Source organism: Zonotrichia leucophrys, chromosome 8 (assembly GCF_028769735.1).
Source record: "Zonotrichia leucophrys gambelii isolate GWCS_2022_RI chromosome 8, RI_Zleu_2.0, whole genome shotgun sequence".
NCBI lineage: Eukaryota > Metazoa > Chordata > Aves > Passeriformes > Passerellidae > Zonotrichia > Zonotrichia leucophrys.
The window spans coordinates 3,577-147,188 of record NC_088178.1 but is presented as its reverse complement, the minus strand read 5'-3'; the positions used below and the strand labels follow the sequence as shown (position 1 = coordinate 147,188).

The 143,612-nt window shown below is 44.9% G+C and overlaps 3 protein-coding genes and 2 long non-coding RNA genes across 5 annotated transcripts; 2 read left to right on the top strand and 3 right to left on the bottom strand.

Moving 5' to 3' along the window:
- Positions 1-3,279: 3,279 nt before the first annotated feature.
- Positions 3,280-6,224, top strand: RGS2 (regulator of G protein signaling 2). The gene is made up of 5 exons (XM_064719569.1): positions 3,280-3,437; positions 3,593-3,694; positions 3,796-3,857; positions 4,714-4,880; positions 5,260-6,224. Exons 1-5 carry the CDS (start codon positions 3,328-3,330, stop codon positions 5,452-5,454), a joined length of 636 nt encoding a protein of 211 aa, XP_064575639.1. The 5' UTR covers positions 3,280-3,327; the 3' UTR covers positions 5,455-6,224.
- Positions 6,225-78,823: 72,599 nt separating this feature from the next.
- LOC135451309 (IgGFc-binding protein-like) lies at positions 78,824-99,723 on the bottom strand. The gene is made up of 21 exons (XM_064720389.1): positions 99,705-99,723; positions 99,341-99,435; positions 98,648-98,692; positions 94,318-95,526; positions 93,897-94,231; positions 93,124-93,694; positions 92,155-92,759; positions 91,295-91,865; positions 90,068-90,648; positions 89,134-89,701; positions 88,795-88,988; positions 87,933-88,074; positions 87,090-87,421; positions 85,825-86,404; positions 84,750-85,348; positions 83,703-84,267; positions 82,674-83,266; positions 81,658-82,150; positions 80,971-81,170; positions 79,897-80,271; positions 78,824-79,404 (listed from the first exon to the last, which is right to left on the bottom strand). The coding sequence occupies exons 3-21, from the start codon at positions 98,688-98,690 to the stop codon at positions 79,114-79,116; spliced, it is 8,847 nt and encodes a 2,948-aa protein (XP_064576459.1). The 5' UTR covers positions 98,691-98,692; positions 99,341-99,435; positions 99,705-99,723; the 3' UTR covers positions 78,824-79,113.
- A 3,621-nt stretch (positions 99,724-103,344) lies between these two features.
- On the top strand, positions 103,345-104,084 carry LOC135451224 (uncharacterized). Its single transcript, XR_010441242.1, has 3 exons — positions 103,345-103,402; positions 103,811-103,880; positions 103,975-104,084. It is a non-coding gene; the product is annotated as an uncharacterized LOC135451224 (long non-coding RNA).
- Positions 104,085-116,989: 12,905 nt separating this feature from the next.
- Positions 116,990-120,127, bottom strand: CENPA (centromere protein A). The gene is made up of 4 exons (XM_064719957.1): positions 119,917-120,127; positions 119,340-119,431; positions 118,080-118,157; positions 116,990-117,476 (listed from the first exon to the last, which is right to left on the bottom strand). Exons 1-4 carry the CDS (start codon positions 119,990-119,992, stop codon positions 117,342-117,344), a joined length of 381 nt encoding a protein of 126 aa, XP_064576027.1. The 5' UTR covers positions 119,993-120,127; the 3' UTR covers positions 116,990-117,341.
- A 9,440-nt stretch (positions 120,128-129,567) lies between these two features.
- On the bottom strand, positions 129,568-130,330 carry LOC135450770 (uncharacterized). The gene is made up of 3 exons (XR_010441156.1): positions 130,234-130,330; positions 129,772-129,841; positions 129,568-129,677 (listed from the first exon to the last, which is right to left on the bottom strand). It is a non-coding gene; the product is annotated as an uncharacterized LOC135450770 (long non-coding RNA).
- Between the last annotated feature and the right edge of the window lie 13,282 nt (positions 130,331-143,612).

Below are 143,612 nucleotides of genomic sequence, written 5' to 3'. Positions count from 1 at the left end.
TTTTGCTGCAGGCAATGGCAAATTGGTCACCGACTTCAATAGCAAAGTTTAGGCTGTGGGCTCTCTCCTCCCACCGCTTTCCCTCGGCCTTGCCCTTTGACAATGAGATCAGTGGGACAGAAATATATGGGAGCTTTAAGGAGGACATAAAGGAAACGCTTGAGCACTATGCGTTTGTCCTCAGCCACCAAGAGTTTCCCTTATTCCAAAGGACAGAGGTCAGCACACCCAGAGGCAGGTCTGCAGTGCTGCCCTGGGCACTGCTTGGAGCCACTCACCCCTGTGCCTACGAAAGGAATCACATCGTGGAGACACAGATCTTCCAGCAGCACTCCACATTGCGCTGTGCTACCCTGTATTGCACTTACAAACCAGGGCTTTTCTTTACGACCTCAACCCCTAATTGTCCTGGAATATTTCAATATCCTGTTGCAAGACAGTGCAGGACAGGGCTGAGATGCCAAATCTCCCTTGCAGTCAATGCATGGCGCCGCTGGTGTGAAACAGACCCCCCCTTCAAAAAGGGAAGCTAACAATCCAAACAATTTTGCCATCTTGCTTTGGAAAACCAGAAATTGATAAAATGAAGTAATGCCTGGGTTTGGTACCTTTAAAAGTGCTCAGTGAGCCCAAACACTCTTGCAGGCAGTGCAGCCATGCAGGGTCACCTCGTGCCCACAGCACCTGGAGAAGTTCTCAAGGAGAGAGCTTAGCTGGCCACCTCCCAGCAGCCTCTTCGCTTCCATCCCAGCCCTGACTGGGTCCTTGCACCACACACTGGTGACATTGTGGGAGGTCAGACGCCTTTTCTTGGTCTTTGAACATAAATGGAAAACACATTTTATCATGCAGATGTGCAATTTATGTCCTTGCAAAGGTAACCGTCCCAGCCTGAAAACTCACCAAGGTGAAGTGAAAAAGTATTTTGTAAAGTGTTTCTTTCACTGGAAAAAACAGTAATATCCATTCTTTAAAAGTATAATAAATATATAAACCAAAATGTACCTAACACAGCTGACAATTTCAATCTAGTTTTTAAACCAAATGTTACAATAATTTTCTGTAAGGTCATCTAAGCCCACAATTCCATATTCAGCTTAATTTTTTAGCAGTTTTTCTACACTTGAAAGATATTACACATGTTATAAATGCCTTCCTTAACTGGTACTTCCTTTTTACGTGTTTCTAAAAGAAGCAATTAAACGTTTGAAATAAAAAGTATCAGATAAATACATGATTCATGCTGCAGTTTTCCATATGCTGACTACTGCCAACTTTACAACTTGGCAGATGCGGGGAATATCCCAGCTCTACCCTTGCAATCCTCCTCTAGGACCAGCAAGAAAATATTTTTTCAGGATTTAAACATCTTCTGGATCTCTGGTGTGCTACGGGTAAGCTCTCAAAATATAATTGCTAGACCAAACCTTACTGTAGCTTGCTAGACTCTGAAGTTTCCCACTTCCCAATAGCTGGCACATTTTCCCCCCTTCAGCTTTGAGAATCAGGTAAAAGAAACTCGAAACCAGCATCCAAACCGGGGAAATCTGCAGTCAGGTGGCAGGTGGGGACGTGCTGTTCTGCCTTGCAGATCATTTGATCCTTTTCAGGGGCTGCAGCGTGGGGAAGGCCAGGGCTGAGTTTCCCGGTGTTATTCCAAGCCTGCCTGAGCCAGGCCCACACGTGCAGACGGTGTTTTCCCGTGTCACACAGGCTGCCCCGGGCAGTGTTCCCCGTGTCACACAGGCTGCCCCGGGCAGTGTTCCCCTGTGTCACACAGGCTGTCCCCGGGCAGTGTTCCCCGTGTCACACAGGCTGCCCCGGGCAGTGTTCCCCGTGTCACACAGGCTGTCCCCGGGCAGTGTTCCCCCGTGTCACACAGGCTGCCCCGGGCAGTGTTCCCCTGTGTCACACAGGCTGTCCCGCAGCCCCAGGCAGTGTTCCCCTGTGTCACACAGGCTGTCCCGGGCAGTGTTCCCCCGTGTCACACAGGCTGTCCCGCAGCCCCGGAGCGCTCACAGCTCACTTGGCCCTGGATCTCCACGCCAGTGACAAATGAAGCACTGGAAGGCAGTCAGCACACACCCATCCATCGTCCTGGCACTGCCTGCCCACTCTTTGCCTTGGTAACTTCACTCCATAGAGCTTCTGGAATGCATGCTTTTACACCACTTAGAGCCCTCCTCTTTCCATAGTTTCTCCCATGGTAGCCACTTTCACAATAATTTTGCTTTATGTACATACAGAATTAAGAGCTACCTGTCGCAAAAATAATTTCAAGTGATTTGTTAAAATTTATGGGATTGAACTTTATTCTCCTATCAGATCATCAATATATACTGCAAGGTACAATCAGAAGCAGTGAAAACAAGGTACAATCAGAAGCAGTGAAAAGTTATTTAAATGCTGTCACAAATTAAATGGCATTCTTTTCCCCATTTAAAGCAAAATGCTTTAGTGCGGCTTGTGAGTGTTCAGCAAGCAGGGGTTGTAAGGACACGGTGATTATCTCAAAGGATCAGACATTTATGCCGCATGATTGGGTTGAAGTCACCTGGCATTTTGGGAGTCAGTCTCTCTAGATGGTGTCTTTTGTTGCAGGAAAGACAGGCTCTAGGGTATTGTGGAGAGGAAGATACATGCACAGAAAAGAGCAGAAAAGCAGAGAGAGGCTAAAGAGAAACTCACACGGTTCCTAAATCCAAATTGTTTGGACATTACACCCTTCAGCTGGATGCTGCTGAGAAGGACCACATGGCCTATTCAATAAGCCGAGTGCTCGCTCAAGTAAGGCACTGCAACTTCAGCTTCCAGCGCTGGGAGTGATTTACACAATTCACTGGTAGGTGGCAACACTGCCCAGAGCTAAATCCTGTGCAGACACGGGGGGGAAGGGATCCACAGCCTGGGTTAGCAGAGGGGCGACGCCAAAAGCACCGTAAACTCAAACTTAGATCTACTTAAATTTTTGAAGAAATATGGCTAAGTCCTTCCTTTTTCACATACCGGTCACACTCAAAAATCTGAACCTCAAAAGAAAAACCTCCAGGAGAGCAGGGTATGTTTCTGACTGACGGAAAGGACAGGCAGCCCTTTGGCGGCGTGACACGCCGAAAGATTTCCAAGAAAGGGGGGAGTAAGGAAAAACAAAACAAAGGGGGAAAAGCAGACGCGATGCAGAAGAGAGGCCCGCTCGCTCCGCTGGGAAGGACGGGCAGCCACGGCAGGCTCGGCACCGCCCTCGGCCCGGCCCCGCCCGCCCCCGGGGCCATAAGAGCGGGGCCGTAAGAGCGGGGCCATCGGAGCGGGCTGGAGCGGCGTTGGGCGATGCAGAGCGCGCTGCTGCTGGCGGTGCCGCACGGCGGGCGCATGGAGCGGGGCGGCCGCCGCCGCGGCGAGCCGGAGGAGGCTGACAAGGGCAGCATGAAGAGAACGATGTGAGTGCCCCCCGCCCGCGGGACGGGAAGCGTTTTCCTTGCCTTTAGGGGCTGTGGGTGACGGCTGCTGCAGGAGCCGCCTCAGGGAAAGCGCTGCTGCCTAAAGCTCTGCGAGCTGTCATTTTAAACGAGCATGTCCCTCTTCTTTTTCCCAGCATTAAAGATTGGAAAACAAGACTGAGCTACTTCCTGCAGAACTCTTCCAATGCTAACAAAAGGAAATCTAAGAAGGCAGGGAAACACCGCAACTACTTTAGGTAAGTTATGAGAAAGAGACTCTGTTTAAATAACTTGAGTGTTCTTCAAAAGCAGTAAATCTTGAGCAGTGAAGGCTAATGTTCTCACTCTCTTTGTGCAGACCTTCGCCTGAAGAAGCGCAGCTGTGGTCAGAAGCCTTTGATGAACTGCTTGCTAACAAATGTAAGTTTGTCTTTAAAAGGTAACATTTGGGAGCAAAGGGAAGGAGAAGTTTATATGTCTGTAAGAGTGTGCTTCCTTTCATGTCAGTATTGTACCTCTCACATAAAGAGCTTTGTTTCTGGTCTTGCAAGTTAAATGCTTTTAACTTCTTAAAGCCAAAATACGTAGAAGTGATTACTTTTCTTAATGTAAACTAATAATAAAACAAAGAATATCTCAGTAGATTTTGCTTCTTCCTTGAAACCCCCATAGCTAAAATCATACCTGTTAGCTTGGCTTTGCCAAATGGGAGAAGGATTTTTCTTCCCTGAGCTCACTGCATAAGCAAAGCAAATGCTTTCCAGTTATGTGGAAAGGATCATGCAACGTGGGTTCAGTGATCTTGGGGTTTTACTGTAGCTCTGCAAGAAGCAGCATTCACTAGCAAAGCAAAATGACTAAGAAATAATATTACTATTTGCTCTTTGAGCTTTAGTCATCCTTTCCATTGAAAGAATATTCCAGAGTACTGTAGCAGTCATTTACTGCAGGGTAAAGGTTAACAGAGGAGAGCTTATCTAGAGAGAAATGGTTTTTTTAAAGCATTCTCAGGCACTGCAGAAGGAAACACAACCATAGAAATGGTTTCATTTTTTGTGTTTGCCTAAGAAATGGCAAACTCAAAGGGTCATCTGTGAAGCTATTAAAGCATTAACTTGCTTACAAATGTAAATTATGGATTTTTTTTATTTCCATGGTATTGCTGAAAAAAATAGACCTACAACAAAGCATTCTGGTAGAAGCTGATATAACCAATAGGTAAAATCAAGGTTCCAGAAATAGTTAATTGATGATGAATATTTTTTTCTTTCCTTAGATGGTCTTGCTGCTTTCCGAGCTTTTTTAAAGTCTGAGTTTTGTGAAGAGAACATCGAGTTCTGGTTGGCCTGTGAGGACTTCAAGAAAACGAAATCGCCCCAAAAGCTGACATTGAAGGCAAAGAAAATCTACAATGACTTCATTGAAAAGGAGGCTCCCAAAGAGGTAAAGAAAAGCTGCTTATACATAAATGCTCTGCTGTATGAGTTCTCACAGCTGTTATTTTTTTGAACTCAAGATACAGATGTCAAACTGCATTGTGCATAACCTCCCCGTTAATGTCTGGGTCTGAATACAAGTGCCTTTTCACCAACCTGGAAAATGGCACAAGCAGCATTGCAGAGAATTTCCATTTTAACTGCGAAAAGATAAATCTGAATTAGCTCTGGTTTTGTGCAAAAGAAGAATTTTCTTAAAGAAAATTTGACCCAATAATTTGACCCTGCAGTAATGGGGTCTTACCTTTTTCACCTCTTCAGAAGTAGTACTGTGCATTAACACTTACTTGAATTCTGCTCTAAGGAGAAATCTTTCTGTATTTCAGATAAACATAGACTTCCAGACCAAGAACATGATCGCACAGAACATCCAGGAAGCCACCCACACCTGCTTCAGTGTGGCACAGAAGAGAGTTTACAGCTTAATGGAGAATAACTCCTACCCACGGTTTTTGGAATCTGAATTCTATCAGGAACTGTGCAAGAAGACACCTATCAGCAGAGCAGCCCAGGGCACATGAGAGATGAAGAGGAAGGAGAAGCAACCTCTGGGCTGGCGAGGAAGCCAAGCCACAGCTCGTGAGCAGCGTCCCGACCCAGAAGGCTGGAGCACCGAGCACTCAGTCTGTATGCCACAGTGCAAGGACAAATACTGACTTTGGTGCCGAGCTGATGGCCCAGAGTGACGCTGTTGGAGGGTGTTCGGGGGAGATGGCAGAGGCGTGCCAGCCAGCTGCTGGCACTGCCCTTCTGCCGGAGCCGCAGCAAGAGGTGGCTGTGCAGGAGCCCTTCTGCCATGGGAGCGATGTAGCAGGTCTGGACAGAGCTTCCTTCTTGTGAACAGAAGCTGCTCTCTGCACTCAGGCACTGCTGGGAGCTTGAGTAATTGGTTGCCTATTTATTTTTCCTAAACATCCCCCAGTGGGATGCTGTTGTCGGTGGCTCGGTGTGCTCACACCGGTTCTGTTACTGCCTTGAGCTGCCAAGAGCTGTGCTGGGTTTCTGTGTAACCTCTTCACAGTAACAGCACTGTGAGGGGAGGAAAGGATAGAGTAACTCTGTTCCCAGAGGAACAGGTTCTGCAGCTAAAGTATGCAGGGCTGGGTTGTGTCAGCAGGGCTGTTGAGGCCAGACTGAGGGCAGAACTTGGCTGAGGTGAACAGGAGTTGTATAGTACTATATTTATATGTGGATTATGATTGTGTTGAATGCTGCAATGTCATAATTCTGTCTTGAAGACAGCAAGCTTCAATGAAGTTTTATTGTTTTTAATAAACTATTTTGGTACAAAGCTTCTTTTGTTGCCCAATGTGTGTTGCACACACAGATAAACACTGTCTGGCACTGGACTCCAGAGTATGGGGACTGTGGGTCCTGGGTGAGATCTTAATAGGGCTAATTTTAAAGCAGTTAGTTCTTAATCTATGAATTGAGTTTTCTGTTTGTTTTTTATCAACAGAATAAAAACCTTCAGAGCTTGAAAGCTTAACAGGGAGACATGTTCAACCACATCCTCTGTCCCAACATGTCTGTGAAGCCAATCTCTAAGACATGCTAGGCACACATTCAGCTACCCATGATGCCAGATCAAACAGAGCTGCAATGCTGCTGTAGCTCACAGGATGACATTGGGAACACAGGCACCCATGGTACTGCACTTGCTCCTGCCCAACAGCTCTTCTTCAGAAAGGGTTTAGGAGGATTTTAATATCACAAAACCTGTGCAAAGTCAGGAGAGGCACTAGTACAGTAAAGGCATTTGACTCCCAGCTAAGTGACAGTTGCTTGGGGAAAAGTTACTGGTCATTGTTATTCCATGTACTATTTTTCCCAAAACCAGTCTCTAGTTAGCTTTGTGGCGTCTGCATTTCAGGTCTGTTTAGGTCCTGGCTCTAGCTATTTTTATTCCAAAGCTCAGTTTCTCTGCTTTAATTGCTGATTTCATGTATATCCACAGCCGTCACTTCTATAACACTACAGCTTTCCAAGCATCAAGAAAATTCTAACTGTGTTTTTTTCTACTTCAATTACACCTCCAAAAAGCTGTTCAGAAGCAGCTCCTTCAGGTCTGTATATATGCATTGCAGGAGAGGAGCCTACAAGAAAGATGGAGAGGGGCTTTTCACAAGAGCATGGAGTGACAAGAAAAAGGGGAATGGATTCCAACAGAGCAGGTCAGACTAGATTAGATATTAAGAAGTGCTTTGCTATGAGGGTGGAGAGGCATTGGACTAGGTAGCCCAGAGAAGCTGTGACTGCCCCATCTCTGGAAGTGTTTGAGGCCAGGTTGGACGGGGCTTTGAGCAGCCTGGTCTGGTGGGAGGTTCCCTGCCCATGGAAGGGGGGCTGGAACTAGATCATCTTTAGGGCTTATTCCAACCTCAACCAGTCTATAATCACATGAGGATTCTATGTATAGTGAATACATACATACCCACAGATGTACACGTCTATTACGCTGGCTCTGTGCACAGAAGTTTATTTGGTATGGCCCCCACCTTGCCATAGGTGGCTGGGGCTGTGAAAGCCAGCTCTCATGCAGCTACATTTGCTGATCAGTTAAGTCCACATAAAGAAAGCACAAAAAACCCCTTATCCCAATAATTTCCTGCAACAGAGGTTTTTTACTAACAAGGGAAAACAGATTTGGGCTGATAATTGCTTTTGTAATATAACAAAATAATAAAAATAGCACGCAGTATACCTATTAAAGACTCAGACCTGGGGTAGGAATAATTCCATGAAGATTCAACTGTGACAATTTGTGATGTGGTAATTACCCACATTTGCTGGTGTCTTGTTTAAAGGAAAGAAACATTTCTAGTTTCAGCAGGTGCCTGAACAACCCATAGCACAGTCTGTAGAGGAAATTAAGTGAGGCTGTTAGGCCTGGCATCCCTGCCTGAGGCTGCCCCTCAGGGTATTTTTAAAATCTGACTTATGAGTATTGAGCATTAGCAAGGCCATGCAGGCAGCTCTGCAGCTGCCACAGAGCGAGCCACTGGGCTCACAAAGCAACCGAGCCATGCTGAGTCCCTGGCACAGTCTGTCTGCAGCACAGAGAGGGCTGGCTCCACACCCAAGCTGTGCAGCAAAACAACCTGGTATCAAGGGTTGGTTAAAAAAAACAAAACCCTTGATAAAAGAGAAAAAAAAATTAAAACATCTTGTTTGTAAAATCCAACACACAACATTCCTTCCAATTGCTGCTTTTCCATTTTTAATCTGTTTTCCCAACTCCTAGGAGGAAGCTTCACTAGAAAACCAAGTAATACAGGCATATTGGGAGTGCTGCAACCCGAGATAATGATATGAGCATTTCCTGTGGAAATAAAACCCAAACAATTTCTTTAAGAGATGCTGGTTCTGTACTCCAGGCAGCCTTACAGCTGCAGTTAAAATTGGTACTCTGGTATCAGTATCCAATGGCAACAAATAATAAACCCCTCCTTCCCCCACAGCCTGTCCACATTCACACATCCCCAGTTCCACCAGGCTGCCCACAGCCAAACACACTGTGATGGCAGGGATAGGACTGACATGGGGACAGGATTGGCATGGAAGCAGCAAGAGGAGAGTGACAGAACTGGGGTGCTCTGGGCTAAGGTCTGGGTGCTGCTCAGCAGCTGGCCAGAGCACTGTCCATTTTTTAACAGGTTATAAAACTGCTCCTGCCCACATTCACTATTTGGGATACGGGCTGGAGCTGCCCAGGTAGAAAAATAAGAAGGATCTCAGTGAATAGCTGCGAAGGAGCACAGAACCTGGACAAATGTGTAAACAAGCCTAGCATTGATAGGTAACAGACATTCTGCAAAAAGCTGAGGAGTGAGAAGTGGGCATCTGCAGGAGGGAACCCCAGCACCTGGGTGCTGCCTCCAGCCACACAGCGAGCCCAGATTGATCCCAAGCAAGTCACTGCCAGCTCATGCCATCCTAACACACCTGATAACTGCACATAGGTCTGAGGACCTGGACTTGCTGAAATACCCCCGCTGCTGTAGTGCACTAGACAGAAGTCTCTCAGAGTCCTTCAGAGAGAGAAAGAAATGTAGGGTTTGAATTAGACCCTTTAAAGAAGCTGAAATATATAAAGCCACCTAGATATGAAGTAGAAGTGTAACTTTAAGTAAGTCGAGGCAGCACTTTAAGTAAGTGGAGGAAGCAGTTAGTTATAGTTTTAAGTAGAAACGTATTTTAAGTGCCTTAAGAGACTGTGTTAGCTAGTAAGGCCCTAAAACCTAGTTTAAAGTTCAGTAACTTAGCTCCAGACATAATGAAAACATAGCAGAACATTGCTTGCGTTTCTAGATAGAATAGATAGAATTATTCATGTAAACAGATAAAGCTATATGCGTAAATAGATAAAATTATATGCATAAAACATTTAGGTAATAACTGACACTACTTTCGTATTAGTTTTGTACTACTTTTGTACATTAGAATTATGCTAAGATGGTTTAGAAAGATATGTTTTAGAATTGTGGTTTTAGCCGATTGGTTGTTTCATGAATTAAATGACCCTGAAATGGGGTGCAAGGAGAATGAAGAAGAAGAAGAAGAAAAAGAAAAATGGCTGTTATTCCTCCTGCTGCTGCTGCTTGTTCTTCTTCTCCATGATCATCATCGTCATCAAGAAGAAAGAAGCCTGCTGCTGCTGCTCCTTCTCAGAACTTTGGACTCTATGCCAGGGACTCTATGCCAGGTAGCAGCTGCTGCTGCTGCTCCTGCAGCTTTTGTACAGGAATTTATGCTAGAAAGCTTTTAGCACAGACTTCAGTACCTTGAACTCTTTGCCTTTGAGACCCAGCAAATCTGGAATAACAGCAACTTCTAACTATCCACATACGACTGTTTTTAAATCACAGTGTCAAAATAGTTGGTATTTTTCCTAGCTGCTAGAGGCAAGCAGTTTCCTTGATCATGTATCACATAAAAATACACCTGTCACCTTTATGACAATGAAGAGAAATTCATAATTGCAACTGGAGTATCTCTAGCAATTCCTCAAACAAGAACTTGAAGCAAAGACTACACAATCATTTAAAAAAGCAGTAAATGTAATTTTTTAAGCCATCCACATCATTTTGAGAAACTAGGTCAGGAGTTTTAACTGACCGCATCCAGCAACAATTTGGGTTTTGAAGGGCTTGCCTAGACACCACAGCACAGGGCAAGCTGAAGGAGTCCTCTGTGCTGCCAAGAGGCAGCGTGTAAATTAACCTTCTAAAGAACAACACCAAGGCTGCTGACCCTCATCAAGTGCTCTGTGGCGCAAAGACTGGAGAGGGCCTCTGAAAGCAGGGTGAGCTCAGCAGTGAGGATGATTCACCACTCCAGGAGAATGGGAAAGCAATGCCATGCAGAAAACAAATGATAGTGCAGGGATCTTGCTCCACAGATTTGTATATTGTGGCTGAAAAATAAAACCAGACTATAAATACAATCAATCTGCTTCTCCACTTGAAATTGCATCTCTTCCTTTGGAAAAGGGGACACTAATGATGATTTAAAGGGTTGTATAGGCACACATGTATGTGTGTGAAAGGGTTTCTCAGATGGGACTTTCTGATTTGGCAACTTGAACAGAGAAGAACCGTGACCTTTAGAAATAGTTTTAGGGTCTTCTTTTTTTTGGTCTTCCTGTGATTCAAGAGGGAAAATCTGGTCAGAAGCTGGGAGAGCATTTCAAATTCAATTTCCTTCAGGTGGCACAGCTAACATGTGCCAGAGAGCCACAAGGCTTCTACATCAATGCAAGGTGCATTGCAGAGACAGGCCAGAAATGAGGCTGGTGGCAGACCTGTCTGCCTTATCTACAGCTTAGGACGTTTATCCATCTGGGAGCAAGAGCTGTATGGGAGGCTGCACCTACAGCAGCATTCACAGGGGGAAACAGAGGCATCTCAAGGCTGAGCTTAAATGGAGACCCCTCCAATGGGCAGCAGGTAGGGAGTACAGGAGGGACTGGGCAGGGCAGTTAAACCTTAGGGTCCTGACACAAATATGCAGATATCCTTTTCTGAAAGTTCCTGGGCCATCCATATGAACCCATCAGCTCAGACTGTTTCTGAGGGGGCTCCACACTCAGATTTGTGGCGAACACCCTCAGCAATTTGCCTCATTGAGTTCTGTAGCTGTGCTAATTGGCATTACCCTGAGTGCCCTGACTGGGAAACGAGGGCTGGTCAGCCCAGGGAAAACAGTCCCACTGTTAACTTATGAAGGAGTTTCAAATGTGAGTCCTTTGGCAATCTTTCATTGAAATAATCATTTGGATCAGAGTTTCCAACAGCTACAAAGTACCCATGAGCATCAATTAAAAAATGTTCCATTAAAAATATTAAATATTTCATTCTAGATAATCTAATTGACATAAATTAGTACTTAAGTTTCCCAGCCAGTTTTCCCACTTGGGATCTCATGGAATAAGTTGTGTTTCTGTGTTACAGATTTAGACTAGAGAGCAGCTTGTTGGCTTTTTGGATGGGAGCCTGCCTTTGGGCTTCAAGCGGACGTGGTACTATTATGATTTTTACAGGGCTCGGAAAGTCAGCTGTCCAATATGGAAAAGACATTCAGGAGCAGAGTGGGCAGTTTAATGAGCTGAACACCCTTTGCCTTTGTGGGCGTCCAAGGGAAATGGAAATACCAGGAGCACAGCAGAGGGGCTGTGCTGGCACCCTCTTGATTTGACTATTACTTTTAAAGGCCTTTGGGATTAGCGGGTTCGATGGGAGCGGCCAGAGCCAGTGGGGCTGAGCCTGGGAGGCGAAGGGGCACTGGGGGAGAGCCATCCCCAGTGTCCCGGGGCCATCCCAGCTGCGGCATGTGCAGAGCTTGGCAGCTTCCCCGCTCTCAGCAGTCTCCGTACCGCGTCAGGGAGATTCTGTGCCGGGTGTGGCTGCCCTGCCTGGCACCTGCCCAGCCCAAGCACGGCTGTTGGCAGAGCTTGGTTTCTGCTGTTTGCTGTCTCTGATACCTGCTGTGGGCTGGGTCTAGGCGTCAGCACACAGGGAGGAGTGCTTGCCAGGCAGGATAGCACACAGTGCCTTTGGCTGCCATCGGCACACCGAGATGTCATTTTTGTTCCTTGTCCCCCCTGCAGACTGCTGGCTTTCGGAGCCGAGTCCTTCTGTTTTCTAAACGAGAGACCGGCTTGCTCAGCAGCCAGAAGCAATTCAAGATGAAAATGCCAGATAAATGTGCAGCGTAAATGGGTCACAGTTGAGAGCTGAGGGAGAGATCAGCCGTGACTTCAGGAGCAGAGAGTCACAGAGCCCTGTGGAGGTCAGAGTGCAGTGACATAGTTACACAGTCCCGCTGGCTGCAGCTCTGTGATGCTGTGGAGATTACGCATGTTCCAACAGGCTAATGCCTGTGTGAAAGCATAGGTCACTACTGCAAATATACAGAATATCCCAATAAAGGCTTCTGGCTTCACTTCTTTTAGAGCGAAACACAAAGTGCTGCACAGAGCTGGCTGTCAGAAGGGGTTGGGTAGCTGTCTTGCAGCTGTTTGAGCCCACAATGTCTCTGAAGTGTGATGTTCTGAAACACAAACTTGTAAACAGTTTCTCCTTTTGTATGTTTCCTTATAAAAACAAACAAACAAAAAATCACAGTGGTATAAACCCCACTGTGCTCTGGAGCAAGCAGCTTTTGCACACTGAAAAGTCTCTTGGTCTGCCCCTGCCCTGCAACTTTTGGAGAAGGTCTCATATGCAAGAACTTTAGTAAATCTCTTTATAGTTTTTTTTTCAAGGATGCTAATTTTGGGAGAACCTCCTGAAAGGGGCTTACACCTGCCTTCCCTTTTCATGGCTGGAATAGGAAGAAATATGCTTCTTTATCAGCTCTATTGGACACCACAGTTATCAGTAATTTCATTCCTGTGAGAAAACCAAACATTTATCAGGGCAACAAACTAATGACAATGCCTAGTATTGAAGGAAGCAGCAAGAAGCAACTAAATGATTTGCAGCCCACATCCTGGCTGATGCACCTGTCCTGCAACATGCCTGCTGCATTTAACCAAGACTAATTATTACGTAAAGCCTACTTGAGCAAAGTCTATTTTTTGTGGTGTTCATCAAGGGTTTGAAAATTCACAGTGTTGGATCTGCTGCCAAATAACCCCAGAGCAGCATGGAACTCCTGCCCTGAGCAGAGTTAAGAGTTTGCAGAGAGAAAACCAGCTCAGCATTGCCCAGCTGACCGTCAGTGGGATATCCTGCATCCAGGGATAGCCAGAGCCCTTCTCCAGCCTCCTTTGAACCAGGGCCTTGACACCCCTGGTTCATCCCCATGGCCTCACTCTGTGATAGAGATGGGGAAACCAAATCATTGATTGTTAGTTAAGGGATGTACGTAAGACCTAGAATGATATGTTAGGAAATATTAAACACAGATCCTCAGTTATGTGTGGGGCAATTATATCAATCTAGAGCATCCAGAAAATCTCAGTTTATGGAGTATAACTGAAACAGCAAAGCAGGAATTATACCCATAATAGCTAGCTCCTAAAGATAGCACCTAGAAACCCCAGAGGATGGTGAGTCTCTCTGAAACACCCCTGCAGCAGCCACTGGTACACTTTTTAGAACAGGAGTATTACTCCAGCCCAGCAGCCTAGCTTAATTACAGGAGTACTGGGATTGAAGAGAAGCGCCCCTGGCACAGGAAGTGGATTCCCTAGGGAAGACAGAGCATTCCCACCAAGCCAACCACTTGGCTGGCAGCATGGTCAAAACAGGACTTTGCAGAAGATGGCTGGCCACTAGTGAGGGGAACAACCTGCCAAGCACTTGCTTCAGCCCCGTGAATCACCACTGAGTGAAGGTTTCAGGGTCAGGCTCAGGACGGCAGTCATCCCCTGTTTCCACATGAACAGGTAGAATTAGCATGGACTTGGAAAGGAGTCCCTGTGGAACATGTTTTCCACCAGGAAATAGTAAGTGACTAACGATGATGGCAGCCAACAAGTTCGGAAATAGTGACCAAAGACAGCAGCAGCTCCTCTGAGTAAGCACAGGATGGGGGAGTATTGCCCTGCAGCTGCCTGGGGGCAGGGCTGGGCTCAGGCAAGTGCTGCTCGTGACAGCCGGAGGGACAGGAATCAATGCCACCAGAAACAATCAAACATGAGGGGAACAAAGTACTATTTACAAGCAAAGAACATATCAGCTGCAGGTTTTGCATGGGGTCTCAGTGCCACAGACAACACAGGAGAGTGGAAGAACTGTCACTAAGGAAGCGTGGATGCAGCTGAGAGCAGACTGCCAGAAGAGAGGAAATGTTCCCCCCTTCAGATAAAGGGGAGCTTGCGCTCCCCAAGGGTAGAAATAATGCAGCTGCTTTGCTGCTTTGCAGACAACAAAGCATAGCTTGTGCCTGTGGGACTTAGTATGGCCTAAATTACTTTTTCCGGCAACAAGTCACTTGCAGAACTGACATAACCACAAATGAATACACAGGGTTACTTTAATAGCAGTTTACCCCAGCCACATTGGTGCAGCTTTTTTAAATCTCACCATGCTGTTAACATGTGTATCAAAGGACCTGGAGTGACATCACCAGCTGGGTGACAGCTGCTTGGTCATATCCTCCCCAGTCCCACCACACCAGGGGACTGACAGGGCACAGGATATGCCTGTGCTGGGACAGCATCAGCACTCTTCAGTGAGCTTTCCATAGGGTGTTGCTAGCTGCATGGATTCAGGGAACTCTGCTCAGACAAACGAAGGATGTGTCTCTCGTTACGCTGTGTCTGACGCACCCAGAGCAGCTGCTTTCCCGAGAAGCAGGATGGTCACACTGCCACACTCCCCCCCCTCCCTGCCTGTCCCTCACTGCCCTTGCATCTGATTTAGCAGCTGTGCAGCTGCTGTGGACCTGGATGAGCAAGCTGGTCAGGCAGGAAACTGTTCTTTTTTTGGTGGATTTGTTTTCCACAGAATCAGATCACTGATCCAACTTAGCCTGCAGCCACCCAGATGCTAAACAAGGGTGACAGGGAAGAGAGGGACACACTGGTGAGACATGGCCTGAGATACAGGAAGGTGTGGCTGACTGACGTTGAGGTTCAAGTCCCTCATCACCGCTTTGTCATACTTTTCCCTTTAGACTCCACCTCCACCTTGCTTTGGTGCATCTTCACAAGGAATGCTATCCATCTGGAAATGGCATTCTTGATTTTCTGCCCCCCTTTCCTTGATAACCCAATGAGACCGGTCACAGGGCAGAACCTCAGGAGATATTTACAGACTGTGGGGGCAGCTGAAATGGATATCACCAGCAAAACTGTGAATATGGTGGTGTTCAAACAGAGAAGGGACATCTCGGGTCATTCATTAAGAAAGAGAAGGGCTGGTTGGCTGGTTTAACATCCAACAAATATTTTAATTTTACAGATCACCTGAGCACCTACTGGTGTAAAATCAGAGGTACAAGGTTCAATTATGGCCTGGAAATAATTTTAGTACATTTGTAACGTGACCTGACCTGAGTCACTGGTGTAATTCAAATGGGCAAAAGTGTCAATGCACAAAGCTGTTCAGAGCATTACCATCCTTTTCCAAAAGCAGCCCACCTGGCTTCCAAACGGGGCTGGAAAAGCGCTGATGGAAATTCATATCTTCCAGCAGTACATCTTCATTTATTTAGTGGCTTTCTGACGACGAGCAGTTTCCAGAACAAGTAAAACTCATGCTGTTATGGAATAGGATACACTGCCTACAGTGTATTGATTTTTAGGAAAATATCAGACTACGAATCTGCTGCCAGGAGACTGTTTTAAGTGATTTAAGTAGCCAGCTTTTTTTTCCTGCTTTCGCCAAGCAGTGATACCTTCCCAAACTAGTTAGGATCATACTGATTTACTCAAGGACCCAGTATATTTGAGGTGAGGGTTAGTTCTAACTTACTCTGTTGCTGCATCTTTCTTCCTGCAGAGTTTATAACTATTCTGCCCCTCTCAGGCACTACTCATAACACAGAAAGTGGTTTACTGGCAGCAGGTACAGCTCAGCAACAGCAGCTGTAGCTGATGTTATTATTGACTGTAGTTACTGGTTACATTTTGACTGGGGCCAAACAATTTTAATTGAAGCAAGCACTTTAACTGCTCTTGCTTGAACAGCTTCAACTTGCACCTAAATGTGCTCAAGTTTCAAGGAAATTTTATTTACAGCACTTGTATGTTCCTAACTAACCAGTATTTCCTACTTTAGTCTCTCCCAAAGAGGCAGAGATGCATTACTTGAAAATGGGGTTGAAGTAAGGCAGTGCTATGATTGATCCCTGATGCAGTTTCAGGAATGCCGAAAGACTTGGATAAACTGACACAGCAGATTATTTCCCTTTCCCAGAGCCTGAAAACTGATGACAATTATTTCTATTCCTAAAGTCTTCCCCAGCTACCGTTTCTATTTACTGCCATAGCTGCAGTATTACAAAACTCAGGGAATCCTTTTCACCCACATTTTCCCCTTGGCAGGAGCAAATAATATCAGCAATACCAGGTATTTTTTCCCTCTGTCATCCTTTTATGAAGAAAGAACCCAATCTGTCCTTGATAGCTAAGAGCTGGATCTGATGTACAGAAAATAACTGTGAGACCTTGGAGCCACATTTCAAACCAGGTTTCTAGTTTGAAATGCCTTTGAAATGTAACTTTTCCATATCACCAAATGACGGCAGCTGCTAACGGGCACATCTTGAGCTGCAGCACAGCTTTCTTTCCATTAACCTTGGCAGCCGCCACCTTCCTCCCAGGAAGAGCATCTGGTGTTTTCCAAAATAGATTCCTCACACAAGCAGCATTTATATTAATCCCAATTAACCTTTCACAAGAAGTCAGGTTTTGTCTCAAACTGGTTTTGGAAGCTCAGCTAACGTCACTTCAGTCACATCACACCTGCAGCAATGCCCTCTTGCTTTCTTGCAGGGTAAGGATCAAGCACTCCAAGACCTACAGCTCTGCTGGAAAGTCTCAGCTTCAAAGCTTTCCTTCATTTGTCATAAAACCACAGAATGGTTTGGGTTGGGAACTTTAAGATCACCTCATTCCCCCCCCCCCGCCATGGGCAGATACATGTTTAAAATACAAGTGTTCTTTAATATTAAAATAAAACATATATGAGATTGCAACTCTTTTGAATAAATAGATATTCCCCTCAAGTTTAGCCCTTCAGAAAAGCCTGAAATGCAAATCAGGCAATCAGCCACAGAAGCGTTAACTCCACCTTTTCTCATTGCTCCATCTGACCATGTGTACAGAGATTTCATAAGCATGCAGCTAAATTGAAGAGGGAGTTATTTATTTTTTTATTTTTAAAATTAAAGCTGAAAAGACAAAAAATTGAAGCAATGCAACACTGGGTGTTAGGAAAGGCTCAACAAAGGGCACAAGAAACTAGATCAATTTAAATGCATACATTATACTTGTGCTTACAATCCTTTGATATTCAAGACTAACCAACACTGTTTCAGGAAAAAAAGTATTACTCTGGACATAAAAGGGAAGGTTTTGTTCTGCAACATTAAGCACAATTGTTGTACTAAGTTCTGGGCCATTAGTTTTGAGTTAATTTGGCATATGTGCAAACTCAAAGTTGTCACTTAAAACCTAGCCTCTTGAAGAAAAGCTTGCCACGTTTTCATAGCAGGTGTGGTGTGATGATGGACAGCCCTGGCAGCAGAAGCACCTTTCATCCTGTCTTGGAGCAGCTCCAGGTTATCAAAAAGCTTTTCTCTCTACTCTACCTGCAGTTAGCAGCCAACATCAGCTTTCCAGTTCTGCAGATTTGTGGGTTTTCCTCCAGAAAGATATTTGCTGAGAAGTTGTGCCTGATAAATGGTGACCATGTTTATTAATTAAAGTCTGGGGAAAAGGTGGGTGACACAAAGATCTTTCAGCTTCCCGTGTGCCCGGGCACCTGCAAGGGCATGTGAGAAATGGAGATGAGAAACCTCATTTTGGGGACAAATACAAAGAAATAAGAAAATACACCCTGGCTTTGACTTGACTCTGCCCTGCAACAAGGTTAGCACATTTTTGTTACAAAAAGAGAAGTTGTTGCTGTATCTTTCTTGCTTCTCAAACTAAAATGAGGTCTTTTAAACAGAGTATAGGATTTTGCTAAAAAGAGATGGTTGGTTAAAGACTGGCATTTTATAATCATCAGCGTAACAGAATTTTCTATCCAAAATATCCTCTCAGTCCCTTAGTCTGGGAAAATATGAAGCAATTCAATGAGGTTACAGTGATGACTTGATTTACTGGAAAAAAAGGGATTTAATTCTTTCCACAGTTCCACTAATATTTTTTTCATCAGAGAATTTGCTGGAATAAGAAATGTGAAATAAAATAAGCCAGGATATTCAGCCCATAATAGAAATATTCAGGTGCTGGTACCCAGCTGTCTTTTCCTTTCCTTTTAGTTTAGCCTATTCAGGGAAATACATTAAGCTAAAATGGACTTTCATATGGAATAAGGTTCCAGGAACACAAATATTCAGGAATCACTTTAAATCTAGGACAAACCCGAGCTAACTCTAAAGCAATTTCCTAACACTAGATCTCATTTTATTGCCATACATTACTGGGAGGAGGTGGAAAATAGAGAGACGTACAAAATGCCCAGGAGACATTAGAACAGCTCTCAAAAGCAATTTTAGCTTCCCTGTGCTCCTGCTGCCTTCAGCAGCCAGCACTTAAGAAAAATCCCGTTACCACAGCAGACAACTTTCCTTTTCCAGAGATTTGTTTCCCACAGAAAAGCCCATGGGAACGGGACGAAAAGCAGAAAGCCCTGGATTGTGAAATCAGACCGATGTTCATGTCCACGCTGCCCTGGGAGCTGGCAGAGGGTCTGTCCCCAAGAGTGATTTCACACCTTGTACCCCAACAGCCAGCTGGGGATACAAGGTGTGAAATCCCTCTTGAGTTTTTACAGGTTTTAATATTTTAAGCCAAGAAAAAAAGTGGCAGAGGGGCCTGTGTATAATTTTGCAAATAGTGCAGAGGAGTTAAAAAAAAAAAATCAACAAAACGAGCCCTCCCTGCTTCACACAATGCGGGAAGTGTCTGGCACCCAACTACATCTGCTGGGAGGCACATCTAAAGCAAACAAGAGAGAACATGTCCTTGCACACTCTGTAATTAAACTCTGGATCATCCAGAAGCTGAAAGTATCAACAGCTTTAAGATATGACAGGTTAGATGAAAAAGAAAAAGAAAAAGAAAAAGAAAAAGAAAAAGAAAAAGAAAAAGAAAAAGAAAAAGAAAAAGAAAAAGAAAAAGAAAAAGAAAAAGAAAAAGAAAAAGAAAAAGAAAAAGAAAAAGAAAAAAAAAGAAAAAGAAGAAAAAGAGAAAGAAATTAGGCTGAGTGATTACTAGAGCTGATGGCCTGCTTGCAACAAATCTCCAAGCAGTGGTTTGCTGCCACAGCGCAAAGAGAGAGGGATCGTCTTGTCTTTGCTCCCTTCAGCTATGCTAAGGAAGACAAGGAGCCAAGTTGTGTGCCGTTGTGCAGAGCCCCCCTAAGAGTTACAGGGATCAGTTGACATGTGGATCTAGGGATGGGTTAAAGCAAAGTTGAAAAACTTCTCAGACTTTTGCTGAGGTTGTAACCAGGACGTAGGAGGTTCGTATTTTCTCTGTCCTCCCTGTACACTCTCATAAGCACACACAGTTGGTGGTGCCAGCTGCTGAATTCTGCAAGCTAAGGAAGGGGCAGAAATGCAGCCATCCACAATGGGTAAAAAAATCAATGTGATTAAAAGTTCTCTTTCTGAATTATCACTGCAGGAGTCCAGGACAAGCATATTTAACTAATCACAGACAAGGACATGCAGTCAAACATGAAAGTTCTTGCCCAGCTTTATGTCAGGGATATGTTTCTATATTATGACAATGTTGCTTGCACAGCCAAGGCTTGAAGAGCACAGCACAAGGCACTTTAGAAAGAGGCAAACCCAGATCCATGCTGCAAAAAAGCAGTCTGAAAATCATGCACTATTGTCAGAGACTGGAATGCAGTCCCACAGCAGCGTAGCTGGGGACTTCCCATCTATATTTAGGGTGTTGCAATGCCACCCTTTCGCCCACACGTCCTCACCCCCGGCAGGATGCCAGCTCTGGCATTCCTTGCACAGAAAAGGAGCAGGCTCTTGCATCTCCTTCCATGGCGGTGTCGCATGTATCAGCATTTAGTTGGTGTGCGAACACATGGCAGAACCTGGTGGCTGTCCATCGCTTCCACCTACTTTTGTGGTTGAGAGAAAGGTTAAGGAGTGACTCGGAGCTGTCCCACACTTGCACGCACACGGTGTTAACCAGTCAGTGCTGCGCCCCAGGATACACATTTTGGCATTTGCTTTTCCCTTTTGATTCACTGGGAGATGTCATCGTGCACAGCTGTGGCGTCAGCGTGGTGGCAATGACAAATCCTCATGTCACAGCTTCCTGAGCAGAGCAGTAAAAGCAGGGCAGTGAGGAAATAACTCCTTGCTGTTACCAGAGCAGTGGCAGAAAACAGAGCCTTGCTAATTAACTGGCTATTCAGTGCTAGGATGAGATTATTTGACAAGGTTTGGGCAAAGAAAATGGAAAGTGAAAGTTTAAGTCTTAAAAGCAGATGTTGATCAAAAGCACATTGAACTCGGGCAGCATTTTTAACTTCTCTGGTGTCCTTTCTGCTTTATGGGAGCTATAAGCTATTGGAGCAGTTGCTTAAATATAAGACTAATTCAATTTTCTTTTTCAAACATATCTGTAGCATTTGTGGTTGCAGAGCAAAGGCTGAAATGTGACTTCCAAAAGCACAAAAGACTACAAGGCTAATAACTTACACTTTCCCCAAATTCCCTTTTTTTTTTTTATTATTTAAGAGATCTTAGCTTTTTCTTTTTAATTCTTGTGGAGTGTTTAGGACTAAAATAAAATGGTGCAATGCCATTGCCTTTGTCTGGAGCCCCTGTTGCTGCAGCACAGAGAATCTGCTGGAGGGTGATAGAGTCACCATTGTGGAACATTTAAAACTTATTATTTAAACCTAGTTCCAGAGGGCCAGAGCCAGACTTCTGGCAGCATCTTCTTAAAATAGCAACAGTTTTACTGGGTTTATAAATCTAAATACCATGTATGGCCATAACCCCTCAGCCAGAGGTGGGATCTCCCTTTGATGTATGAACCTAGTGCTTCAGACTGCAAGAATCAAATGAAACTGACAAAATACAGGCACATAATGAAAAAACCTATGGACAGACAGCAGAGGGGATGTACGAGCGTGGGGCTGTGCACAGACCCAGAAACAGGCACTGGATCTTTGCTCATTCAACGCCATTCAACGCACCAAGGGTGAAAGAGCCCCTGGTCTCTGTAGTGGCGACAGACAGGGGCAGGAGGACCAGCACACACAGCTGCAAGAGCAGGCAGGAATTGCCTCCACCATGGCAAGGAGTGATTGCTCAATTAGCTGAGAAACAAAACAGGCTGCCACGTTTGTCACCTCTCCAGGGAGTGTTGCAAGGCCTGTGCATCCCTTGCAGCAACAACTTGTGCTTCACCCAGTACAATCAGCATGAGGTCTCAACAATGATGAGGGGTTTGAGGGTTTTGTTGGTGAGGTTTTTGGGGTTTTTGTTGGTTCTTTTTTGTTGTTTCTGTTTTGGGTTTGTTTTGTTGTATTTTTTGGTTTTTGTTTGGTTGGTTTGGTTTGGTTTGTTTGGGTTTTTTTTGCATGTAATTCTAAATGGTTTTAGGGCCTGAAGATTTTCAGGGTTTTTGGAGTGTTGGTTTGCAATTTTTGTTACCACAAGCTGGATACAAATAGCGTTACGCACATTGAGCAGCACATTATTCTGGCTTCCAGAGACTACCTGTGGAGTTGGACAGGAACATATTACAAATGCTGAGTCAGTCCCAGGATAAAGACAGCTCTTTCTTGAAGTAGTTCTTTCCTACTCTCCAGCCCTCACACCTACATCTGTGTGGATATAGGATCTGAGCACAGAGATGGACACTAACCTGAATATGTTGGGCCTACATTACTTTTTGATCACACATCTTCCTTCCACATTGATGACAGGGCAATGAAAAATTTGAAGAAAGAAAAAATAAAGTCCAAGTAGCATTTACGTAAGAGTCCCTGAAACAGCACATTTTTAAACAAGCGCTGTAGTTTAACTCTAAACTTGATTGCATCTTTGTAAATGCAAGAGGCAGACAATAAGTAAGCATAAAAAGATTATTTATATTTTCTATCTAAACATTTCAAGAGACAGAAAGAGGATCGGGTAGGACTGGGTGCACAAGAAGTTAATGTACGACAACATTGTTTATAAATAAATTCTCTGAGGAATGACACAAACAACTTTTCTAACACAAGGCTTAAATTCTTGCCATATTTTCCTTAAACACTTTGAGGAGTTTTGATTATTCTTTCAGAAAAACTGCCAGTGTCACATACAAATCTCTGAGATAGTTTAGCAAAGTACTACGAGAAAGGTCTCCAATGCCAATTTGCTCTTTGCTGCTGGGAGTCACAGAGGAGTTGCTTCCTGGACGAATTTCAAAGTGATTGAAAAGCTTCATAGCAACTGAAAGAGCTTGTGCCTGTAGGACATGCAGACAGCAGTGCTGCAAGCCCCTGCACTGCAAGGTAAAAAGACATTTCCATCACCAGCCACGCCCTACTCGGTGGAAATGCAGGTTTTGTTTTGGGTGCTCTAGCTCTGACACTGTCCTGAAACCACAGAAGACCTCTGCCTGTGTAAAGGGAGTAATTGAGTCCCTTTGATCTATGCAATGTTTTGTCCTTTTGCCTTTAAACATTAGGCAGAACCTTTGCCTCTTCCTGCCAGCCAGCCCTGATCGCTAAGAGAGGCTGGGGCTCCTTTCCTGCATCACTGGAGATAGATTGCCTGTACATCAGAGATTACTGCGAAGTCCAGACCAGACCATTCTTGTTTGGGGAGAAAACGAGAAAGTACAAAAGGTGACTGTGGGTTATGTTTATAGACATTCTGTGCAACAGCAAAGCCATACAGAAACTAGAGAATGCACAAGGGCACCAAAAAATACCAGTTCCATGCGGATTTTGTATGTCACCTACCTGTGAATTATCTGCACAAGGATGGGGGTATGAGCTGGCCACAGCCCTGCCCAAACTAGGACAGCAGCATGCATTCAAAGTGTCTCTGGAAATCAAAGCAGTACTTCAATTCTAGATGGAAGACTAAGCAAAGTTTTACAAGCAACCATATTTCAAGCATTTCTTTTTCATGCCCAGTTTTACTTTACTTTTTGCCCTTTTTTGTCACAGATGTACCTGTGACCTGTACTTTTACACACCAATGCAATATCTGGAAAACACACAATGCTCTGTACATTCACCCGAAGTTCTCAGGGAGGAAATCCTGACAGCTTGGCACTGCCTTTGTGCAACCTGCCCTTCCTTCCTCCTCTGTACAGTGCAGAAAGTACAAGGGATGTCCTCTGCCATCAGCTGCACAGATCCCTTCTTACTCACTTCCCCAGGTCGTTCAGACTCATTTACACCGTTCACAAATAGATGCACTATGTTGTCAGATACAGTTTCATGGCATAAACTGGAAGTTACCTTATCTCTCTCCTGGCCCTATGGCCTCCTCTTTGTGCTTAGTACATAAAGAGTAAATATGTGCATTAAAGGTGGCATTTTGTGTCTGGTTTTGAAAGTCTGTTTCTTCTAGATAAGTAGCTCTGAATGTTTGTACTGGATCCCTTGGAAGAATTAATCTTGCAGTAGGATCAGTAGATTCTCACTATTGACTTCAAAGGACTTTAAATATAACCAGTAGAACCAACATTTTGAACCAAATAGTTCTTGTTTTTCCAACAGAAACTATAATTCTTGATATTCTTGCTAGTGCTTTATCCACCCGTCATGACTCTTGATAAAGTGTTTGACAGGGACTAAAAAGGCTTGGAAAGTGCAGGGGAGGGAATGGAAAAACCCTAGAGCTGCTGGCTTGAGATCTAGCTGAAATCCATTGATAGATGCTTATAGCACGTAGGGACACGGTTGCAACAAAACTGCCACCAAGATGTGTACAAATAAAAGAATACTGAAATTGGCTCTTCCACATCCAGCTCTTCTCAAAGAAGGCAAATTCTAACCTCATGTTGTACTGAGATTTCTCCACCGAGTTCTCAAGTAGTTTTTGAGAAGAAAAGACAATCTTTTCTGTAGACAGAAATGCCAGTAACTCCAAATCTACCTATGTTCAGTTTTTCAAGTGTTGCACATTTGCAAGGAGAGGTTTACCCCTCCAGTGAATGCCAGCAGTGAATAATTTGTAACCTGTAAGGTCCAACTCTGAGCTATAGCCCATATGCCACTGAGCATTTGCTGTCTGCCCATTTCTTCCACATTTGGAAACCCTTACTGGCCTTGCAGCTGCTCTGGGTAGCTGGAAGGGAACGGAACATCATCCACACAGAGTCCATAAAAATTTACACCTTCCCATGTCTCTGTTTTTCCAACCTGCATGCACATCTCCTGGGTACTGGTGCAAGATGTTTCTTACCAAACACAAGCATCTCTGCCCAAATAAAAAGTCTCTTCCTGACTGGAGGTCATACTGCTGTACAGCAGTGAGAGCCTCGCTAGTGCCAGGGCTGATTTATTACTGGCTGGCGATTCTGACCCGATAACATTATTTGTGTTGGTAGGTGCTCACATGTCAGGATTAGGGCAAGACACCGAAGAAGGAACACAGTGTTCTGCTCCTATTTATGTTTCTTGCTCTAGTTCCCTCAGAGACTAACATTATTAACTTCCCCTGTCAGACAAGGGACACTCAATTTCAGGTCATTTATACCTGTGTCTTACACTTCAGGAGTTGTTAAATGAGCTTAAAGTCTGATGGAAAACTGAAGTATAAATGTAGCAACGTGTAATACACATATTTACATCCAAGTAGATGTTTGTGGGTGGCTCCTGTCAGAATTTAGGACCTCAAGTCATCAGCAGAACATTAGGAAAAGCTACAGTGACTCAGTGGCATTACTACACTCTGCTAGACCGAAGTGCTCCTTTTCTGGCATTTTTGAGGGACACAGAACAGAAATCTGGCACTCTGGCAAAGGGACACTCACACTTCACAAGGCAGGGTAGCCTCTAGGTCTGTTCTGCAGAGCCCCAGCTTTCCAACAACACCCCTAAAAGGAACTCTGCTGGGACCAGTGGCATTGCAGACACCTGCAAGGGTGAAGCAGGAGGAGATCTGCAGAGAAAAGTCTGCAAAGGAAAGCTTCCACTTATGGCCAGGGCTGGGACAGTATCTGCTGCACGTGCTGTTGGCTGGGAAGCACCAAGCAACCAAAGCCCCAACACCAATATATCGACCGTGGTGCGCACACAACCTGCACACAGGACACAAACCAGGCAACAGGCTCAGGCTGCTGCCACACATAGAAAGCAGACCTACTCAGTCAGAGGCTGACATTTTTACAGAGCTGCTTTCCAGAGCCCAGGCACGCTCCAAGCATGGAATAGTTTCCACTGTTTCCCTTTCACACACGCTCAGTTTTCCAAACCATTCACCTTTGGCAAAAGATTCTAGCCCTGGCCCCTGCTAGAAGGCCAGCTTGTTTTGCAACATGAACTAAACTCCTTCATTTATTAAAGATCTGGGGCAGCAAATGAATCTGCTTTTACATCCCAGGGTTTTTTACTTCATCTTTGTCACTAAATTTGTACACACATTTCCTTTTAAAATGTATAGCTCATTTTTAAAAGAGACTTTGGCAGACTGATAAACAGAACTATCTCCTAATAATTCGAATATGTCCAAGGGAAATTACGTCTCTCATTGCTACATAGACCCTTTTTTTTTTTTTTAGCAAAACCTATTTTGGTCCTGTACTTTTTGTGCCATTGTCAGATTTTTTGCGTGCGCACAGTGACATTTGCATAATTTCCATGAGGGAGACTGAAACCTTTCAGGGAAACACAATGCAAAGTCCAGGAAGAGAAAACTTTTCATACAGGGAAAAAGGAGACAGAAGTGCCAAGGTTAACTGGGCAAGGACTTTCTGCTGTGCCTACAGGGTTTGCTCCCTGCTCTGGCTGATTCATCCTGATACAGACTCTCAGAACCCTACATTTTCACCAAACTGGTGTGTTTTGGACAAGTTCCTGTTAAGGACACTTCCCTGTCCAACCATCCAGGAGCTATTCTGGCTGTCACACCTGCACCCCCTGAGCTGGGATCGGGGTGCCTTCCCAGCTATGCCCCCCACACTCACAGAGCCACGTCATGTTTCCTCACTGGCTTGGCCCCAGGCTCCCACTGCAGCATCTCAGACATCCTGATACTTAAAGCAGTTTAATTTTGGTGCAATATTAAGTGAGAAATCAACAGCTTAAGCTGATGTCTCTGAGAAGGGACCCTGAGCAAAGGAGACTCTGAGCTTCTAGAGCCTCACAATCTACACGTCTGGGGCCATCGGCTCCTTGTGTCCCCAAGTGTCCCTCATCTGGCTGTGCCACAGGCCTCCAAGCCCTTTTTTATCCAAGGGGTCAGCAATTCAAGGCCTTCTGGGCCTCCTGCCTCCTCAATTATCTGCACTGAAGATATTCCTCAGTGTAACAAATGCAAACAGCCACAAGGATTTGGCTCTCTTGACAGAACTGATGAATCCCTCAGCACAACCATTATTTTCCAGCCCTCCCCCTGCTCTCTCGGCCAGCTTGCCCAGCTGGGCTTCAACATTCATCAGGCCCTTCTTTTTTAACTCATTGAAAGGACAGAAAACAATCCAGAAAAAAGATTTTACTATATTTTATATTTAGTTAGAAAGATAAATTAACTCAGTTACAGCTCAGAACTCGCTCAGGGATTGGGGCAGGACTGCCAAGAGTGAGCAATGGAAAGGGCATAGGAAGGAAGAGGTAGGGCAGGGGTGAAGAAGAGGCAGCAAAACAAGCTGTTGCAATGCCCAGACTGTAAACAAAGTTGAACACCTCAAAAATTTCATCCTGGTCATCAAGATATACCCTGTCAAGAACATGAAGAACAACAAGGAAGTATAAGAAACAGTCAGACTTAGTGGAATGACAACAATAATCTTAAAAACCTCAAGTGTACAATGATATGATTCTTTATCCTAAGTTAGCATGCTAGCAAATTGAAACAGAAAACCATCTGAGAGACAGTATCAGCTTTAGACCACACTGGAGCTATCTTTTATTTCCAACTTTCTTCTGTTTCCGTGATTACACTTTGTTAACTCCAGTAATTTATGGCATGGTCTCTATAAACGTTGTGCATGTTTGATCATTTTGTCATTCAGTTTCCATGTTCCACAGAGACCCCATTTGTTGTTCTTACCAAACCTCCTTCTCTTGAACTCATTATTATTTGACTGCAATGGCAATGATATTTCAGTGAGAAGCACCACCACCATTCAGTATTTCCAGTTGTCCCAAGGACACAAATGCAAAGCCAGGAGCAATAACGTGGTTGGACATTTTAAAAACAGTACCTTCATATATGCAACCTGTACCTCAGCTTCCACTCATCTAAAGTCAAAATCTTACATGACCAAGTTACACAACATATGTAATAGCTCAGAAATCTAGAGCTGGAGAAAGATCAGGAGCCAGAAGCATGCTAGGAAAGAAGTTTAGGATTTTTCTAAAGTTTAGGTATTTTTTCTAAAATTACCAGGAAAGTTGGTGAATTGTAGTTTGTTTTACAGTTAAAAGTCACACGGAAATGTAGAACACAACAGGAAACTTTCATCTTGGGACTATAAAAAGCATTCATGGAAATAAATAAAATTAATGAAAATATAAAGAAGAAAATAAATAATTCTGTCAATATAAATCAGAAAATTATCTTAATTACACCAGGGAAAAATACTAAAGAAATTTACCCTGATGACACAAAAAGGCAAGCTCAGAGTTTAGAGCTGAATCTTTAATCTCTAGTGCTCACTTGGCTACTGCCTGCTGTCCTTTCTCCACATTTCTCAGAAAACCAGAAATATTCAGTGTTACAATTTTGACCATTCCTTCCTTAAAGCCATTCACCACAACATAGGTGAGAAATGTGACCAAAGACTAAAATACTTCAATTCAAAAATAAACCTCAATATTTTGGACTCTATTTCTATACCTTTTTGCTTCCTCGTTAGTGAAACTTCTTTTTTCTTTTTTTTTTTTCCTCTTTTAGCCTCAAATAAATTTCAAATGCAGCAAAATATATGTTAGTTTAGGAAAATGCTCTTATGGTCTTCATAGGGACATAGTCACTTCACATTTCTTACACCACTGTACAGTCTTCATGTACTTTTCTTAGTTATTATAACTATGTTGCACAGCTACAGAGTAAATCTCATTTATTTTGTGTTTTAGAAGGAATTATGTTTTTTCCACTATCACATTTCAAATTAACTCCCCATATGTACCTCCATCTCTTCATCTTTTCATACAGGCCAAAGACTTTAATCTTCTTGGTAATCTAGATTTATTAAAAATAAAGAGCAATACTGAAAAAAAAGTGACAGAGAACAAGACAAAATACACAAACCCCACAGCTGGACTACCCCTTTGACTGTCACAGGAGAATGGCACTGGCACCACCAACCAAAATGAAAGGGTATTGCACATTTCAGCCATCCATCTCTGACAGCTAGCAAAACTTTGGAAGAAAAGTTTTACTTCTCCAGAAAATCTGTGCCTAAGCAAAATGCTGAAATGTTTGTCTTCTTGTTTACAACATTAATTATTTTAAAAGAACACCCCCTGCCCTACAAAGAAGAAACTCAAGCATTTATAATAATATTACATATATAGAACATGAATAATTTAAAATTGGGTTGAAAAAGTCTGGCTTGCAGTGCTTAATGGAAGATGGAAAATAACACAGTCAATAGAGAAACATTATACTGCACAAGAGAAATGTTCTAATCTATTCTTAACTCATTTTTATCAATAATCTCCATAGCTGGCTTCTGTCCATCCCACATGAATAATTTAGAGCCAGGAAAAAACAGAGATCTGAACAGACATTGTCCACATCTGTAATTATCTGTCTTGCTATATTAAGTTATTCACCTGTTAAAATCCAATTTCCTACGATATAGTTAAATATGCTTAAAGGTTACATAGCTAAAAATAGCACTGCCTGCAGTATTTTCTATACTGTAGAATACATAAATTATCCTTGTCAGTATGTTACTTTAAAAAAGCATTGGTTTGTATTTCTAGCAGAAGATATTTCAAAGATGTCGGGGGTTGCATTTTGGTCAAATAGCTTTGCAGCATATATAAAAGTGTGTAGGTAAAATCACTAAAGATATTTTATTATTGCCACTAAATTGGTAGAAAAAGATACTAGGGTTCTCATAGGGAATAGTAATACATGCCTAAAACTAGTGAAATTATGACATTTTGGTTTTGGGTTTTATTTTCCCCTTAAAAGATTTTTCTTTTGTAGGTGCTCTATGTCTGAACCAACTTCAACTTGCAAATTTCCTTTCTGCAAGGCCACTGCCCAAACATGCTCCTTCTTGGAGAAATCTGCACTCTGAGCCTCCTTGAGCAAGAGGGAATGTGGCTTTATTCCACTTTGAGCCCATGAATAAAACCATTTGCAAAGCTCTACATGTGAATCACAGCCTCTGCGTTGCTGTTGCTACAGCCCTGGTAGGGCTTTTTGGAATATTTATTGTTTGCCATTATACGCAAGGTGGAAAAAAATGCTCTTTGACTCTTGGGATCCTGAGATGACTTTCACTGGCCTAAAAGTGACAAAGGTTTCAATCTGAATTATGGATCTGGAAACCACTGATATGAGGAGACACCCTACAGCGTCCATCTCCAGTGGCCAGGACATCAGCCTTCAGTGCCATTCAGCAAGGCTTCACTAGAAATGAATGAAGATCTCTGCATACAGTCATTGTCTTGCAGCTTCCTCCTCCTAAAGAAAATGCAGCAGAAAAGCCAATTTGTGGCAGAATGCCAGTTCCATTAAATAGAAAGGATGCAGGTAGTAAATTTTTGCCCATAAACCAAGTTATCCAAGGGTCAAAAAAACAATGGAAAATTGTAGTTTTAGTGTCAACACTACCCCAAGTATTGTCAGAAATAGAGAAGGTTTCTGCTCCAACCAAGCAGATGGAAAATATTCTATTGTTCAGAGATAAAGCAGAGTTCCCACCCAGGCCCTTGCCACATAATTACATCTCTGTGTGAGCCCAGCCTTTCAATTACCCCCCATGCAAAGCAACTTTCAGGAAGAAAGTCTAATACTGCAGCTATTTTTACTTTTGTTCCTTATTTCTCTTGTCCAAAGATGCAAATGCAAGGATGACTGGTTCCACAAAAACCAAGAAACTTCCTTTGATAAACAGGATGTTGGGTTTTCTATGGAGTCACACACACACACACCTGTTCTCTTTATGGCTGGATAAATATCCTCAGCTCCCCACAGATCCTTTCACACACTGTGCACATCAAGCATCTTGCTCTGGCCCTGTTCCTGGCTGGGCTGCAGTGGGAGCAGCCAGGGTGTTGCTCAGGGTGCCCACGTAGTCAGCAGGGTACATTAGTCACTCCTTATCTTGTTTGCAGAGCTGAGACACACAAGCGTAAAGATGAACACGCCAATCCATTCACAAACATTGCAAAGAAATACTCAAGTTTTCCTTTCAGCAGAGCAAATATTGGGAAGTGAGCTGACAAAACACGAGGTCAGCTGGCATCCTGGTGTATAGAATGACTTATATTTACTTTCTCTTGCCTTATCTTCCTTGAATAACTTGCATTCGGGATGTAAGTATACATTCATGTTTATCCTTGCGAATATAGGATCATGGCTGGAGTAAGCCTCTGCTGGAGTGAAATTCCACTCAAGTCAATGGTATCCAGCCATGTTCCAACATGTGGGCTGGGTTAGTTTTTGTTTTCAATCTTTAGATTACATACTTAAGCAGGGCTTTAGCTGCACTGAAGTTCAGCACTGCCCACGCTGCCCTTCAGACACAGGGTGTAGGCATGCCAGCCTCTGCTTCCAGCAGGAGGCTTTGGAATGCCAAGCTCACAGGGAGCAGTGTCCACCTCTCCTCACTCCTGTGGTCCATGCCGTTCACCCAGTTTTCTTTCTCATAGCATCATTTCTCTCCACATCTCCAGATTCATACGGGCCTTCAGTTGCTCATACATCCCTTTTCCCCGCAAAGTCCCCAAGAACCAGACAATCCTGCAGGACAAGCCTTGGCTGCCTTTCTCCAAGGCCGTTTACCTGCAGCCTATCAGCAGAATCAGAGAAACATGAGGTGTCAAAGGAAGGGGACCAGGACACCAGTTGGTTCATCACAGGCCCTTCAGGTCCGGTCCGGTCCTGGTCCCTCAGGTCCTTCTGGTCCAGTTTATTGAAGAAAGTATCAAACACTTATACAGCAAATAATAAGCTTATGAATATTCTGTAAGCCAAGCAATCTATTGGTTAAACTATAGCATCAAATCTTCCTCATTCCTTAGGGGTTACATCTCTCTTTTCTCATGTCTCTTTCACTGTTTGTTATTATACTACAGCTAAGCCTCAAGGACATGCTATCAACACAGGTGCAGGACTTGGAATTAGCCACGGTTTTGTACTTTTCTATTCTCTAGCAGCTAAATTCCCAACAATGAGGTACTCAAAGACAATACACTGCAGAGAGGGCATTACCCTTGAGGCAGGAGGCTCCCCCAGCTGCAGAGGTGTGCGAGCTCTCACCAGCTCAAAAGTGATTCTAAGCAAGCGTGCAAAGTGCAAATTATTCCCTTTTAAATCAAAGTGTGTGACAGTTTACCAGCTTGAAGAAACCTAGGCTGGCTTAAGGTTCTCTGCAGACAAACAACACTGGTTTCATAAGCTTAACAGGTTTAAACCTCATGAACTCATGAGCCACAGTCAACTTTTATATTTGAATCATTTGACTCTGAAGCTTGAATAGTAAAGAAGTAGCATAATTATGGACCTGAAACTTTCAGGCTTTGCACATATCAGATTTATGAGCTAAAGTAAATTAAATAAGATGAATGCTTTTGTTACAGCAGCTTCTTTTTAGAAGCTGTTTCCCTGATAGACACTGAGTGGATGGATGGTGGTTTCAGAGAGGTAAATGCAAACCATCATCTTGCTGTTCATGGAAAAAAAGCAGTCCTTTGTTACCAGCACCTTGGAAATGAAGTAATAAAACAAAGAACACAGAAATGTTTGATGGCTGTTCTGGATTCATTAGGCTTGTGATTCAGCTTTTAAATTCAGGGTAGCAATTGTCTTGTAAGAGAGATACAATCCAGGTAATAAATGACAGACGATCTTAAAACATTTATAATCTTAATAATCAAAACACAGGGAGAGAGACAGGAAATCAATACATTACTTTTAGAAATAGCATCAAGAACAATGATCTGAGGGAGAATAATAAGAGGAAACCGAGAAGATAAAGGACACTAGTGTAATTTTAGACAGAAAGGCGACAATAACAATCTTCTAATGTAGCAAGGGAGCTACAGTGAACTGATCTGGGTAGCTACAAGTTATAAATAGTACGAAACAATAGAGACTAAGAAACATCAGAACTTTTCAAGCTGAGGGAGAGAAAAGAAAACTGAGCAGCTGTTGTATTTGTGTTGACCCCAGATGAAGGGAGGAAGGAATGATGAATCTGACTCCATGTTCTAGAAGGCTAATTTATTATTTTATGATACTATAATATATTAAAGAATACTAAACTATCCTATACTAAAGACTACAGAAAGGATACTTACAGAATGCTAAAAAGATAGTAATGAAAACTCATGACTATTTCCAGACTCCTGACACAGCTTGGCCCCGATTGGCCAATGAGTGAAAACAACTCACACCAGAAACCAAGAAAACAATCACCTGTGGTAAACAATATCCAAATACATTCCACATGTGACCACAAGACAGGAGAAGAAAATGAGATAAGAATTTGTTTCCCTTTTTATCTGGGGCTTTTCAGTTTCCCAGGAGAAAAATCCTGGGCAAAGGGATTTTTTCAGAAAATGTGAATGTGACAGGCAGTCCCATAAAGTTATTTGTGCAGTAACTAATACTCATGTGAGTGGGACCCTACTATTTTTCTCATCCGTGTTTACAAGTGTCCCTCTCACTACATGTCAGAGTTAGAAAGACCAGAGCTGAAGCAAAACTTTACCTAATAGCAGGGTTACTGTCATAAAGCCACAGGGCAAGATCAGAAAATTTGTAATTGAGTGTTCCTTTCCACAACTCCTGTTGCTATGATGTTGATGGTAATGATGGATGAGGTCCATGACTGGCTCATCTTTGAGAAGAACCATTTGGGTCTAATAAATTGTTCCTTTTTTTTTTAGAAACAGAGTCATTTCACAGGGATTACTTTTTTCTCTTCCTGGAAATATTTTACCAGATTATGATACCCTCTGGTATCATTTGCTTTAATCAAGCATAAAGGTACAACAGGTGCAGACATTTCTACTACTCTGCAATACACAAGGAGAATTTACAAACAAGAGGACATGAGAAAGAAGGGATGCAGGAGGGGCAATGGTAGCCAAAATAAGAACCATACTTCTTGTGATTTAAGAATTCTTCGGTATTCCAGTAGCTCAAACTCAGGCAATCCCATCTCGCAACACATTTAATGATGTGCCCAAATCAGCACCTGGACATTTCACAGAAACCCTTTATTTAGCTTATGGAAACCTATTTATAGCAATCACTGTAACCATGCAGTTTTCAGACCTTTCATGGATATTTCATTACGTTCTCTGTTTCCAAAATGAGTCATTCTTCCTTCAGAGTAATTTTTGAAGATGACATTACAATATGCAGAGATAATGCAATATTTTCCTCCATACAGACATTTTCTCATTTAATTTCTTATTCCATTTCAGAGGACATTATAAAAATGTATAATGGCATATCTATTGTTCATGGGTCATCAGCTGCTTTTAATCAGCAGAGTTTCAGTTCAGTTACAAGTTCTAATGAGATTTTTCCACTGAAACTGATGCCTTGAGAGGCTACCTAGAACAGAGGCTAGACAGTGTTAAAGGAATAAAGCAGGGATTTATTAAAGGCTTTCACAGGATACACCTTGGGCAGCTCAAGAGCCTGGCCGTGTCTACACCCAAGATGGACCCTGGGTCACAAGTTTTCGCACTTTTATAAGTTTTGGTCCATTTCCATATTGGGGTTAATTGTCCAATTCCAGCTCCAGGTTCTGCAGTCCCACCCTCCCAGTATGCTCTCCTCCATTCCCTGTTGTTTGCACTTTTTAGGCCTGAAGCTGCAGTGGTGCTCTTGGTTGTGGGGCTGGAAAAGGATTGTTCTGTGGGACTGAGCTGTGAGGAGAACCTGCCAACACTTTATATGGACTCCAGAGTTATAAACTATTGCAGCACAGAATCTGGAAAATATGAAAGCTAAAACTTAAGGCATCAAAACTAGTGGAATGATACAGATAGACATTTGAATAAGTTTTCCCAAATTACGCCGTCACCTGTAAACAAGAAATTATTTCTTTATTTTTAAACACTTGGAGAAACAACAATTCATTTCATTACATAAAAAAGATTAAGGGGAGTATAAATAGGAGGAGCACTGAAACATTATCACATATGTGAATACAGTAATCTAAAGGGGTAGGCAGAATTCTTTTGGATCAACTAGATCAAAATTTTAAAAATCCCCTGTGAATCACTGGCCAGTTTTCCCCCAAAAGCAGTGGAGCACAGCACCTTCTACACCATCTTGGTCTAAATCTCAGAGTTTGGTAAACATAAATTTTAAATATTTTAATAAAACAAGGTCACTATATTGTGATATTTCCCTGTATTTTAGACATGAGGGGAGAGAGGAGGTAAAGGACACAATCCAAGTTTCAGTTTTGCCACTACCACAACTGGCATTTATTTATGTGCCTAAAAGAACCGTGGCCTTCCTCCCAGCTATCCAGGAGGCATTCAGGAAAACTTGTAAATCTGTGACCACCCAAACAGCACAGACATGCAGGATGCTCCGCACAGGTCACTGCCAGATCATAATTTGCAAGTGTTGATTAAAGAGTAATCTTGGCTATTTTTAAATCTAGAAAACAGGCCTAACAAGGACAGACAAACTATTCAGTATTTGGAAACTTAGTTGCTGATAATGAGTTTGGCTTCCTTTGCCCTTGCTCTGTTCTGACCCTGGTGATTCCATATTTTATCCTCATGTTCAAACTGAAAGACCAGGACAAGATGCACTTGATGTCTATGACCGAGCTCTTTAAATATTCTAACAAATTCTTGTCTTCTCTCTTGCATCTCCTCCTCCCTCTGCTCTCCTACAGGCAAGAAACAAAAATATCTCAACCAACTGAAATCTCTATCCAACCTCATCATAAAAATTTCAGTCAGAAACAATGCTCTGACAAAAGATTCTGTAATAAAATCCCTTCTGCTCTGCTACAGGAATAACTTTCACACTGATTTTCATGTAAATAATATGAAATATGAAAACTATAGAGGTAGTTTTTTCTCGACTTTCTTTATCTTCAGCTGGTACATTTTGTGACCAAGAAAAATAAAAACCTGCATATTGTACAAACCCATGAAGTGAAAAGCAAACAGTCCCTGTTTTGTCCCCCAGAAATATATACAGGTTTTAGTATATCTCTAGAAGAACCCACAGCATTCACTTCTGAAATCAAAACTTCCAAAGTGCTAAAGCTCTTCTAAGTCAGCACAGCAGATGGTCTCAGCAGCCCTTAAAATAACCACTGACCAATAATAAATTAGTTAATTGATAAATGTCCTGCAATGTAGAAGACAACTTTGGCCAAGAGATCATCATTAGTCTTTCAGACTTATTTAGGAGATTATATTGACATTTAACATTTGCTAGATTGAAATTTGACAATTCAAGATTCCAACATGTCCCACCACTGTATGTATTTTATATTCAAATAATATTTACAATAATGTAATAGGTAATTTTTTTTTTTATCCCTATTTTCACTTTATGGATTGGGAGACTGGGTTGGTTCCTCAAGGCATGTTAGTATGTGTATTTGTCTTCTACTGAGGTTAATCTGAATTTTTACACATATGAGTGTGTCTCTTAGAGAAGGACAGATATAGAAAAATTACTTACTCATTACTTCATCTTGTCCTTAAGTAGCATCTCTGTGTCTGTATTCAGCTACTCCAACCGGCCTGAACCTGAAATGGCTTGGTTTGGATGAATGCCTGTGAAAAATGGACAAAACCAACCTTTGTTTACAGTTCCAGCACTGGTTTTAGTTGCAACCAGTATGTCCTACCCCACAGCAATGAAAAGCTTTAGATTTCTTGATGGTGGAAAATCCTGATCTCTTGCAAGAAAATGCTTTTAGCAGCCTATGACAGACTGAAGCCCCCCTCCCCAGTAATTAAGGCCAGTTGTGTGTTAGGTGAGATCCCACGGAAGCAGCCACTCACATTTGTAAACAAGCTGTACGATGAAGGGGTCTGTGCTTGAGTATCTTGCTCTTTCATGGACCTAACAGTGCAGTTAAACAAAAAAACCACTAGCCCTAAGAGCAGATTTCCCATGTAATCAAATATTTCCCTGTAGTTCATCTGACATTTGTCGAGTATGTTGAGTAAAATCATACTTAGAGATGGTAAAAAGAGTGCAGCATAAGGAGTTTTCATGAAGTCCCACAAAAGCTATTGCAAGATCTGCAAAAGCAGAGAGGGAAAAGAGTGAAAGAGCTGCTCCTCTTGCAGGCATGAAGTTTCTGAAATACCACAGTTCCTTTGCAGCAGTCCATTTTCATAGTGTTTATTGTGTTCCTGAAACATTGGTAGCACAATCCCTCATCTCAGTACTCTCACCTAGAAATCTAAATATTGCATTTCCTTAGAGTGTATCATATAGGACTAATTACTAGTTTTATAGTACTTTCACCTGTAAAAGTCTAATGAAAGACAAAGTCAAAATATATTCTTCAGTAACACAGCATCATTCTCTCTAATCTCCAAATTGAAAGAAGTGAGACTGTCACATTTTAGCAAAGCAGAAACTGGAAGCATAGTGGAGATAAGAAACCTCTGCTCCAAAGCTGAGGATAAATCAACAAACCAAGGTTTTTCATGAGAGCCTCATCCTCAAAAGGGTGAAAAAAAGTTAAACTTCAGAGTTTCATTTAATCTCCTAAATTTGGGCATAGATTTTGAGGCAATCTGAATGCAATCTCTGAGGATGCAAAGTTCACAGACGGGACTGCAGAAGTGTATTAAAAGGTCAGTTATATCTACTTTTGCACATAAATGGAAATTATTCCCATATGTGTATTTACTGGGCTCTTTGACAACATTATGGAATCGATCTGGTCATTCAGAAGATTATTCAGTATCTTTCAGTGTATCATATGCTTCCCTCAAAGCCATTGCAAAATGGAGAGAGATTTCTGGATTAAGTGTCCAAAGACACAGGAAATTTTTTCAAACAACCTTATTCAATAGTTTCCCGGTGATCCCATCCTTACTGTGGCTCTGATTGTTTCTCTCTCCTATCAGATGGGTACTGAAGATAAAGCTGTGCTTAGTCACAGAGGTGGGCTTATTATTTCAGCTCTTATTCTGACAAAATGAACAATACTGCCATGAACTTTCCAGCTAAGCGAGGCCTGGTAAAACATCAAGATGCATCCACCGAACTTCACACGTCTTGACATTTATACGGGACAGCAAAAAACTGCAGGTCTGCTGTCCCAGGCCACTCAAAGGTACTTATTTGCAAAAGATAATTTTGTAGGCAAGGAACTGCATGCCTCAAAATCACTGTATTTTCAGGTTTTGAGTTTGTCATTTTACAAAAGATACAATCCCAACGGAATTTCCACATACTGCCATTCCTATACAAGAGAAATATCAAAATTATCAAAATGGTTATTGAAGCAGCTTATCGGCCAATTTGGCTCAAAGTTGTAAATTATAATAAAGCAGGTCAAATAGTTGTAAATTGTAATAAGGAAGGTCAAATTTTTCTCTCTGTTACCATGCACTTCAACAGGACTAGGGTTGTAACAGAACAGGATTTGTGTCACTTGCAATAAATGATGACCAAGTCTCACTTCTCTTAAGTAAGTTTCAAGTAAATAAAAACTCCCAAATCAATCCTGGCAGTTTTGCATTACAGCATTCAGTGAACGCATTACCTCCACCTTATTGAATAATAAATAACACCAATCACACCCAAGAAATTTTCCTTCACCTTACCCATAAGGAGGAGGCTTTGCTTTCCACCGTTTGAATCTGAGAGCAACTTAGTACCAAGGTGTTTCTTAAAACAAGTTCAGTTACTCATGTAGAAATATTTTAAGAATCTGCCTTTAATTTATTGCTGGAAGAAGCAAGACTGTTGAACCTTAAAGCTTTTGCACAATGTGAAAGCTCATAAAGCCTTGAGAGCTTTGTCCACAGACCCCACAGTAAGTATGACTCATTGAATACTATTCTTTTCTCAGTATGCAATAAAGAGAAATATTATTTATAGCAGCATACAAACTATTAGGAAACTGTTTTTCTTTAAAGTTTAGACATAGCAAGTAGGACAATCGGCAGTACTTAAAATTTCTTTGAATTAGGGCCACACATCGTATCATGGCAAATATGTGGTTACTATGTAGTATTCCAATTTCTCAAAATAGCTCTGACATCCACAAGTTTGCTGAGGTAAAATATCTTATTGTTTTTGGCTCAGAAGTGACTTGAGCCCTAAAGCAATTTTAAGAGCACAAACAATGGAGCAGTTTCCTTGCCTTAAGGCTCTCACTTCCATGCCTCACATTTGATCTTTACATACATCCTCAAAAAGGTCCTACAGTTCTCAAAAAATGTTCCTGGCTGGATTTGTCAAAAGCCTTCAGCATAGACTCATTTGTTCCCACCAGAATTTGTGGCGAGAGCTTGGTAAAACCCACTAGAGCAAACAGTTGTAACAAGTTGTACATTACATGACTGCTGCTGCACTTATCAGCTGTGCTCTGAGAACTTAAATCATGCCAGAAATCGTTCACCAGTGTTCATGTTAGTCCAGACTGAAGAGAGAAAAGAATTCTTCCCCAAATGCCCCAAAGATGACATTTGAGGCGCAATCAGCTGTAACAAAATGTTCTAGAATGGCACTAGGTTTGTGGCAGGTATTTCCTACAGAGAAAAACTGCTCTTTTTCTGAAGTTACTAGGAAGACCAGGAAGTACATTCCTACAAAAAATAAAAGGGAATTGGTTCTTTCATATGTAGCAATCAGAGGAGAAATGTACGTAGAATCAGAAACAATGCAGTACCTTTTAACTTGAGCTGTAATATGCAGTCCAAAATGTGAGCATTTAAAGCCATGCCCAAATACATCAGTTTCAGGCCTACTCTATTTAGGTTAAGGTTTGTTTCGTATGCCTGCAGCTAAGTTGAATTTTCAAAGTTAGTAATAGTTACATAAGACAAAATAAGACAAAATACCCAGTGCAAAAACACTCCACCCTCTTGAAAAGAAGCATGATAAAGGTCTGTTGAAGAGCAGACAGAAGAAAATGGATGTGACTCCCTCTCTTTAGGACTTTCTTCATTCCCCAAGCTCCTGTAGTCAGCGAGGAAGAGAGGAGCCTTCATTGGCAGTCCTGCTAGGAAAATAATGAAAATATCACTAGTTTACTCCGGGAGCAAAATGTTTTTTCCAACAGCTGTTCACTGAAAAAAATTCTATTTGTGCTGCAGAGTTTAGATGAAAGATTGAAAAATGTGCATACTTTTGATTTTGTCTTCCCTACCTTCCTGGCACGGCGTGAATCCATACAACACCCACAGACTGTGACAACAGGAGACCTTTCCCCTTATAAACAGAATATTGCTATAAGATTTTGCACTTCCTGTGTTTTCATTCAGTACAACAATACAGGAATCAAATACAGTAAAAAGCCATTACTGAAGCATGTTGTGAAAACTACCTGGATTGAAAGAAAAACTGTCACATTTTGCACACAGTTCAGAAGGGTATTTGGGTTCCTGCTGTCACTAGTTGCATTTTAATCACTTCAGAACATGATACGCCTGAAACAACGATGCAAGAGCCGCATAATAGCCAATAATTTTCCTCAGGTCGTGTAGGGCAAAAAGTACCAGTTTCTTTTCTCCCCATCTGGTTTTATGCCATGTACTCAGAAAGTTGTTGTCTGGCCTTTTTGTCCCTGTGATATATTGCATCAGTCTGCTGGTTCCCACAAGTTCATATTTAAAGAGCTTCTGTTCACTTATGCCTGCCTTGTAAAAGGTCTCTCGTGTTGTTTTTCTCCCCACCCCCTTCAAGAGCAATAAACATTCTGCTAAGGAAAGGCTTTAGCATCAACCAGATTTCAGTGCTGATTAGAGGGGAGGTACTCTGGCTGCTGTTTGAAATGGGCCTCTTTTGACTGTTTTTGCTTCTAAAATTAGCTGGGCCATTTCCTGAGGGAAGCCTTGGGATGGATGCAGACGCCCCGGTACACACTCCCCCCGTCCCACCATGCTGGAGCTGTGTCGGAAAGCACAGGGAGAGAGCTGCAGAGCTGCTCAGAGTGGCTGAGAAGGCTGGGAAGCTGCTCTCCTCCAGGCTGGCAGTGGGGCCGTGGAGAGCCCTGGCTGCCAAACCCGGCCTGCAGGCCGCTGTTTCAAACACCGAGTGTCTGAGGCCCCAAGGGAAGGCCTGAAACTGCAGCCGAGGGCAAAACCCTGCTCAGCTCCAGCCTCTGCAGAGCCAGGCTGTTATTATTTATGCCAGGACTTGTTCTCCCTTTGGTTTGCTGCTCGGCAGTCACATTTTTGTGACAGCATTTCTGCCAAGAGCAAGGTCTGCATTTCCCAGGGATGCCCTGGGCGCAATACTGCAGAAAGGCAAAGGCAGCAGTTCCTCAAAATGTTTCCTGCCCCCATGCACAAAATGATGCTCTACCTGATTTTCTGGGGGCTGTTGAATTCAGCCCATTTACTCCGTTCTGTGAAATTCAATAGAGTAAGTTTTGGACCAGGGCACAAAAGTTCCAATACCCACACTGTAAGTAATGCATGTATCTACGTCAGAATCTGTGGAGGCCTTGTTTAGATAGGTTTATGTCCTGATAGCAGGACAAAGATAAAAATATGTTACAGTTACTTTTGCAAGACAGGTCTGTCTTTGCTGGGGTTTGCTTTCTCCCACGAGCCAGCCCCCCTTATGAAACAAGAGACAAACATTTGCTACAGGTCATAGAGATGTGAATCTCATGCAAGGGATTTAATAGAAAACATTCCCTTTTAAAATAAAGAACTGGAAAAACATGTCCTGTTATGGAGAGCTCTGGAACGGTGGGCTGAGCATGGATATTTAGACTAAATGCAGTTTCTGACAACAACTCAGAAGAAGACAAGTAAGACAGTGACTCCTTTTGAGGTTATCCTCTAGCAGTATTTATCAGAAGTACCCAAGTTGTAACAGAATAGGGGGTATATCTAAAATAAGCATATAGATTCTTTACCTAACATGTACTGTATCAATAGAGAAGATCTTCAGTAACCAAGTGAAGGCTTTTAAACAAAAGAGACTCAGCCTGAATTTCCAGGGAACAAATACTATAAATCCTGGGCATCCCTTTGAGGAGGGTAACTTGGCAATACTGTGAGAAGCACCTTCAGGTTTTTAGGCAAAGTTTGGGATGAAAGAAAGAGGTAGAAAATCACTTGCTCTTCTGTTTCTTTCTTCTTCCTGACACAATAATTAAAATATTTGAATTTTAACTTTGAGGATTATTTTTAAGATCAAAATTAAGATCAGAAAGAGAGGAGGGAGCATCCCTTTGCAGTTTTGTTATTGTCTTTATGCACCTGAGGTTTGATTTACACAAATTAATGTTTAAATGCAAGCACATGTAACAGTCAAAACCAGTTTAATTTTGTTAAAAATTTTTTTTAAATTACTCACACCTACATATACAATAGGAATATTCCCACTCCTGTATTTCAAATATATATTTCAATAGTAATATGCAATGCTAATATTCATACTGCTTCTGCTCTTGTTCTGAGTTTTTACAAAAGGTAAAATTTTGCTTTCAGGAGCTTCATTAGATTTTATTCCCACAATTACATTAACACATGGGAGCTAGTGCTGCTGCAGAATGGTTCCACATCACTGAGTGCAGAGGAGATAAACTCATTGATGCCATCTGAGATTTTTGCACACTGTTATTAACTTCTTTTGCTAAATTTATGCCACATCTTTTGTGCCATATCTATTAAGCCTTAACTGGAGCCTTTCAGAGGCCACTGCACTATCAACAAGAAAGGACTCCTTCTGAATGCACCTATTCAAAATAAACTTTAAAAAATAGAATTTTCCACTGGTTTCAGGAGAGTGGCTAACTGATATTTCTAACTTCATATTATAGATTCATAATTGAGGTAATTTTTTTTCCTGCTGATATGAAATAAAAATTGGAAGTTGTCATAACAGTTCTTTGGCGGATCCACTAAGGAGTGAGTGAGCTAAACCCTCCACTTCAGCAACAGCTACCACAGCTCAAGCACTCACAGCTAAGCTCTACTTCCAATTCCTCAAGAGCTCTACGGTAGACGTTAGTTTGAAGTCGGTGAATGGCATTTGAAACCCTTGTATTTTTCCATATCCAAAGCTAAATTTTGCAAAAGGAATGTTGTTTTGGACAGAGAACAAGTGAAACACCATGTGAGCTATGAGTACCAATGCAAATAGGATTATTGCACTTGAAATGTCACTAAAAGCCATTTTTCTGTTCAAAACAGCTGTGGAATAATGAAAGTTCTTGGTGTTTGTTGGATATACAGGTGTTCAAACCCAGAACGGATGTTGAGAAACAATGCAGTGACTGACAAACAATTATGCTTTTCTATGTCAGCAGATATCTTATCTTGCCACAAGACTTTTTTCATTTTGGTCTGGCTTTTTTTTTTTTTGGTGGGATGAGAACCTATCATAAGTGATAACATATCAAAACCATATCAATGTTTATGCAGTATCCTAATTGCAAATTAAAGGTTGATGAAAAAAAAAATTATCAAAATAGTGATATTGACAATTGTAGGCCAGATTTTTTTAATCTACATGAACACACTGACATAACTATTTAAGAACACAAAATGCAACACCTGTGGTGGTGTTCACAAGGATTCGTGGATGAGGGAAGAGACGAGAATGTTGACTCCATGTTCAGAAGGCTTGATTTATTATTTTATGATATATTTATATTACAATATAACTATACTAAAAAGAATAGAAGGAAAGGTTTCCTCAGAAAGTTAAGCTAAGAATAGAATAGAAAAGAATGATAACAAAGGCAGCTGGCTCGGACAGAGAGCAAGAGCCAGCTCTGCCATGAGTGGTCACCAAATCCAAACATCCACAGGAGACCAATCATGGATCCACCTGTTGCATACCACAGCAGCAGATAACCATTGTTTACATTTTGTTTCTGAGGCCTCTCAGCTTCTCAGAAGGGAAAAAATCCTAAAGAAAAGGATTTTCACAAAAGATGTCTGCGACACACCTGCTCACAAGAGTCATAAATAATCAACAAAATAAAGATTAAAAAGATAAAATTGCATTAAAAACCCCAAGGAAAACCAGAAAGCAACTAGTTGCACATCTTGAGGCAAAAATGGGATGCTGCTACCAGAGTGAATTTTTTTTCAATCCTGTTAAGGATTTAGACAGTGTTTTAACTATAGGCATGACTTCTCTCTTCAATAATTTGTAGGTGTCAAGGACTTGTAGGAAGAAGAAGATGCAAGCAAATGGACCATAAGACAGTTGATGCAAGTGAACATGAGCACAAACATACTTATTTAATGAATTTCCAAAAATAAAATATAAGGGTGATTTCAGTCTAATCGAGTTAATATTAACTTCTAAGAGTTTGTGAATAATTTAATGTACTCTCTAAATCTGCATATGACTTCTCTACACCAGAAGGTGTACTGCCAACAACTTCCATATTATGATTTGCTCCAATTGCATTTTAAGGACTCTTCTTTTTTTCTCTTCATGCTTAAAGCCAAACCATGTTATGCTCTGTAAATTAGAAAGTAATTATAAACAGCACTCAGCTTCTTGCAGCCTAGAACAGGCAAATCCCACATGCTACAGCAGTGCCTTGTGGAGAGAATATGAGAATATCTAGCAGGTACTGAGCAGCAGTTGAGTGCAGTCCTGGCTTCACCAGTGATGCTCTGTGCAGTGATTCTCCCCAGTGCTGTCAGTGAAGAGACATAGGTCCAAAAGCCACACGTCATGTAAAATGTGTGTCACCAAGGAAGACATCCAAAATGGCTTGAGGGTGGTGATTTTCAGTGAAACTCATGGCATCCAACTCCATTAATGAATCCGAGAGTTTACGTCTGTATCTTTTAGTCTTTTAGTCTATCTTTTAGTCTAAACTCCAGGGAAATGTTTACTCCTACAACACTGAGGGGGAATTTAGTGTCCAAAACAGATCAAGAAGATGGAAACACCTACAAATGGTCTATCCAACCCCCAGTGTAGTATCACAAAGGGTGACACTGTGTGCAGAGTCCAGAGAACACCTGATAAGCACGATCCCACAATTTCCGCTCCAAACAAGAACAGGATTAACAATTTTTCTTCTAAAGATGCGCAGAGGAAGAGAGGAGTGGTGGTGCTTACCTCCTCCATAACCTCCTCATGGTTAAAGGATTCTCCAAGGAAGAAAGCAAAAATCGTCTCATTTTTCCACAGGAATTGGGAGTAGCATAACAGGAGGGGCAGATGTACCTTCATCTAGATAAAGGAAGAAAATAAGAGCTCAATAAAAACCCAGAAATACTGTCCACCCTAGCAAAGTAGCTTCTACAAGCAAAGTTCCTTCTACATCAATTTCTGCTGGCTCCAGTTTCTGCATTTTCACTCCAATAACCACAATAAATTACAGTTACAGTGTAGCCAGCTTAGAATATGCAGGTACAGCCTGAAAATACGAACAGCAAACATCTAGAGAGGAACCACTGCTATCAGCTCTGTTTTCTCTTAGTTTAGGACAAAATATTCACTGGTCAGGGTGTTCTGAAGGCACTTACAAACCAGAAGTGGCTCCACCTCAGGAGAATATCCAGACCTGGTGCTCCCCCACGTGGATGAGGGGAAAGGAAAACTCCTCGGCAGCAAGCTCATCGTCCCAGGCTCCTGACATGTTCAGTTCTCCATGGCACCCAATAAATGGGGTTCTCAAGTTTAAAAACCTGTTACTGCATGTTTTACCCTCTAAGAAATAAAAATGCAAAAGCATACGTTAGGACTGGACTAGCTAATTAGTCCTTCATGCAAAGCAGGTTAGTCTAATATTTAGTAATTTTGAAGTAGTCTTTGCACCTATAAATATTACTCAACTGTTTTTCTTCAACCTCTTTCTATTTGGAACTCATGCAATTGATGTATTTTGCTAGGCCATACTCCAAAAGGAAAAAAGGTCAGGAAAGCAGTGACAAGAGAAACAAAAAATAAGTTTAGATAAATATGAGGAATGGGAACAGTATATAGAAGATTTTTTATTCATTCAATAGATGGTTTAGCAGAAAAATGGTGACCTCAAACACTGAGAACTTACAGTAAAATATAAAACCTCTTATAAATAATGGACTAAGAACAAAATGAACTGAAGCCCAGACTAAATTAAACATCTCGCTTTTAATTCATCACTCTCTCAGAGCTGTTTTGAACTTAGTTTTGTTTACAGTGCGAAAAAAAACACTGAAGGGATTTCTCACCCTCTACAGTTAAGACACCAGGATCTCACATTTGAAAACAATTTAGAAATACAGTGAGCAGTTCCTCAGAGACAGGATCTAATCAAAAACATAAACTGGACACATAGGCATGAACCTTTCTACATGTCTACATGAGCTGTTTATGTAAGAAATTTGCAGGCCCAAGCTGACAATGTCCGTGCATCTGATGTTCATTGATCTATTTGTGGTGCTCATTTCCTCGGGGCGCAGAGTTGGGCTTTTTGGGCAGATGGTGCCCCCTCAGACCTCAAGGCTTGTTTAATCTTTGCACACAATTTTATGAAGACGCAGGCCAGGTGAGGACTTTCTCGTTGCTGCACTAGGGAATGGAATGCGGCAGGTTCCTGCGATATCCCCAAGGAAGCTGGAATGCCCGAGGGTATCCGTGGGACGGTTCTCAGGGATGAATCTCTTTCCCGGGCATCTATAGTGTAGAAGGATAGGACAGGACAGAGCAGGGCCTGAGGGATAGACGGAGAGATAGGAACAGCCAGGTGTTTCATGCTGGTAGCTGAGCTTGGTGTGGCTGATGTTTTTGGAGCCAGAGCTGATTGATTTGGTTCCGATGCACCGGAACGGGATCTGGACCTTAGAAAGTGTCTCAGTTTAAGACAAACCAGGAGGAAATGCTTTGAAATGAATGTGTTTCTCCTGTTAAAAAGGCAGGTTTCAGTCCTTTTTTTTAATAGACTTTAAAGGAAAAATTTTTAAAGAAAAAGTGAAAAGACTTGTTTATTTAGTAAGTAGAGTGTATGTAGGTAAGAGAAAAAAATATACTTATGTTAGGTAATAAATTTTCTGTTGTGGAGAAAAAATCAGTAGATGTTGAGGTAGTTCTACAGGTGTGGTTTTGGTTTTTTTGGAGTTGGGGTGTGGCGTGGGTTTTTTGGGTCATGGCATGAGGCTTTCTGGTGGTAGCTTGGTTTTTTGGATTGGAGTAAAGTGGAATGGTTTACAAGAATAAGTTACCATTTTGGGAAAATTTTTTTGGTTTAGCTAATAAATGGGAGGTTAGTTTTTAAAAAAAAGTAAAACTTTTTGGGATTTTTTTTCTTGATGTTAGACAATATAGCTGAAAGATAATTTGGGGGAGGATGTGATTATTGTATATAAATTGGCAAAATTACAAACACGAAAATTGGAATGATTTTTAGTATCTACTACCACGTTTTCTACTAATACTGTATCACAAGCAATTCTAAAGCATGCACGCCCATTGCCTATATATATAAGGACTGTTTCAGAAGTCTTGTTAGGATGAATTTCAAAATGACAGATATTTTGCTCTGTGTCCAAACAAATGTCTTGAGCTATGATTGCATTACTTTCACAGATGAACCGTTATTGTTCTCAGACAATTCAAGATTCCAAATTAATATTTTGCAATTTTTCACCAATTTGATGGGCCCATTCTCTATGTTCAGAAAGATAGGGAATAGCTCCACCATGATTTAGCCCTAATGAAATAACAGGAAATCTCAAATGCACTGAGGCATTGCGTATGGTTAACACAAAAGCTGTGGCTGTGTTTGAAATCGGGTCATAAGTAAAATTCACCAAGTTCCACCAGGATTGGAAATCTCTTTCAAAATCAGTGGCACTGTCCCAAATTATTTTCTGAATTTCAGTAGGAAAAGTGCCTTCTTCACCTTCTCTTGTAATTGAGGCAGCAACCGAGTGCATCCACAGTTGTGCCTGGATACAGCTAAGAGCCAAAGAAGTGTTGTTTTGTGTAGCACCAAATGCATCAATTACCAATTTGTGATAATTTACATTTACCTTTTCCCAATTTGGTAGTATGTTTGATAACAACCACTGATGTGTTCCCAAAGCCAAGAAGGATGACTGCAGTGGTTGTTGTAATTTAGTCAAATGTAGGAAAGGCATTTTGTGCTGTTCTTGTGAGCCAGCAAAGGCTATCTGAAGATAAGGAAAGCCCCGTATCTCTCTTGAGGAAGACACCAATGTTGTCACTATGGTGACATGATGAAGGAGAGAAAGTTCAAAGATATGGACTTTAGTTGGCTCACAGAATGACGTGGCTCCTTGTTCACCTACTGAGAACTTTGTTTCTTTCTTAATGACCAATGGGCAGTGAATGTGTCTGTTCAGTAAATGTAAATATCCTGTAAAACCACAAAGGCAAACAAAACCACAAAAACAACGTAATAACGTTGCTGTAAAATAAATCTCTTCTTACGCACCCCTCTGATGGAGGTGCTTGCGCCGTGTCGCGCTCTATAGCGGCATCTGGTGGCCGCCCGCGTGATTGCAACTGGACTGGAAAAAAGGAGAGAGAAAAAAAGAGAGGAAAAAAAAGTTGAAGGGTACCCTAAAAATGAGCGAAGGCGGCAAGGACGCTGCCGAGGTCTGGGTCTAATTCAGACATCTGATTCGAGGTGAGCGATTGGGAAAAATCATGGGAAATGATTTATCAAACGAGGAAAAGACTGTTTTGTCCACATGGAAAACTTCATTGAAAAGAAAAAATGTTCAAGCTTCTGATTATGCTCTTTGTAGATTGCTGATATGGTGTAAATCACAGGACTTTGAAGCTGATGCTGACACTGCCTTCAGTGTCCAGGCTTGTAAAAAGGTTGGGAAGTGATATCTAAGGGAGATAAGAGGGTTGTCGATTTGGCTACTACCTGGAGACTGTTTTATGAGGCATTGAAGGAATGGGAAAAGATGGAGGGGAGGAATTGGAGGAGCAGGAATTAGAGCAAGAAACTGAAGTAGAAGAACAGGAGGAAGATGAGGCTGAGCCTGTGGATGAATCTCCCCCTGAGGAGCCTGCTGCAGCTGCTGTGGATGTTCCCCCAGGGTTTGCTATCATGAGAATAAAACAGCAGGCTAAGACTGTTGCTCGGTATTTATCTCCAAAAGACCACATTAAACCTGTGTATTGTTCGCCTGCTCAGCCGTTAATTGAACTGAGTACAACACCAAAGTATGTTACGCCTGCACAGCAGTTAGCAGAAATGAAGTTACAGAAGTGAAGTGAAAAACAGGCTGGGTCATTGGCCCTTTTGTCTCTCCCTGGGCCATCTGCTCCCCCTGCACCCTCCTGTGCATCGGCTGCTCCCTCCTCCTCCTCACTTTCCCTTGAGCCATCCACCCCTTCTCTGCCCTCCTTCAAGTTGTCCGCCTCTGCTCAATCCCCTGTTGCGCCGTTTGCCCCCCTCCTCCCTCCTGAGCTGGTTGAAAAATGCAATCCTAAACATTGAGTCCTTCTTCGTCTAGTGATAGTTCTGACAATGAACTGCCGGTTAAAAGTACACCTAAAAAGACGCAGGAATTTGTAAGACCTAGTAGCAGATCCAGGCCAACTGTTTCTTGTGCTCTGCCTCCCTGCCAGGTGGCTGTGACTCCTCGACACCCTTTCAATTTTGGGAGCATGTGAGAATGAAAGCAGCTGAAGTGGGAGGCTGGAATTTGTTAGAGAAAATAGGTCCACCTAAAAGGATGGAGATGGCTGCTGCTGCTGCTGCTTCTGGTGGGCCTGTGGCTTTTCCTGTTTTCAAAGCTGCTCCTAATTCAGGACAGCAAGATAGTCATCAGGTTTTTGCATGGAGGGTTTTATAGGACTTCTAGCCAAAAGTAGATTGGTATGGTGCTAACTCTTCGCAGGTGATGCAAGTGTTCTAAATGCTGATGTACTTGCACCTTATGATATTGTTCACCTTGCTTCGATTCTGTTTCAGCCAGTGCAGTATGGTGTGTTTCAAGCTACATGGAAACAAATGGTTGAAAGAGTAGCATTGGACAATATGCAGTTACCTGAGCAGGATCCACATCACACTGTTGATGCCTTGCTGGGCAATGGACCGTTTTCTAACCCGGATTTGCAGGCAAGAAGGGACCCCCTGGTTTTTGCACAGGACCAGCAGCTGGGTATGAGTGCCTTACTTGAAACAATGGAGATGGCAGCTCCTAAACCAAGGTTATTACCATCCAGCAAGGGGTAAAGGAACCTTTTCTGCAGTTTGTGGAGAGGGCTGCTGCAGACCTTGAGAAGCAAGTAGAAGATGATGAGCTGAGGCAAATTTTATGCAGATAGCTAGCACTAGAAAATGCAAATGATGGTTGTAGGAGAATGATTGATTCTTTACCAGGAGAACCCTCACTGTCTGATCCTGTAGTTGCTTGCTCAAAGGTTGGTTCAGTTGAGCATAAAAGGGCTGCTTTGGCAACAGTCATGAAGTCCTCACCCAGATGTTCTGCCTGTGAAGAATCAGAGCATGTGAAGACCCAATGCCCTCAAACTGCTGGGCGATGTGCACACTCTAGGGTAATTTGGACCAGTAAAGTGCCTTGTTATTGTTGTGGTAACTTTGGCCATATTGCTAAATTTTGGAAGTCAAGATCTTTTTCAGATGGTCGAAAGTGCAGGGAAACTGGAAGAGGAATGTGAAGGGGCGCGTGGAGATACAAATACCCCAACGGCAATCACAAGCCCTGCCAGCGCTGCAAAGCTCTCCATTTGTGACCTTTGTGACTGAAACGCAGGGGCCACAAGGCTCGGCAGGGATTGATACACTGGTAGCTGACACAGTAACTATTTTGACAAGAGATATATGTAAAGTGCCTCTGGATGCTTATGGTCCTATAGGCCAAGGTTTGAGTGCTTTTCTGATGGGAAGATCTAGTAGCATTATTCAAGGTATTAATGTCCATTTGGGTCTTATTGATTCTGATTTTGTGGGACAAATTCAGGCTATGGTGTCTGTTAGTGAGCCTCCTGTTGTTATTCAAAAAGGTACTTGTATTGCTCAACTTGTTCCTTTTATGAGTTGTGTTCCAACTGTAGTGGACTGGAGTTGTGGCACTGGAGGTTTTGAATCTACAGGACCACCTCATGTTCTCTGGACTCAAAAGGTGTCAAAAGGTGACAGATGAGTGTCCGGTAATACAATGTTTGGTCACTGCTAAGGGATATCACCCAGAAACTACAACAATATCAGGTTTACTTGACACAGGAGCAGATGTAACTAAAATTTCACAGCTTGTTTGGCCTCCAACATGGCCCCTCACTCAATCGACCTTTGGAGTTGTTGGGTTAGGTGGGTCAACTGCTGGTGCTTTATCTGCTATCGAGATCACTGTAACACATCTGAAAGGCCAACAAGCTAACATTAGACCGTGTGTTACTAATGCTCAGCCTAATTTATGGGGACGTGATTGCTTAACCCAATGGGGTGTTAAAATCACAATGGATTTTTAGTGGGGGCCACTGGGATGCAAGGCTTTAAACATCTAGTTATGTCCTTGGCATGGCTGACAGATAAGCCTGTCTGGACTGACCAATGGCCTCTGCCTATTGAAGAGCTTCTTGGCCTGCAAGGCTTAATGAAAGAACAGTTACTAGCTGGACACATTGAAAAATCATTAAGCCAATGGAATACACCAGTGTTTGTAATAAAAAAGAAATCTGGTAAATGGAGACTTTTGCGCGATAAATGCTCTGATGGCCGTAATGGGTGCTTTACAATCAGGTCTCCCAACACCTGCAATGATTCCACAAGGATGGGAAATAATTGTCATTGATTTGAAAGACTGCTTTTTTACAATTCCATTGGCTGATCAGGATAAGGAAAAATTTGCCTTTTCTGTACCTTCTTTAAGTCATGAGGAACCAGCCCAAAGATATCAGTGGACAGTTTTGCCTCAAGGAATGATAAATTCTGGAAGTATTTGTCAATGGTTTGTGGCACAGGCTTTATCTAAGGTCCAAGAGCAATTTAGCAATTGTTATTGCTATCATTATATGGATGATATCTTGTTGGCGTCCGAAAATAAACAACAATTGGCGGCTCTCAAACAATGTGCTCTGAAAAATTTAGAAGCCTTTGGTTTGGTTTTCGCCCTGGAGAAAGTTCAAAGACAGATACCTTGGAGATATTTGTGCTTGATAATCGCCAATACACAAATTGTGCCTCAACCTGTGAAATTGGACATTGATATTAAAACTGCTGTTGACGTACAGAAATTGGTTGGTGCAATAGATTGGCCTAGGCCATACTTGGGGATAACCAATTATCAACTGCAACCTTTGTATGACTTACTATCAGGGATAGCTTCCTCTGCCGATGAAAGACATTTGACTGCTGCACCAGAAAGGCTGTAGAAGAAATTGAATTGGCCTTGACATCTAAATTTGTTGCTAGGATAGATGTTTCTGCTGGTGTGCAATTATTTATTTTGAGAGATGATGAAATACCATGTGTATTGTTGTGTCAATGGAATGATAAATGTGAAGATAAATTGCATATTTTGGAGTGGATATTTTTGTCTTTCAGGTCCCGAAAAACAGCTCCAGGCCTGTATGAGCTTTTTGCAGACATCATTATCAAAAGTCGCAGATGCTGCCATGAGATCTTGGGCCATGATCCTGTAACTATTGTCATACCGGTACAACAATGGTATTTTGAGTGGTGTTTTCAAAACAATCATGAGTTGCAATCTGCCTTGTCTTCTCTTACAGGTCAAATAGCATATCATTTACCTTCTCATCCTATTTTGAATTTCACTAAGAGGATTCCTTTTCAGGGGAAACAACTTTGCTCTTCTGTGCCAATGGAAGGTGCAACAGTTTTTACAGATGGAACAGGAAGAACCTGGAAAAGCTGCTGTAGCCTGGAAGAAAGATGACTGCTGGGAATATGAAGTAATGGTTCAACAAGGGTCTTCTCAGTTAATTGAACTCTGTGCCATACTCTTGGCCTTTATCTTATTTCCTAAGTCCGTAAATATAGTTACTGTGTTTATGTTGCTAATTTAGTGAAGCATTTGGATCAAGCTGTATTGTATAATATAAAGGAGAAACCATTATTTGTTATGTTGTTGAAATTGTGGACGGTTATTAGTAATCGAAAACATTCTTATTTTATTATGCATATTCGTAGCTATACATCACTAGCTGGATTCTTGGATGAAGGTAACCCCTATGTGGATTCCCTTGCGGCTGCCTCAGCAGTAAAAACAGTGCCTAATGTGTTACAACCTGTTCTATCTCACCAATTTTTTTCATCAGGGTGCTCAGGCACTACAGCAGCAATTTAAATTATCACATTGTGAAATAAAGTCAATTATTTCTTCTTGCCTTGATTTTCATATGTCTTATGTTTCACAATATTACGGTACTAATGCTAGAGGATTACTCCCTTTGCAAGAATGGCAAACAGATGTTACAAAAATACCTGAATTTGGCCATTTAAAGTATGTTCACGTCATAACAATCAACACCTTTTCTCATGCCATGGTTGCTTCAGCATTGGCAGGTGAAACAGCTCGGGATGTTGTTCATCATTTTTGCCACGCCTTTTCCACCTTAGACGTTCCATCACATTTAAAGACCTATCATATGTTTCAAAGAAATTGCAAGTGTATTTTTGTGCCTGGGGTGTTGGTCATTCTACTGGTATCCCTCATGCTTGTACAGGCCAAGCAATTATTGAACGTGCTCATGGTGTGTTGAAGCACCAGGTACGAAAACAGAAAGGGGGAATGCAGAGGGAGTCACCTCAAGTGAGATTAGACAAAGTCATTTATGTCTTAAACTTTTTGTGTCCTTTACCTGACTTACAAGTGTCTCCTATATTCTACCATTTTTCATCTTTGAATACAAAAAAGCCAAACTTTAAGAAAGGTATTAAGGTATGGGTAAAAGATTTAATCACAGCAAAGTGGACAGGCCCAGTGGAATTAGGAACAGGGGGAAGAGGATATGCATGTGTTTTAACAGGAAATGGCCCTCGATGGGTCTCTGCCTGTTGTGTTAAACCTTATTTGGAGCACAAAGAAAAAGGACAGGATGGGGGGTTCTACAGTGAGAGCAAAATGAGTAGGTAATTGCATTGGTTATTAGGTGGATGGAAGCATGGACCCTTCAAGGAATGTGTGGTAAAGATGGTAATTCAAGACAGAGTAAAGGTAGTTATAGGCTTACACTGAAAATCCTAAATTTAAGTTAGTGGATGTTACTTTTGCTTCTTTTCCTTGAATTCTCTTATAGCGAGGTTGGTACTACTGAGAAGTGTGTCTTGTACCATTTCCTTTTACAGGGCACAGACAGTCCCAAAATAGGGGAATTCGATGCACCTAAGGGAGAAGTGTTGCCTTTGCATAGGGGTTGAATTAGTAGCTGAAGTCCACACTTGTAGCAGCTATGTTGGTTGCCCATTATGATAGCAGCAACCAGTTGTAAAGTTAAATGGATGTTATTTGGTTCTAAGTGGTGACTAGGTAGATAACTTGGTCTCTGATTTTGAGTGGAAGAAATTTATTTGATTAGAGGTGAAGGTGCCATTCTGCTACAAATGTGTCATCTGGAAATTGCGAGGTCTGTAACGGTATTTGAAGATCTGTCTTTATGTGCTTTGTTTGTATATGAACCTTAAGACTGTGAGGGTGTGTGTGTTGTGGAGTTGGTAAAAGTTGGTTATCTGTAAGTGAATGAAGAATGGATCCTCCATCTGCTTGGATTTTTGCAAGGCCCCTGCAGAAATCCTTAGCAGCTGTATTTGTGGGTCAAACACAAAAAGGGGGAATTGTAGGAAAGACATTCTGTGCTGTTCTTGTTAGCCAGCAAAGGCTTCCTGATGATAGGGAGAGCCCCATATCTCTCCTGAGGAAGGTTGTCACCATGGAGACATGATGAAGGAGAGAAAGTTAAGAGATAAGGACTCTAGCTGGTTCACAGAGTGACGTGGCTCCTTGGTCACCCATTGAGAACTTTGTTTCTTTCCTATAACCGATGGGCAGTGAATGTGTCTGTTAAGTGAATGTAAATATCTTGAAAAAGTATAAAAGAGACATGTTGCTGTAATAAATCTCTCTTGCACCCTTCTGATGGAGTCGTGATAATTTGTACTGTGTCGTGCTCTGTAACGACAATTTTCTTTCACACACTTTGAAGATTACAAACAACAGTTCGTATGCACATTTGTTTCTATGTACATGTTATGAAGGAAACTTTAGGCAGTAATCTGTTAGGCAATGCAGAGATTTTTTCATCATCAGTATGGAGAAGACTGCTTTCAGGACTCATGTGAGCAGCAGAGAGAGAGAGCTCTGCAGCTGCTTTGCAGCACCAAGCAAGGATTTACTTTTTTTGGGTTTCTGCCTTTTATGAATGTATTTGGAAGTTGTGGACTCTGGTTTAGATCCATCAAATTAAAAGGCTAATATGGTTTACCATCCCATGTATTGTGGATGGAAATTATCTGAATGTGCTGCATTTCTTTGTATTATGTCTGAAGTATTTCACAATGTCTGGAAATGTATGCTGCTGAAATAAACTGTAGAGCTCTGAACAGGTCCGTTTAATTTGTTCAAGAATCTCCCAAATCTTTGAAGCTGAGGTTGTTGAGGGTTAGCTTGTTCAAAATATTTCTTCCTTATACTGCTTAGGAGTTGTGTTTCACAAAATGTCTTCCAAGCCAAATTGCTGATTTCTGTTTTTTTTTTTTTTTAATTTTCCTCTCTATGAATGTTACAAATTTCATTCCAGTGTACTATTACAGCCTCTGAGGGGCTTCTTCATACAAATGTGGGTTCCTGCAAGCAGCAAACTATTCCTGCTTGACTGTAATTTGGACAGACACCTGCTGATATTTGAGCAATTATTCCAGGTGTAATATTTGTAAAGCAGGATAAATAATTTGCATGGCTAGTCGATGCCAGACACTGTAGCATTGTATGTTTTATATGGGTTTTGTTGTAAAGTTGGTCATTTTTTATGAGTTAAGAATTTGGTTTGACCCTCGGTTCCCCCCATGTTCTCCCTCCTAATGGTTTGTTCCTCCAGCCAGTTAACTGTCAATCATTGTAACTGTCCCCCTTTCATTTCGAGAAATTTCTGTGTCAATCTTCCCTTACCTTAACATATTGAACAATATTAAAGAATAAAGCTTCTTGTTGCCTTGAAGAGATGACAAACTTAGATTTTTGTGGGTTGTACCTTCACTTACTTAGTTTTTTATTTGTTTTTCTGGCATTGGGAAATGTCGTGGCTTAGGCTAGGCTTGGTAGGCTATAGGTGCAAGTTGTTGGTGCTCTTCTGGTTTTTCAGTTTAGAGTAGGTTCAAATAGTTCTAAGGAAAAAGGAAAATTGTAGTTGAGGGAACTTCTCTGCTTCAGCTAGCTAAAAACTAACTAAAAGCAAAGGGCAGTGCTGTCTTGCTGTCTGTCTGTGCTGTAGTCTAGGAGCTGGAATGTGGAGTGAGTTCAATTTCAGAAACAAACTGTGCACTTCTTTCCCCGTTGTTTGCTCTCAGAACCAGTCTTAAAGGTGTAAAATTTATCTTTGGGCTAAACAGATGAATGGGGATACAATTCAGCATCAAAAAGTCATCTAGGACATTCCACCCCATATCCCTGTATCATCAGCTTACTACTACAATATATATTCTATCTCTACAAACATATATTATGCAAACATGTATATATACAGTATATAGTAATATATAGACAATGGTAGAAATATATAGCAAAGAGTGATATTTACACATCATTCTTGCTTAACAATCAGATCTTTTTGAGGTACACATTGTGTTGTTTTATTTTTTTTTATTATTTATTATGCGCAATTTGGTTTCTGAGTCAAGACAATCCCACTAATGGGTTTGTCTGTACTTGAGGCAGAATTAATCTAAATAGTTTTTCTTCATAAACTTTTGGTATGTATTATTGGGACTTTGTTTTTGTTTATTGTATGTATGAGTTTAGATTAGGTAGGGCATATTTGCTTGGCGGAACTTTGAGTATTAACTAACTAGGTGGCTTTTACTAAATGTTGCTCTTAAGTGTTCATAGATGTCTCATTTTATATTTTTAAGGTGGTTTTTACTAGTTTATTGTACTTTTCTATTTTGCTTGTAGTTGGTGTATGGTAGAGGATATGGTATACTTACTTAATGCTATGTTTTCTACCATAGGTGTTGGTAACCTTGTTCTTGAAATGAGTCCTGTAATTTGATTTAATTTTTTAGGGGTACTATGCCTTTAAAGGTTTTGGTTTTTAAGGCTTAGGATGGTGTTACGGGCTGTAGTGTGAGGCACAGGGTAGGTTTCTAGCTATTTTGTGGTGGTTTTTACTATCGTAAGTACATAGTGCTTGCTTTGGAGGGTTGGAGGTAGTGTGATGTAGTTAATTTGCTAGACTTCTTTATACTTATATTTGGACTACCACTTACCATACTGTAGGGGTTTTAACTGCTAGGCTTGCTTCATCACAGCACACAACTTATAGTCATGGATCATTTGAGAAATATTGTTTATGGTTAAATCCATTTTTTGGTCTTGTGCTTATTCATAAGTGGCATTTCTATCTTGATGACTTGAGGTATCATGGGCTTATTGTGCTAGGAATAACTTTTTTTTTTGTGTTGCTAATCTATGTTTATTTTTGACAGTTCTATTTTTGTAGTTTGATTTACTTGCTTATTATTTTGGTGTTTTTTATTTTTCTCTGGGCACATGGATATTTATATGGCAGATTTTTATAGCAGCTTTTCTACTCTGGTAACGATGGTTTTTTACTCTTAGCAGCCTAAACTGGGATTTTTTGTGCTGTTAATTAATTTCTAAAAAATTTTTTAGCTATCTCTATAGAGCATTTGTTACTATCTACAGATTAGTGTAGAGGTAGAGTTTTGGCTACTTTCCTTTATAGGAGTGTTTAGGGCTAATTGAACAGTTTGGAGTTAAGCAAGTTGCCTTGATTTTTTAAGTAGCTTTTTCAGTTTGTTGTGTTGGGTTTTATACGGCTGTTTTCTACTTTTGTTTTATTTCTACAATGCAACAAGAACTGTCAGTGAAAAGAGTGAAATGTGTTTCTTTTGCTGACAGTTGTATGGTGGAGTTTCTTTTGTTACTTCTTTGTATTTTTTGGCAATGAGACTAAAGTTTTTACTTTTAGGCTAATTTGTAATTATTTCTAAAATCTTAGGGTGATTTATTTTTTAATATGGGTGCGTTGAGTGATGACAGCAATCTACTTGCTCTGTGGGGTATGGGTGGTATGGTGGGTAGAGGGGATATTTGTTGTGAATATGTACTTTAGTATTGGTAGTTGTGGTATTGGGAGTTGTGTTTTAGTGCTTATTATTTTTGAGGTGGTTTGGATTTTTTATAAGCTGCTAAAATTTTTCTTTTGTTGGAGTGTAGTTGGCTTCTGATTTTTTGTAGTTTTGATTCTAAAATCTTGATGGTTGGTTTTGAGTTTTATTAGGTATTTTTTGTTAAAGGCTTTAGGTTATGGTTTCTGGTTGTAGAGTATGTTTTTCTGTATTTGGTCTTGTCTTGATTGGGTTAAGGGCTATGGTATGAGTGATTTCTTGCTTAATTTGGGCAAAGGTTTGTTGTCGTTTAGGGCTCTTTTGGAAAGTGTTATCTTGTGGGTAACTAGATAGAGAGGGCTTTTGATTTGGTTGTACTTAGGAATATGTATTCTCTAAAATCTTATGGCACTTAAGAAAACTTGCGGGGTTTTTTGTTGGTGATGGTGGAGATGGGATTTTGTTGATGACATTGGTGGGAAGTTGATGTTGTTTATTTTGTTTATTTTTGGGGTAGTTGGTTTTAGGTGTATTGTATGTTTTTTATGGGAAGGCAAATTGAGTCTTGTATTTTTCTGTTAAAGGAATGGAGAAAAATGTATTTCTAATGCTAATAGTGCTGTATTACTTTGTTGTCTTGGATTTTAGTTTGTATTGGAGTTTTAGTATGTTTGGTACAGTAGTGCTTGATGGTGGAGTTACTTCATTTAAGGTATGGTAGTCTACAGTTTTTTTTTTTTTTAATATTTGTGTATAGGCTGAATGGGATTGTTTAAGGGTGAATGGGTTTTGTTGATTACTTTTTGGTTTTTTAGTTGATGGATTATTTTATGGATGGGAATTATGTTATTTGGAGTTGTTTTGTATTAGTGGTGGTGAATTGTTGAAGTGATAATTGCTATTTGTTGTGTTTTTAATGTTAGGAGTTTTATTGTAGATAGGTTTTTTTGATAGTTTAGGTAAGGTGTTAAATTGTTTAATGTTTTCTGGTTTTATAGCTGCTATTTGAAATGCTTACTTGAGGATTTTTTGGGTTTTTGAAATACTTCTTTTGGAGGAAGCTTATGCTTAAAATGTATTGGGCTTTTGGGCTAGTTACAATAGGGTGTTTCTTCTACTTATTTTTAGTCAGGTTTACATTAGCTTTTACTAAAGTAAAATCTTGTGATCTTCTTGTCATGTTAGCAACAGAAAGATATTTTGTCTTCACATGTCTTGATGGGATTAATGCACACTGCGCACCTGTGTTGACTAAGGCTTCATATTTTTGTGGTTCTGATGTGCTGCTCTAATGAATTCACACAGTCTAAAAATCAGAGTTTTCTCTAGCTTCTACTTGGCTAGAGGCAGAGCCCGTCTAAGCTTGGTTTTGGGTGTTTTTGGGCATATGTTTTGGAGGTTTTCTTAAGGGGATTGAACATGTCACCATCATTATACTTGGCAATTCAGCTATGGACTATTGAAGCGACTTTTTTTTTGGGTGGCACTTTTTTTCTAAGTCTTGCTGTTTTTCAATTCAAGCACTTGTGCTAGAGCAGTAGTAGATTTTCTAACTCATCTCTTTATGTTTTCTGTACAATCATGCAGGAAAAACTACAGCTCAGCTTGTGGGGTAGACTTTTTATCTTTATTTGGGGGGACACTTGCGTTTGGTACTGTCCTGGGGTGACGTTATGATGCTTGTATATCCCCATTCATCTGTTCTGTGCCTTTAAGACCGGCTCTGAAGAGTGGAAGTTTTGTTTGGGTTTCTCTTATCAGGACACAGAGACAAGCATGAGACTGTTTTTTCACTTCCAGCTTCAGCTTGCTGCTTTTGCTTGCTCTCTTTTTCTGCTCTTGCTTCTGCTCTGCTTTCTGCCTCTGCTTATTAGCTAGTTCTAGCTAAACAGTCCACATTGCTTCCTGGACTGTTTCTCCTCTCCTGTTCCTGTGACCACCTCGAACCTGCTCGGGACTGGGACCCGGGAACACCGAAGGTTCAGCTGCAGCAGCTGGCCCAGTGCCGGAGGGACTCAGAACAGAGCAACCACCCCCCGAAAGAGACTTTCTGATTTTGCCATCTTTCTCAGAGAGGTGTCATTGGGTATTGTTCATTTTGTGTGCTGGGGGGTGCGGGGCCAGTCAAATAAACAGGTTCTTTCCACCTCTCTCCGAGGAATTTTTTCCCGAACCGGTTGGGGGGAGGGGCCGTGTGGGTTTCGCTTTCTGGAGGGGCCCTCCTTTGCAGATTCTTTAACAAATTTGCCCTAAACCAGCACAGGTACTAAGAACTTTTGATCTGTATTGCTGAGATTTGGAGAAGGTTCTCTGTTATGAATGAAGTTCTATATGTTTAATTTAATAAACAACAAAATTGAATTTAGCAGCAATTTCTATTGAACAGCAATTGTATATAAATGAATACAATCAAGTATATTAAATATAATCGAGCATATACAAAAAAATTTGGCAGTGATTAATTAAGTATCATTAAGGTTGGTATAAAGCATAAGCAAAACCCACTGGGATACAGGGAGAGCTTCTCAGTCTGCCTCATATACAAAGCAAAGTAATCTAAACTAAACTTATATACTGTATGCAAATACATATTCATCCATTTTTTTTGTAAATCTCTTCCTATTTTCAATTCTTGAAATCTATGTCACTATGTGCTATACTGCATAGCACATACTCCACTTGTTGTTAGGGGGTCTCCTGGCTTTTTGGTGGTCTTTTCAGAAGAAGGCTTGCCATCTCCCTTGCTGTCCTCTGAATAACCCTGCAGGTTGTGCATGTGCATTAAGGTTTGTGTTAGGTAAGCAAGCATTATGTTCCAAAAATAAGCCTTATTATTTCATAGATAAAACCTCAACTTAGATTCCATGCCTGGAATTGTCCCAGCTTTGTTCATGCCAAGGCTGATTCTGTTTTGGGATCTAGCTTATCTCAATACTACATTGAGTATCCTATTTTTCACATGTAATATCTACAAAGGGGCCCATCTGCTTTGTTACTATAATCACATATACTTTTCTGTTATTACTTTATAACAATTATTTTCTAAAATATTGATATAGTTACAATTTAGTTAGCATGAATGATATCATCGCTATTTCCCCTTTTGATCATCTTCATTAGTGATTTTTATTAAAAAAACTGAATCTTGGTATCTTCTAAATTCCCAATAAGTCAGGTTTTCATGTTCTCTCATTTCTGCTTCTAATTTTTCTGACATCTCCCATGATGCATCAAGCTATTTGTGCTCTTTCTGAGATTTGGTTAGCATTTCTTGTGCTAGTGTATTCTCTTTACATTTGGCCAACCTCTTTTCAGTTTCTTTCCCTTGAGTGTGAGTAGATCTTGCTTTTAATATCATCAAGGATTTGGTTTCTTTTTTGCTGCCAATTCTGGATCAATGGGCATTGCTGTAATTTGCAGTCCTTGAATTACTGAGTGGATTAGTCTAATAAGGGATGGAATCATACAAGGTAAAAACAACAATCCTAAAACAGAACATAATAGCATAAATCCCAGCTTCTTCCACCAAGCACCTCTAAAGTGGTTATCCCACCAATCAGCTTTCAGAATAGAATTCCTCTTTTGAACTCGTACATGTGCCTCTCTTTTAATTTCTTCAGCAAGTTTTGTGATGCCTTCCCCATGATCATCTATCTCCACACAGCACTCAGATTCGTTTAGTCTTCCACAAACTCCCCCTTCTTCTGCTAACAGATAGTTTAGGGCAATTCTGTTTTGATATACAAATGCTTGCATTTATGAATGCTGCTTGGTCAGCAATTTTAGGGCATCAGAAGTATAGTTTGAAACAACCCCAACTACTGCCTGAAGCCTTATCAACCAATTCAATATATAAATTGGGTTTCTATATCCCCAAGATCCATCCTCAGCCCAAGTAGCTATGTCATAATAGGCTATAATTCTTTCTGCAGGCCCTTCATCTTCCCCCGGTTCTGGTTTCTTCCTGCTTTTGGAAAGTTGAGATTTAAGTCTCTTTTATTCCTTTCTAGGGTTTCATAAAGTGGTGTTCCTAATATATTGCTCCTGGACCCTGGTATGATGAAGAAGGAGGGTCGTATAACTCCTAGGGTACAGGTTCCTTCCCACTTTTGAGGTAACTCATTGTACGCTCATTGCCCACAAATCCAATATATTTCATCAGGAGCTTTCCATTTGTTATCTGTTTTATGTGGTTGTCCCCAATAGGATTTTAGGTAGTTTATGGATTGGTAGTGGTTAGCTCCAGGACTTCTATGCCAGCACAAATCAGTTTGATTATCCCATTCGCAATCCATTTCTTTTGTTATTCCCCAATATCCAGTAGGAATTCTGGGTAGCCAGGTCTTAGTATTATTATCTAAATTTACTACTAAAGTAGATATACAAGGAGTATATCCTAGCACTTCATTGCATTTCCTTCCTTCTCGAGTTATACCAACTGTTCCAATTACTTGATGACTCCATCAAGTCATCAAGTCCATCCCCCAGGGTCATTTTAATGTCTTGGGAATTTGAGGATGATTCCATTTTAAAAATTGTTCTGGAGCTAGAGTGTCACCTCTCCACGGCCATATTTCAGCCATTTGAAGTCCCCCACAAATCCAGCATTTGGATAATCCTAATTCCATGGCAATTTCTTGCATCAAATCTAGTAAAAGGTTCTTAGTTGAGGTTGGCAAATCCCACTCGTTGTACTGCTGTTTTAACTGTTTATACAACTCATTCAGTTCCTCTAATTCTTTCCCTTTTCACATTCCTTTGTGTTTCCTTTTGTTTTTCTTCTATTTTCTCCTTTAATGCTCTGCCTCTTACATTTGTACTTGAATCATTTCCATTCTCATCTTTCCCAAAACAAAAAAAAAAGTTTCATATCAAGGACAAATTTGATCACTGTAAGGATAAGGAACTTGTCTACTGAACCCTAAGTTTTTCCCTGCCCAATGCATTTTTCTGTTTTTAACACAAACATCTATAAAGCTGCTGCAATCGTAACAGGCAGCACTAACATATGGATATGCCATAAACACAGGTTCCATCTTGTCCCTGACTCACATAGAGTGATTGCATTTGTCACAGGGATCAGAATTATTGGGACTTTGTGTTGGGGAAGATGAAACAGGAAAGCCTTATAAATATGATTGCCTGGCAAAAGATTTTGAGATTATAGAAACTATAAGCGAGATTGCAATGAAAGCAAGCTTTGAGATATCTCAGTTACTGAACAACTGGAAAACAATGGTGTGGCCGGCTGAAGGTGATCCCCTTTGGATGGAACAACACCCTCTGCTTGCAGACAGGCCCAAGGGCCAAAGCAGACCCTACAGCTTGGCAGAAGGGGCCCAAAGAGGAGTTTTTGGGGTTTAAAATGTAACACACTATGGTATTGTAGTAATTTTTTAGGCTGTATGTAAATGCTATAGGATTTGTATATTGTGCTAGATTGGTTAGTGAGAATCAGAATATTCAACACAGAAGAAGATTTGCTCTCTTACCCCCTTTTACTCTCTTATGCTTTTGCCCCCTTACTTTTTTTATGGTCTTACCCTGTCATCCTCTCTGCCCCTCTCTTCTCTGGGGCCTGCTCCGAGCTGTGGCTGGCAGCTCCCAGCAGGGCCCTGCACCCAGGCCCTTTGCAATAAACTGCAAGTTCCACGATCTGGCTTCAGAGATCTCTGGTCTCCGTCCATCCCGACCGTCCCACCCCCCGACATTCCTACAACTTTGTTTTTGCATAGTTTGTTGTCTCATTGCTTGCTCTTGCGCTGCTTGTTTTATCATCACTTGTTCCTGCATTGTTTGTTCCCTTCTTATTTCTTGGACTCTGTCCCAGGCAGCTTTATGGTTTTGGCCAGTTGCCAAGGGTATCATAATAAGCACAGTGAAAATTACCCTCAATAGTTCTGACTTTCTACCTTCCTCAAGGCCCTTTGGGTTGCAGCCAAGGACCAAGATGTCATTCTTCTTGGTAGCAAAGTTTATCTCCTAGGATCTACTCACTGTTACATTTGGTCCCCTGGTACCCTTAGCCTCATAAAGTTTGTATGAGCCATTGTAACTATTTTTCTTTCCAAAATGGCACAAATTACTTACAGTTTTGCAGCACTGCCCTATCTCTCTCCCTGGGTTAGTCAGCTCTTCGTTTTTGGTTTTTTTTTTTTTTTAATCTAAATCACCAAAGCTCCAGAGATGTGTCAACCACAATAAGATCTGCTTTCACCCTACTTCACCTAACTATCCACTTTGTTGGTTGCTTTTTGCTCTGAAGTCGGGGTTGGTTGTTAAGTCTTCATTGCCACCAATAGACACACTCAGAATGCCAATCTGCGTCAGGAATGTGTCTACGGCATGGTACACAGATTCCTTCTCCACATCAACTGTTAATTATGATACACTGGTCTATAATATTGTGGATCGTTTGCTCTCATACCCACTCAAACCTAATACAGCAAGGACTCATTTAAATTCTGAATTCTCTATTAGTTGAACCACTGGGTAAAAGGTTCCATCTTCCTGTCTCAAAGGTATTCCAAAAAATCGCTAAAAAGGCTTTCTAAGGTTAGCTGTTCACACATGCGATCCAACCAAGCTAAACAAATCAATTGCCTCTCTTTTTCTTCTGCTCTGGTGTTGGAGAATTTTGCTCAGACATGGCGTGAAGGAAAGAGGACCATGAACGTATACAACTGGTTAAAAAGTAAAAGGCAGCTGTAAGCAGCAAGTTCTCAGGCTTTTTCCTTAACAACGGTAAACACCATGTCCTTGAGTAGTGATGAGAAAGCATGGTGAAAAACATGGAGGCTTTGAATGATAAATAACAAGTCAATAACAGGATGAGAAAAACAAGTATTAGTCTGAACAAGAAAACCACAGGTTTCTGCAACAAAGTAGGGGTTGGTGTGTAATCTGTGGCCAATGATGAGCTTGGGTTTTGTAATATGTATAAGCTTAATTAACACCACTATAAAACGTGTAAGTGGGATCAATAAATCAGAGTTCGATGCTGATCAATTTGGACGGGTCGACTCCCTTCGCTTCCTCAAATGGTGACACCTGATCGTGATACGGCAACACACCACGGAGGAGTGAAGACACGGCTCAGGTCCTGAGAAGCAGCCGGGACGGCAGAAAACATGGAGAACAGAAAAAAAAAGAGGATAAAAAAGAAGCTGAAATGCGTCGTGCCTCGGGTGTCATAAAGGTGAGCCCAACCAAATATGTGCTGCTGGACCTTGAAGAGGCTGCAACAGCGCTGACGATTTTAGGTATGGAAAGGCAAGCATCATATGATTTATTTATTGCCTTTTTACAAAAAGGCAGGTTAAGGGGATAGGTTTGCAGAAGGATTTACCAGGGCTATTGGCTTATGGCTGTGATAGGGGAGTTTTTATTAACCCCCGTACGGTTCACGAGTTAACGGAGTGGCATAAATTCGGTGATTTATTATGGGAGGCTACTTTAGAGGGCGATAAAACTGCCAAGAAGTTAGGTAAATTATGACGGGTCGTTCGCAATGAATTACTGCAGTTTCAGGCCGGGAAAGAGGCTGCCCAGCAGGCTAACGCCGCTCATGGGTGTAATAAAGATTACGATCAGGACAGGGGATACGATCAGGATAGGGGATTACCATTAGCCCCTGCAATAAGGATGGTTGTATTACCTGCTTCGCCACCCTTTTCTGCTTCAAGCCAGGCTACACAGAGCGCTTCTGAGGCTTCCACACCACCTGAACAACACGAACTATGGCCAAGATCACCCGATAATCTCTGGAAAATCAATGAGCCGATCCCTGGGGCAGAAAATGACCTAGCGGGGGCTATTGCAAGGGAGCACAGGATGGCTTGGGCTAACTTTGCCAGAGACGCTATGAAAAAGGGGGATAAGGAAGTTATGAGCGCTGCTACCCAGCTGGCTTTTCCTGTTGTATTCAATTCGCAGGAGGGAGGGGGCATGTAGGCTACTATTACAGCTCTTCATTGGAAATTGCTGTCTCAACTGAGGTCTTCTGTTAGTCAGTTTGGAGTGAAAAGTGAGCCAGCTAAACAGATGTTAGACTATATTTTTGATACCAGTCTCCTTCTGGTGAATGATTGTCGGGGACTAGCTAAATTGATTTTTATCAACATCAGCAGTTGTTATTTAATGCGCATTGGCAGGGGCTTGTGAATGAGTGTGTGGCGGTCCAGAGGCAGCCCGGAGACCCTCTCCATGGCATAACTGTTAATGAGCTTATGGACCTGGGACCTTTTCTTCGTACTGAGGCACAAGCTTTATTGGGCCAGGAGAAGTGCCGAGAGGCTATGAGGTTGGCTCAGGCTTGCTATAGAGAGGGTAAAAGAGCCAGGAGGGATACCCATGTATATGGGAATTAAGCAAGGGGCAGAAGAGTCATTTGGGTCATTTATTGATAAGGCTGCTGCCGCAATTGAAAGGGCTGGGGTGCCAGAATATCTTAGGGAGGCATTACTCAAGGAGTGCACTCTCCAAAACTGCAATTTTACTACTAGGAGAGTGCTTAATACTCTGGGTGCCAATTGGACTATAGAGGAGGCAGTAGAGAGGATGGCCTTGGTGCCAACAGGAGCAGACACCTTTGTAGTAGATGCAATCAAACAATTAGGGCTAAGCTTACAAGAACAGGCAAAGACCTCTCAATATCAGGTGTTAGCTGCTCTTGCACCTCTTCAAACGTCAGCAGCACTGCCTCCAACGCCTAGTTGGTGGCAGAACCACAGTGACCACGCGCCAACAGAAGTCGTCGCTGCGGCATCAGCACCCTCTCCTGTCTCCAACCTGCCAACACAGGGAACCTCGGCTTGGAACCAGCAGCCGCCGTAGGAGTTATGCTGATGACCCCGCACCCACGAAAAATCCCGACAGGGATTCACTGACTTATTGATTTACAGGGTCAAGCTGGGTGCTTTGCCTTTCAGAAGATCATTTGTGTTTTGTTGGGATTATTTGTTTTGCTTGGTGTCGTTGGTGTGGACTATATGTTATGGTGCATACTCCTTTTCCACCACTCCAAATTAACAAAGGACTGAGAATTGCTCAGCTGGTGCCACTTGAGCCAAATGACTAAGGGATTACAGACTATAAAAGGACAAGAGAGGGGGTAAAATGGTTTTGAGTCCACCAGAGGACTTACCTTACTGACTTTGAACCTTTCTGAGAGACCCAAGAAAAGGGTGGAAGTGGAATTTCAAGGACAGGAAGGATCATTTTCAGGCTTGTTGGACACTGGGGTCAATTCCAGCATTATTAGCCCTAGCTGTTCGCCTCCTCTCCGGGTTCGCATGAATGAAAAACAGCTAACAGCTTTCTTTTTCAGTAGTCCAATTACCACCTACCGTGCAATGCCTGATAAGGCAGGACATTATGGCTCAGTTGGGGGTGGTTTTAACCCTTTGGGGTAAAAGCCATTGCTTGGACCGTGGCTGAGGAACCTTGTGACATATACTATAGAGATATTAGATGTGCTTTTAATGCTTTTGCTTATTTTACCTTGTATTTTTAATTATATTCAAAATATGGTCAGTAGAATGATAAAAAATACCTGGCAGACTAACCTCCTTGAGCAAAAAGAAAAAAAAAAAGGGGAATTTGTTGGAGAATTTTGCTCAGACATGGCGTGAAGGAAAGAGGACCATGAACGTATACAACTGGTTAAAAAGTAAAAGGCAGCTGTAAGCAGCAAGTTCTCAGGCTTTTTCCTTAACAACGGTAAACACCATGTCCTTGAGTAGTGATGAAAAAGCATGGTGGAAAACATGGAGGCCTTGTGTAGGTGACGGGGGTCACGCACGGTAGGGACGGACAGAGATGAGATCTCTTTGAAGCCAAGTCCTGAGACGATCGGTTTATTACAAAGGGCGTGTGTGCAGGGCGCTGTTGCGAGCTGCCAGCCGCAGCTCGGAGCAGGGCCCGGAGAGGAGAGGCTTAAAGTGTAAGAGAGTCAACAGCAAAGGTTTAAGAGTGGAGAGCATGTAGAAAGGAGGGGGTGAAGAAGTGCAGAGGGAAGACAAAGAGACAAAGAAAGAAAAGGGCGTGAAGGGAAGTGCGAGAGCGGGCAAAGAGATAAGGGACACGAGAGATAAGAGAGCGCAGAGAGCGAGCGAAAAGAGAGCAAAAAGAGAGAGCAAAAAGAGAGCGAAGCTCCCGTTACAACACAATAAATCATCTTCAGTGTTGAATATGCAGATTCTCATTAACCGATCTACTACAGCATGCATATCTTATAACCTTTCCACACAACCTATAAGAATCACTACATTACCATACTATGTTTACGTCTTAAACCCTAAATCTTATTCTTTGGGCCCCATCTGCCAAGCTGCAAGGCCTGCTCTGACTCTTAGGCCTGCCTGCTTGCAGAGGGAATTGTTTCCTCCAGGGGGGATTACATTCAACTGGTCACATAATTGTTTTTCAGCAACTAAGGTATCTCAAAGGTTGCTTTCATTTCAATCTCTCATATAGTTTCTATAGTCTCAAAATCTTCTGCCAGGCAGTCATATTTAAAAGGCTTTCTTGTTTCATCCTCCCCAACAGCCTTGAATGATAAATAACAAGTCAATAACAGGATGAGAAAAACAAGTATTAGTCTCAACAAGAAAACCACAGGTTTCGGCAACAAAGTAGGGGTTGGTGTGTAATCTGTGGCCAATGATGAGCTTGGGTTTTGTAATATGTATAAGCTTAATTAACACCACTATAAAAGTGTGTAAGTGGGATCAATAAATCGGAGTTCTATGCTGATCAACTAGGATGGGTCAATTCCCTTCGCTTCCTCACTCTGGTTACTCTCCACCACAAATTAAAGCAAAACGTATAAATAACACAAATCCATGGGTGACACTCTAAACCATGCGTAATACACTTCCAGTGTGTTAATTGTTTTTTGATTCTATTAATAACAGTCTCTTTTTCTGGAATTGCAGCTCCTCAATAAAATCTGTTAGTGTTTATTGCTGGAGGCCTCTGAGAAAATTTTCAATCCATCCGGGCTGTTCCCACTGATCAAGAAAGCGTTGAATTCTTTCCCATCGGCTTTGTTCTGCCTCCAGACTCAACAGAGTTGTGGTCAGCAGCCAATCCAGAATGCCTAATTTTTCTAATAGATTAAAGATAGTTGTGATTACAAAACACAGACCTTTAATGGTTAATTATCAAAGGAGTTCTATGGTCTGCAATTGAAACAGATTAAGCGAGACAGTTAATTATCTCTTTCTGTTGTTTCTGGGTATCCTACTATGTCCGCATCTCACTTTTATTACTTTTTGTTGTTCTTCCAGTGTTCTCCAAGCCACTAATCTTTCTGCGTGATACGCAAAGTAAGTAAATGCTCTTTGTGCTTGATCTTCTATTATAAATTGCTGCAAGTAAGTATCAGTGCTGGTCTGTACTAAAACCCAATTGTGCATTCTAAAGTCTTGCTCTATTATACTAAAACATCATATACAATCAATCATGAAAGCTACATCTCTTTGGTCCCAAGGTGTCACGATCTGCTCATACAAGTGGGGTTTGTGATGGTTCATTTTACTGATCTCAGGGTGCAAAACACAACACAGTGGGGATTTCAGTACTAATCAAAACAAATGCACCTTTTATTGAACAACCACAGCAAATGTGATAGAGAGATTAAGGGAGAGAAAAAAACATAGAGAAAGGAGGAGAGAGAAAGAGGCGGGCTTAAAGATACCAAACGTAGAGATGAAGTCCTTTGCAGTCTGGCTGAGATCCACCTGTTACATTGGGGAAATCATCTTGGTAAACCAACAGGGTTCTCAGGATCTTGGTGAGCAATCATTTCAAGCAAGGCCAGAATTCTGACCAGGGTCTTTTCAGTGGCCCAAGTTTCTCTCCTTTCACGTTGATTATGAGGCAGATGAGAGAAACTTCCGATAGAGACTTACACAAGGTACAGCTGTTCTATGCCAATATAATTGTCCTAACCACTTCATTTTCACCACTTTACACTGCTCACATTTTACTATGCAATAAGGGGCACATCGATGACCATGTTTGGATATCCTGGGGTTTTGTTATTCTTTTGACATGTGGGTAGCCCACCAAACATATTGCAGGATTACATGAAATCCACAGCCGAAAAGGATTTTCCATATGAGCTGTAGCCTCTGGGCACCAAGTACTCTCGTCAGCCATGTCATGGATTAATTACAATTTTACTTTACACTGTGGTTTTGGACCTTAGTAAAAAAGGTTTAATCAATTTTAAGTCCTTTTTAATTTTACTTTCAGGCCTCCTGGTGTCGAAATAATTTTCCAATCTTTATTAGGTATAGGTCCTTTTAGCTGTGAAGCACGAGTCCAGCCTCTTTCTGCCATTCGAACTGCAGTTTCTGTGGTTAAAAGAACAACAAACAGTACTTCCCACTGAGGTTCTAAACTTTCTCCTCTCCAGCATTTTATCAACACGTACTGTCATGGTCAAACAGAATGTATTGGAAAATTGAAGGGAGTTGTCTGAGCTAAAATGCCTTTCTCTCTTAGCTCCCTCAAATTGTTTGTGATAGTTGTAATATACCCCTGAAAGGTTTTGTCCCTGGTTACTGAGGGATCTATTGTCATCCCTTGAGGGTAAGGCAATCCATATAACAACTCATATGGTGAGATCCCAGTTTCAGAGTGGGACTTAATTCTAATATTTAACAGGGCCAAGGGAAGGCACTGGTCCAAAGCAGTTTGGTTTCTATCATTAACTTAGTTAGTTGCCATTTAATAGTTTGATTCATACTTTCAATTCATCCTGAGCTTTCAGGGTGCCATGGAGTATGATATTCCCAAGTAATTCCTAATGTTTGACTCAAGTTTTTAATTATTCCTGATCCGAATCAATAGCCTGCGCTAATCCAAATCTTGGAATAATATGCTTCAACAAAATCTTGGCTACTGTTTGAGGTGTAGCTCGAGTGTCAGGGAATGCTTCTACCCACTGGGCCAATTGATCTACTATAACTAATAGATATTTCCACCAGCCCACTCTGTGTAATTTGGCAAAATCAACTTGGATCTTTTCAAATGGCCTGTAGGCTGTCCAGCAGCCTCCAGAGGGAGGACTACTTAACACTTTTTTGTTCATTTTTGACAGGTGAGACATCCCTGAGTAATTTGTTTCTCAATTTCAAATATTCTTATACACCCACAAAGTTTTAGAAAGTGATCACAAAGTGCCTTTGTTCCCCACTGAGTCTGTCAGTGTAAGTTGTCTAAGATTTGTTGGGCTAAAAGTTGTGGTACTGTATTCCAACCATCAGGGAGAATCCATTGTTCCACTTTCAGAGTTGCCCCTAGCTTCTTTATGGCTTCTACCTCTGCTAAGGAAAAGTATATTGTTTCGTTCTGTGTTTCTGCTTCATAAAAAGTCATAATTACACTGCTGTTTTCCCTCAGGGCAGCTTTTTTAGCTTCATCATCAGCCAAATTGTTTCCTCTCGTTTTAATACGTCTCCTTCTCTGGTGTCCTTTCACATGAACTGCTGCTATCTTTTTTGGACCCTTCAAAGCTTTGAGTATTTGAATTACCAATTCCTGGTGTATTAATCCTTTTCCTTGAGTGTTTATAAGTCCCCTTTCTTTCCAAATTTTTCCAAAAGTGTGCACTACTCCAAAAGCATATTTTGAGTCTGTGTAAATGGCCCCTTCCTGATCCTTTAATAATAACAATGCATGAAATAATGCATAAAGTTCACAGGCTTGTGCTGACTGGGAGGAGTTAAGGGGACCAGGTTCCTTTACTTCTAGTTTTTCTCCACTAATTGCGACATACCCAAATTTTCTTTTCCCATCTATTACTCGAGATGGTCCATCTATAAATAATTTTTCTCCTGTTTGTAGTTCCTATTCTCTTAGATCTGGATGTATTTTTGTTTGAAGCTCTATGACCTCTGTGCAGTCAGGTATTAGTTCTTCCTCTAGGACTCCCTAAAGAAACTGGGCAGGGCTCTGTACATTTGTCACTCTCAGCTCTAATTCAGGGGAGGTTATCAAGATAGACTCATATTTTAATATTCAGCTGTCAGTTAACCATTTTTCAGCCTTTTGAGTGAGAATTACTCCAATATTGTGGGGAGTGTATACTTCCAATGGTTCCCCAAAGGTTACTTTTCAAGCCTCTTCTACTAACAAAGCAGAGCTTGTAAACATGTTGGCCAATCCTTACTAACTGGATCTAGTAATTTGGAATAATAACCTACTGGCTTTCGCCTTCTGGCCCAGTCCTGAGTCAATACTCCATAAGCTGTTGGATCCATTGTATTAACAAATAATTGAAAAGGCTTGTCTAAAAAGGGAAGACAGGACAGGAGCTTGCAGTAGGGATTCTTTAACTTCCTCAAAAATTTCCCGATCCTTTTTGGTCCATTTTAAGTGGATTTGTTGTTAATTTCTCATATATAAATTTTACTTTTCTAATGAGTCCTTCTATTCACTGCCTGCAATACCCCAGAAGACCCAAAAACTGCCTTATTTCTCTTTTTGACTTCAGGGGTCCCATGTTTAATATTCCTGAGACCCAGCCAGGGTTTAGTTTTTTCTTTCCCTTACTGATCAAATGACCTAAATATCGCACTTCTGACTCCACAAATTGATAATTTTGGCCTGAATGTCTTCAGCCTGTTTTCTCCCAAAAAATTTAAAAGCTTAATAGTACCCTTTCTACTTTCCTCTTCAGTTTCTCCTGCTACTAACAAAACATCTACATACTGTAGCAATTTCATTCCTTTGGGGAACTCAAAGAACTTCAAAAGATATTCTAATGCTCTCCTAAAAAGATTCAGTGAATCAGTGAAACCTTGGGGTAGTACTGTCCACCTAAGCTGTTCTTTTCTGCCTGTGTCTCAATCTTCCCACTCAAAACTGAAATAATCCCTGCTGCCTTCATCCAGAGGGCAAGTCCAAAAAGCATCCTTTAAATTCACTACATTGTACCAAGTGTAATTAGGGGGTAATTGGTTTAGTAATGTGTATGGATTAGCTACTACTGGAGAGCAGGTAATGGTTCTTTGATTCACCACTCTGAGATCCTGAACTAGTCAGTAACTACCACTGAGCTTCTTTACCAGAAGAATGGGGGTGTTATGTGAAGACATACAGGGTTCTAGTACTCCCTGATGTATTAAATTCTCAATAGCCATTTTCAATCCTTTCCAACCCTCTAATGATAATTAGACATTGTTTTACTCTGATTGGGATTTCTGGGTTCTGTATTTCAACACTAATAGAGTTTTCCTACTTCATCAGAATACCATACGGTGTCACTAATCTCCAGATAATCATCTGCAGTTAAAGAATAGATTTTAAGTTTTCCTTCACAAGGTGTTATTTTAATCCCCAAGGTTATTATTAAATCCCTTCCTAGTAAATTATTATCAGCCTCAAGTATTAGTAACAAATCATTCAATCCAAATCTTTTGCAAGTTTCAATTTGCACATTTTTAATCACAGTGACCTGAAAAGCTTCTCTCTTAACCCAAATTACTGGGACACATTCACAGCTTATTTCACGTCCTGTGATAATTTCCTAACTGTGGACCTAGAGGCCCCCAGGTCCAATAAAAATTTGATTTCTTCATTGTGAGGACCTATCTTCAGTTTTATCAAGTGCTCTTCTGGTGTTTTGGTCCTCATTAAATAGAGCCACTGATCTCCCTAATCTTCTTGAAACATTTTTTCGTCCTGTTGCCTTTTTCTACAGACTTTTTGCAGATGTCATTTTTTTTTGCGGCAATAAAAACGGGTGCGTCCTGTACCCCCAGAGGCAGGACAAGAATTTTGTAAGTGTCCCTTCTTGTGGCAGGAAAAACATGTGGGTCTCATGTCCCTAGAGGTGGGGCCTGATTTTTTCTGCTGTTTATACTTTCCTGAGGACTTCCCTGTGTTTATGGCTGCCTGTGTTTCCCTAACTGCTATCAAAATCTTTGTTTTCGTCTTTTGCTTTTGCTCATCCCTTCTTACATGCACTTTCTGTGCTCCCCTCAACAATTCCTGAAGCCCCCCTATCCCCTATCCTGCCAATCTTCTAATTTTTCCAGTTTCTTCCTGATGTCTCCCCAGGACTTAGCTACAAATTGTGTTTTCAAAAGAACCTACCCTGCTGCAGTATTGGGGTCTATGCCTGAGTATAGCTGCAAATCTTTTCTTAGTCTCTCTTACCACTCTGCCAGGGATTCATCCTTCCCTTGATGCTCACTTAGAGTTTTTCCTATATTTTGCCCCCTGGGCACTGCTTCCTGAAATCCTCTGATAATCATTCACTGGAGATCACTCATATTCTGCCTATGTCCCACCTCCTGATAATTCCAATTTGGATCTTGCATAGGCCATTTCTGATCCTCCCTGTCCTGCCCCTAAGTTCTCTATCCCAAACTCACATTTCTGAATGTCTAATCATTTCTCTCTCTTCGACTGTAAACAAGATTCTTAGCATAGACTGCAGGTTCACCCAGGGGTATATATTTGACTCCAAGATCTGATCTAATCTCTCTGCCACTCCAATAGCGTGGTGGTACCAGTTGTCGGTTTCTCTGGGTCTGGATTGAAGGCACTTGAGATGGTAGTTCATGTTCAGACTCAAGTGTTTATTATTTCTTACCAGTAAAACAGTCTCACTACTGTGAGTTCGGTAGCTTTTCATTAGAAGGCGCAAAATGGCCAACAATCTCTTGTTACAAGGTCTCCTAAGACTAAACTATCCAATTAAGAACTGACATCTAGATTATTTTCCCTTTTAACCCAGTAACTGATCCCAAAGAACCCTCAATGCAGATTTTTCTGCCCAATTACAAAATGCCACCCAAACCCATGGAGAGGAAGGAAGAAGAAGCATGAAGAAGAAACCCAGGACGACACCCTGTGCCCTCCATCTGCTTCCATCCACAACATACTAAAAATCCCAAACACTAAATTTCTCACCAAGTGATACACCTACACTATTCTCTATAATCTATTTCACACTTTTGTGGATTCCAGTCTACCTTGAAGTCTAGGAAACTTTCTCCATGGATGAGGGTCAGAGTCAGTGCTTCCCTGGGGGTCAGGGCACCCCAGAGCAGGCAGAGAATTATTCCCGGTGCCCTGGGTTTTCACACAATAGGATCCTCTAACAGCTTGCCTATCTCTTTCTTAAATTCTCTAACGTCCCCTGTGTTCAGGGGAGCATTCACATACCAACAGGTCCCTGTCCTGCCTCTGGATTTGCCATTGGAACCTCTCTGAGAGGGTATAATCGATCATCCTTGTCTGCTTCCCCATCTCCCTCATCACTTTCTTCTCCCCATCCCCTCCCACCTCTAGTTCTCTGTGCTTCTGGCTCCTCCTGAATAGGGGGTGCATTTGCCTTTACAGGAGGACCTTCAGGGTCTTGGGGCTGAATGGGCTGATTACGTTGTCTGTAAGGGGGTGGGAGGTGATTTAATGGATCCCATGGCTGTTGCCTGTCCTTTTTGTCTCCTTGCCCTCTAGTTTGTAAAGGGTACAACGGATAATGCTCACTTTCCTGCCTTCAGGCAATAAATTCACCCCTCCCCGGGGGAAGCCACAGGGCAGCCTAGTTGCTCTCTTCCTGATCAAAAGGGTCCTTTGAATTTACATACAGATTTAAATCCTGACAAATCCAATCTTCAGATGATCCGAACTTTGGCCAGTATAAGTTATCGTTCCAGATAATTTCCTTAGTCCATTCAAACATACAATAATTGATCATTTTCTGCTTGCTTTTTCCTCTTTGAAATTTCCATGCATCCCAGAATCATAACATCATCCCCAATGGAGTGTCCTGAGGAATGCTCTCTTCCTGAGAACCCTCCTCTTGGTTGCCAGGTATCCCAGGTTCTTGCAAATTGCCCTCTTAATTCGCAAGCCCTGGGTCTAAGGACTTACTCTTCCCCTGACCCATTTTTGGCAGCAACAAACCAAGTCCCCAGTCTTTACCTGACTTGCTTTGTGGTTCCACTCCTGCACTTAATGTTATTCTGTTACACTATCTCATTTCTCACCAACTACTTGCCTTACGCCTAATCTCATCTGCCTCTCCCTCTCAATCTGTCTTCCCTGATTAGGTTCTTCTGGCCACTTCCCCTCACAGTCCCTCTTAGTCTCATATTAAAGTAGCCAACTATTTTCATTTCATGGAAAGTTGAACCTGACTCAATCACTCCCCTCCTTGGTCACCCCACTGAGCGGTCGGATTGCTCCCTTCTCCTTGAGGATCTTCCTGTGGGTTCTCAGACTGGGACCCTCCCTGCTAGCCCCTCCCAGGGATCCTCACTCATTCTCCTCTTTTGCTTCCCTCCTTTCCTGGCCAGTCACCTCGCAGAGAGCCAAAAAATGCGGTACTGGGAGGTCCACACTCACTTCAAGGCTCCAGGCTACCGAGCCCTGATCTCAAATACTCTGCACACACACACACACACACACACACACACACACACACACACAAGCACACAGCCGCCCCCCTGCCCAACCCATAGTACTCACACAGTCCGCTTTTCCTCACTGTTCTTGGCCACAAGGCATTTTAAAGGCACTTTTACCTTTAGCTGGCACTCCTAAAGGGAGCCCTTTTGTTTGCTTCCTATTGCTGGCTTCTTTTGTTTATGCTTTATCATAATTTGAACTCCTTCTCCAAGGGAACCGAGTCTAACCTTGGGATCACCTTAAAGACTGGTGGGGAGCTCCTTCCCAAGACTAACCTCCCTTCCACCAGGCTGGAGTTCCCAGGTTTCATCACCAAATTGTTATGAATGAAGTTCGATATGTCTAACTTAAAAAACAACAAAATTGAATTTAGCAGCAATTTTAATCAAACAGCAATTTTACATAAAATGAATACAATCAAGTATATAAAATATAATCAAGCATATACAAAAATTTGGCAGTGATTAATTAAGTATGATTAAGGTTCATACAAAGCATAAGTAAAGCTGACCAGGGTACGGGGGGCGTTTCTTACCCTGCCTCCCTTGAAAGGAACAATGGGATGCAAACACAGCTTATATACTGTACGCACATACATATTCATCAGTATTTTCCCGCAAATCTCCTATTTTGGATTCTTAAAATCTATGTCACTATACTGCATAGCACATGTTCCACACTAAGGGTCTTCTGGTTTTTTTGGAGGTCTTTTCATAGGAAGGCTCATCATCTTCCTCACTGCTCCCTGAATAACATTGCAGGTTGTGCATGTGCATTAAGCTTGTGTTATGTAAAGTAAGCATTATGTTCCAAATAAGCCTTATTATTTCATAGATAAGACCACTACTCTACCACTACATATCTGGAATTGTCCCAACTTTGCTCATCCCAAGGCTGATTCTGTTTTAGGATCTAGCTTATCTCAGTACTACATCCTGTATTCTATTTTTCACATGTAAGAACTGTAAAGGGCCCATCTGCTTTCCCATTATTAGCAAATGTTTTCTAAAATATTGCTATAGTTACAATGCAGTTAGCACAAATCATATCCATTTATCACGGAAGTATACTGGGGCCAGCTGAGGGAAGCTGGAAGAGACGAGGGGGTAGGGGTTTGTTGTACTGGGAGAGACTGGGGATACCAGAAAGCACACTGGGGATGACTGGGGGGTGGGTACTGGCATCTACTGGGAGGAACTGGGGATAGTGGTGAGGCGTCCCCTCCATGTGTGCTGTAGCACACACCTCCCCTGGTGGACTCGGTCTGGGAACCCCCTCACCTCCCTGGCACCAAACATTCCAGGTGCCAACCCACCCTTCTCCCCCACCTCCCGCCGTGGGACTCAGGCGTTGGGAAATATTGATCGACTGGAGGCTGGGGGAACGGGGGACACGGGACACAGAACCACCCGCGGCAGAACAGGGTGGGAACAGCCCTCCCCACTCCCCCACTGCCCCCCAGCATTTTCACAGAATTCTCAGGATTTTATCCCAGGTCACCCACAAATATCATTTTCTCCCAGGTTTCGTTTTGGGGGTGAAAGCACAGTTTTGGCACTTAAAAAATCCAGGTTTTCTGCATCTGAGGCTGTTTGAGGATGATGTCAGTGATAGGGCCTGGCCACCAAGGTGAAATGTCAATTTTCCACATCGCTGGGTGGGAAGAAAGGCAAAATCAAGGGGGACTTTGTGGCAGTTTCCCCCAATTTAGGGTCTTTTCCCCCTTTTCTGGACTTGTTATGCCCATTTTTTAACTCTCTCCCCTCTGTTGTTCATCTCTTTCCCCAATTTGAGAGTTTATTTCCCCCTTTTTTATTTGCTTTTCCTTTATTTTGGAATCTTTTTTCCCCCTTTTCTTATGCTTCTCTCCCACCACTTTGTGGGGGGTTCTTTCTGCCATTTCTGGTGTCACTCTTTTTGTCTCTCTTTCTCCCTATTTTTTCGCACTCTTGCTCCCTTTTTAATATTCCTTTCCCCCATTCTTGGGTCCTTCACTCATTTTTGGTGTCTTTCCCATCCCTTTGAGTTTCTATTCTCATTTGGGGGATCCTTTACACCTCCTTTTCTCTTTTTTTGATCTCTTTCCACTTGTTTCAGTACTTTTCCTCTGTTGGCTCCTTTCCCCATGTACGGTCTCTTTTCCCATCTTTTGGGGTTATTATCCGCCCCCCCCCCCCATGCTCTTGCTCCTTTTTTTGGTCTCTTATCCTGAATTTTGGGGTCCTTTCCCCAGTTTTGGCTCTTCCCCCTCTTTTTGGTCTCCGTTCCCATCTTTTCAGGGCTCTTTTCTCCCTTTTGGGGATCTCTTTTTCCTCTTTTCAGTCTCTTTTCCATCTTTTGGGCATTCTTTCCCTTCTTTGGGGGATTCTTCCCCTCTTTTTTAGGCTAATTTTCACCCAATTTTTGGCACTGTTCCCCCCAGTGCCACCCCCAAGACACCCCAATATCCCCTCTACAAGTGTCCCCCTGGTGTCACCCACCTGGGTGATTGTGGATGTGACAGCCTGATCAAAAAGAGAGAAAGCTAGATAAGTTTTCCCAGAATCGGCCTGGGAAGGTTTAGGGAGCTGGAGATAAACAATGACAGCCAAATATTAAAAAAGCCTGCAGGTGGTGTTTTTCTAATAATCTGTTTTTCTCATAAGATTGTTTACAAATGGGTGTCTTGTTAATTAGTCAATCAGGTGAAATGTATTGATTAAATGACCCATCAGGTCTACCTGACGCAAACTAAGCCATAAAAGGAGCGAGGATGAAATAAACGAGAGGTTTTGCCACTTTGCTTTCTAATCCGACTACGTGTCATCTCTGACTCTCAATGGTGACAGGTGAGGTCCGGTGCCCGCCAGGCCTCAGCCAGTGCCCGTGCGTCCCTCGTCGCCGTCCCGTCGGGCCCTCGCAGGTCATTGCCAACGGCACCGTCGTAGTCGCCGCAGAGGCCACAGAGCCTCGCCCGCGCCTCCCTGGGCACCTCCACTGTCACCCCCACGGCGCCCAGTTCCACCAGAAATCCCGCCGTTTGGCTGATTCGGAGGGTCGTGCGTGTCTCTGTGATGGTCAACGGTCCCGGGAACTCCGCAGGCAGGGGAGTGGGGATCCCGTTGAGCTGGAAAACACCGGATTAATGGAAAAAAGGGGATTTGGGGAGATGCAGGGGCGAAGTGTAGTTGGAAGAATCTGGATGGAAAAGAGGGAGTTTGTGGAAAAATGATGGGATGCATCAAGGCATGGTGGGGATAGGATGAGGGACAACCCATGTAGGTGATTCTCTGACATGAAATTGGGAGAATAAAGAGGAATTTTGGTCAAAATAATGGGGTGTGTCAATTTATGGATGTCTCTTAGTGATCATGACCCACACAGGTGCTTCACTGGCAGGAAACTGGGAGCATAATAGAGCAATTTGGGAAAAATCAAGGTAAGGACATCCTGTGGTGCTGGCGGAATGGAACAACCCATGAAGACTCTTACCAGGTCAGAAATTGGGGAAAAAATATCAATTTTTTAAAATTAAAATGAAGGTTAGAAGGATGTTTAGGGTGACAACACGCAGTGGTGACAGCATTTTTGGGCACCAGCCAGGGTGGTGAAAACTTACCCAGACCTTCCTGTTCCTGTGCACGGTGATGAGGCCGTGGGGGGTGAAGAGGTGAAGTGCCACCACTGCTGGCTGGTCCCCAACATCCCTGACGTCCCCCAGCAGCCGGAACCACACCGGGTCCCGGGGGTCACACACGCTGGCCACCACATAGATGCCAGTGACCAGGGTGGGTCCAGTGACACCATCAAAGGTGATGAAGCGAGTGGCAGGGGACAGAGCACAGCGCCCTGGGCGTGCAATGCAGGTGTGGGTGCCATCACGGAGGCCGCAGGTGTGGCCGAAGGGGCAAGTGAAGGGACGGCACTGGAGGCCCCCGGGCCCTCGACAGGTGCAGGATTGGGAGCAGTCAGAGGTCAGGATGGTCTCAGCGATCTATTTTCCATGGATAAAATGGAAAAAGTGGGGAAAAGTGGCCTAAAATGGCCAAAACATGGGGATGATGATGCTGTGAGGTCTCATGGGAGGAAGGAAAGGGGCCCATAGCTCCCAAATCCCCTGTGTGTCTCCATATTCGCAATGGGTGCCCATGGGGACCACCAGCATGTCCCCAGCATGTGGCCATGTCCCCACACATCCCCATGTCCCCCATGGGGGGCACAGTGGGGGAACTGGGACCTGCTGGGGGACACTGGGAACACTGGTGAAGACACAGGGAGACACTGGGACATGCTGGGAGACACTGGGAAGGACACTAAGTCACCCCACTAAGAAACTGGGGTGCATTGGAGGAACTGTGGAGGTAACAGAGACAAATTGGGAGGGATTGGGAACACTGAGGAGGAAACTCGGGGAGGACTCGATTGCCCTGGGAGGGACTGTAGACAATAGAGGGAATACCAGGGGAGACTGGAAGGAAGGGGAGACCCTGGGCTAAAGGGTCCACTGGGGCATGTGTTTAGGGAAAGTGGGACACACAAGGAGAAATAATGACATGGGGAATGCTGGGGTGTACTGGGAGGGACTGGGGACACTGTGGGGGCACACTGAAAGGACCCAGGATCATCATGGGGAGCTTGGAAGGAGCTAGGGCTGGAACTGGGCTGTACTGGGAAGCACTGGGGCCACACTCACCTGGAAGTAGCGCCCCTGGTGGAGGCAGCCGCAGGTGCCTGGTAGGACGCAGCGGGCCCCATCGAACAGCAGCCCCTCGGTGCACTGACAGCCCTCGAAGCAGCGCTCACTGCAGGGGGGCGGGGCTGACACACCTGCACAGGTGTGCTCACAGGTGCGGGCACACAACTGGTAGTGGGTCTTGGGTGGGCAGGTGAGGGCTGGGAAGAGGAGGGAAGAAACAAAGGGAGTCAGTGGGAGGCAGTGGAGCTACTGGGGGGTCATCTGGGGTCAACAGGTGTCTTCTGAGATCAATGCCATCCCATCTTTGGGGTGGGTGCTCCCATGGGGCTCCCATTTGGAGATGAGGGGGGCCCCACTGGTTGTACAGGGCTCCCCCGGAGGACACAGGCTTCCTGTTTTTGCGGGGGGGGTCCCCTTTGCGGGTGTGATTTGGGCATTCCCCAGATGGGGGCTTAGCAATACAGACATGTGCCCCTTTTTCCATGCAGGAATGAGACCCTGCTCCATTCCCCCAGACCTCCAAATTCCCACCCTCACCAAAATTTCCACTCCCTGCAGAATTCCTGTCCCCACAAAAATCCTGACCCGTGAATTCCCACCCTCCCAAAACTTCACCACCCCAATCTTCCTGCCACTTCAAATTCCCGACCCCCTCCAAAATTCCCAAGCCCTCCATGTACTCACAGCAACCCGTGGCCTCCCGCCACTCCCGGAGTGCACCTCCAGCTGCCTGGCACGCGGCTGCATAGCCCTGAAAACCGGGGCAGGGGTCTCCATCCCCCCCGCACACCTGGCGCTCACAGGTTAGCAGATATGTGCGGGGCGGCACCGCCCCATGACACCCCGCAAAGGGTCCCTCGGGGTCCGCGAGCACCGCGCAGCGCCTCGCCTGGACCGGGGAGCAGCTGGGGGCGGGCGCCAGGCGGGTGCAGTTTGTGGGGGAGCTGCCCAGAGCCTCCTCGTCAGGCTCGTCGTCGTGTGGGTCCCCGTTGAAGTTGCCGCAGAGGCCCCGGGGGCGGTGGGATGCGGGGGGCAGCGTCAGCACCATATACGCGTTGCCATCGTAGAGAATTTTGGGACCCCCCTGGACCTGGAGCAGCCGGTGGGACCCCACCTGCGCCACCCCCACCGCGCCGTCACGCAGCCACAGCGGCAGCAAGTGGCGCTCGCCATCCACCTGGGGGAGACGGGTGAGGATCTCGAAAGGGAACTCGAACGACCAAGGGTGGAGTTAATCCCTCCAAATTAGGTTTTGCAAACCCAAAAACAGGGTTTGCACCCTCAAAACTAGGGTCTGGACTTCCTTCTGTGCACCTCAAACCCATGGTTTACATCCTAAAAAGGGATGGTAATTACACTCCAAAAAGAGAGTTTTCAACCCCAAAATCATGGTTTCCACCTCAATCACACGGTTAGCACACCAGAAAGGATCTGTACAGCCCAAAAGTGGTGTGTACCCCAAACAGGGTTTGTACCTCTGAAACTAGGCTTTCACCCCCAAAAGCATTGCCCCCAAAATATTGCTTGCTCCTGAAAAACAGGGTGTGCACCCCAAAATCAGAGTTTTCACCTTAAACAAGGCCTTTCCTCACTGCTGCACCTCCCAAAACCCCATTTCCATCCCCTTTTTTGCCCCCCCAGTATCTTTTTGCCCCCAAAACCAGGGCTTGCAACCCCAAGCCCCCAGGGCCTCCACTCACCATCACCTCCCACTGCTGTCCCCTGTCCATCACCACAGTCACCCCGTGTGCCGTCACCATCACCCGCTGCACCTCCGTGTCCTCCTGCTCCAAGGCCACCGTGATAGGCTCCAGCTCTTCTTCAGGCTCACCCCTCTCCAACTCCAGCAGTAGGAGGGTGCAGGACCCCCCAAAATTCCCCAGGTGCCCATCGAAGGTGCTGTAAGCCCCTGCCCCCAAAACCTGGCACTGTTTGCAGGTGCGGGGGTGGCACCCCAGTACCCCATCCTGTACTGTGCATTCCTCGTCACTGGAGCAGCCTGGAGTGGGGTGACACTCCAGCCTCCCATTTTCGGAGCAGATGCAGCGCTCAGTGCAGGGAGGAGCAGGGTAAAACTGCTCTCCACGGGGGTAGTAGCGGCCCTCCAAAACACAGCCACACTGGGGGAGGGGCACACAGTTATCCCCACTCCTGAAAAATCCGGGATCACAGAAACAACCTTCAAAGCATGTGGAGGCATCAGAGCAGTCCTGAGGTCCAACTTCGCCTTGGCAGGTGGGAGGGCACGGAGGGCCGCAGAGCTCATAGTGCTGGTTCAGGGGGCACACAGGGCCTGTCAGGAAGGGAAAAGGGTTGGGAACACCAAAACCCCTGCAAAAACTCCCTGCAAAGCCTCAAAACCCTAACGGACACCCCAAATTCCCATGGATTTCCCAAAACTCCCTTGTCTGAACCCTAGAATCCCTCATCCAGGCCTCCCCTTGTGCAGACCTCAAATCCCCCATGGACACCCCAAAACTCCCTGTGTAGTCCCCAAAACCCCCACTAACACCCTAAAGCTCCACATGGAGACCCCAAAACCCCTGGGAACACTTCAAACCTGCCATGGAAACCCCAAAGCCCCCACAGACAGCCCCCACTCCCCTTCCCCTTGCCAGACACCCCAAATACCTCCACGGACAGCCCAAAACTCCTTCCCAAACCCTGTGTCCCTCTCTGCCCTCCAAAACCCCCCTGCACTCTCCCAAGTCCCCCAGGTCCCCCCATACTGCAGAAGGCAGCCGTTCTCCATGGCCGCACGGCAACGCCCTGGCTCTGGCACGCAGCAACATAGGTGGCAATGGCCGGGCACACGGTGTCCTGGTGTCCCTCATACAGGCAGGCATCAAAGAGACAGTCATCCAAGTAAGGGCCGGGCTCGATGATGTCATGGCAGGCAGCAAAGGGCCCCCGTTTCTTCCCCAGCAGCCCACAGTGCTTATCTCCACGGTAGGCACGTTTCTGGGCATCACTGCACACCTGGCAGCCCTCGCTGCACCCAGCTGAGCACCCAGGGACATCGCTGACCTTCCAGCTGTCCCCTAAGTGGGTCTCATTGTCAGCATGGTGGCCATCACGGGTGACAAAGTCATCATGGGGGTCACCATTGGCGTTGCCGCAGAGGCCACAGACGGCACCAGCGTAGGTGTTGGGGATGATGACACGGGCATAGCTGTACCAGTCAAAGGTGACAGTGACACCCATCTCAGTGGTGATGAAGCCATGGACACCACGGAGAGACACCTGGAGCTGATGGTTGTGGGTGAAGGGAAGGTCCAACAGGACACCGTTTATCTGGCAAGAGAGTTGCAGGTGGCATGAGGTCACGCAATGAAGTTGAAACCCACCCAGGTGTCATAGAATGACCTTGAAGACCACCTCGATACCACATGAAACCCTCCTGAAGACCATACAATAACCTTGAAACCTAACCCAATGCCATGGAATTGCCCTGAAACCCACAGATGCCACACAATGGCTTTGTAGCCTACAAAGAGACACCATGCAATGACTTTGAAGCCCATCAAGGTGATTTTGTAGCCACCCAGACACCACCCCAATGACTTTGAAACCCATCTAAACACCATACAAGAATCCTGAAACCCAACCAAATGCTTTGAAATGACTTTGAAACCCACCTAAACACCTTACAAGAACCTTGAAACTCCACCCATGTGTCATGTGATGACCTTGAAGCACATCTGAGGACCATACCATGACCTTGAGCCCTCACCAGATGCCATGCAATGACTCTGAACCACCCCTATCATCCCTACCTTGACCTTCTGGGGATGTTCCTGGCTGAGACTGAGAGTCATGTTGTACACCTCCATGGTGACCACCTTAGTGAAGGAGACCAGGTGGCTGCCACGGTGATTGTTCTCCACAGTGACAGCAAAGGGGATGAGGGTGGGGTCAGTGGAGCAGAGCCCAGCTAGCAGGTAGACACAGGTACCCATGAAGTCGTAGCGGCGCCCATCGAAGGTGGTATAGTGGGGGTCACCAGTGGCCACGCAGATGGAGCGTCTGTTGGCCACACACCGCCGCACGCCCTTCACCACTGCGCACACCTCACCCGGCTTACACCCGGAGTCCTCGCACACCACCATTCCCAGCTCCATGTCACACCTACACCTGGAGTGACAGGTGTCATCGCCCCAAAACTCCTCGCCAGGGTGGTAGTAGCGGCCATCACGGGTGCAGCCACAGCGGGACACCGGCACACACTGTCCACCACTGAGCACGTGGCCAGTGTTACAGGCACAGGTCTCCACACAGGGCTGGTCACAGGTGGCTGTACTGTCCCAGTTGGAGCAGGTGGCTGGACAGGCATTGCCACACGACTCATAGTGGCTGTTTTCAGGGCAAGATAAGGCTGCAGAGGGAGGAAACGGGGATGATGGAGGGATTAGGGGAGTGGACAGCATTCAACAGAGTAGGTGGGGATTGGGAAAGTGTCTTGAATATGGGGAAGGGTCTGGAAAACAAGAAGGGTCTGGATTGCAAGGAGGAAGGTCTGGGAAATGTGGGAAGAGACTGGGACAAGAGGGATGAGGTCTGAGCCATGTGGCAAGGGCCTGGGCCTTGGGGGATGGGGTCTGGAATGCACAAGATGAGGTCTGGAACACAATGATAAAGGCCTGGAATATGTGGGAAAGATCTTGGAAATGTGGGATGGATTCTTGGAAAGATGGGGTGGGTTCTGGGACACAAGAAGCAGCTGGAGCACCAGGAGAACTTCCAGGGATCACCTGAGAGATTTGAGGGTTTCAACCTAGGATGCATCCCACTCCATTCCCCTCCTCCCCCACTCTGGCTCCTTCCCTTCTCAAAGAAAACCCCAGCCCTTACGGCATCCTGATGGCGTCCTCCAGTCATGGACCATGGCCCCATGCTTCTGACACGTCGCTGCATAGGTCTCCAGCACCTGGCAGAGGATTGACCTTGCCCCATTGCTCAGACACAGGTCAGACAGGCAGTTGCGATAGAAGTCATGAGGCTTCACTATGTTGTGGCATGCTCTGAAGGGCCCCTGGAAGGATTTTTTGATGATCCCACAATAGTGGTTCCCGCCATAAATCTCCTTCTTTTTCTCATCACACACTGGGCATACTCCGTCACAATAATCCCAACAAATTGGGTCATCAACCTCAGAGTCAGCACTTTTCCAGTTTTTGGCCCATGTGACAATTGCAGTGATGTTGTCACCAGCCTCGGGGATGTCGTCAAGGGGCTTGAGGTTGAAATTCCCACAGAGACCACGGACGTGGCGGTAGTAGCTGCTGGAGAGGTTGATCTGGAGGTGCCAGTTCCAGTCATAGGAGACCTGGAGACCAAAATCTGTCTCCAGAGCAACACGGAGCCCAGTGGGATGGACCCGCACCTTCCCGTCTGCCAGGAGCACAGGGAGCAGCATCACCTCCCCATTCACCTGCCAATGGCCCAACATTCCCAGTTATCTCAATATTTTATTCTCAACATACACCAATATTTTATTCCAAATGTATCCTAATATTTTATTCCTCACATATCTCAATTCTTTATTCCCAGCATATTCCAACCCTAAATCTCATCATGTCCCCACATTTTACATATCCCAACATTTTATTCCAGGGGTATTTTATTACTGATAGGTCCCAATATTCTATTCCCACTATGACCCAATATTTTATTCCCAGAATATCCAAACATTCCACAGTATTTTATTTCTGTTGCATCCCAACATTTTATTCCTGAAATATCCTAATATTTTATTCCCTAGACACAGCAACATTTTATCCCAGTTTACCCCAACATCATATTCCTGGTTTTTTGCTGACACACCCCAGCATTTTATTCCCAACATCTTATTCCAATTTTATCACAACATTCTGTTCCTGACATATCCAAATATTCTATTCCCCATATTTTGTTCCCATAATTTCTCAACTTTTTATTCCTGACATATCCCAACATTTTATTCCCAAAATATGTCAATATTTCAACAATCAGCCTCCCAATCTGACTGATTTATCCCAAAACATTGGCACTGCTGGATGAAGAAGGATGTAGGGAAGAGCTGGATGAAGCAAAAAGTTGGAAAAAAGCCCAAATTCTCACATTTCCACCCAACTCACCCGGACTCTTCCATTTTCATTCCGGTGGAAGGAGATGCGTTGTCCATAGACGTCAACTTTGACCAGGGAGACATAGGACACAGATTGGATCCCACCACGGATGTCATTCTTGGCCTGGACCCTGAAGGGCACCAGCCCAGGGTCATTCCCATGGGATTCAGCCATGGTGTAGGTGCAGGTTCCTTGGAAGTCAAAGTCAAGGCCGTCGAAGGTTCGGAAGTGTGGGTCACCCCATGCCCAGCATGTGGCAACCAGGGCTGGGACACAGCGGGATTGGGCACCGCGGGGCCGGCAGCGCTCCTTGGGGCGGCAGTGCAGGGACTTGCAGGGGTCTGGGAGGGGAGGGAGAGCAGGATGAGCCATGGGCTGGGTGAAACAGGAGATAAACATTGGGGGAAGCCATGGGTTGGGCAAAAGGATGAAGAAGAAAGTGGGGGGAAGTCATATAAGAGAGAAAAATTGCAAGATGGGAAAGACCATGGAATAGGAAAAAACACGGGATGGAAGAAACTATGGGAACAAACATGGAATGAACAATGGGAGAAATCATAGCATGGAAAACCATGCGAAAAACAATGAGAAAAAGCATGGGAAAGATCATGGAAGAAACCATGGGATGGGAGAAAACATGGGAGGAACCATGGGAAACATCATGGGATGGGGAACAAAAATAAGAGAGAAACCTTGGGAGAAATCATGGGAAGAATTGTCCCATTCCTGACCCTTAGAGGCAGAATTCTGTTCCCTCCAGCTCCCCTTCCCTTTTTTCCCCATTCTATCCCTCAATCTCTCCCAGATCCACTTTGCATCTAAAACTCCCCTCTTCCCTCAACTTTTCCTCACTTTTTTTGATGCATCCCAAGACCCCTTCCTGGATTTCACAGAATTCGTCCTCAGTGCAAGTATGGTCATGGCAGGTAAGGCCCTGGCCAGGGACACAGGTGCAACGGGTCTGGCAGTGGTCCTGGAAAAGCATCTCATGGGGCTGTGCGGGGGAGAGAAGAGAGAAAGGGAAATCCATGAAAATAGGAGATAAAAAGGAAAAATGCAGAAAAAAGGATGTAAGTGCAGACGAATAGGGAAAAGAGTGAACAAATTGCTAGGCAAAGGGATGTACATGCATACCTTCTCTATAAAAAGGGGGGAAAAAGGGTAAATGCAGGAAAAAAAAGACATAAATGTATAAAAATAGGGGGGAAATGCTGGGGAAAAGCATAAATAAAGGAAAAATGGGGAAAATGCAGAAAAATAAATGCAAACGCAGAACACAGAGAAAAATACAGGCAAGAAAAACAATGTAACTGCCTAGAAATAGGGGAAAAGAAAGAGAACACGGGAAATATGGCATAAAAATAGGAGGATGGAAAGGGGAAAATGTTGGGAAAATGAGAAAGAAAAGTAGGGAAAAATGCAAGAAAGAAAGGTGTAAAGACATAAGAAATAGAGAAAATGTGGGGAAATTATTTTTTAAAATATAAATACATCAAGCCAGGAAAAAAAAGAAAACACCATGATAACAGAGGTAAATGCAGAGAAATATGAGAGAAAAGAAAATAAATGAACGCAAAATATAGGTAAGGACATAAAAACAAAAAGGATGAAGGAATATAAGGAAAAAGGAAACAAAGGTATAAAAATAGGGAGAAAATGAAGGGAAAAAAAGACACAAATGCCCAAAAACAGGAAAAAAGGCCAGAAAAACTACCTTATAGTATTCCCCATCCCTGAAGCATTCACAGTAATCCTCGGGAACGCATCTGTGTCCATCAAAGACAGAACCCTGGTGGCACTGGCAGCCCTCAGTGCAGGTTTGGGGACAGGTGGTGGTATTTCCGGTGCAGATGTTGGCACAGGTGTTGGTGCAAAGCGAGTAGGTGCTGTTGGCTGGGCAGGTGGGGGCTGGAATTTTCATGGAATCATGTATTGAGTTGGGTTGGAAGGGACTTTAAAGCTCACCCCATCACCATCATCCCATGTCCTGTGTGTCACCACTGTCACCCAGACCCAAACAGGAACATTCACGCCTGTGCCCTCCCAAACTCACAGCAGAAGGATGACGTCCTCCAAGTCCCCACAGTGACACCGGCACCTTGGCATGCAGTGACATAGCTCTGGATACTCTGGCACAGGACATGTGTGTCCCCTCCCGTCATGCAGAGGTCATGGATGCAGGATTGGGAATATGGGACAGGGTCAATGATGAGATGGCAGGAGCCAAAGGGACCTTCAGGGGCCGTGAGTAGGCCACAATAGTTGGGTTTTTGGAGGACTGCCACTTTCTCCTCTGTGCAGGTGGGACACTCATCCTTGGGACAGGTGTCATTGCAAGGTGTATCTGTTGTTTTCCACGCAGATCCAAAGGCTGTTGCATCTGGAGCCAGCTGGCCACTAGAAAGCTGGAACTCATCATTGCCTTGGCCATTGTAGTTGCCACAGAGGCCACACAAGCGCCCCATGTAGGTCTGGGGGACTGTGACCATCACGTGCTGGATGAGGTCATAGTGGACAATGAGGCCGAAGTCAGTGCGGAGCAGGACACCTGTCCCATGTGGGTAGACCTGGACCTGTCCCTCACTCAGGATGGTGGGGAGGTGGTGGGAAATGGAATCCACCTGGGATAGAGAAGGAAGAGTCGTCCAGTGAGGAGGTGGAACCAAACATTTGGGGGAAACACCTTCCAAACAATATTCTGACAGATTTGTGGATCCCACTTGGAAGAAAAAGTTTGAATGAGAACGGATTAGTCTTGGAGATGGGATGAGGGCTCCCCCCACCAAGGAAATAGAGTTTTGGGGTTGATTGAGGTAGAATGAAAAATTTAGGGAAAACAACTTCCAACCAAGGTTTTAATGCATTTACAGATCTTGCTTAGAAAGAAAAGTTGGACTGGGATGGGAGATGGGCTGAGGTGTCCCTTCTATAAAGAAACCCAGTTTGGGGGGATCCCATGAGATTTGAAACATAAAGTGCCATGTTACCATGACATCTGCCCTTTTTCCTTGTTTCAAGGTCAAGGTGACCCCATAGACTTCCACAGACAACACTTGGATCCCGGAGATCTTCCCCTTCTGCCGCGCCTCCTTCTGGATTGTGACCATAAATGATCTCACATCGTCACTTGTGCAGGTCTGGGTGAGGATGTAGGAGCAAGTACCAGTGATGTTGAAGGCCATCCCATCAAAGGTAACATAGGTGTGGTCACCTGTGGCTACACAGGTGCTGGACAGCTGCAAGGGAGACTGGACGACATCACTGATGACCTTCCCATGGCCACCATCAGGACGGGAAGTATTTTGGCACTCCACAGTGCCACCAGAGAGGCACTGGCACATCTCCTGCTCTGTGGGGTAGAATGTCTCCCCCTCTTTGTAGTAGACTCCATGGTGGCTGCAGCCACAGTGGGACATGGGGACACACTCGTCACCGCTGAGCATGAAGCCATCCTGACATGTGCAGCCCTCGCGGCACCGCCCTTGGCATGTGGCAGAGTCAATACCGCAGGTGTGCTGGCAGGTGTGGGTGCAGAGCTCATAGGAGCTGTTGGAAGGACAGGGAATATCTGCCGGGAAACAATGGGATTCATAAGGAATCAGGAAATTCCAAGCCAAATCCTGGAACATTCCTGGAATTCAGGTGCAAACTTCACCAAATACAGGGTTTTTTAGCCCATGGCAAACTCTCAATTTTCATCCCTGTGCACATGACAAGGGACATCATCAAATGACAATCCAATGATTATCTGATGATGATCCAATGACCATCCATAAGGAACATCCCAGCCCATTTCAATAGGAATTCTTCCACTAAACCACCCAATTTCTCACATTTCTATGGAGAAAAATGTAACATTCACTCAAAGAATGGGATCACTCCACACTGGGTCCTCAACTGATCTCCAGGCTGAATCCCTTTAACCCAATTCCACTATTTTTGGTACATTTTTTGATGGTTCTCCCTCTAAATTATCCACCTTTTAACCAACACCAGGAAATTGGAGATTTTGAGGGGGTAAATTATTCCAGATGAGACAGCTTCTTCCTTAGGAAAGGTTTAATTTGGGTGGACTATGGGATCAACCAAAACTTTGGGTGGAATTTCCACTGGATTCCCATGCACCTCTGGGTTGTTCATACATGGATTTGGAGCAGATTTGAGGATCTTTTGGATACTGCTGAAGGAAAAACCCTCCCATTGTCCCAACTTACAGCAGAAATTATCTGTCCTCCACCTCCCGATGGACACACCAGCAGCCTGGCATGCGGTGGCGTAGAGGGCAATGATTGGACAGATCCCTTCTTCCTGATCAGGGAACAGGCAGGAGTCATGGATGCAGCTCTGGAAGTACTGGTGGCCATCAACATGACTATGACATGCTCTAAAAGGTCCATCCACTTCCAAAATAATTTCACATCCCATCCCAGAGACTTCCTGCTGCAGCCAGGAAGGTGCAAGTGTGCTGGAACATTGCACTGTTGACCTCTCACCACATCCTGGGACATCTGTGACCTTCCAGCTGCTCCCAAAGGCATCTGGGTCTGATGTCACATGGTTGTTCCTCATCATCATGTCGTCACTTGCAGCACCATTGTAGTTCCCACAGAGCCCACACAGGGCATTAGTGAAGCCACTGGGCACCATGGTGGTGACGTGGCTGTACCAGTCATAGGTGACAACGAGGCCAAAATCGGTCACTACCACCGCATCCTGCCCGTGACGATAGACAACAATCTTTCTTTCACTGTAGTGATATGGGAGATTGATCAACTGCTCATCAATCTGGGGAGAAAACCATAAAAATTGATCAACTTTGCAAAGTGATAGTAAACTACTTCCAACAGCCAGAGCAATCAAAAAGCATTAATTTAATTAAATTTTGAATTGAATTAAATTTTGGATTTAAGAGAATGAGAAGGACCATGTCCCAAGGAGGAGGCTGATCAACCACTCCTTGATCTGGAACAGGCAAATTATGTTGATTTAATTACATTTCAGATGTTAATAGGATGAGGTTTGGGACAAGGTGGAGAATGTGGTGAAAAAAGAAGGGATCATTTCCTAAACTCACCATGATTTTCCCAGGACGTTCCCTGCTAATGCTGATGGTTTTGTTGTAGACTTTGACTGCCACCATGGCAATGGACAACATGAGGTTGTCACTTCGGTGGCCATTCTGCACCAACACCTGGAATCCCACCAAATTTTGGGTGTCCTCACACAACCCTACCAACAGGTAGACACATGTCCCCTGGAAGATGAACCTCTTGCCATCAAAGGTCTCATAGTGGGTGGCTCCAACAGCAGTGCAGACCCCAAAACTTCTGGGATAACAATCCTGGATCCCCTCCTCCACCCGGCATTCCTCCTCAGTGCCACAGCCAGAATCCCGGCACACTGCCTGCCGCTGCTCCGCGTCACACACACAGCGTTGGGTGCAAGTGAGATCACCCCAAAATTCCTCGCCAAGGCCATAGAAGAGACCCCGAAAGACACAGCCACATTCAGAGGGGGGGATGCAGGTGTTGGCATCAAGGACAAGGCCCTCGTGGCACACGCAAGTGTCGACGCAGGTGGTGACAGCGGCACAGCTGGATGACACAGCGGGGATGTTGCAGGAAGGGAGGAAGGCGAGGCCACAGGTGCTGTAGGTGCTGTTGGGCGGGCAAGTGAGAGCTGGACAGGGAAGGAGACAGCAGTCAGGGTGGGGCGGCACATGGTGGAACAGACTTCTTTGACTATCTATGCAGATATCCTGGAGTCTCCATGGATTTTATGGAGTCTCCATGGACTTCCTAGGCCTTCTGCCTGGACATTCTGGAGTGTCTGAGGACTTCTTGCTCAGACTTTCTAGAGACTCCACAGACTTTGTGGACTTTCTACATAGACTTTCTGGAATCTCCCTGGACTTCCATGGATTTCCTGTTTGGATCTGCTGCCATAACCTTTCCCAGCCCATGATCCTATGTATCGTTAGTCCCACAATAATTAGGCTCTGCCCATCCCAAGGAGCATTTTCACCCAACCATCCTCTACTCACGACATCCCACTGTTGTCCTCCAATTGGAAACATTGATGCCCTCCTCCTGGCAGTCATCAGCATAGGTCTCAAAGGCATGGCACAGCACATCACGATGCCCCTCATTGGCACACAGGTCATAGATACAGTTCTTCACGTAGATATTAGGACTGATAGTGTCATGACATGACCGGAATGGCCCAGAATGTTGGGACAACTTCCCACACCAGGTGTCTGCCTTGTATGTCACCGCCTGGTCCCATCTGCACCGCCCACAGTCACCATCGCAAGTGTCCTGGCAGCGGCTACTCTCACTGGTCACCTTCCAACTCTGCCCAAATTCCACAATATCCCACACTTGTGTTCCATCAGGAGAGAGAGTGTCATCCTGGGGATTCCCATTGTTGTTCCCACACATTCCGCACACTTTTCCAGAAAGAGCAGCCGGAAGTTTGATCAGTATATGATCATCCCAGTTGTAGAGGACTTTCAGCTTGAAATTTGATTGGAACAACATGGATTTACCCTTCTGGTGGATGCGGAGCTTCCCATGGGAGAGGGAGATGGGAAGGTGCGAGCGGTGGTTGTTCACCTGGAGGACAACAAAAACCATCAAAACAACCAAAATCCTTCAAAATTTGGCATAGAGTTTAAGAAGACTAGAAGTGTTTTCATGCAAGGGTTACCTGCACACCAGCAAACCCAGGAATTATTTAGGATAAGACCCTCAAGATCATTGATAAATATGCAATTTCAGCAAAATTTTTAAAAATTGGGAAATTATGATGGCTTACCCTCACCATCCCATTCTCTGACTGGACAGCAGTGATGGTGACGTTGTCGATGTGGATGGTGATGGAGCTGATGGAGGAAACTTTGGAGTTCTCCTTTTCCTTCTTTGTGACCTCAACAGAGAAGGCAGGAAGGGTGGGATCGGGATCGCAGATGGTGGTCAAGGTGTAGGCACATGTTCCCATGAAATCAAAGGTTTTTCCATCAAAACTGCGGTAGTGTGACCCGCCAGCAAGCCAACAGGTGGAGAAAGTGTCCTGGATGCACTCTGGTTGTCCATCCACCAGCTCACACCTCTCCTCACATACCAAATCCTCATAGGAGAGTGATGTGGGGACTGAAAAAAAGGGGAAAACCCATGAATGGTCAACTGCACAAGGCCCAACCATTGGGGTGACACAACAGTGGACTGACTGTACTCACTGGTGGCACAGAGCCCCGGGAAGCCATATCCAGTGTGACTCTGGAACCCAAATACCAGGAGCCCAATGGGCACCTGCGAGTTCTCAGCACTCTTTATTTTTGCTCCCACAGCAATGCTGGCCCAGGAGAAATCTGTGCCAGGAATGGCCTGCCATGCCATGGTGTTGTCTGGCCGATGGTTGAGGGTGGTGGTGGCAGTGGCAGTGGTGGGTGCAATGAGGATGGCATGATTATACTGGCTGGGCACACTGCTAAAGCGGAATGCAGTGCAATGGGCAGTGACAGGTGGGACAACAAGGAGGAAGGGATCTTGCCAAGATGAGCCGCTGAAGAAAAACACCACCTGCACTGCCACCACTGCACTGATGTACAGGTGGGAGTTACGGTTCAGCACGAATGTCTGCACCTCCCCTGCCGCCATGGCCACAGTCGCATTCCCACTCCCGGTGTTGTAGGTGATGGTGTTGTCTTCATCTGTCACCACGTAAACGAAGTCAACGTCTGTCTGCAGTGGATTGGGTGGCACCACATAGCTCCTCCCCCATGCTGTCATTGGGAGGAGCTGCTCCACCACAAAGTCAAAGCCAGCAGACACCTTGACACAGGTGTGGCCACTGAGGACGGCCACAGGGGTGTCGGCCACCACAACTGTGCCAGTGAAGTCCTGGCTGCTCTGGAGCTGCAGGCTGTGGTAGGGCTGCAGGAACAGGCGGAGCACGGCACCAGGGACGTAAGTGGCCCCAGCATAGTGGAAAGTGGCAGTGGTGGTGATGCTGATAGCGGTGGTGGTGGCACCGGTGGCCACCACAAACTCAGTCAGGCCATAAGTGTAGTTCCCAACTGGTGTCACCACATAGTACCTGGTGCCCAGGCTCTCCATAGGTAGGAGGGCAGTGGCACCCACAGTGTAGCCCTTGGTGCTGACAGACACCACAGAGATGTCACCGCTGGCCTGGACCACCAAGGTTTTATCGAAAGTGTGGCTTCCAGTGAGTTCCAGGTTAGCAGGGAGAGGCAAGGGCACAGTGACATCTGGCCTCAGGGTGATGTTCTTGGTGACAGAGCCGCCACGGAGCGTCACTGACACCTGGGTGTCAGCAGGGCCATAGGAGGTGAGCAGCAGCTGCAGGCGCGCACTGGGGGACTCGTCATCATTCTGTGGGAACACGGCCAGGAACTCCCGGCCCTGGTAGCTGGCACTGGAGAGTGCTGGGAAAAGAGGGGGAAAAGGAGGCCTTGGTTAATTTTTATGTTAACCAAGGGGTTATATAAAAGGGGCTTTTATATTTTTATATCAATTCTGTACGTGTTTATATATCAATTTTCCTATTTTGCAGTAGGAATTGTACTGAAATTACATTAAAGATATGACTGCGGTATCCAATTTATAGAGTTCATTTTTATATATAATCATAATATAAATTCTATTTACAGCTTGTTATGTTAATAAACAACATTTGTATTCTATTAGCAAATTATTAAAATACATCAATGTGTTAAAAATATGAAATAATGTTGTATTATTAACTAATATTAATTACACAAAATACTATTTCTTAATACAACAATATTACTAGACATTTATATTATTACACCTTGTGTTCATGATATATTACTAGTATTATGTAATATACTTTAGTATATTACTACTGATTAGTACGCTGATAAAATATTAATAATATAGGACTCATATATCCGTTAAAATATGTCAATTACATTTCAGCCTGTTACAGTATTATTATACTTGTTATCCATTATATTACATTGTTATATAATTTTCTGTTATTATTATACAGATCTATTAATTATAAAATTGTGATATACAATACTTATATTTAAATATATAGTAGTATTTTTTCTATTACTTTGTACTTAATTTTGATAGAAATATCAGCAAATATTTAATCCAACTCCATAAACATTAAAAATAATTAAAGTAATTCAATAATAAACACTGTGGCTATTGAATTTATTTCAGTATTAATAATAGTAGAAAATACATTTACATGTTATTTTTATAATTATATAAAACAGTAGATGATTTATATTTTCTCTATAAAATTATACAGATAATGATTTTAAATAATTTTTTTCTTGTTTTCATAGAAACGGTTTGGGAAAAAATTGTAAAAATCAAGCAAAAATAAGCAGTAAGGTGCAAAATTACAAAGGTAGAGAATATATTAAAGAAAAGAATAGAAATAGTATACCATTGTATTACACTATATTGCAAGATAATCTATGATTATAGGTATCATTAATATAACAATTATAAAAGTAGATATTACATTGTAATGCAGAATATAATAATATATAATTATGTAAATAAATATTATATGCACAAATTACATACTGTTATAATACAATAACAATAACAATACAATATAATACTATAACACTGGCATTCATATAATATGCAACTCTACATAATATTATATTGTGTAGTAAGAATTATATTGTATTGTAAAGTAAGAATTGTATTATATAATTATATTTGTAGTAATTCATATTTATTCTATAGTTAATAATTATATCTTAATAACTAGATAGTTATATATAATAGCAATATATAGTCTGCTATATTAATAAATTCAATAATATATTATATGAATAGAAAATATATTACATTCTCCTAGTTCACATCTTTTGTACATCCATATAAACATTTAAATAAGTTTATACTGAATTTTTATAAAAATTTTTACTAAAAAATGCAAATCAATAATAATAATAATAACAACATAATTACAGCATTATAAATCATACGTTGTATTTTTTATAATTACAGTAGAGATTATATTATATATTCAGATAGAACTGTTGTACTGTATGCATATTATTAATATATCCTCAACACATAAAAATATAGATAAGTAATAATAAGCAATTACTGTCCTATTGATCAATAAGATGATATTCAATTACACGATTTAATATTATTATTAGCCAAATAAAATGTTATGTATTTTGTATAAGATAAAATGCATATATAAAAATATACATTATATATATAAAAATATATAAAGGAAGACTAAGCAAAAGATACTTTAAAAGAATCAAAAATATTTTTTCATTTTTTTTAATGCTACAGACCAGCAAAATAGCCATTTTTTGCCCCAAAACAGGCTTAAAAGAGTGGGTGTCTTCTCCTAATTAAAAGGGAGAAAAAAAAAATCTTGAGATTGACAGGGAAAAAAAAGGAAAATAAGATGAAAATTGAATAAAACTCAGCATATACATAAAAGCCCATCATAAGGATTTTTTTAAATTTAAAAAATAGGTAATTGGGTATGTTAGATTAAAAAAATAATTCTGGTGATTTTTTTGGAAAAAAATGGAATTTGAGTGTTTTGGGGGAAAAACAGGGAATAATGAGGTTTAACTTTGAATAAAAAAAGAGGATTAAAGGGGGCTTTCTGAAATAATACATGAATAAGAGTTTTGTTTTTAGAAAAGGGGGATTATGAAGAAACATTAAGAGGGAAATGAGCAATTGGAATTTTAATAATTATAACAGAGTAAAAGAGGTTATTTTCTTTAAAGTACTTGAAACCTAAAAAAGAGTTCAAGAGGGCTTTTTTTCCTCATTAAATAAATTTTTAAAATAAAATTAAACAAAAAAACCCACAAGAAAATATTAAGAGAATAAAAAGTATTTTTTTCTTTAGAACATTACCTAAAAATTGGGTTGATAAAAGGTTTTAATGACAATGAGAAAAAAGCCAGGAAAATAAGGATTAAAAGGGTTTTTTTTCCTTAAGAACTTACTTCTTTTATTTAAAAAGAGCAAATAAAAGGACTTTTGTTTCATCGAAAAACATCTTTTAAAAGTAGATATTTTTTCCCTGGAAGAAAACACAGTTCCAGCATATAAATCTTGGGGTTTTGTCCTGGAAAAACACTAAAACCAATCATTAGAATTTTAGCTAAAAAAAAAACCAACAAAAAACCAAAAACACACACACACACAAAAAAACCAAAACAAAACAACAAAAAAAAACAAAACCAAAAACTAAACCAAAATAACGAGGAAAATGTGCATTTTTTTTCCCATAGAAACTGAGGAAAAAGGGGATTTTTCCCCATGAAATTATAGAGGCATTCATGAAAAAAAGAAGATTCTAAAGGTTTTTGGATTAAAAAAATATTTCAAAATGGGGGCTTTTGGTTAAAAATAATAAATCTGCAGCTGAGAAGTTGTTGGAGAAATTTTCAGGCAAAAACAAGACCAGGGACTCAGGATTTCATTTTCTGTGCTAAAAAGCCTGGAAATATGTACAAAATCCATGAAATTTGGAGATTTTGTGTGGAAAACAGCAGTTTTACTTACCACAGAATAGAAGGAAGAGCCACCATATCCCATCTTGTGCCATCCCTAAGAAAAGCACCGAAAATCACTAAAAACTGTTATTTTATGGGAAAAATCCATGTGAGTCCTGGGATTTCTCCAGAAGCCTCAAATAACCTCCAAATTACCCAAAAACGTCTTTTTTTCAGCACATGGAAACCTCTTGGGGCTTATTTTGGTCCCCGCTGCCTCAAAATCTACTCCAAACATTTGAAACTATAAAATTTTTGTCCAAAATTCTCCACATTTGGATCAAAACAGATTTCCTTCCCAAATTATCCCATTTTGGGTTAAAATATATTTTCCCCCCAATCTCCCCCCCCCCTACCTCTATTGGTCAAAATGGCATTAAACAGGATTAAACATTCCCTTGAGGCCACATCAGAGTCTACATCTATATCACGTTCCCTCTAAAAACAAAGGAATTTTAATTAAAATCATCTAGATTCACATCAAAATGGGGTTAAAAATGATGACACAGCATTCCCACCAACCCCTGCCCTTGATGTCACCTCAATACCCCATTTCCACCAAATCCATACTAAAACTTCATGGAAAGGATGAATTTTTCCCCAAATCCCCTCAGTTTCAGTCAAAATGGGGTAGTTTTGTGCCCAACATCCCCCAAATTCAGATCAAAATGGGGCTCAACATCCAGGAAAACCCTTCACTCACCTTGTCCCGTACAAACCCTCCCAAATGCTGAATTTGGCCTCAAAAAGGTGAAGAAAAAACCCACCAATTTTTGGACATGACGAGGACAAAAAAACCTGAAATTTGAGAGAAAGATGCCCAAAAAGAGCAAACCCATGAGACTTGGGAAAAGAAGTGTTTAAAACCCAACATTTTGAAAGAAAAAGGGCTAAAATTATGAAACTTGTGGGGGAAAGGGGGCCAAAGTCATATAATTCCGGAAGGGAAAGGGTAAAAAAAATCTGAAATTTGGGCAGAAAAGATCCTCAATTTCTGCCCATCACCAAACAACAAGGAAAACCAGGAATAAACAGGGAATTAAGCCTCCCCACTCTTCCCCACTCACCAGCCCCTTGGCAGTTCAATTCCTGGGCCCCTTCAGACACAGAATGTTTGTCCCAAAGTCACTCTTTTTATACCCAAATAAAAAATACCCAAGACAGCCAAACCATACAGATTTGGGCGGATTCAGCAGAATTTCAGGATGGGGGCCGGGGGAGGAAAGCAAAGGGGCATGACTCAAAGTTCCAAGAGAATTTGGGACCTGGCAGCTGGATCTTGTCAGGGATAGGAAATGCTGGGAGTGGAACTCACAGGACATCTTGATGGATGTGACTGACAGGGACGTTGTGACAGGTGTGGAACCACAGGAATGTCATAACAGGTGTGGCACCCACAGCAATCATGCCAAATTCCCTGAACTCCCAGAATTGCTGTCCCCGTGGTACCTTCTGGCCCCATGACACTGGGGAAAGGACAAGCCAAGTCCGGATGTTTTTTATCCAAAATTAATGATCAAAGTCCCAGCGGGGCATTCCAGGGAATGGGAAATTCTGGCCCAAATGACTGAAAAAGCTGAAGAAAACCAGCTGGAGCCAGGAGAGACAATGGTAAACAGGGAATTAAAGGGCCTTTGCCTTAAAATGAAGACATAAAAATGGGGAAACCCTGAACACCAGAGATCCTCAAAACTGTCCAGAGACAGAGACCCCACCCCCAAAGCCATCCAGGGACCTCCAAAACCACTTGGAGATCCCCCAAAACTACCCGGTGATCCCCTCAGCCCTCTGAACCCCCCGAACCACAAGGTCCCTCTGGGGAGATGGGGGTCCCTGGAAAGGTTTTGGGGCTCCTGATAAATGACACGAAAAAGAGAAATTTTCAGTTGCCCTGAAGATGCTGGATGGAGCTTAAAGACAACTGGGAAAAAAGCTGAAAGGATGTAAAGGCATGGACAGAGCATCGCAAGCACAGCTGGAGCCAGTGGACAAACAGGTAATGAGGAATATAGTGGGCTTTTGGTCAAGTTATGAAACAAGAAGTAACAGTGCATGCTCAAGGGAAACTTTCAAGGAAAGGTCACGTGTAATATGGAAGCATTCCGTGAATATGACCACCAGAGATCTGATCGTGGCCCCTACAGGACCATACCCTGTGGCAAAGTTTCACCGCACACATCAGATTAAAGGAGAAGTCCTTCAGTGTGTCCTGCACAGATAAAGAATGCCTGCTTTCTAATGCTTCAAATTGTGTTAAAAAGTTTATTTGCCAGCCAGTTTATTCTGCCAATTTTTCTATCATTCCCTTGGACGGGCTAACTGATCTAAGGGGAGCTGAGAGAGTCCTGTCAGGATCTGGGAGTCCCTGCGAAGGTTTGGAGTTTCTAGGCAAGATTTGGCAGGATCCATAGGGGATATTGGGGGTCTCTGTCAGTGGGATCCCAGCTCTCTGCCACTTTAACAAACCCGAGGGCCTCCCAAACCACATGGGAATCCCCCTGACCCTCCTGCACCAGTCCCTTCTAGGATACCCAGAACCACAACAACCTCCCTCCTCCCCAAGCCTTTCCCTGGGGATCCCAAACAACCTCTCTGAGATCCTCAAAACCATCCCAGTCAACCTCCAGAACTCCCTGGGCATCTCTCAGTGCACCCAGGCCCCCAAACCCCTCCAGGAATCCCCAAAGCCCTCCCAAGGACCCCTCCCCTCCCCCGCCTTCCCCCTCCCCCGCTTCCCATTGGCTGCAGCGCCCGCCCGGCTCCGCCCTGAACCAATCATCGCCCAAGCTCGGAGCGCTGGGGCGAAACCACACGAGAGCGCGGGCGGTGGAGCGGGTCAGGCCTGAGGGCTCCGGAGGCGACCGAGGGGGGATTTTGCGGGGCTCGGGACGGTCCCGCGTCACTTCTCGCATACCTCCCGCAGAGGCTCAGCCTGGAGCAGCGAACGGAGCGTCCGGTGCAAAGGAGGTGGGAGAGCAGCCCGGCCTCAAGTGCCCCTCGGGATCCCCAAGTGCACACTGAAGGCTCCAGTCTGCTCCCCCGTTCCCTCAAGTGTTCCTTTAAGGACTCCAAGTGCTCCCCACACCCCTAAGTGCCTGCCAATTCCCTCCCTTGTGCCCGTGTTCCCTAAGACTGCCTTGAGTGTTATGAACAAAAATTCAGTTAATATTTTTTTTTGTGAGAAAGAGTTGCAGGGGGGCAGCCAGGTCTCAGGCGCTGCCAGGATTCTTAGTGCTCTGTTATGTAATACCGGGTCGTTAAGGCTTATCTCTTCTTTTGTATTAGTAAAAAGCCTGGCTGGGTGAGGTGGACCCTTCCCCCGAGGCTGTGCTCTCTTACAACATAGGGAAGACACCTGAGAGGGTGGGGGGGGGTTATGCAAAGTGACTCCAAAGTCCAGAATGCTTTGTGGGACCCCGACTCGAAATGCAATGAGAAAACCCCAAAAACAACGAGCCAAATAAGAATTGAGAGACTAAAATGATGTCCTGGACATGAGGAGCCGATGGCTGAGCCTGCAGAGATGCGGAGCCCCTCTCGCCCTGAGCAGGGAGTGGTTCCAACGCCGGGACTAGCCACCTGGGAAGGTCACAGGAGCAACATCTGATGGGGACAACACGCCCTAAAGCTCCCACGAGGACTGGATCCCCGGCTCTGCCCCTAGTGGATGGAGCTGCACATATCCTCCTCCTCTGAGTTGCCCTGGGAGACGCGACGGGGACTGCAGCCCTGCCGAGCCGCCCAATCCTGAGCTGATCACTTTTAATAAAGGCATTATAAAGGAGAAGAAGTCTCCTGGCCCTGTTTATTTCATTGAGGACCTCCAACTACCCAACCCGATCGCAGGTGATGCCCCGGACCCGCCATTCTGCCCATAAGTGCATCCTGCAGTCCCCCAAACTCCTCCCGAGACCACCAGCCCTGTGGGGTCACTGCAGGGTCAGCATTTCGGGGGTCCTCGCCCGTCCCCAACCCCCTCCTCCTGAACGCCAGCCCCTGCTCAGGCCCCGCCCCTGCGGGCTGGAAGGGGCAAACCCAAACATAGGCTTCGCCCCCCTGAAGCTCCACCCTCGATGAGCCCCTTGTCCAATGGTGCTTGAGGTGACGCCAAGGGGAGGAGCCAGCACTGGGCACGCCCCTGGTGGGCAGGGCCCTGCTGAGCTCTGCTGCTTTCCGGGGTTCCCTGCAGGGAGTGTCACGGGGGAGGTCACCTGATACCCCCAGGACCCTGCAGGGGGCAGTGCCCAGGCAGTCACGTGACCCACGTGAGACACTTCTGCAAGCACCAGCAGGCGTCTTCCCCTCAGGCTGTCTCCCAGGAACTCTTGTGGCAGGATCCATGGTGGAGGCCACATGACTCCCACAAGACCCTCTGGCCAATGGGAAGCAGCTCTCTGGATACCCTGCAGGGGGCACTATGCTCACAGTCATGCAACTCCCACCATGCCCCGCGGCAAATCAGCAGCAGCTGCTGTGCCCCTCTGCACCAGGGGCTGCCACCCAATGGGAAGCAAGACTCCCATGAGCCTTTGCTGCAGGAACCATTTTGGTGGTCATATGACAGCCTCAGGGCTCTGCGGTGTGCACCATGTTGGAAGCCACGCGGCTCCCAGGATGCCCTGCGGCCTGCAAGGGAGGCGCTTCCTGAGGACCCGCGCCAGGGAGGGCCCAGCTTCAGGTCACGTGACCCCTGTGAGGCCCCCACAGCTAGTCAGGAGCCGTGCACATGATGCCCTACAGGGGGCGCCATGGCAGCAGCCACTGGGTGAGGAACCAGAGGAGCCCTTGAGGGTCATGGGGTCATTTGTGGGCAAGGAGCCCGGTTGAGGGCCATGGGGTCACTTGTGGGTCATTGGGTCATTTGAGGGTCATGGGGGGTGCTTGTCAGCCAAGGAGTCAATCGAAGGCTGGGGGCTGCTGAGGGTCATGAGGCACCTTTTGTGGGTCAGAGGGGTCACTGATGGGCCTGGATGTGCCCCTCTGGGCTCACGTGGTAATTTGTGGCCCGGGGCGGTCACTTGTGGGGTGGGGGGGAAAGTTGTGGGTCAGCGGTCACTCGAGGGGCTGAGGGGGCACTTCTGGGCTGGGGAGACACTTCTGGCAAAGGAAATCTCTTGTGAGGATGGGACAACACTTGTGGGACTGCCACCCCCCGTGACATGCAGCCCCCCAGGCCCTCTTGGGGACCTCCTCCTCCTCTGGATGCTGTGATGCCACTGCCAGGCCGTAAGGGGACACCTTTGGTAAGACAACCCCACCCCCAAATTTCAGGGCTCTGCCCCTGCACCTCCCCCAGGTCCCTCTAACTCCCCATTTGCTCTCTCTTCCCTCTCCCAGGGCCATCGAGTCACTCCTGGAATGCCCACCTGGGCACCCCCAGCCCATGGTGGGGCCAATAAAGCAATGACACCCCAAAATTGCACCTGGGAGGTGGGGAGACCCCCAAAACTCCCTCCCTTATCTCCCCCACCTTTGGGATTGCCTCTAATCCCCTCCCTCTCCAAATGTCTCCAAGAGCATTTGGGGGCTTCTGGGGGCTCAAAAGCGCCTGTTGGTGGGGCGCTGGGTGTCTCTAGGGGGTCTCTGAGGGTCTTTGGCGTGTTTGGAGGGGCTCTGAGGCTGAGGAAGGTGTTATGAGTAGAAAAGTTGTCCATTTTTTTTTTAAAGTTTGCAGAGTTAACAAGTTAAACCAATTGCTGCTAAGTTGGAGTTTTAACTATTTTTTGTTAATAATTTCATGTTGTAATTACCTGTTGTTAATAATTTTCCTTTAATTACTTGTTGTTGATGATTAGAAATCCCTCTTTGTCAAGTATCACCCTGCTGCTTCCTGGAAAATGGCACCCAGGACTGTGAGGAGGAAGTGCAAATCTGTGAGGAGGTATGCAAATCTGGAAACACCTCACCAAATCTAGCAGGAAAAACCCTTTTTAGCCAATGTCCCAAGCACCTGACCTTGGCTTCTGTGAATTGCAACTTCAACTTTGACACCTTCAACCCCCTTTCCCCTAAAAAGTTTAAAAGTTCAATGGTGCTCACCCTCATAACCTCTTCCCTTGGACCTGCAACCAACAAATCGTCTACATTTTGTAGCAATTTTGTCCCCTCCATTGGTACAAAGTGACTCAGCACCTGCTCAAGTGCTTACCCAAATAAGTTTGGGGAATCAACGAAGCCCTGAAGCAACGATGTCCATCTGAACTGCTGCTTTCTGTTCATCTCTGGGTCTTCCCACTGAAACACAAAATAATCTCTGCTGCTCTCTGCTAAAGGACAAGTCCAGAAAGCATCTTTCAAATCAATCACGCTGTACCACATTTCCTTGGGAGAAATGTTATTCAGCAAGGTGTAAGGTTTTGAGACCATGGGGAACAAAGTTTTAGTTCTCTGATTCACAGCCCTTAAATCTTGCACCAGCCTATAGCTACCGTCCGTCTTTTTCACAGCCAGAATTAGGGTGTTGTGCTGGGACATGCACAGCTCCAACGTTCCTTTCTTTATTAATTCATCAATCATCAGTTTCAATCCTTTCCTCCCCTCCATGGAGATGGGGTACTGTTAGACCCTAATGGGGTCTTCTGGTTTCTCAATTTTGACACGAATCAGCTCTATGTCCAACCTCCCAGCTTCCCCTTGGACATACCAAACCTTTGGATCTATTTTCTTCTTGTCCTGGATGGTGAGTTTATACATCCTCACCCTGAGCCGGGAATTTTCCACTGCCAAACTGATTTCTATGGCTACCATCAAGTCTCGCCCTAATAAATTAAAATCTGTGTCCCTTATCAATAGTATATTTCCTGTACATCTTTTGTTTTCTGTCTCTATTTCTACATCTTTTATGAACAGAACCTTGAAGGGTTCCCCTTTTTCCCCGATTACCATCACTGAGTCATGGCTCAGAGAGTACCCTTGCGGCAGCTGTTGCACTGCGGTTCGTTCCACCCCAGAGTCTACTAAAAACCACATCTCTTGCCTGTGGCGTCCTATCCTTAATTTTATCAAGGGCTCCCTTGGTGTTCTGGACCCCAAACTGAAAAGCCCCTGACACCCCTAATCTTCTTGAAACATCGCCTGGTCCTTGCTTTGCTGGGACAATTCCTTCAGATGTGTCCCTTTTGCTTACAGTAATAGCACTCGAAATCCTTCTTTTGGTTGTTCGGTCCTTCTCCTCTGGAAGGGTTTTGCGTCTTCACCGGCACTGCTTTCTCCGCGTCTCTGACCTGTTCCTGTTTCTGTGCTTCCCTTACTGCAGCTACCAATAGCTTGAATCTTCTGGTTTTTTTCGTCTCTTCTCATGTAGACCTTCTGGGCTTCCTGGAGCAATTCCTACAACACCTTGTCCTGCCATCCGTCTATCATTTCTAACTTTTTCTGTATGTCTTCCCAAGATTTTGCCACAAACTGAGTTTTCAACAAAACTGCCCTGATCGGAGAATCGGGATCTGTCCCCGAATACATTCTCAGGCTCTTTTGGAGCCTCTCCAACCACTCCATGGGTGTCTCATCCTTTCCCTGGCATTCTCTGAGTACCTTACTCATGTTCTGCCCCTTAGGGTACCGCCTCTCTGATATCGTGAATTATCTTGTTCCTTATGTTCATAATTTTCTGCCTCCCCTCCTCTGTCTGGGCACTCCAGGACGGTTTCTGGTTTAGCCACCTCTGATCCCTGCTTTCCCCATTGGGATTTCTCCGTTCTTCAATCCTTGATTGCGGCTTGTCTGATCATCTCCCTCTCCTCATTGTTGAACAGCGACCTCAGGATTGTGTTGAGATCCTCATAGACATAGGTGCTGGTCCCGAGAAATTCATCTAGCCTTTCTGCCACCCCCAAAGGATCGTCTATCAATTTTCCCATCTCTTTTGTGACCGCCCTCACATCTCCGATATTGATCGGCGCGTGTACGAAGCTGATAACTCATGGAGCCATAGGCACTTCCCATAAAGGAAAGATGCCAAGCTTCTCATTCTCACTGTCTCCCATGGTTGCCCTCCTCGTTTGTGGCCTTGTTCGATGGGCCAGGGGAGAGCTGACTTTGGGGAAAGTTACCTGTTTTTCTTCAGTCTTGGGGAGGGTTGGTGGCAGCAGCTGCTCACATGGGAGCAGAGTCCCCGCCGCCACTTGTTCACATGGGAGGGAAGGCACCGCAGCCTGCTCCAGTGGGAGCGGTGGTGCTGAGATCTGACCCAGTGGGATCGCTGCCTCGAGAGGCAATGTGGGCACAAGCGATGCCTGGGCTTGTCCGGGCTGGGGAGGAGGGACAAGGTAGGGAGGAGGAAGATTGTCCAATGGTTCCCATTCCTTTCCCCCGTTTGCTGCATGTCTGAGAGCTCATACCGGATATAAATTCATACAAGCGTATCTCCATATCTCCACATTTCGGCATACTCAATTTCCTTGAAATCCTGCGGGCGGTGATCAAATATGCGGTCGTAAAGGGACTCACAAGTCCATGCCTCGAAAGTGCTGAACACCGGCCAGAGGATGTATTTTCCAATCTCCTTCCCTCCCCATTTTTCCATGCAAAAATGTATCATTTTCTCCTTGGACCACTCTCCGGGGGTTGTTGTCCCAGTGTTCTAACATCCATCCCAACGGACTTTCCCTTGGAATTTCTGGCAGAACCTTTCTGGCACCCTGGGGAGATTTTTCCTGGGGCTTTTTCTGGAACCTGCTTTTTTCCCAGCCCCATTTTTCCAAAAATCCTGGCTGCGAATTTTCTCACCTTGTCTCCTCCAGTTGGGACGCTCGATGTGAGTCCCAAGTCTTTGTCCGATGTCGATTTCCTGAGCTTGCGAAATGCCGCCAGTGTCACTCAGTCACACAGAGAACTGTTCTGCAGACTTTTCGACTGATCTCTGATTTTCTTACCTGTTTTCTCCGGATCAGAAGGCAGACGGACTCCCGGAATTTTCCAGGGCCATCTTTTCCCCTTTTTCTGACCCAACCATGACCAATTCCCCTCTGAACTCCCTACAAATCCCAGGTCCCACTTTAAGAAGAAAGTGTCCACTTCCCCTTGACCGACCATGTCCCACGCGGGATGGTGGAAATGCGATCATGGGGTCCACAGTCGCTTTGTGATAGAATCACATCTCACACACATGTTCGGTCACACCCCACTCAACCATGCAATACTCACAGTTCCTTTCCCGCGTGGATTCTTTGTGCATGTCAATTTCCGAGTGGAAAAAGCACCTCTGTCTCAGATATCCCTCCTGGATCTTGCCGAGTTTCCAAGAACTGGGCCTGTTTTTATCCCTCTTTGGCTCTGGTTTCGGGTTGGTGATTTTGATTGGTCTCGTGAACTCCCAGTTGCACTTGGACCGCTGAAATCAGCAGGCGCCTTCTGGCTGGGAAGGGCCCCCAAACCTCAAATTCAAATCACGTCAGTTTTCACCAGATTGTTATAAATGATCAATTGTTAGCCAAATTATCAAAAATTTTGAAAATATTTAATAATCTTTCTGCGCGACCGAATTTCGGTCTCCGAAACCACCACAGCCAAAGAGACAGTGTCAAGCCCGGGGTCGGTGCTGGGTGAACACAGATCTGACCTCTATCACATCAGACCTCCCTCTGTTCACACATGCCGCTTTTTGCGGCGAGGCTTTATATAGTTTATCGTGCCTGAGGCAAAAGAGGCCCAATTTCTTTTGTAATTCTTCACATTCATTGTTGTTCTTTTCAATGTGCAGAGCTGGACAAAGATCAGCTCCAGGTTCATAGTCAGCACTGATGGGTTCCAGGGAAGCCATGTATCCAGATAAATAAGTCTGGCTTCACTGGCTATCTTGATTGTTGCAATGGGCAAGGCAATGATCGCTCTTAGGCGGTTTCCAGTTACAGAGGACTCAAGAAACCAGAGATCATTGCCCTGGGAGGGTCTATTCTTACGCTAAAGTGCCGATCGTTATCTTATCTGTGTCTGGGAATTTGTTGGAATCTGAATAGCTGGGGTGGTCAGAGACACTTTTTGGATTTTACAATCTTTTATAACATACATTCTTTAATAGCATGAATTATTTCTACCATGTATTACAATAGGGCATCTAGAAGAGGTCTGTGGGATTTTTGGGGGAGACTCTAGGAGTGTTGAGGAAAATCTGTGAAAGGTATTGGGGTCCAGGTAGGGCTTTGAGGAGGGGGGTCTGTGGGATGTTTTGGGGGGCCCAGGACAGTGCTGGGAGGTCTATGAGGACTAGGAAGTCTATAGGGGCACCTAGGGATTTATTGGGAGCATCAGGGCGGGGAACCCCCAAACCCGTGGGAGTGGGGCTCACCTGTCTTCTTCACCGTCACACGGCCGACATGGCGGCAGGGGGTTCTGGTGTCCCTACGCCCCTGAGGGTGCTGGGGTGGGGGTTATGGGGGCGTCAGAAGCTCCCCCTAAGGCCCCAAAAATCCCTCATAGGACGCCGATAGAGCCGGGACTGCGGTTCCCATCATGCCATGTGGCCCCTGAAGAGTCTCACCAGAGCCAGGACTGTCCCCTAAGCACCGTCCCAGCTGCTAGCCAAGTGCTTCCCTGAACCATGAGTGTGCCCCAGGGCCCTGTAAGTACCCCCAGTTTCCCTCTCCTGACCCCCAAGTGCCCCTCAGGGTCCCGAAGTCCGCCCACCCCCTACTTGCCCCCAAAATGCCCCCTGTGTGTCCCCTTGGACTCCCAAATGCTCTCCAACTGCCTCCCCGCCCCCTAAGCGCCCCTACAGATCCATTAATGATCCCACAAGCACCCCCAGCTGGCCTCCAAGTGCCCCTCGAGTGTCTCCTGGGAATTGGCGTGATGACAACAATGTAGAGAATGACCCTGACTCTATTGCAATATCAGCAACACTTCAGCCTTTAATTAAAATTTGAATCAAAACTGCAATTGCCACTAATATTTTTGGGTACAGCTGGTATTAGGAGGCCTGCACCTAAACCACTCTGGCTCACAAGTTCTAACAGTGGCAGATCAGGTCTATTATGAAATTAGTTATTTATTGAATAGACAGGAGATAATAGACAAAAGGTCTTGAACTGAGTTACTTACTACACGGTATAAAACAGAAGAACTACTAGTAGGTTACATAAAACAGCTCACAACATTAAGGTACCTATATCAAAGCTAGGAAAGAAATAGTACAGATTAGGAGTCAATGTAACTTACCACCAAACTGGCAAGAGTGTGCAGAGTCCTTTCACTCAACTCTCAAGAAAGGAACCACAAAACCAGCATCCCAACTTTGTGGGGAAAGCCCCACACATTTCCAGGGAATGTGCAGAAACTTCTATTTTGTGAAAGTTTGGTGTAGCTTTAATAGATTGTGAAGCAAAGTGTCTGTCAGAAATTCCAGCTTATCTTTCCATAATCTTGCTTCCACAGCAAGATGTTTATTGTCAGCTACAAGTGCTGCTTCCATGGCACCCAAATAACCATGACACAATGTCATGGTTTGAGCCTGGCACAGAGCCAGTGCCCCCCATGAAAATGCCCTCACCCTGGTGTCTGCTGTGAGATGTGACCAGGAATAAGCAAAACAGGCTTTAGCTTAAACATAAAGAACACTTTATTACCTAAACTACAGGAAAATAGGGAAAAACTATAAGGAAAAGAAAAAAATTGAAGACCTTACAAAAAAACCACTTTCCTCCTCCCCACTACCTGACTTTCTCAGTCCGATACATTCTCCCAAATCACCAACTGCCCAGCCTTGGCACCACACTTTAGTATACTCAAACTTCAGTTCATGAAGAGGAAAGAAGTCCTTCTTGTTCCATAGGCTTCCCCTGGAAACACACTGAAACCTCGTGTGCTTCCCTGTCACTTCGGCACCGCCCGGAAAAAAAGTCCTTTTGCCGCTTGTGACATCTTCCTTCCATGCCCAGTGCTCTCACCACCGCGCATGGATCAGAGCTGCTTTTAGGGTTGTCTTTCAAGGATGCCTTGTCTCACTCCAAAAAGGCACAGTCTCTGCTTTGGGACATCTGTCCCCCCCATATTTTTCCAACCCCCTGGGGCCGGGGGGTCCTCACGATGAACCCTCCTGGTTCTGAGCCACTGCTTCCCCCTAAGTGCAGTCTCTGTGTCACAGGAACAACTGAGTCCATGGCCACAAGAAAAGTCCAGCCAAAAGGCCACTCCAAATCATCTCTCCCCATTCAATCATCTCCACGTTCTTCGGGCCAGGTCCTTGTCTCATCTCATCTCTTATCTCCCTTCTTATTCAGCTTCGAGGAGGATTAGCATTTTTGCAAGGCCCCAATCATGAAAGAAAGGGGTTAAAACTTTCAGTCTCTGTCCCGGAGCTGCGGCACTCCCACACACGCTGCCCACACGCTGCCGCTCCGGCCGGGCACTCTTCCCCCCTTCTCCTCCTGGGCCGGCTGCTATCACATTCAGTGTCGCCGGCTCTCTCTCTCTCTCCCTCCTGGGGGGGGGGGGGAATGGCTGCCCGAGGGCTGACTCCCTGGGGTCTTCCACCCTTCCATCCTCGAAGGCCTCCTCACCTCCCATCTCTGTCCAGGCCCAGGGCCTACCACGTGGCTGCCCCTCCCCCGCCCAGCAGCAGCGGCTGGACGGGGGGGGAGATCTGACCTCTTCGCCGCGACGTCCCAAGAGAGCCTGCCAGGGGCAGAGCTCTGCTTTTTAACCCCTGTGTATTCTCGGAGGTGTGTCCAAACCCCACTGGCTACACCAGGTGTCAGTATCAAACTCAGAACATCCATTGGTTTGACCACAGCATCCCAGAATTCCCACTCCTTCCTGGTCAAACCACCACACACAAGTGGCCTTTAGTGATTTATTTCACCAATTAGCAAGCTCTTGGGGCAGGGAACACGTCCTGCTACACTGGCCCCAGGTGGATTTAGTTCCATTCCCCACCACACTCTGGGCTTGGGCATCAGCCAGTTTTTCATCCAGCAAACAGTTGCCCTGTCCCATCCATGAGCAGCCAGGTTCTCCAGTGTCAAAGGCTTTACTGCTGTCTATAAATATCCATCCACGGCCCTTCCCTCATCTCCTGAGTGGGTCATTCTGTCACCGCCTGCAGACCCTTGGCCTGGGCGGGAACAACCTGCGGCACTGAGCAGCCGCGGCATCCCAGGGCCTCCCGTGGCTTTGCCGGCTTTCCCGGAGGTGAGCGTGGCCACACTGCAGCCGGTGCAGGTGACCCTGGGCATGCTGGAGCTGCTGCCAATGTGCTGCGCTGCCTGAGCCCACACCCGCGTCAGCTGCCGCCTTTCCGCTCCCTGCACGGCCTCTGGGAGCTGAAGCTGCAGGTGCAGCAGCCACAGGGGATGCGCGTGGTCCCACAACGCTTCTTCCAGGGCCTCAGTGCCTTGCACTCGCTCTGCCTGTCACAGAACTCGCTCTCGGCCATCCCTGCCGATGCCTTCGGTGACCTGGCACAGCTGGAGTGTTGCAGCATGAATAGCTGCTAGGCAGGTCCAGGATAAAGAAGCAAAAATGGCCTGTGCATGGTATCCACAGATGTTTAATTCAGCCACGCAGTAACATGTTCAGGTCCCAGGCACACACACATGGAGGGTCCAGGTTTCTTTCTCCCCAGGGGCCCGGGGTCCCTCTGATCTCCGGGCAGTACAAAGAGAAGGGCCAATCAGGGAATAGGGAGGGAGTGCCTCAGGGGCACGGGGGAAGGAGCCAATGGGGTCTTATCGGCTTTTTGAGGGAAGCTTCTTGTGTTTCCCCAACCATCGGGATGCCCCCAGGTTCTCCACAACTCCCTATTTTGATATTATTCTGAAAGCTTTTCTGAAGGATCAACTGAATCAATAGAAAATGACAAAAACAATCAAAAGCATCCATAAGACAATTTTCAAAATGCAACCAATTTTGAGTCACCAGTGTCCAAATATATTTTCTTACAGATGGCAGGACGGCTGCTGGGTTTTCTTAGTATGGTTTATCTGGAAACTAAGTCCCGAGAAGGTTCTTTCAGCCGGGACTTGTTCTCTGCCACCTGTGGCAGTGTTGTTGGCTGTGACTGGCTCTGTACGAGGTAGTGTGCGTGGTGGTGTGCCTGTTGGAAATTCCAAAATAGAAATTATTAACTTTTAAGAAAAAGATGGTTACTTTAGGGAAACATTATTATCTTTCCCTCCCAATCTTGCTCCCTCTGGTATTATGAAGGAACTCTGGGGAAAGGGATTAGTGGAATTAGTGGAGGGAGGCCATGGAAGGGGGGAAAAGGAGGTAGGAATTTGTGGGAACATAAAAAAAAAAAGGGGTAGTAGGACAATGGAAAGGAAAAGGGGAAAGTGGGAGAGGGGCAGGGAGGCCACAGGAGTTGGGGAAGGGTATTAGAAGAAGTGCGACTTACATGATTGGAAGGTTCAGTCATTATACTTTACCATGGGAAGGAAAGCACATAGCCCCAGTGGTTTAGGTGCAAGTTACAGGCTGCCCTAGGGGGGTAAAGATCAGCAAAAGCTTTCTGATATGGCAGCTTTTGTATGAGAGTCATCTTTGGGTATATATAATATCAGAGGTGGTATCCACATTTTAATGATGGGCTCCTGGATGAGAATGAGAGTTCTCTTCTGTAGGAAGGAAAGCATGTAGCCTCAGTGTTTGCGGTGCTGATGAGAGGCTGCACAGGGGAGGTAAAGGCCAGCCAAGACCTCTCTATCATGGCACCTTTTTGGTGGGAGCAATCCTTGGACATTGGAAGTGTTATCTAACTTGGGTAATGGGTAAAATCCCTGGTCATATTCAATTAATTGCGCTTACAACTGAAAAGCATGTGTGATGTAGAATGCATGTCCTAAGTTACCATACTTATTATCTTAAATAAAAGAAGTGACTCTACCCTGTGAGTTGAACTTGTTAATATGTGAACCAAATTTGCTTCTTGCTGGCAGTGATTACTCCTCCAATAAGGATAAGCTGTCCTCCGATGTTTAACTTGATCCTCAGTGGGGATATGCTGGAATCATTACTGATATCATTCCTGGATAGAAAAAACAGTATGGGTCTCAGCAGCATTAGCCTGAACAGGTTACCCCTTAGTGGCTCAAGTTGTTAATGACAAAATTCCTTTTTCCCACTCAGAATCTCTCTGTTCCATCTCTTTAAATGTGGTTGAGTTGAATAGTGAATATTTCTTTGGTCTTTCATGGTGTTAGGCCTTGACATTCTTCAGGAGGAATCTCAACTTCAGCTTTATGAAGTGCTTGTCCACTGCTGTTGCTGCTTCCTGTGTTTTCAGGGGGGTCTCCTGCAATTTGAGTTGTCCTCCCTGGGTAGCATGCTCTCCTAATTTGAGCTATCAGTTCCGCAAAGTTTAGTATAGCAGTGATTGTAGATGTGGTACTGGTGTTCAACTGCCTGTTATAAATCATAAGCCACAACTATATGTTCAGCTCTTTCATGAGCCAGACCCTAAGAGCGGCTCAGTTGGTCTGAGCATGGTGCTGAACCACAGTTGTTGGTTCAATCTGTGTATGGCCCATTCACTTAACAGCTGGACTTGATGATCTTTGTGGGTCCCTTTCAACTCAGAATATTCTGTGATCTGTGACATAATGGCAATGCCAACAGTTGAACATTGGCTAAACACTGGCATGTTCTGTGTGGCTGGAGTGTTAAAATGATCACTGGCCACTGTGTCTGACAGGAGAGATAGGAGTGTGACTGAGTGATAGTACCTTTTTTCTTTTAACCTGTCACCACCTCATCTATGCCCAAGCACACGGGTGCTTGTATTGTGGCTGTTAGGTTTGCAGTAATTGGGTATTCAACTCTTAGTGGGGCCACATTGGCCAGAACTTCAGAAATTCCACTTCTCCCTGATGCAGAAATCCAGCACGGGGACACACTAGCAGTCTTTGGATCAGGGAGTGCAGGTGCCATGTGGAGTCAGCACAGTTTCTGGATTCCTTTTAGGGTTTTTTAACATTGACTCACTGACATCAGGCAGACAAGAGACTTAAACGTTCAGAATATCAAAACCCTAAATATTGTCATTGTGATCTTTGATTGCAAAGCAAGTAGCCAGTATCCACTTCTCATCCAGGACCCATAAATTAACCGTAGCAGCTTGACAGATAACATGTGCTCCATTTACTAAAGTGATTTTAACTCTTAGCGTCTGGGTCATATGTGGTAGATAGGGACAGGCAATCGGAAGATCACGCGATGTGACAGAAAGCAGCAGGATTCCTTTTCCCCTAATCCCCTGAGATAAGAGATCACCCTAGGAATGTAACTAGGAATTTAACCCCCCTAACGATAGTAATGCTGGTAACTTTCCACTCCTTACTAGCCATAGATAGTACTGCAGACCCCCTCTGACGTAGAGAAGCCCCTTAGACTATAAAACCCCACAAGATGAGACAATAAAGGCCTTTGACCATCTACCACATTGGTATCTGCATGCTCTTTGGCCCGAGCGACCCTGGTGAGTTTGGGTTGCCGTGCTGCTCCTCGAAACCAGGTCACTTTGCCTTATATCAGAAGGCAACAGTCATCCACCCAACTTCTTGGCGTCCTGCTTCATTACTACTGAATGCTGTGTTCCTATATCTATTAGAAATATAATTAATCATTGACAAGAACCAACTGGAATCTGGATGTGTGGGTCATTAGTATGTATTGATAGGGTTCCACTTTTTGCATTTCAGTTTCACTTGGCTTGTGCGTGGAATGCTTCTGTAAATCAGCCACCTGAATGGACTCTGCACAATACAGGGTAAATTCGTAGCTTGTTTAGGCATCACTTTTGCTGTTTCTTTTGGTTTTCAGCTCTTCTCCTTTTCTTCCTGGAACTGTTTCTGCAATTGTTCATTTCTTAGTAACAGGGATAAATAAGGTTTCCTCTCTCAGCTCTTGTTTCTTTCTTCTATAATTTCTCTATTCAAATTCTAAAATAATTGTCTTTCCTTACACTCTGCTGAAGCAAGTTGAGTCTTAAGATGGTCTTTCTCAGTCATAAGTTTATCCACTTGGATTCTCAGCTTTTCTCCTGTCTCCATCTCAGAAGCCAGTGGTAACTCTGATACCTCATTTTCTGTGTAAGTCTTACTTTTGGTGAGCTTCCTTAAATGTTTGCAGCTGCCAGCCCCCAGCTCACTGAGGATGCCAAAAGTTGTTTCTAAGACTCCAAATAACAACATTAGCCTGTGAGGCCATAGTAATGATAGGTCTCTCAGGAGTTCCAACACCCACATCAACATCTTTATCCTGCTTGTGGCAAAAGAGTGCAACTTTCCTTTTCCCCAAGTACTACATTCTCCAGAACAGCAGTGGATAATTTATCACTTCCTGAGAAATTCCTTTCTGCAAGCCTTTCACTCAAACTGCATTCCATCATGCACTGGGACCCTGCTGCCCCCTTTTGGGCAGTCTGCTTCCTTGGTGCAATTCCAATCTCCTGATTGTTGTTCTGTTTACTAATTGTTAAGTGAAACTAATCCTTCTGCCATAGCCAATTAGCCCTGAGGATCTTTCCCCACGATAAGAGTCTTTTCCCTTGTCTTTCTCTCTGTGGGGTTAACACTTGCTTCAAGTGATCCTGAAATTCTGCCGCAGTGTTTTATCACGTTCAGCAAAACTAACCATGGCAGCCACATACTTGGTTAACCAGTGACGTGGGTGAGGGCTGTCCTGGAACATCTGTCATTCATCAGTTGCAAAAACACTGCCTTCTGTACACTCTCTGTCCCATGATCTATGGTTGGGGTCTCAATCCTAAGCAATCACTCCTCTCTAATGGATGCAACCTCCTGCTCAATAGGCAGCATTCCAAGTTAAAAACCACAGTTTTCTCTAGTCACTCACCATTAAAAACACTTCTGGCCTCCAGAAGCCTTGGGCCTTCACCTCAGACAAATTATTTAATTATCCTCTTCCAGAGGCACTCTCCAAACATATCCAGTTTCCGATTACTATGTAAGTGTGCTATACTTTTCCTGGAACTTTGCTTGGCTGCTGCGTACCACACTGTTTTAGTAACAGTGTGCAGACCCTGACTATCATAGAAGGTTTCATCATTAATTTGGGGTTGTAATGTGATTTCCTCATTATCAGATGTACTGCTGCTTATAGGGTCCTTAGAGATGTCAAAGCAACTTTCAAGCCACCTCTAAGCACCGCCCCTAAAGCCTTGACCTCCGCTCAAAAAGCGAATCCCTTAAGCACCAACCCCTTAGACGACCCCCCACCACCACTATACGTGGAACCCCTTGGGCCCCAAGACCTTCCTGGCCCCCATCCCAGGTGCCCTCACCTAAAATGCTCAGAGGACCTCTCCCTGTGGGTTCTCCTGCCCTCCAGAGTTACCCCCTGTGGTGCCTTACTTCCAAATCCCTTCCAAACTCCCCAGCAACAGCACCTAGGGGTCACAAACATTTATTGGGGTACAGCAGAACTGGGAGGGTCTCCAGCAGGGTGGAGGTCCTGAGTAGGCTTCCCTGGGACTGGCATCCTGGTGATGGGGGTTCCAGGGGGATCATGGGTAGGGGTCCTCAATAATCTGAGAGGTGCTGGACAAAGGAAGGGGACCTTCACCCGGGGATGGGTCCCTGAAGGGGTTGTTGGGGATCCTGAGGTGGGGAAGTCTATGGGGTGGGTCCACGTGGGGGGGCTTGAGGGACCCCTATGGGTGGGGGGGGGTCTCAGCATGATGGTCCCATAGGAGGTCCCAGTAAGATTATGGGTGTGAAATTATCAGGAGAGACTCCCCAGGGGGTCCTCATTCAGATGCCCCCCGCTTCAGGCCCTCGCAGGCGCCGGGCCAGCTGCAGATCCTTGGGGAACAGGGTGACTCGGCGGGCGTGCAGCGAGCACAGGTATGCGTCTTCCAACAGCCTCACCATGAAGGCCTCTGCTGCCTGTGAACCAAAACCTGAGGGAGGGTCCCCAAAGCTCCCCAGCATGCCCCAACCCCCACACCTTCCCCTGGGGTCAGAGACTCCCCCCAAACACACACCCAGGGGGCAGAGTCCCTCCAAACCCACCCATGGGTGACCGAAGCACCTTGTGCTTGCAAATGTGTTAGGGGGGGATCAAGACCCAATGACCCATCTTCAATCCCTGACAGACCCTGGGAATAAGGGACCCCCTCCCACCCAGCACCCAGAGACCCTCTCAATATCCATGGAACCCTGTCCCAGAACCCATAGACCCTACCCCCAGCCAATGGAGACCCTCCTAGACTCCCCCTCAGCTCCCATCACATACACCCAACAAACCACTCAGCCTCATCCAAGCATCCAAAGAGACCTTCTTGGACCTCCCCAGCCCCCAGAGACACCCCCACCACCCAGAGATTCCCCCTGCAGCACCCACAGCCCCCCAGCCCCCATGGAAACCTTCTAAGTACCCATGAGATCCCCCTCAGCCCCTTCCCCACACCCCTAAGTCCCTGGATACCCCTGCAGGACCCATAGGGCCCCTCCAGTCCCTCCATCACGCCTGGGCCCCCCGAGCCGCACCTCCTGCAGCGCCAGCAGGGCCATGCTCTGCCAGCGGTAATCGACCCCGCGGGTGAAGAGCAGGCAGATCTCCCGCACCTGCGGCAGAGAGGGCACAGCAAGGGGGGCACATGGGGGCAGCAGGGTCACAGGGAGTGCGGGGACATCGGGACAACATGGAGGGGATATGGGGGCATTGGGGACATCCCGGGCTGGGGCCACCACCATGGCAACACCCTGGAGACGTGGAGACACTGCCCTGGGGACATCCCAGGGACCTGGGGACACCCTTGTTATCACCCTGGAGACACTTTGGGGACACCCCAGGGAGAGGAACACTGGGGACAGGAGCACCTGGGAATACACTGGGGAGTGGGGACATGGGAACATCACCATGGGGACACCCTGGGGTCTGCCAGGTGGGAGGCAGGGGGGAAGCACCACTCTGGGAACATCTTGGGAACATGCTCAGCCATGGGAACATGGGGACACCCCGATGGGACGGGGGGACAGTGCCAGCACAGCAGGAGGGGCACAGGGAACTCTCAATCCATGCAGCCTCTGAAGGTGGCAGGACACAAGGATGTCTGGAACCACAGAATGACATTGGAGGATATGCAAGGATGTTGGGGGAGGACAGGCCCACCATGTCACAAGGATGGGGAGGACAAGGACATGGGGAGGGATGGAACAGGATTGGGAGGGGGGGGGGGGGGGCGGGGGGAAAGGGATGGTCTTGAAGAGTCCCAGGGGGGAATTTGGGGTTCTGGGGGGTAACTTGGTGGGTCTGTAGGGGGTTGGAAAATCGCAGTGGGTTTTTGGGATGGGGTTCAGGGGGAGGTTGTAGGGTTCCAGGTTGGATTTCAGGGGTCCCAGGGTGGATTTGGGGTTGGATTTGAAGGGGTCCTCGGGATTGTTTGAAGGGTTTCAGTGGGTATTTGGGAGAGTCCAATGGGGAGCTGAAGGGTCCCAGGGTGGATTTGAAGGCTCTGGGGGAAGTTGCAGGGTCGAGAGAGTTGATCTGGGGTGTCCTGAGACGGATTTGGGGATCTCAAGAGAGGGGATCCAGAGTGGTTTGGAAGATCCCAGACAATGCTGGAGGTTCTGGGGTGAAATTGGGGGGGTCCTGGAGGGGTTTGGGGGTCCCACAGTAGATTTTGTGGGTATCTGAGATGATCTGTGTGGTCCCAGGGGAGTTTGGGAGTCCATGGGGGGTGCTAGGGAAGTTCTGGGGGAGAAATCGGGGTGTCTGGGGATTTTAGCGATGTGGGGGGTTCTCACCAGGCGGGCAAAGGGGCCGGGGCGCAGCAGCAGGCGGGTGCTGCTCTGGTACTTGCGGATCTCCTGCAATGCCCGCTGCCCTGGGCGGCGCCCTGTGGGGGCATCGGATAGGGGTCAGTGGGGGCTTTAGGGGATGTATTTAGCCTGGAGGGCACAGATGGGGGGATCTGAAGGAACATTGGGGGTATAGATCTATAGGGCCTGTCAGAACACAGGGGGCTATAGGGGATCTATAGGGGCCAGGGAGACAGGGGAAGGGTGTGGGGGTTATAAGGGATCTGTAAGGTCTGGGGGGACATTGTGGGTATAAAGGATCTATAGGGAGCTATAGTGATGGCCGACATACAGGAGTTATAGGGGACAGGGAGTATGGGGGTAGAGGGGTTATAGGGGAGAGGGAATGTGAGGTGACTCTAGGAGGTGGAAGCATATAGGGGTATATAGGGCACAGGCTAGGGGCGGAGGAAAACAATAGAGGGAGTCCATAGGAGTGCTCTAGAGGGGGGCCTGAAAGTGGGCTCGACGTAGGAGGTCCATAAGGGGTGTCTATAAGGGGAGTCCCCCGCCCCTCACTCACTGCGTGCCCGCCGCGGGGGCGATGGGGGGGCTGGGGAACGCCCGCGCCGTCGGGGGGTGGGTTTGGGGCGGGGCATGGTGTTGCCGAGTCCACCGCAGGGTCAGGGCCAGTTCAGAAGGGGACCCAGCGGCTGGGGAAGGGAGAGTCGGGGTGAGCTCAGCTGTGCGGGGCCCCCACGCGCTGCCGGGATCCGCCGCCCCGCGCCGTTCAAATCTCCCGCCGCGCCGATCAATGACGTTACTTCCCTCCGCGCGCCAATCGGGGCGCGCGACCGCCCGGTGCCGCGCCGGACTCCGCCCGCCGAGAGCTCATTAGCATAACTCTGCATGGCCCCGCCCCCAGGCACCCCGCGCCTCGGTGCTGCCCCGGCTAGTCTCAGTTATCGTCCCCGTGCGGTGCCAGTGCGGGCTCTGTAATCGTTCTGGTGTGATCCCAGTCACTCTCATGTGGTTCCCGTTGCTCTCGGTAATCTGCATGGTTCCATTTACTCCCAGAATGATCCCAGTATGATTCCAGTCCCCTGCAGTATGATTTTAGTGCTTTCCAGTCACTCCCAGTGAGAGTCCAGTATGATCACAACGACTCTCAGTATGATCCCTGTCACACCCCCAACAGTCCCAATCAATTCCTGTCACTGCTAGAATGATCCCACTATGATCCCAGTCACTCCCAGTGTGATACCAGTTGCCCCCAGTGTGGTTCCAGACACTCCCAGTATGAACCCAGTGTGGTTCCAGTTGTCCCCTCCTGTATGATCCCAGTTGCCCCAGTTATGGTCCCAGTACCCCCAACATGGTTCCAGCATCTTCTCTTTGCTCCCAGTGTGTCTTCAGTTGTCTCCCAACATGGTCCGAGTAGCTCCCTGTGCCTCCCAGTACCCAGTGAGGGTCAGTCAAGGATTACAACTGTCCATGAAATCCATTGGGAGAAGCAGATTGGGGCGTTCGTTAGTGAACCCATGGTGGCCCAGGTGGGCTTTGGGGTCTCTTGAGGGCATTGCCTTCCAGACCTCCAGTTAACCCCCAGTTTTCCCAGTGGGCCACCACACTCCTTATTTGACCCCATCAAGCCTCCCAGTTGCCCCTAGTTGTCCACCCAGGCCAGATGTTGAATAGGACCGGCCCCAACACTGAGCCCTGGGAACCCAGCAGTGCCCAGCCCCAGCTGGCTGTGGCCCCATTCCCATTCCTCCTTGGCCTGGCCATCAGTCAGGTGTTCCCAGAGAGAGACACCTGTCCCAGCTGCAAGCTGCAGGTGCTCCAGGAGAGGCAGGGAGATGGAGGCAGTGCCAAAGGCTTTGCTGAGCTGCAGGCAGACACATCCACACATGTCCAACATCCACCGGGGTCACCTGGGCACAGCAGGAGATCAGGTGAGTCAGGCAGTACCTGCTTTTCCCAAGCCCTGGCTGTTCCAAATGCCCTGGTTTTCCTGTCTGTGCCATGGGTGCTGAAGTCCCAGTCGGTGCCACGTTGCCAATGGGACACTGTTGTGCTGGACACCAGCACCTGCTGTTCTTCAGCTACCTCAGCAGTCCCACAGCAGAAGGATCCTCTGAAAGACCAAGCAAGGGTTTCAGCTGTCTTAATTTCTTCTGTTTCCACAGCAGCTCTCCCAAAGCCCAATGGTGTCCTTTTGGGTCCTTGAAATACCTCTTCTGAGGTGATCTGTCCCAAGGATACATGGAGCCTCTAGGCCAGCAACAATGGCATTTTTCTGCCACTCATGCCCAGTCAGGACCACTCCAGCTTCCAGTATAGTCCCTGTTGGGATCCCCCTGTCATCCCAGAAACAGAGAAGGATTCTCCCCCTGAATGATGGCATCAGGGTGCATTGTGCACCTGTGTCAACTAAAGCCTTGTGCTCCTTTGGCTCTGCTGTGCCAGGCTATGGATCCACACAGTCCAACTGACTCCACTGTCCTTTTTCCACACCTGGCTGGAGCTAGGGCCCCTCTAGCTCTGATTATGATACTTATTGCTTGCTTCTTGTAAATATGATCTGGAGGTCCCTTCCAGAGGGTCAGAAGTAACATCAGCCCTTCAATTCCACCTGAAGACTTGCCCAGTGGAAACTGAGTGGCATTTTTCCTTGAAGAGTTTTCTGTGGTGGTTAATTTTTCCTCTCAACTCACATGCCTGTGCTGCCAAGGCAGAGGTGGGTTTTATATCCCACTTCCATATGTCTTCACCATGGTCAGGCAAGTAAAACCACAGGTTACCTTGTGGTGTGCCCCTCTCTCTTGAGCAGAGGGAACTTGCCCCCTATAGAGTCCAGTCTATGCTAGTGGAGCATAGGGCACTTCTTTCAGTTGCTGGAGGTCTTTTCCACAGACAAGATGCAAGCCCATAGGGTGAAAAAGATACTTTCTTCATATTGTGAGAATTTGGTAACCAAATTATCAACTCTTTGTTCTCCTTTCCATGACATCACTGCCAATGAGTTGGTATATGGTGATGGCACCTCAGTAGGAACTTCCATCACATGGTTTGTGTACACTGAGCTCATCTGGATCTACAGGGCACTGTAGGTCTGGACACAATCCTGTGCCATGTGCCCTGGATGATCCTGCCTGAGCAGGAAGGTTGAACCAGATGATCCGCTGGCCCCTTCCAACCAAACTGATTTTGTGATTCCGTGAAAGCAGGAGCAACTTGCAAGTGATTATGGCATACAGACAATTGGGGGAAAGAAAGTTCTGCTAGTTACAGGGAGGAATGATAGCACAGGGAGCAGGACAGAGGGATACGGAGAGGAGATATGGCACAGTGATGAATGATGGCACAGTGTCACCATATTTTAATTGGTTTGTGATAGACAAACCAACCACCCCTGGTTTGACTGATGGGGGCCTCGCCCAGTCACATCTCTCCCAAGGCGGCAGGTGTTTCCTTGGCCAGGACCTGAAGGGGAGTAGAGTTCTGACCTATGAAAGTATCCAAATGGGATTTTTCAAATGCCCTATATAAGCAAGGGCTTGGGAAATAAAAGCTCTCTGTTGCCACAAGAACATTGGGGTTGTTGCAGTTTGAATTTATTTTATTGATTCCTTGTTAAGTGGTTTGTTCTGTTGTATCCCCATGTTCTTCCCAAGTTGGTTTACCCCTGGATTTTATCCTCCCTCAAACCTGTCCCTCATGCCATTCCCCACCCCTTGTTCCAGCTCTTTCCCTGCCTGTCAAGGCAACCCAGCCCTTGATTCCCGAACCTCCCCTGCCACTTAAACCTCAGGCCAATCCCTGTCCTGCAACACCCCTTTGGAATTCCCCTACTCCTCCAAGCCCCATTGGCTCATGTGACCCATGCTCCCCATGCTCTCCACCCTTGTATCCCAGTTGGCCCGGGACACTCCACATAATCCCCTCACTCATCCCGTGGGGATTCCCTGTTGGTTAGCTGTTTGTATCCTCCCCCTGACTTGTATCTGTACAAAACCCCTGGCACAATGGAGCTATGGGCTCTTTGTCCTGCACCTTTCATCAGGAATAAACTGTTCCTTGTGGAACCTCAATATGGAGAGGTTTCCTTTCTCTTCTGCCCGCTCCCTGTTGTGGCTTGTGTCTGGCACTTTAGAGCAAGTGGCTATAAAGGTTCTGCCTCTGCTAAATCCCCATACCAAGGCAGTTCCCCACTCCTGGCGTGGCACTGGAATTCTAAGAGCTAGCCTGAGTTCTGGCAGCCACTTCTGGGGTGAGTGGTCTTTGTCTCCTGCCAACTTCCCCAGCCCCCCACCTGACACTCACAGCACGGGGAGCAGGACAGAGCAATAGAGAATAAAGCAGGAAGAGGCACATGAGATAAACCAGGAGGAAGGCAGGGAGAAGGTTCCCCACTGGACTCCATAAAATTACATCACAGAACCAATCTAATTGCCTTCCATGACGGAAGAGTTCTTGGATGTATGAGGAGAGCAAAGTGGGTTGCTCCCTTGGCAGCCTTTCAGAAGGACTCAGCAGGTGGGCTGAGGGAGAGGTGGGCAGGGAGGAACCTCACCTGTTCTGCCACATCCCACAGGGCTGAGAGCAGTGCAACACTATTATAGATACATAATATTAGCTTTTTGCAAATATTAAAATTTATTTTATATGTGTGATATATTGTTATAAAGATATTGTTTGTATTTCTACTATCAATTAAGCTTAGAAACAGTAGTGAAATAGCTATGCATGTGTTAAAATGCCTGCTTGGATGGAATAACATTCAATAAACACAGGATGAGGACACCTGCTACAGATATGCCAAATATCAGCACTCACCATCTGAAGAAAGCATGGACCAAGGCCCAAACAAATAGGAGAAGGAGTCAAAACCACAACCAGGAAACACGCATGATTGAAAAAGGTGGACCAAAGGAGGGGTCATGTAAAATAGTTCCTGGAAAATGTAAACTAATTTATGGATATACGTAAGAGTCTATGAACATGCAACGGGCTGATATAAAGGAAAAGGTACTTAGGGGTTTCCCTGAAGGTGACACTGTGGTCTTGGCTGAGTGCCAGGATGCACCCGGCCGTAATAACCTTTGCTTTATGGTCCTTGTCTCCTATTGTCCTTTATTAAACTTTTAAAATTTTCACAAGAGAGTGAACGTGTTTTTCACAAACACTCATAGTTCTGTTTCCTTTAAACTCAAACCTGGAGAAAACTCCATCCATCCCTTCAGGGACACAAATTAGGTTTCACCTCCCAAACCCCAAATATTCTGAGGTGAGGTGACTTTGCCAGACCAGGATATTTTTTTGGTTGATCTCCAGAGGCCCTTCCAACCCCAGCTATTCTTTCACTGCCCAAAATACAGGCAAGAGCCTCAGCAACCAGTATTTGGGTAGTTTTCCTCAGCTTCTAAAGTTTCCGGATACTTTTCCTTTGCCATTTCAGAATCTTCACTTAAGCAAAAATGAGGTGTCAGGACCTGCTGGACATTCCCACATTCCCTCCCCAAACCCTGCAGCAGCAGGGAGAGCCTGTCATGTCTGAGTGAAAATACTTTATTTTTCATTTTAAAAAAATGAAAAATGCTGCCTTTATCTCTAAATCCTTTAGGTCTTGCCTGCCACACCCCATATCACTTCAGAACAGGGGATTTATAAACCTTAAAATCCTTGAGAAAAATAACATTCACAATTTAACTTTATTTTGGCGCAGTCAGGACTGGTCTTATGGGATTTGGTGATGTTCACTGGGAGTAGCCCAGCAAAGGAAAGTTATGAGCAAGTAAGGGGTAAATTATGCACAAGTCAAAGTCTGGAGAGCGAAGTATCTGCCTGGCACATGTGCTGCAAGGGAGATTATTAAGTAGCATCATCATAATCTCTGAATTATAAAAGGTGAAACAATGACCTCTTGTGTAACACAGCCCAGACAACCTGTGGAAAGTAAAACATTTTAAAGCAGCAAATCCATGGCCAGAGTAACATCCAATGCAGGCAGCTCATTCTTGGCCAGGCGCAGCTCCTTCAGTTGTGTCAGGTTGCCGAACACCTCAGGGCCAAGGCTGCGCAATCCTGCACTCAACAGGTTCAAGTTGTGCAGTTGGCTCAGGTTCTTGAAGATGCCGGCAGGCAGGCGGCCCATCCCGCCACTGCTGCCAGCCAGTGTCAGGTATTGCACTGTGGAGAACCTGGGGGGCATCCCGATGGTTGGGGAAACACAAGAAGCTTCCCTCAAAAAGCCGATAAGACCCCATTGGCTCTTTCCCCCGTGCCCCTGAGGCACTCCCTCCCTATTCCCTGATTGGCCCTTCTCTTTGTACTGCCCGGAGATCAGAGGGACCCCGGGCCCCTGGGGAGAAAGAAACCTGGACCCTCCATGTGTGTGTGCCTGGGACCTGAACATGTTACTGCGTGGCTGAATTAAACATCTGTGGATACCATGCACAGGCCATTTTTGCTTCTTTATCCTGGACCTGCCTAGCAGCTATTCATGCTGCAACACTCCAGCTGTGCCAGGTCACCGAAGGCATCGGCAGGGATGGCCGAGAGCGAGTTCTGTGACAGGCAGAGCGAGTGCAAGGCACTGAGGCCCTGGAAGAAGCGTTGTGGGACCACGCGCATTCCCTGTGGCTGCTGCACCTGCAGCTTCAGCTCCCAGAGGCCGTGCAGGGAGCGGAAAGGCGGCAGCTGACGCGGGTGTGGGCTCAGGCAGCGCAGCACATTGGCAGCAGCTCCAGCACGCCCAGGGTCACCTGCACCGGCTGCAGTGTGGCCACGCTCACCTCCTGCAGCGGCTGCGGGCCAGGGAAAGCCGGCAAAGCCACGGGAGGCCCTGGGATGCCGCGGCTGCTCAGTGCCGCAGGTTGTTCCCGCCCAGGCCAAGGGTCTGCAGGCGGTGACAGAATGACCCACTCAGGAGATGAGGGAAGGGCCGTGGATGGATATTTATAGACAGCAGTAAAGCCTTTGACACTGGAGAACCTGGCTGCTCATGGATTGGACAGGGCAACTGTTTGCTGGATGAAAAACTGGCTGATGCCCAAGCCCAGAGTGTGGTGGGGAATGGAACTAAATCCAACTGGGGCCAGTGTAGCAGGACGTGTTCCCTGCCCCAAGAGCTTGCTAATTGGTGAAATAAATCACTAAAGGCCACTTGTGTCATGGTTATTTGGGTGCCATGGAAGCAGCACTTGTAGCTGACAATAAACATCTTGCTGTGGAAGCAAGATTATGGAAAGATAAGCTGGAATTTCTGACAGACACTTTGCTTCACAATCTATTAAAGCTACACCAAACTTTCACAAAATAGAAGTTTCTGCACATTCCCTGGAAATGTGTGGGGCTTTCCCCACAAAGTTGGGATGCTGGTTTTGTGGTTCCTTTCTTGAGGGTTGAGTGAAAGGACTCTGCACACTCTTGCCAGTTTGGTGGTAAATTACATTGACTCCTAATCTGTACTATTTCTTTCCTAGCTTTGATATAGGTACCTTAATGTTGTGAGCTGTTTTATGTAACCTACTAGTAGTTCTTCTGTTTTATACCGTGTAGTTAGTAACTCAGTTCAAGACCTTTTGTCTATTATCTCCTGTCTATTCAATAAATAACTAATTTCATAATAGACCTGATCTGCCACTCTTAGAACTTGTGAGCCAGAGTGGTTTAGGTGCAGGCCTCCTAATTCCAGCTGTACCCAAAAAATCTTAGTCTAAAACGTGGCTTGTCTGAAGCTCCCATTCTATCCATAACACCCAATTACTTGTGGGTGACCCCAGGAGTCAGTGCTGGGTCCAGTCCCGTTCAACATCTTTACTGATGATCTGGATGAGGGGATCAAGTGGAAGTCAAACTAAGTTGACAAATGACACCAACTTGTGTGGGAGTGTGGATCTGCTGAAGGGCAGAAAGGCTCTGCAGTGGGATCAGGACAGGCTGCATCAAGAGGCTGAACCCATCTTCTCCCCCATTGGGACACCTGCTGGGTAAGAATCATGCCCCAAGTGCCTCCACCTGAGACTGGAAAGGGCTGGAGCAGTTCCTGAGGGACTCACACCCCGCCCCCAGCCCATCTCCCCCAGGAGCTTTCTCATCAGGTTTCTCTTGCGGTCTCTTCCTGAAGCGTGAGTGATGGAGCAGCCTGGGAGGGCACCTGGGGTCAGCCAAGGTTTCCTACCCCAAACCTCCCCCCCTTTTAGTATCTCAGGCTGGTTTGGGTTGGAAGGGACTTCAAAGGTCATTTCAATCCATCCCCTGCCATGGGCAGGGACATCTTCCACGATCCCAGGTTGCTCCAAGCACTGTCCAACCTGGCCTGGGACACTTCCAGGGATGGAGCAGCTGCAGCTTCTCTGGACAATCTGTGCCTGGGTCTCACTACCCTCACAGGGAGGAATTTCTTCCCAAAATCCCATCTAACCCTGTCCTCTGGCAGGTGAAAACCCTCACCCTCCATCCTGTCCCCTGACAAAGACCCTCCCCAGCTCTCCTGGAGGCCCCTTTTCTATATTACACTTTATCTTTCTATTAGATTTATACCTACATACCTATCAGCCCAAAAAGTGGCTCAGGCAGTCCATGACTAGTTGTGGCCACAACTTTTGGGGGTGTGGGAGAGTGCTGGGGGTTTGGGCAGACCGATAGGTTATTTTAGAGAGCCTCAGGAGCTTGTAAAGGGAGGTTTGGGAGGGTCCTGAGGGTTTATAGGGTGTTTGTTGGGGAGGGGGAGCTATGGAGCTTTTTGAGGGGATTCTGAGGGTATTTTGGATCTACTGGGGAGTCTGTAGGGGATGGAAGAGGTCTCTGGTGTTTTCGGGGGGGAGGGGGTACAGGAGTGTATACTCCAGGTCCCCAGAGTCCTCCCAACCTGTTCTTCATCAGACAGGATTTATCTCCACCTGTCAGGGAAGTTCACCACACAGACTCAGTTCCCGATTCCCATGAAATTTTGATGTGCACAACATGCAGGAATGTTTTTTCTGCAATTTCCCTGGCTACAAGTGGGACCACGGGACTGGCACGAAAAAGGGCAGAGGCCTGTCCACCCTCCACATCGGCAATTGCAGTTTTGGTTCAAATTTTAATTAAAGGCTGAAGTGTTGCTGATACTGCGATAGAGTCAGAGTCTTTCTCTACATTGTTGTCATCACGCCAGTTCCCAGGAGACACTCGAGGGGCGCTTGGAGGCCAGCTGGGGGTGCCTGTGGGATCATTAATGGATCTGTAGGGGCGCTTAGGGGGCGGGGAGGCAGTTGGAGAGCATTTGGGAGTCCGAGGGGACACACAGGGGGCATTTTGGGGGCAAGTAGGGGGCGGGCGGACTTCGGGACCCTGAGGGGCACTTGGGGGTCAGGAGAGGGAAACTGGGGGTACTTACAGGGCCCCGGGGCACACTCATGGTTCAGGGAAGCACTTGGGGAGCAGCTGGGACGGTGCTTAGGGGACAGTCCCGGCCCTGACGGGCCTCTCGCGGGCCGCGGGGCATGACGGGAACCGCAGTCCCGGCTCTATCGGCGTCCTACGGGGCCCCGCGGTCTTTCGGGAGTTGTAGTCCAGGAAGTGAGTAAACTGGCGCGGAACCAGCGGCCAGTGAGAGACGGGGAGGGGGGACACGAGGGATTTTTGGGGGCTTAGGGGGAGCTTCTGACTCCCCCATAACCGCCCCCCCCCCCAGCACCCTCAGGGGCGTAGGGACACCAGAACCCCCTGCCGCCATGTCGGCCGTGTGAAGGTGAAGAAGACAGGTGAGCCCCACTCCCACGGGTTTGGGGGTTCCCCGCTCTGATTCTCCCAATAAATCCCTAAGCGCCCCTATAGAATTCCTAGTCCCCACAGACCTCCCAATACTGTCCTGGGCCCCCCAAAACATCCCCCACAACCCCGGACTGCTAAAGACTCCCAAAAGCCCTACCTGGACGCCCAATATCTTTCACAGATTTTCTTCAACACTCCTAGGGTCTCCCCCAAAAATCCCACAGACCTCTTCTAGGTGCCCGAGAGGCACCCAGTGCACTTCCAGCCTCTCCAAATACAGCCCCCAAATCCCTTCCTCAGCCTCAGAGCCCCTCCAAACACGCCAAAGACTCTCAGAGACCCCCTAGAGACAGCCAGTGCCCCACCAACAGGCGCTTTTGAGCCCCCAGAAGCCCCCAAATGCTCTTGGAGACATTTGGAGAGGGAGGGGATTGGAGGCAATTCCAAAGGTGGGGGAGATAAGGGAGGAAGTTTTGGGGGTCTCCCCACCTCCCAGGTGCAATTTTGGGGTGTCATTGCTTTATTGGCCCCACCATGGGCTGGGGGTGCCCAGGTGGGCATTCCAGGAGTGACTCGATGGCCCTGGGAGAGGGAAGAGAGAGCAAATGGGGAGTTAAAGGGACCTAGGGGAGGTGCAGGGGCAGAGCCCTGAAATTTGGGGGTGGGGTTGTCTTACCAAAGGTGTCCCCTTACGGCCTGGCAGTGGCATCACAGCATCCAGAGGAGGAGGAGGTCCCCAAGAGGGCCTGGGGGGCTGCATGTCACGGGGGGTGGCAGTCCCACAAGTGTTGTCCCATCCTCACAAGAGATTTCCTTTGCCAGAAGTGTCTCCCCAGCCCACAAGTGCCCCCTCAGCCCCTCGAGTGACCGCTGACCCACAACTTTCCCCCCCACCCCACAAGTGACCACCCCGGCCCACAAATTACCACGTGAGCCCAGAAGGGCACATCCAGGCCCATCAGTGACCCCTCTGACCCACAAAAGGGCTCCCCAGCCCTACAAAGGTGCCTCATGACCCTCAGCAGCCCCCAGCCTTCGATTGACTCCCTGGCTGACAAGCACCCCCCATGACCCTCAAATGACCCAATGACCCACAAGTGACCCCATGGCCCTCAACTGGGCTCCTCTGGTTCCTCACCCAGTGGCTGCTGCCATGGCGCCCCCTGTAGGGCATCATGTGCACGGCTCCTGACTAGCTGTGGGGGCCTCACAGGGGTCACGTGACCTGAAGCTGGGCCCTCCCTGGCGCGGGGGCTCAGGAAGCGCCTCCCTTGCAGGCCGCAGGGCATCCTGGGAGCCGCGTGGCTTCCAACATGGTGCACACCGCAGAGCCCTGAGGCTGTCATATGACCACCAAAATGGTTCCTGCAGCAAAGGCTCATGGGAGTCTTGCTTCCCATTGGGTGGCAGCCCCTGGTGCAGAGGGGCACAGCAGCTGCTGCTGATTTGCCGCGGGGCATGGTGGGAGTTGCATGACTGTGAGCATAGTGCCCCCTGCAGGGTATCCAGAGAGCTGCTTCCCATTGGCCAGAGGGTCTTGTGGGAGTCATGTGGCCTCCACCATGGATCCTGCCACAAGAGTTCCTGGGAGACAGCCTGGGGGGAAGACGCCTGCTGGTGCTTGCAGAAGTGTCTCACGTGGGTCACGTGACTGCCTGGGCACTGCCCCCTGCAGGGTCCTGGGGGTATCAGGTGACCTCCCCCGTGACACTCCCTGCAGGGAACCCCGGAAAGCAGCAGAGCTCAGCAGGGCCCTGCCCACCAGGGGCGTGCCCAGTGCTGGCTCCTCCCCTTGGCGTCACCTCAAGCACCATTGGACAAGGGGCTCATCGAGGGTGGAGCTTCAGGGGGGCGAAGCCTATGTTTGGGTTTGCCCCTTCCAGCCCGCAGGGGCGGGGCCTGAGCAGGGGCTGGCGTTCAGGAGGAGGGGGTTGGGGACGGGCGAGGACCCCCGAAATGCTGACCCTGCAGTGACCCCACAGGGCTGGTGGTCTCGGGAGGAGTTTGGGGGACTGCAGGATGCACTTATGGGTAGAATGGCGGGTCCGGGGCATCACCTGCGATCGGGTCGGGTAGTTGGGGGTCCTCAAGGCAGTCTTAGGGAACACAGGCACAAGGGAGGGAATTGGCAGGCACTTAGGGGTGTGGGGAGCACTTGGAGTCCTTAAAGGAACACTTGAGGGAACGGGGGAGCAGACTGGAGCCTTCAGTGTGCACTTGGGGATCCCGAGGGGCACTTGAGGCCGGGCTGCTCTCCCACCTCCTTTGCACCGGACGCTCCGTTCGCTGCTCCAGGCTGAGCCTCTGCGGGAGGTATGCGAGAAGTGACGCGGGACCGTCCCGAGCCCCGCAAAATCCCCCCTCGGTCGCCTCCGGAGCCCTCAGGCCTGACCCGCTCCACCGCCCGCGCTCTCGTGTGGTTTCGCCCCAGCGCTCCGAGCTTGGGCGATGATTGGTTCAGGGCGGAGCCGGGCGGGCGCTGCAGCCAATGGGAAGCGGGGGAGGGGGAAGGCGGGGGAGGGGAGGGGTCCTTGGGAGGGCTTTGGGGATTCCTGGAGGGGTTTGGGGGCCTGGGTGCACTGAGAGATGCCCAGGGAGTTCTGGAGGTTGACTGGGATGGTTTTGAGGATCTCAGAGAGGTTGTTTGGGATCCCCAGGGAAAGGCTTGGGGAGGAGGGAGGTTGTTGTGGTTCTGGGTATCCTAGAAGGGACTGGTGCAGGAGGGTCAGGGGGATTCCCATGTGGTTTGGGAGGCCCTCGGGTTTGTTAAAGTGGCAGAGAGCTGGGATCCCACTGACAGAGACCCCCAATATCCCCTATGGATCCTGCCAAATCTTGCCTAGAAACTCCAAACCTTCGCAGGGACTCCCAGATCCTGACAGGACTCTCTCAGCTCCCCTTAGATCAGTTAGCCCGTCCAAGGGAATGATAGAAAAATTGGCTGGCAAATAAACTTTTTAACACAATTTGAAGCATTAGAAAGCAGGCATTCTTTATCTGTGCAGGACACACTGAAGGACTTCTCCTTTAATCTGATGTGTGCGGTGAAACTTTGCCACAGGGTATGGTCCTGTAGGGGCCACGATCAGATCTCTGGTGGTCATATTCACGGAATGCTTCCATATTACACGTGACCTTTCCTTGAAAGTTTCCCTTGAGCATGCACTGTTACTTCTTGTTACATAATGTAGTGTTGAGAGTTTTTTGCAGGACAATGGACATATGCAACATATGCACAATCCAGCCTTCATAGAAACTGAGTAAGGTCACCATGCCCTTGAAGGACACAGAAGGAAAAGAATACGCTCAAAAGCAGACAGTTCAGGATGCAAAGGCAGACAAGAAAACCACAGCAAGACACATGAAGAAGGAAGACTAACTAAAATAACCAAATAGATTAAAATGCATGCCTAAAAAGGATTTAACCAATCATGTATTAGCTTGAGGTGTGAACAATAGAGAATAGTATAAATACGGCTTGCTTTTTGTAATAATTTGGCTTCACTTGATCATATTGGTCATGGTGTGATGTCCCGTTAATGATCCTGTGCAATGTAGCAGCCCAGAGCCTGCAAGATTTTCCTGGCAGTCAGAAGCCTAAGATAGGAAATGCCAAGTCATGGTGACTGGACTAGAAGCCCCCCTCTTCCACCTTTGGACCCCTTGCTTATCTCTAAGACTATAGGACACTTTCCTTTAACCCTTGCTATGGGACAATTTCTGAAACTCCTGTACCCTATATAAAGAGCTGCTTTTACCCAGCTCAGGCAGAAGAGCTGTCACTAGGAACTTTCACAGAAGAATCAATAAAAGACACTCCTGTGGAACCCCACACAGCTCTTCTCTCTCCCTGTGTCTGCCTGCCTGGGCACCTAGCAAGCTGAGAGCTGAAATCACAATGAGCTGATAATCACTAAAGAGCTGATATCTCTTAAGATTGCTAAGGTTGCCTGCGGCTAAGAACTGCTTGGGAGCTCGGACAGCTGTGTTGAACAGGTCAGAGTTATCTGGACACCCGTTGCAGCCTGCTGGGGTCAGCCTGAACCCCAGAAAAGATTGCAATAATGTAACTTGACAAAAACACCACTACATTCCTCATTACCTATTTTCTGCTGGCTCCATGTGTGCTTGTAATTCTCTCAGCATACCTTTACATCCTTTCAGCTTTTTTCCCACTTGTCTTTAAGCTCCATCCAGCATCTTCAGGGCAACTGAAAATTTCTCTGCTTCGTGTCATTTATCAGGAGCCCCAGAACTCTTCCAGGGACCCCCATCTCCCCAGAGGGACCTTGTGGTTTGGGGGGTTCAGAGGGCTGAGGGGATCACCGGGTAGTTTTGGGGGATCTCCAAGTGGTTTTGGAGGTCCCTGGATGGCTTTGGGGGTGGGGTCTCTGTCTCTGGACAGTTTTGAGGATCTCTGTGGTGTTCAGGGTTTCCCCATTTTTATGTCTTCATTTTAAGGCAAAGGCCCTTTAATTCCCTGTTTACCATTGTCTCTCCTGGCTCCAGCTGGTTTTCTTCAGCTTTTTCAGTCATTTGGGCCAGAATTTCCCATTCCTTGGAGCTCCCCACTGGGACTTGGGTCATTAATTTTGGGAAAAACATCTGGATTTGGTTTGTCCTCTCCCCAGGGTCATAGTGTCAGGAGAATAAACCCACAAACAACAGAGGTTTTTTTCCAAAAAGGAGACAGAGGAGTCCTGTAACTTTATTCAGATAAAGGGAGAGGTCAATGGCATTCCCCCTAGGGCCTGCCAAATTTTTGGAGGATGCAGCCTCCTTTTTATCCTAATTTCCCTGCTGCATTTCCCTCTCTCTTTCCCCATTGGCTGGGGTGCTTGAGAGGCACAGTCTTCCTGAATCACCTAATACAGACCCCCTTCCAATGTATACCCCCCCTATTTCTTTTCCTTGTGTCAATCAATGGAATTCATATGGAATTTATGGTTCTTCCCACTGTTTCTTTTATCTCTTAGTATCCATTTTTGTTCATCAGCAGACCCACAGTCTGTTTGTAAAGACAAATCCCTCATTCTTTTTAATGGAGTCAGCACCATGGGGATGGCAATTCTTTTGAGTTCCACTCTGTCACATCCTATCAGTAACAAGATCCAGCTGCCAGTTCCCAAATTCTCTGGAACTGTGGGTCATGCCTCCCTGGCCCCTCCTCCTCACATCCCATCCTGAAATTTTGCTGAATCTGCCCAAATCTGCATGATTTGGGTGTGGTTGAGCCACATTTGGGGATAAAAAGGGCAATTTGGGGGCAAGTGCTCTCTGTGTCTGCAGAGTCCCTGGAATTCTGGAGTTGACAGGCTGGTGAGTGGGGAGACTTAATTCCCTGTTTTTAACTGGATTTCCTTATTCTTTGGGATGGACTGAAATTGAGGAGGGGTTTTTTTTGCCCAAATTTCAGATATTTTTACCCTTTACCCTCCCCAATTTTATGTCTTTTCCCTTCACAAGTTTCATAATTTTAGACCTTTTTCTTTACAAATGTTGGATTGAAACAGTTTTTGTGCCCAGTTTTTAAAATTTTTGCTCATTTCCCCACAAATCTCAGGGGTTTGCCCTTTTTGTGCACTTTCCCCCCAGATTTCAGATTTTTTGCCCTCTTCATGCCCACAATTTGGAAATTTCCAAATTTTTTGAGGCTGAATTGAGGATTTGGGGGAACTTGAGTGGGATAAGGTGGAGGGAGGTTTGTCCTGGATTTTGAACACCATTTTGACCCAAACTAGGGGGAATTTGGGGTCCCAAATTTCATCGTTTTCATAAAGTTTTAGTGTGAATTTAGTGGAAATGGGGTATTGAGGTGTGTTGTGGTCCGTCCTAGTGTACGGGTGACGTGATGATTTTTTGGTGCAAAAATAACCAGCAAGGCACATGGGGATTTGCAGTAACAAATCAACAAAATGCAATTTTATCGAAGTAACCACAACTGATATGTGTTGGTGAGGGGATCTGGGGAAGAAAAGGAGAAGATAAGGGAAGAGGGTGAGACAGAGTAGGGATCCATCCTGAATTAGGTGAAGTGTCTAACAATGGTGAAAAGTCTGTGAGGCCAAAGCTGAAGGAAAAACTTGTATGCCGAGACAGCAAGGAGACAGAGAAAGAAAAACAGAAAAGACCACGAGGTCAATTTGCCCCGACCTAGAAATTCCTTTGATAAAGAAGAACTGGTGCTAAGTGTCATGCGGGATGAATATGTATGAACTTATTGTGAAACTGTATGCATATGCATTTGGAAGGGGGATAAAAGGAGGTCTGAAATTTTCAGGGGTACGCATGCCTTTTGAGGAGAATTTTCTCCGCGTGCGTCCGGCGTCATAAACAAACATACCGAGCTTTACAACTTTTATAAAGTTGTGAGGTTTCTTCTTTTCTCCGCAAAACAAGGGAGGAAAGGAGGACGGGGGGAGGTATAGTGTCTGGTTTTCGGCTGTTTGGAGGGCCTGGAAAGGCCCGAGGTGGCCTTGGGGCAGCCCGCTTATCAAAGGACGAGAAGAGGCTTCAGTTCTTCTTTCGGTCTCTATGTTTGTTAATTGTTTATCTAAAAGATTTTCTTTTGGCCCGACAGAGGTCTGCTCAGCAGCCAGCCATGAGCACACTGTCCCCCCTCCGGGGCGGTCACCTATCTTTATACCCAAAGTTGCATATACAATATTTATCATTTTTCCCCAATACCTTTCACCCTTATTGCCTGGTGCACTTTTAGTAATGACCAATCCCAAAGTGCCACCATCACCACAGAAGATGGAGGAGAAGAAGAAGGACAGGACACGCCCCAATTCCTCCATCTTACTTCTCTAAACCCCCCTGTACAGAAATCCTAAACCCTGTGTCTCACCCTCTAATTAACTAATGCCTTCACCATTCACCCCGGTGAAATCCTCCTATCCTCATACAGGTGTCGTCTCCTGTGTAGGATCAAAGTCCAGCCACCAGACACTTCTGGCAACATTCCAGGACTCCCGAGCCCCCCAAGGGTGGTCTCGGTGACTCGGCACCTCAGTCCTGAGGTGCTGAGATCCCACAGTATAGCTACCGAGACGTGATGCCACTTTCGTCCTTCAGGGTCCAGCCGTCGAAGCTCACTAGGGCACGTCTGGGGAGATCTCAAAGGAACAGCTGAATTGCACCCCGATTATACTATTTTTCATTGGAGGGGGAGGGGAGCCAAAACAAAGGTCTGCAAGGAGGGGAAAGAACAGGAAAAGGGAGGGGTATACACCTAGTCATTTTTTTCACGGCCCAGTGCTCGCAGGTGCGTTTATTCTGGGTAGCCTTTCCCCGCTTTGTGCACACCTCCCTTGAGCTGGAGGGGGTGTTCAGTCCCAGTCTCTGGAAGAAGGTGCAAGGGGGGTTTTCTTGCATGGGGATTCCTTGCCTTGGTTCCTTGACGAAGAGGCTCACATCTCTGTTTGTCTGTCATGGTGGTTGAAGGCAGGTGAGAGGGGTCTTCTCTTGGAGGGGGGAACCACCCCAGAGCTCAGACCAGCCAGGCCAGGAGGTAGGGAGAAAGTCCATATCCATTGTTCAGAAAGGGCAGAGTGTCCCCTTCAAGTTCAGCATGACATTTTCTGCAAACAACACCTGTGAAAATACTGAGCTAATAGGCATATGACTTTCCCTTCCCACTGGCTCAACAGTTTTTAACTTTTTGGTGGTCTTCATGACAATTGTGAGACAAAAATGATAGATATTTTGGACAGACTCTCACAAGGTGGCATCAAGGTAAGGGGTTGGTGGGGGAGGGCTGCACCAGCATTTTAACCCAATTTTGAGATAAATACAGGTGATTTTGGTTGAACTTTATCCTTTTTGGATAATGTTTTGGGCAAATCAGAATGGATTGGTGTAGGAGTATCAGGGGGTAGGACAGTTGAGATGGATGGAGATGAGAGATCTCTGAAGCCAGATCGTGGAATTTGCGGTTTATTGCAAAGAGCCTGGGTGCAGGGCCCTGCTGGGAGCTGCCAGCCACAGCTCGGAGCAGGCCCGAGAGAAGTAAAGACAGTGGTAAGGAGGATGACAGAGAGAGAGGATGAGAGGATAAGGAGAGAGTAAAAGAGGATAAGAGAGCGAGGTTCCCATTACAATACAATAAATCCTCTTCTGTGTTGAATATTCTAATTCGCATTAACCAGTCTAGTGCAAGATACACATCCTATAGCATTTGCATACAGCCTATAAGAATCATTACTACCGTGTGTTACATTTTAAGCCCTAAAAACTCCTCTTTGGACCCCTTCTGCCAAGCTGTAGGGTCTGCTCTGACACTTGGAGCTGTCCGCAAGCAGAGGGTGTTGTTCTATCAAAAGGGGATTACCTTCAGTTGGCCACACCATGGTTTTCCAGTTGTTCAGTAATTGAGGTGTCTCAAAGCTTGCTTTCATTTCAGTCTCACTTATAGTTTCTATATTCTCAAAATCTTTTGCCAGGCAGTCATATTTATAAGGCTTTCCTGTTTCATCTTCCCCAACAGATTGGGGAATTTGAAGTGGTCTTGGAGGGGGGATATCAGGGGGAGGGAGTTATAAGATATAATTAATATAATATAATATAATATAATATAATATAATATAATATAATGGCTCTTTTGTTGAACTTCATTTTGATCCAAACTGTAGGGAATTTAGAGGGAAAAACAAGTATTTTGGCCCAAATTTGTGGGATTTGAGGCAAAATTCATAGTGTTTGGTAGGTTTTGGGGTGGATTTGGTGGCAACAGGGGCCAAAATAAGCCCCAAGGGAATCCATGGGATGAAAAAAGGCATTTTGGGGGGTATTTGAGGGTTCTGGAGACATCTCTGGGCTCACAGGGATTTTTCCCATAAAATAGCAATTTTTAGTAATTTTGGCTGTTTATCACTGCAGTGGCACAGGTTGGTCCTGGTGGCTCCTCCTTCCCTTCTGTGGTAAGCAACAATCCCATTTTGCAGACAAAATAGCCAAATTTCTTGATTTTGGACTTATTTGCATGCTTTTTTTGTACAGAAAAGGAAATCCTGAAAGCCTGGGGTGTCTTTTTCCTGAAAATTCCCTTTTCCTCTAATTTTGTGTCTTCCTCAACAACCTCTCAGCTTCATAGTTATTATTTTTAATGAAAAAGTGTCTTTAAAAATAATTTGGTTTAATACAATAGCCTTTAAAATCTTCTTTTTCATGAAAAAATCCCCTTTTTCCTCACTTTCTAAAGAAAAAATGAAAATGCACTTCATCCTCATTATTTGGGTTTACTTTTTAGTTTCGGGGAGTTTCTTTTGAGGTAAAATTCTAATTAGCTGTTTTGGTGTTTTTTCAGGAACAAAACCCACCATTGATACTCTGACTGTATTTTTGGGGGGGGGGAAAGTCTATTTTTAGAATGTTTTTTATGAAAAAAGGTCTCTTATTTGCTCTATTTTAATAAAAACAATTAATTTTTAAGGAAAAAAACCCCTCCTATTCCTTATTTTCTTAACTTTTTCTTCAATTTTTTAATGCACAACTCATATCATCCCTATTTCTTAATTAGTTTTTTAAGGAAAAACCCTTTTTTCCCTCTTTTCCTCCTAATTTATTTCTTATTTTTCTTTCTTTTTAGAAGACTTCATATACTTTCTTTTAGATTGGCATTTCTAAGGAAAACCACCTTTTATTCAGTGTACTTTAATTTTTAAAATCCCAATTCCTTATTCTCCTGTTGATTTTTCTTCAAAACCACAATAGAAAAACAAAACAAAACAAAACAAAACAACCCCTGACTTTTATTTAAGAAACACCCCTTTATGCCCATGTTTTATTCCCAAACCTCATTATTCCTATTTTTCCTCCAAACACCCAAATTCCATTTTTTTTAGAAAAAAAGCCAGAATTACCCTTTTTTACCTAATCCCCCAGTTCCCTATTCCTTAAATTTAAAAGGCACCAAATTTTGTCCTGGTTTAGGGCAAATTTGGGAGAAAGCCTCCAAAGGGGACCCCTCCAGAAAGCAAACTCACACAACCCCTCCCCCCAACATGTCTGGGAAGGATTCCTTGGAGACCAATGGAAAGAACCTGTTTATTTAACAGGCAAAACATCCCCCAGCACACAAAATGAGCAATACTGGATGACACTACTCTTTCATCGCTGTGAAAAAGATGACAAATTCAGAAAGTCTCTCCTGGGAGTGGTCGCTCTGTTCTCAGTCCCTCCGGTGCTGGGGTAGCTGCTGCAGGCCACAAGGTGCAAACTCTCGGTGTTTCTCAGGTCCCAGTCTGGAGCAGGCTCAAGTGGTTCCAAGAAAAGGAAAGAAAAACAGTCCATTAAAAATTTGGACTGCCTAGTTAAACTAACTAACAAGCAAAAGCAAAGCAGGAGCAAGAGCAAAGCAAAAGCAGGAGTAAAAACGAAAAGCTGCTCTCTGTACTGCCCCGTCTCTGTGTCCCGCCAACCGCTGGGGGAGTGAGCAGACAGATAACTGATAACAAAACAAAGCTTCCCTCTTCCGAGCCAGTCTTGAAGGTACAGAACATAATATCCAGCATGAACAGAACAATGACTGGGGGTACAAGCATGATAACATCACCCTAGGACGGTGACAAAACGATATATGTCTAAAATTTATGTTGCAATGTGATACCTACTATTATAATTGTTATATTACTAATATATAATTGTCGCAGACATTTTTTCATAGAAATCCTTTCTTTGGGACTTGTTCATCTTCTGGGAATCTGAGGCCCCAAGAAAGAGAATGTAAACAATGATTATCAGCTGCTGTGGAATGCAATAGGATGCACCTGTGATTGGTTCATGTTCCATGTGTGCAATTAAGGGCCAATCACAGGGCAAGCTCTCTGGAACACAGTGACAGAGAGCTCTCTTGTTTTTAGATTATTTTCTATTCTATTCTTAGCTTAGCAGCTCTCTGCAACTCCTCTCCTTATTCTTTTTAGTATAGTTATAATGTATTACATATCTTATATCAATAAATCCAGCCTTTTGATCATCAAACAAGATTCTCATCCTTCTCTCACCATGGAGACCTCCTCAGGTTGCTGTAATATATAATCATAGATTATAATGTAATAGTATAATATAATGGTATATTCGTTCTATTCTCTTCTCTAATGGACTCTAATATATACTCTATCGCTCTAGTTCTGCTTCTTATTGCTTATTTTTGCTTGATTTTGGCCATTGTTTTCAAGCCATTTCTATGAAGAAAAGAAATAAAATTCTTTTAAATCACTTTCTCTATAATATTCTAGAGAAAATATAAAGTATCAACTATTGTATATAATGATAAAAATAAAATGTAAGTTACATTTCTACTATGATTAATACTAAAATAAGTAACTGTAGTGGTAATTATTATTTTACTTTATTTTTAATATTTCTGTTTTTGGATTGAGTTTTGCTGATATTTCTTTTATGATTATCTATACAATAATAGAAAAATATTATAATTTTCATAAAGGCATTGTATATTACAGGGTTATAATTATTAGGTCTATATAATAATAACATAGGAAACTATATAAATAAGTTATATACTTGATAATTAATGTAACATAACATAACATGTACAAAAAGTAATAATGTTTTTAGTAATATGTGAGTTCTGTATTGTTAATATATAATTAGACTAATAATTAGCAATATATCAATGTATATTACATAATGTTATTAATATATAAATAGCATAGGTTTTTGTGGTAGTTGGTGTTTTACAGTTGCTTTTATATAGAAGTTAGACCTTTCATGTTAGTTGGTTATCATGGTTTCTCCCATGAGGGAACCCTTTTGTTCCCTCAAATGGTTCATTCTTAAGTTGTTTACCACAAAGTTTTCCCACCACTTGTCTGCCCATCAGTGTGTCCATCTCCCTGTTCCTCCCCTCATTCCCTTATAAGCCCTTGTCAATCCCAGTTGTACTGCCCCTTACTCTTGTCAGTCTCTATAGTCACTCCCCTTGTGTTCTCGAATGTTTTGTGTCAGTTAGCCCTGCTTCAGTGGCTGATTGGATTATAAAGCTTCCTCCCTCTCCTGAATGAGCCCTATTGGTTATGTTGAGTCCCCTAAGATACCCTTGTTGGATGAGACTTGTACCCACCCCTTGTACCATCCCCTCTTTATAAATGCTAGTCGGACCCATTTTCTCTGCCACTCCTTCGCCTTCCTTGGATTTCACATGAGTGATCTCTCCCAATTTCCTTTGTCTCGGTTCCTTGTGCCCGGTTTCTTTGCTGTGCCACCCACGCCACAGCCTGCTGCAGGGAGGCGCAAACTCCTGTAACCACCGCCACCCGCAGAGGTTTCAGGCGAGATTTGGGAGTGGCCACTCTAGGGCGTGCTCCTGGCCACGAGAAGTGTGCTAGCCAGCAACTTTCACCCCTGTGGCCACAGTGTGCTGCCACAGGTTTTCATAATGCAAATATGTATTAATAATGTTATACTATAGCATTTTATTTTATATAATAATATTAGTTAATAGTACAGCATTGTTTCATGTTATTAACACATTGGTATATTAATAATATTAATTTATTAATAGAACATATACATAAGAGTTTACCATTTATATAGCACATAGTTTTATTTGTATGTTGTTTATTAATAGAATAAACTGTAAATATAATTTCTATCCTGATTATATATAAAAATAGATTATGAATTAGATACTGCAGTCATATCTTCAATGTAATTTAAGTACAATTCCTACTATAATTCTATATAAAACAAATATAAAAGTGATTTATGTGAAAAATGTGTATTTTATGATTGCCTTTTTGCAAATATTAAAACGAATATTATATGTGTTATTTTAGAAAGTTATGCTGTATTAATTTTCTTAAGTAGTGTGTTAAATATAGTTTTGGGTTATAATATAATGTTAAAATATAAACTATGCTATGTAAGATTTTTTTTTAAAGAAAGGACTCGCAAGATATCAGCCACAGGATGCCTAAATCTTTCAGAGAAAAAGAATTTATTACTCCATTATCAGTAGAAGCTAACTTCTTCCTGCCTCGCTTAACCCAGAAGATGCTGTGAGGATTAAGAGAAAGAAGTTGACGATGACCAGACAGAATCCTGTATTTGAATGGAATTTATGCATCATGTATGAGGTGTATGAATATGCAATAGGCATAGTTTTTAAGGGTTAATCCTCTGTTAACCTGTGTCCTTTTTGAGGTTTATTTTGCCTGGAAAAGGTACCTGGACATCCATAACTCTTTTTTGAGTTTTTATTATCTCATATTGTCCTAATCCAAATTGTCCAAATTATTATTACTCTAATTATATTTCTATTTTTGTAGCCATTTTATTACTATTGTAATTCTAAAATGTTAAAAACAAGTGATTAGCATTTTTCACAATTTAAAAATTAACCGAAGCCCCCTCTTCCCCCCATTTTCCCAGTGCTCTCCAGTTCCAGCTGCTGGGACCAGGAGTTCCCAGCCGTGTTCCCACAGAACAGATAAGGGGCAGTACAAAGAGCAGCTTTTCCTTTTTACTCTTGCTTTTGCTTTGCTCTTGCTCCTGCTTTGCTTTTGCTTTTGCTTCTGCTTGTTAGTTAGTTTAACTAGGCAGTCCAAATTTTTAATGGACTGTTTTTCTTTCCTTTTCTTGGAACCACTTGAGCCTGCTCCAGACTGGGACCTGAGAAACACCGAGAGTTTGCACCTTGTGGCCTGCAGCAGCTACCCCAGCACCGGAGGGACTGAGAACAGAGCGACCACTCCCAAGAGAGACTTTCTGAATTTGTCATCTTTTTCAGAGCGATGAAAGAGTAGTGTCATCCGGTATTGCTCATTTTATGTGCTGGGGGATGCTGTGCCTGTTAAATAAACAGGTTCTTTCCATTTGTCTCCAAGGAATCCTTCCCAGACATGTTGGGGGGAGGGGTTGTGTGAGTTTGCTTTCTGGAGGGGCCCCCTTGGGCGGCTTTCTCCCAAATTTGCCCTAAACCAGGACAAAATTTGGTGCCCAACATGTGGGGGCAGAGAGAGAGTGGAAAAAACCCTGTTTTGAGTGCATTTTGGTTGCCCTTACTCTTTGTTGGTATAAAGCAGTTAATAGCCATGCTTTTTGAATTCATAATGTCTCTTGGTATGAAGGCTTGCATGTGTTTCTGGTCCCTAGTTTTTTTTGAGATCTTAATACCTCTGTGGTCCCTAGGTTTATTTTCTTATCCAGAAATAGCTCTAGTATTGTCCTTAATATGTAGTTTTTACAGCAGATGAGCAGTAACCAGAATAACTCTTCTGCTGGGCTTGGTGGTAATGTCTTGTAAAAAGTTTATAAAGGTGCTGGGGTCAGTTCCAGATATGAATGATTCCTGCTTATGGTTATGCACCCAGTTTGTTAAAGGAGGAGCAAAGATGAGGCTTTTCAACCCTTGCTTTCGTTCTCCTCTGAATCTGTTACATCACTATTGGAGAATGTTCACTTTCCCCTGAATGTTAGAGAGACCATCTTTCTGGTATTCAATCTGCAGCTTCTCTAGAATGAGGGCTGAGATTTCTAGATGGGCTGATGAGA

What these genes read in the sequence shown, in the direction of transcription:
- RGS2 (XM_064719569.1), top strand. Translation starts at nt 3,328, where the DNA reads ATGCAGAGCGCGCTGCTGCTGGCGGTGCCGCACGGCGGGCGCATGGAG. An exon ending in GGCAGCATGAAGAGAACGAT is followed by an intron (nt 3,438 to 3,592) that starts GTGAGTGCCCCC and finishes TCTTTTTCCCAG; the next exon opens with CATTAAAGATTGGAAAACAA. An exon ending in AAACACCGCAACTACTTTAG is followed by an intron (nt 3,695 to 3,795) that starts GTAAGTTATGAG and finishes CTCTTTGTGCAG; the next exon opens with ACCTTCGCCTGAAGAAGCGC.
- CENPA (XM_064719957.1), bottom strand. Translation starts at nt 119,992, where the DNA reads ATGCCCCGCCCCAAACCCACCCCCCGACGGCGCGGGCGTTCCCCAGCC. An exon ending in GCCCCCGCGGCGGGCACGCA is followed by an intron (nt 119,432 to 119,916) that starts GTGAGTGAGGGG and finishes ATGCCCCCACAG; the next exon opens with GGCGCCGCCCAGGGCAGCGG. An exon ending in CCCTGCTGGCGCTGCAGGAG is followed by an intron (nt 117,477 to 118,079) that starts GTGCGGCTCGGG and finishes TTTGGTTCACAG; the next exon opens with GCAGCAGAGGCCTTCATGGT.
- LOC135451309 (XM_064720389.1), bottom strand. Translation starts at nt 98,690, where the DNA reads ATGGCACAAGATGGGATATGGTGGCTCTTCCTTCTATTCTGTG. An exon ending in CCCGGGGCTCTGTGCCACCA is followed by an intron (nt 94,232 to 94,317) that starts GTGAGTACAGTC and finishes CCTTTTTTTCAG; the next exon opens with TCCCCACATCACTCTCCTAT. An exon ending in GAGGACGTCATCCTTCTGCT is followed by an intron (nt 88,989 to 89,133) that starts GTGAGTTTGGGA and finishes TGAAAATTCCAG; the next exon opens with CCCCCACCTGCCCAGCCAAC.